The sequence below is a fragment of the Mixophyes fleayi genome, chromosome 3 (assembly GCF_038048845.1).
Source record: "Mixophyes fleayi isolate aMixFle1 chromosome 3, aMixFle1.hap1, whole genome shotgun sequence".
Classification (NCBI taxonomy): Eukaryota; Metazoa; Chordata; class Amphibia; order Anura; family Limnodynastidae; genus Mixophyes; species Mixophyes fleayi.
In genome coordinates this window covers 195077182-195221360 of record NC_134404.1, presented here as the reverse complement: position 1 = coordinate 195221360, position 144179 = coordinate 195077182, and the positions used below count along the sequence as shown (strand labels likewise).

The window sequence follows — 144179 nt, the reverse complement described above, 5'->3', positions numbered from 1 at the left end:
GTCAGAACGCTACCCGACTTGACTCACCACCCCTTCGGATTCTCCTTGTGTACCTGCATTGCCCGCACCATTGCTGAACTGGCCTGTCTGACATTTCCTCTCGTGCTTCGCTATCTGACTCATCGGAAGGACCGCGACCTGCGTGTTACCTGCAGTTGAGTCCATACCTCCTTGCGGGGGTCCCTAGTGAATACCAGGGGCACGTTAGACTCCGCACCTTCCTCCGAGTAGTGGCAATGATAGCAGGTACGCTATACTCAGTCGTGACACCAGGTAGGTAACGTCCAAAGGGCAGTTCCAGACCCAAATCAGCAACAGTTACATTATCCCTCTAGGAGACCACCCAGGCTTCTATACTCTAGATGGGGCTAGTCTGTGTAGGTAGGGACTAGCTGTGCATATACAGCTTTCAGGCCGGCCAATAGCAATGTGGGTGCTGTGTAGCAACACTTGTAGACAAGGCTGTTAAAAGGGCCTGGGCTGCGCTGGTGGCCTGGTGGGTATAGACATGTGTTCTAGGGGAGTGTCAGCCTCAAGAGATCAATGTCAGCCTACCCGGATTGGTGTTAATCAGGGGTCCAGAGTAAGTTGGAGTCACCTCCGTTTCCGGGTGCGCAGCTGCCACTCAGGATCACAAGGTGCTGCAGAGGAGAGCAGGCAGGCTCCTGATACAGGTGTCTGCCTTCTGAGTCACCACATTATTTATGCTAAGGAAGGTATTTTTGTTCTGACATAAGCTGCAAATGTGAGTTTAATATTAAGCAGGTGGAGTAATATATTTATGGTGGAGACCTTGATTGCTAAATGTTGTCAGGAGCACTGGAGTTAGATTGAAATAGAAGCAATATGAGAAGTAACCAGTAGATGGCAGTCTGTTTATAGTTTAGTTCTGAACTGAGAAAGATGTTATTGGTTAAGACTCCAGTAGGTGGCAGCAGTATTACAGGAGTTTTAAAGACCTCTCCATAAATTATGAATTTTCACTGCATCGGTATAATATATGCTGAACAGATGTTATCTATGCTATTCATTTATGCAGGTAAATACTGCTGTAGGAGACAGTGTAAGAGCTATTAGGGAGGTGCAGTGCCTAGGACATGCATGATCAGTGGAGGCAGGGGCAGGGGGGGGCATCTGCCCCCCGGGCTGGTCCAATAGTCGGCTACCTTGGGCTGGGTCACTGGGCCAACTGCATTTTTTCCCTTTAAAATGTTCCTAATAGGCTGTTGAATAGAGTCTTGCCCCGGGGCTTAAACTTGCCAGCTCTCCTGTTCACATGAGTTCAGGTGAGTGAGTGCAGAAGCCTCCTGGTTGTTGTCTCTTTGGGTGTGCAGTCAAACTGCAAGCAGCTACAGTCGGATGATGGTGATGTCTTTGCACTGCTCTGCCTGTCTGTGCAGCAAGTCAGATTCGGTAGTTTGTGTGTCAAGCACCTTCCTTCCTTGAAGCAGCGCTGGCTGCAAACCACAAAGGGAGTCCTCTCATGGCAGCTCAGCCTAAACCTCCTGTATTTGATGATCGACAGGAAGACTCTGTAGATGACAGGATCTGCGATCAGTGATGCTACGTAAGTTAAAGGGGAGCATGGAGGAGATTCCAGGGGGCCTACTTGTAGAATAGAATATCGGGCCTGATGCATTCAGTGTGGCGCGAAACTGCATCAGCTGCTGGGTGTCAGGGCCTCTCACGCTGCTGTGGGGATCCCACCTCATTGCTGGAGCTATCCCACTATTTTCTCATTAGTTAGGGGTAGGGAAGCCCTTGAAAATAGGGTTTTATTTTGTACAGTGATGGAGGATTTCAGCTAAGACGCGTCCACCAAGTATGCTGACTTGGGGCCTGATTCATTAAGGATCTTAACTGAAGAAACTTGTTATTTCAGTCTCTTGGACAAAACCATGTTACAATGCAAGGGGTGCAAATTAGTATTCTGTTTTGCACATAAGTTAAATACTTGATAGCTTATTTGTTCACTGAAATTTAAAGTTGATATTTGTGTGCTACATGAAGAAACAGTCAGTATTTAACTTATGTGCAAAACAGAATACTAATTTGCACCCCTTGCATTGTAACATGTTTTTGTCCAAGAGACTGAAATAAGAAGTTTCTTAAGTTAAGATCCTTAATGAATCAGGCCCTTGATCACGCCCCCCCCATGTTGTTCTTTTTGACACAAATACATATAAGCTATAAGCTCACCAAAATCAATGGATATTTTTTGGATTCATTGGGGCATTTTCAACCTTAAAAGATTCTCTAAATTAGTGATGCTCAACCTTACTGTTCAACAGGCTCAACATAATTGGTTAGCACTTTTTTTTCTTTAAATTGAATTCTAAATCTTAAATGACTGGATATCTTGATCTCTTCTTGCCTCACCAGAATCTTTGATTTCAACCATTCTACCATGCTTCATGCAATACAGACCAATATTTGCTGCTGTAATTCTTCAACTTTTCCTAGTTAGTTCATTCGATGTAACATTCTAACAAGGAAAGGAAGGACAAATACATTGTTTAGTGTACTTTTTATCTGGACTCAAAATAATCCCGTAGACTAAAGAGTAGCATTGTGGCTTTATGTAAATTGAAAATGGGCAGTAGGAGTCCCAGATTAGTTGGGTATGCTTATCTGATACTGATAAGGCCGACAGTTACTAAAGCGACGTTAAATACCCGAAGCTTACATAGGTGACTATAACTAAATATATACTGACCTTAAAAATGACCACTAAGGTATCCGACACTATGGACATAAATTCTGAAGACAAGCAATGCCGAGATGCTAAGGTTATCTCCTGTCATCATCACCTCCGATACCACTCTGCGGTGATATTCATAAGCTTGTAGTATGCTGACTTTAAGTCCTGGGGACATCTGATTACCTGTAAGCGCTACGAGCTCTACGGGAAAGGCAGCAGCTACCTCTACACCCTGTTCTGCAAGCTTATGATAATCAGCTGTTAGCCGTAACATTCAACTGTTAGCCCTAACAATATAACCGGCCACATACTTGGATTTATTCCTATGGATCCCACTTCTCTATCCCTTGCACAAGTTCTGGCTAATCGACTGCAGGCTCAATGTCAGTTTGTTCAAGACATTTCAACCAGACTATCTGTTCATAAACTAGCCTACATGACTACTTCTTTACAGGAAGTTGAGGTTCAAGAACCCAAGCTTCATTTTCCAGACAGATTTTCTGGCAACCGAAGGGATTTCCACAACTTTAGGGAAAGTTGCAAATTATATTTCAAACTACATCCTAGGACTTCCAGTTCTGAACAGCAGCGAGTGGGTATTGTTATCTCACTGTGGCAAGGAGATCCACAAACCTGGGCATTTGGATTGTGTCGTGACAGTTCGGAATTGTTATCTGTAGATTCGTTTTATCAAGCCTTAGGCCTCCTGTATGATGATCCTGATAAAGTCGCTTCTGCAGAGTCTAAACTTAGATCTTTGAAACAGGGATGTTGTTCTGTGGAAAAATACTATACAGAATTCCGCAGATGTGCCTCAGATTGTGTTTGGAATTACCCAGCTCTCTATAGTAAGTTTTGTTTGGTTCTCTCTGAACTAATAAAGGACATATTTGCGCAATATCCAGCTCCTGATTCTCTGGAGTCCTTTATGTGTTTGGGCAATTCGCATTGATCGGCGAATAAATGGAAGAAGACTAGAAAAGGAAACTCATCTGCAGAACTTTTTCTCTATCTATAACTCAGTTATGAAGACAGAGGATACAAGGAAAGTTCATCTAAGCCTTTACCTTTTACAGTACAAAAACTCCCTTTAGTTACCTGCACAGATTTCCCTGGCCTCTGAGATGTCCTAGCTTTCCAGCTGAGCAGCTGGAACTTTTCTAGTTATATCTCTGTCACGGAAGTTTGCTGTTCCTACCCAACCATTAGAAGTTCCAGTACCTATTTGCGGTTTGGATGAGCACCTACTCTTGAGTGGAAGCGTGCTAGAGAGTACCAGCTCTGTCACCCTGAGTGTGGGTGCACTCCACTATCATTTAATCTTTTCATTTACTCACATACCCTATGGTTCTGGGTTACCCATGGTTTTTCAAGCACAACCCAGTCCTTGACTGGTCCACAGGAGAACTGGTGGCATGGAGAAAAGACTGCCAGGGGACATGCTTAGCAACAGCTGTTAAGGTTGCTATAGCATCGGTCAAACCAGGTCTCACACTACCAATGCAAAATCAAGATTGCTGATGTTTTCTACAAACAAGCTGCAGATACATTACCAACACATTGCCCGTATGACTGCACTATTGATATTTAGCCTGGATGTAAATTCTTAAGACTCGTTTATATTCTCTTTCCGTGGAAGAAACAAAAGCCATGGAGGACTATATTTCTGAGGACCTGAAAAAAGAGTTAATCAGAACTTCTCGAACACCCCCGTGGTGCTGGATTTTTCTTTGTAAAAAGGAAATATGAAGATTTACCTTGCATTGATTACAGAGGTCTGAATCAAATCACCATTAAAAACAAATATCGTCTGCCATTGATGTCTCAGTTGTTTGATCAGTTGAGAAGTGCTTCACTATTTTCTAAGATAGATTTACGTAGAGCATATTATTTGATATTGATTGATTTGCATTGATTACAGAGGTCTGAATCAAATCACCATTAAAAATAAATATCCTCTGCCAATGATGTCTCAGCTGTTTGATCAGTTAAGAGGTGCTTCACTATTTTCTAATATAGATATACGTGGAGCATATAATTTGATACGCATTCGGAAGGGTGATGAATGGAAGACCACATTTAATACTCATTCCTGACATTACAAATATTGTGTTAGGCTATCTGGTCTTTCTAATCATCATCACCATTTGTTTATATAGTGCCACTGATTCCGCAGCGCTATACAGAGAACTCATTCACATCAGTCCCATCTATCACTTTAGATGACCTTGTACATTCAAGAAAGGAGACAGAATATGGCTCTCCACTAAGAACATCAAGCTCCGTCAGCTTTCTTTTAAGTTCGGACCCAGATACATTGGTCTATTTAAAATCATCAAGAAAATTAATCCAGTTGCTTTTCAGTTGGAACTGCCCAACTCATTGAGTATACAATGTACGTTTCATCCTTATTAAAGCCGGCTCATACATTCTGGAGATTTCCCAGGAAACAGCCAAGTAAACCTGTTCTAGTGATAGTGGATGGTCACATGGAATATCTGATCGAAAAAATTCTTGATTCCAAATGGGTACAACGCCAACTCCACTACTTGGTCCACTGGAAGGGGTATGGTCCTGAAGACAGATCTTGAATACCTGCCAGGGACTTGCATGCCAATGACTTAAGGAGAGCTTTTTTTCAGAAGTTTTCTGATAAACCTAGATTAAGGGGTTCCATAACCTTTTGTCAAGGGGGGGATAATGTTAGAAACAGCAGGTAGTTGCTGTTTTTATTCTGTCTGCTGCAGTGTTGTTTTCAGTCTGGGTATGATCACTTGAACTCCTCTCGCCTGCACCTCAATCTGACACCTGCTCTGATTGGCTACTCCTTCTTTAAATACCTGTTGGTTTCACTGAACCTTTGCCAGTTATAACGTTCAGTACCTGGCTGCTGACCTGCTCCTGTGTAGTGTGCTGATTCCTGGATTGATTTTCTGTGTATGACCTTTGGCTCATTTCCTGGACTGTGTTTTATTGCTGGTGACCCTAACGTTTTGCTTGTGACTCGGATATCCTTGCTTTTATACACACACACACACACACACACACACACCACACCTCTGTTCCACCTCATCACATGTCTGTTCCCCTCTTTCCTCAATACTTTACCTACCTTACTGGCCTGGTCTCCTCTTCTGTCTGCAGTTCCTCCCATCGCAGTTCCTCCCTGACAGCGTTGGGACGTGGTGAGGATGTCACGCCTGACAGTCAGTCAGTGAGGAGGGGGGGAGCCAGGAACTGGGCTAGGGGGTGGACGATTACCGTACCCCCTCCCTCCAGATATACCCTGGAAGAAAAGCAGCTGCTCTGCTTCTGTAAGAGTCAGCACTGCACCCGACTCAGTACTAGCTGTTAGATGGTCAAATGAAGCTTCAGGTAGCAGATTGTGGGTTTCCAGGCAACTAGAACCCCCTCCCCCTCCTGAGTGCGCTCCTGATCTATTGCCTCACATCCTCTTTTGGCACCCACTCAAGCAGTATTTAGGAATCTACATTGATATTCCCTGCTTCTCCGTCTCAGTGATAATTTTGAATTCCCCCAGGGAAGGAAGGAATACATCCTTCCTAGAGAACTGATTAATTCTAACTGTGCCTAGAGCAATACACTTTGTAAGGCAAGGTAAAATAACCTCACTCACACATGGGATTATCTCCAGGAGAGAGATTTTCTTACCACCCATCTATATGCAATGTTTGAGAATGTTTTCATGGGCCAAGGAGGCACCTTGTTTCAATATTGCAATAATTAGCTAAATATTTTACCACTCCCTCATATGTTTTGAAATGGGAGTATGACCTGAATTTAAAACTAACCATCAAATATTGAAATATTTTGCAGTGGAAAAAAAAAAGGTAAATTATCAATAAAGAGGAGTACAACAACAAACTGTCAGCATGTCTGTATAGAACATCTGTGGTATTCTTTCTGCCTGTTCTTGCTCTAGTCGAAGTGACCTGTGCTATAGGTACCACATTAAGAAGGATATTATTTATTACTCATATTGATCAGAGGTACAGACATGGAGGTTCCCTCCAAAACAACTTTTGTCTTTTTTTCACCACAACTCATAAGGCTAGATCTCGACAAGAAATCACTAACACTAAATGTACGCAAAATCTTAGATACCAGTCTATTGGAAACTCAGAACTAGACTAGCAAATATAATCAACAAAATTATGGATATTGAAGAGATGGTTCTCTTGGACATAAGTCATTTCAAAACTTGTATGACATCCCATAGATTATGTTCATGTAAACAAATAGATACACAAATCTTAATGACTGTGTATATAAGTCTCCCATATATACCTTTGACAATATACTTAAACCAGTGAGTACATACTTACCATAGTTTTTGGTGAAATGGGTAACATTTGAGCCAGGCGCAAAAGCTTTAACAGCTGCCTCTTCAGTCTTTCCCATTCTGCACTGCACTGTACTGCATTGTTAGTCAATATTATTCATGTACAAGCTTTGCCCCCCCCCCCCGCACACACACACACACAAATGTGCTGATCAAGAAAAACAAGTAATATATAATGAGTGAACAAGTGACATAAAGGGTCTGATTCATGTTCGTACGTACTTCCATTTGTGTGGGGAATCTTGCGCAGACCTTACACCAATGAATGCAATTGCTTGCAATTCATGTCCGAATGCAAATTGAACAATAAGGGCGCGCCAAGGGTGTTCTGATGCAAGTACAGCTGATTCAAGTCCTGGGTTTATGGTAAGGATACTTGGTTTCAGCCATATCATGTGCACCAACTGTAGGGCAGGTGTAAGTGCCAACTGATAGGGATTACTGACACGGCATAGTCTTTGCTTTAAAAGTTACATGTATACGTGCTACTACTATAGAACATTTATGCACATAAGATAGACTATAAATATTAATTGTATATACAGTATGCATTGAAAACAGCTTGATTTATGTTTTGAATGTAAACAAAAAAGGAAAATCTATATTTATATTAATGATTATACTGTTAATAATTGTTTATTTTATAATAGAATATTTTTTGTATGCGCTCTGATGTGGCCTTATATTGCATATACAGTTGTGTGTATACCGCAGTCCATTCTTTTTGTCTGTCTTCATAAGGCAAATACTATTTTGGCAGAGCGTATTTATGCGTATGATTCAAATCAACACACATCTTGAGATTCGCTTTGATTTGAATACGGTTGGAACTGCGCTCAAGTTCTGTGCTCTTTTCTAAAATGGAAGTTGCATCCAAACATGAATCAGGCCCATAATGTCCAAACATTCATACTTACACATATGTTTTTCTTTACAGGACCTTCATACCTGCATGTGTGCCAGCTCCCAGAGTGATCCTGGCTGACAGGAAACAGCGGCCGACACACAGGAAGACGCCAAAATCAAATTGCATTTTGTTGAGGATGAATCTGGCATTCCTGCACAAGGGGAAAGCCAGTAACATCAATCACTATGTCTGCAGATGCTGCCTCTGCTCCAGAAATGGTGGCTGCATTACAGGAGTTTTGTGATGTGCAAATATATATTATGGACACACTAAATCTTGACATGTGCTCCATTAGTCAGCATATGTGCCGTGGTCTGAAATATATGCTTTGGGTCATTTCACATCAAATCAACACAGAGCTTCAAATGTTATTTAGGAGTGCCAAGCACCTGGATAATATAAAACCTTTTACATATATGGTGGTATGGAAAGAATGCTGAGGCACCCCAAGCTTTTGTTTGATAATTGACAATATCTTACTGCTGGTTATGTCATTTGCATGGGTCATTTTATTTTGTTTTCAAATTGAGGTCTGGATTGTTTGCAATACGACTGATACTGCGTGTTCAATTGATGGTATACTTATGGGTATTATTCTACTAATTGGAGAAATTGTGAGCTTTTCTGATATAGATGATGAAGATATTTTATTTAGAAAGAATTTATTATTATACTAGAACTAGTGGAGCAGCCACTATAGAAGAAATATATGGGGAGTTACCTAAGCTCAACAAATTGACTTTTATATACATGGTGTCACTTTATCTGATTGTCATCGATAAAAGAAAATACTCAGAGGGTTTAGAATAAAAAACATTTTGACTATTGGTCGATACAACGTGGAATTTTGCAGACGGTGGGTGGCCATTGTGAATAAATGCTCTCTGGATTTAATATTATTGGTGATGGAGGAGTCAAAGAGAGAAATTATAGCAATTAAGGATAAAATCAAATCATTTGAGACTCAACACATAGCGAGTTTGCAACATGACACCAATAATGATTGCCTAGAAAAATTACATAAGCAGCTTGAAGTGTATGGAAAATAACTTATTTCTTGTAAAAATGATAAACTACATAAAGTAAACAGATTACACAGATCAAAAAGTGTATCAATGCCTCACTGGAGCTGATCAAGCAACAAAATAGCCAATTTAGAACCCCTAGGACCACTAGAGGGGGGCAAACTCGTCAAGCAACATATTTTAGTGCACAATATTCCTCTTTAATCATTGACAGTGATGGAGGCAATTCTGACATTAAATCCAATCTATCAAACAAGAGACCCCCTTTTGGGTTGACAACAAGGGCACAATTAGGAGGCCCAAGATTAAATCCACCACAAGGGGCGGTCAGTGAAAGAGGGAGGTTAAGAAAGAATTACAACACACAGAGAACCTAATATTCAATCTCTCCTCACATAATCTCACTCAAGCAGAGACTACAGTGCTTAATCGTTGGTTATCGTTTGTTCCCACTAATGTACAAAATCAACTAAGATGGAAAATTTACATTATGAGGCTTAATCCTCATTTAAAACTGAAGGAGTATTTAAATAAAGATAAAAACATCAACTCTGGCTTACAAGCTGTTACTGAGGAGTCACGAGGTTCCATTGTTAAACGAAAATCAACATTTAACCCACCTTCTAATAATGCAGTGGAAAGCTTTATAAGACTCTTTAAAAATACAGGGAATAATGAAACATCTAAAGTACACAGAGGGTCAAATCTCTCTAAGGGTGAGGCTAAGGCACTGAAAGATCTCAATAAAAATACCAACATCTGTCCCGGCAATAAAGGAAACACTATTGTCAAACAAGATTCCCACCAAATATAAATTAGAAGTATACCGCCAACTGAATAATATTACTACATATTCTAAGTTAGCAAGTGATCCTTCCAATATGCACAAAAAGGAATTGGATTTAATTCTTATAGAAACCACCAATAAAAACACAATCTCTAAGTCCACCTGTTATGCACTGATGCAGAAATTTCTGATTACACCACTGATACATACAGTTGCAAAGATACATAAAAATGATGAGGACCCGCCAGGCAGGCCTATCATTTCAGCTTGTGGGTCTTTATATCAACCTATTGCCACATAGTTGGATAACGTTTTGCAACCATATGTACAGAAGGAGCTGACATATTTCAGGGATGCAACCTCATTTTTGTTGAAACGGAAAAATATACCACCAGTACCTACAGACAGTTTGCTTGTACCTAAGATGTATGTAGCTTATACACCAGCAGTCCTCATGCAGATGGACTTGCAGCAGTAAAAGACTTTTTATCAAATAATTCAACATATGCAGGTCACCATATTGATTTTTTTTCATGCAACTATTGGAAGTAACACAAACTAGATATTTATTTTATTTTTATGGTCAATTTTATTTACAATGTACAGGCTACGCAATGAGTTCTAATGTGGCATCATCTTATGCGAACAATTTTATGTTTCAACAAGAGAAAAAATTGTTTGTTTTTTTTTAGCATAAAATTTCGTTACAGATATTTTTCTACACTCGGTACAAGGACGACCTCTTCATAATATGGACCAGCAGCAACAACACATTTAAAGACCTCTATAAAGCTATCAATATCTCTGACTCTAAAATCAAATTTACTAATATGACCTGCAGGAGATTCATTATCTAGATGTTACAATAAAAAAACAAGGACACCAGTTAGTCTCTGCTATATATCCCAAATCTACGGATAGAAACACTATATTGTTGGCTAACAGTCACCATCCTATAGCCCTTAAACAGGGTTTACCCTATTCACAGTTGTTACAAGTACATAGCATCACAAACTCAATGGAGGATACCCTAAAAGAGATGGACTTGATTAAAACATTTCTCCAACAAGGATTTCTGAACAGCTACTAGAAAATATTAAAACGAAAGTTTCCAAAACCTCATACACTTATTAACAAGAAGTTGGCAAAATCGGTCGATAAATTACAATGGATACGGTGTTATAACACAAAACTCCAAAGTACAACTAAAATAGTGAAATCTTTGTGGCCAATTATCCAAACAGATCCAGAACTGGATCACTAAGACAAGTCTCCATTATGCCTTGCTACAAACAGGGATGAACAAACATCAAATCAGTAGAGATTATTGATAGATTTACAAAAGTACGCACAGGTTGCTTTAAGTGTCCAAATTGTATAACATGTCGATATATGAAGAAAGGAAATACCTTTAAACATCCTCACTCAGGCAAAGAATATAAAATTAACTTTATGTTATCCTGCAGCAGCTCATACATAGTATATATCATCATGTGCTCATGTGGTCTTTACTACGTGAGCAAAACATAGGAGCTATTCAAGGAAAGGATGGCTGTTCACAGATCAGATATAAGAATGTCCTTAGAAAAACATAACATCATCATCATCTATTTATTTATGTAGCGCAACTAATTCTGCAGTGAACAGGTTGTTCCTCAGTGAACAACCAGTTGCTAGACATTTTCTGAATGCTAGACACAAAATGACTATGCTCCGGTATATAATTATTGACCATGTTTCACAATTGCTCAGAGGTGGAAACAGAGATAATAAATTAATGCAATTGGAATCAAGTTGGATATATCGCTTGAACACAGAGGGTCCACATGGGCTTAATTAGTATCTCCCTGTAAACTGTTTCCTGTAGGACTGTATGCATGCTCCCGGTGAAACTTTCCAGGCTTCTTTATTTGAACCTGGGAGGTATCCCATGGGCAGGGCCTGATTAAGGGTTCTGGCCGCCCTAGGCTAATACGGCAGCAGCATACCTCTCCCCCCGAATATATAGGTGTATAGGAACACTCCTGAATATGAATGTTCAGGTGTATTCTCCAGCATTCAAATTTAGACAGATTGTGCCATTGTCTCTTACCTGTTCTTGCTCTTCTCTCTTGCAACTTTGTTATCCTCTCGCTGGCTTCTGGAAAATTGGCGTCCTGTTTTGAAAATACAAAAATTTATTATAATGCAAAATGTTAACAAACCCTGAATGATTAGGCCCTTTAGTTAAGACAAAACACTCCATTATGACCAGCTAAAAGTACCCCATTGTACAGGCATATATAACTAACATCTGAATATTTGTGGTCCATTAAATACAAACCTCTACCAGCCCCATCTCACTAATATTTAGTATTCTAGTGATTGCTGAGACCACACAGCATCCATGTAACCGCCACACAATCATGAGATTATGCCCCCCAAAACTGCTCTATTTTTTTAAATACCCCCTGCAGTCATTTTCCTTAAGTAGGTATTTTCCTTAACCCCAGCTGCAGCCATTTTCTTGAACCACCCCCTGCAGCCATTTTACTTACCTCCCACCCTGCATCCTTCCCCCCTGCAGCTATTTTCCTTACCTCCACTCTGTAGCTATCCCCCCGTCAAATCAAAACTCCCCCAGTCACATATATTAGCCCCCCTCCTCTGCCCTCCTTCACACATATCAACCTCTCTCCCTCCCTATAGATTTTCATGGCAGCACCCCCCTTCCACCCTATAGATTTGTATGACAGTCCCCTCTCTCCCTCCCTATACATATGCATGACAGTCCCCCCTCTCCCTATACATATGCATGACAGTCCACCCTCTCCCTCCCTATAGATATACATGGCAGTCCCCCCTCTCCCTCCCTATACATATGCATGGCAGTCGCCCCCTTTCCCTCCCTATAGATATGCATGGCAGTGCCCCCCCCCTCTCCCTCCCTATAGATATGCACGGCAGTCCCCCCCCTTTCCCTCCCTATAGATATGCATGGCAGTGCCCCCCCTCTCTCTCCCTATAGATATGCATGGCAGTGCCCCCCCTTTCCCTCCCTATAGATATGCATGGCAGTGCCCCCCTCCTTCCCTATAAATATGCATGGCAGTCCCCTGTCTCCCTCCCTATAGATATGCATGACAGTGTCCCCCCTCTCCCTCCCTATAGATATGCATGGCAGTGCCCCCGTCTCCCTCCCTATAGATATGCATGGCAGTGCCCCCCCTCTCCCTCCCTATACATATGCATGGCAGTGCCCCCCCTCTCCCTCCCTATACATATGCATTGCAGTGCCCTGTCTCCCTCCCTATAGTTATGCATGGAAGTGCCCCCCCTCCCTCCCTATAGATATACATGGCAGTCCCCCTCTTCACTTACCTGTAGTTGTGCTGGCCAGCATCGCTCCTCACTCCTCAGATCAGCAGACAGGAAGTGAAGACCTACCTACCATGGCAACCCCCCTCCCCCCGCGGTGACCCCCCCCCATGGCGACCCCCTCCCCCACCCCGGAAAAATAAAAATGAATGAAAGAAAAAAGAAAAAAAAAAGAATGAGAAAAAAAGAAAAATACCCGCAGCGTCGCGCCCCCCGGGACCCAGCCTAGTGGTTGATCAGGCCCTGCCCATGGGCATGCATCCTTGAACATTCCTTTGAATATATAATGTATTGTTAGTGGTCTTTAGCTGTCTAATCTAGATGTGTATTATTGATCATACAAGTAATAGATGATAGAGTCTCTGAGGTGCCCAACATATATCTTAGTGATAGATAATTTACTTCAAAAGCTCTGTGTCATTTTGGGAATCAATCTGACTTAATCGAAAGTGTAAATCCTAAGGTGGGGGTGAATAGCCTGTAAGAAAGTTTTAAAATCTTCTGCTTTAGACATTACATTGTGCATTTTCATGAGGGGGTCTATCAAGACTGAAATATACCATGTTTATCAATTGCATTCCCTCACACATGCCAAGTCTTAACTAGTAAATAGCAACTCTGGTTTTATTTCCTATTTTATTTCTGAAACTTATTTTTGCAACTTATTGTATGTCTTGTTAATAACTGTTTTATAACTAAGCCTTGGAAACATTTTTCAGATTAAAATAAATTTTATCTTGCATATTCTCCGTGATTCTTTGTAAATTTACAAAGCCAAATGAGGCTCATGCTACATGTTTATGTGATTTATGTGTGAAACATTAATAAGTGGTTTTGATGAACGTAAGGACAACATAGTAAGTGGCAGAAAAGGTGTAATCATTGGTAAGTGACTAAGGTGACGCCAGTCACAGCCAGCTGTTCAGATTGCTGTAGTCTTTGTCGGTCTGTGTGTGTGTATGTTAGGGGATTTAGAATGTAAGCTCCAATAGGGCAGGGACTGATGTGAATGAGCTCTCTGTGCAGCGCTGCAGAATTAGTGGCGCTATATAAAAAAACAGATGATGGTAATGGCACGTCACAAAGACATCCCCTTTCTCCTTAAATTTTGCATTATTTGTGTAACTCCTTGCAGTATGCATACGCAATAACTTAGATATCTCAGACATCAAGTGGGTTCCCATAATCTCAAAATCGCATTGTACGCAGATTCCGTTTTGCTAACAATGACTAATCCTCATATCACACTTCTTAATCTACTTCAAGGGATTCAACAATATGGCCTGATATTTAACTACAAGTTTAATGTGGATATTTTTACATTTGAACATCCCAATGAGACCCTCCCCATTTTTAAATCTAGTTATGACTTTAGATGGCAGACTCATATACCTAAATACTTGAGCATAAACCTAACCAAATCATATAGTCACTTTTATAAAGTCAACTTCCATAAGGTTATAGACTCTATTAAATCTAACATGGCTTAATGGCATAAGTTTATTCTTTCCTGGTTTGGACGCATCTTTTCAAATCCATATAGGCTAGTAGCATGCATAGGGTTTGTATGCGTGTCTTATATCAAAATAAAACCCAGGGAGGACTATGTGTTCTGAATCTCCTTAAATGCTATCAAGCCACACACCTGGTTCCATGCATCCTCTGGCACTGTCACAACCCAGGCCTCTCGATCGCTCGGTCAGGTCCCGGTTCACCTACCTTAGGGGTCCCACGCTGGTGGCTGCTCCGCCGGTCTAGCACCATCTTGAGGTCAGGCTGCATATGAGAAGTTTGTCCTTTTCTCTGCTCCCATTCTTTCCTATAGGCTGGTGCCCTTTATTGGCTGTATTATTTAAGAGACCTCTTTTCTTCAATCAAGTGTGAGTTCTTGAAGTCTCTTCTTGTGTGTGGACGTGTTTTGGCTTCCCTGTTCCATTAATCTTTTACCTCTATACTGTTCTGAACATTATTGGACCTCCGCTGCATGCCATGGTATTCCACCTGATCTAGTTACAGTGCTTCCTAGTATAACTGGACCCAAGGATACCCTCAGCCACAGATCTGTATAATCTTCTACATTTGTTATACTGTTCTGAACATTGTCTGGACTTCTGCTGCCTACCGTGGTACTCCATCTGATCCAGTTCCTGTGCTTCCCAGCATATCTGGACCTATATGTACACTTGGCCCAAGATTTGAATAATCCACTATACCTTTTAAACAGTTCTGAACATTCTCTGGACTTCTGTTGCTACCTGCGGTGATCCTACTGATTCACCTCCTGGTTGTGAAATATATTTTAATGCAGTTAAATTTCAAATTGCGACCCAGTGGAAGAATGCCTACCCACCCTCCTTAAATGCCACAATCAACATAATATGAATCATTTACCCCAAGGAACATATCACAAACACCAGATTACTCCTCACATATTCTAGGCTACAAGATCCCCCTGGACAATGTTCTATGAGGCCGACCCCCCCCCCCCCTCCCACACACACACACACACACACACACACACACACTAAATACCATTTAACATAGCTGACTCAGTTTTTTCAGACTTACACAGTGGTCCCTGTTTACCCCCCAGCCACCCTCTACCTGTCCTACTACAAATGTTTGCACAGCACTCTTATCAAGCCATTCTCTGATATCTGACTCCTACTCTTAGTGAATATTATGATATTTACTGACCTTATTTCCACTTTGTGTCCACATACACCCCTCCCCTTTTTGAGTCTCCCCCCTTGTATTGTCAAGTTTACCATTTGTGGTTTTAAATGTTTGTTTAAATTTACAAGTTTGTAAATATTTTTCTATTCATGTCCAAGATGATGCTATATGTTCTATGAACTAAACTGTCCAAATAATCCACAGTATACAAGTATCTTTTTAGTGACCTATTATCTGAAAGAATTGCGGCTACAATGCTGCAATATTTCCCATTGTGCTTGATATATTGACATTGATCATTCGTACAGATTAGTTTCATGTTAAAGCAGTAATCCCATGATAAATAAGGGGGTGCTTTTTAATACAAATCACTGTGGCAGGCTATAAGATGAATCTTGTGTTTACCTTGCTTCTTTGTTTGTTTCTTCAGGTTGCTATTAATGATTTAATTATTTATAATTCTGCTCAGTGTCATGTGGCTAAAATTGCAACAACAATCATTTGTAACTTCCCTCTGAGTTCTGTCTGCTCTGGGTACTATATTGTAAATCCCCCCTTCTTCTCCCCCTCTGCCTTCATATGACACACTGAGAGCTGTGAGTCCAAGTGTGTGTCTGGCAGCAATACTTTGCGCCTTCTTAGTTGCTATCTAAAGAAAAATAAATAAATGTTATGTGGGATTGCTACTTTAATATTTAGTTTTGTACAGTAGCATTATATACACAATGGTCTCTGGTTCAATTCAGTGGTCACATAAATGTTATACTATAATATATATAATGTATAGTTTTTACTGCCACACTTAATAAATAGGTCCCACAACTACTCTAATTTATGTATACAGAACAGACATAGATAATTTAATGTGCATCAAATGGTCCATGTAATGCCTGCTGTTTAGAAGTAAGTATTAATGTCAATCTTTGCAAACAAGGAAATGTCTTATGGTATCTGTGGATAACCTATCCAATAGCAGTCACTTCTTACATACTGTTTGACATAAGCTGCTCTCACAAGCTTGCAATCTCCATGCTAGGCTTTCTCCAAATATACTGTATAGTCGCATAAGGCTTCATATATCTTTATGCATAATATGGGTTTAATACAAACGATCAGTAATGGACTCAAGCAAAAGTTTGGATTGTAGGCACTTTTATTCTAAAGGGATATTGTGTATGTGCCCTCACCTCTATGCCAACTATGTGTCACTAGGTAAGTCAGCCTTCTCAAGAGGATTAATTAAGTAATGGGCAGTAACGTGAAATGTGATTTCAATGGACCATTTTGGTGTAGTTTTGCTAGAGCTAGGCAAATGACAATCACTTTTATATACAGTAACTTTATTTGAAATGATTTGAAGCACCGCTCCTAAAATATACTAAATTGCATTTAAAAATTACCCACATTTTGCAGACACTGCCCCTGGCAAATCCTTCCTCATTACAGTGGCTGTAGAAAGAACGGTTTGGTGATTATCTCTGTATACATGTTATTTTTATCAAACACCAATTGTTTTTCTTTTTTCTTTATTGTTTTCAGAACTTTCTGGATACCAGGTTTCTAGATAATAGATCGCACACCTGAATTGAATTTACATATGAGTAAAAACAAAAAGGAAAATAAAATATTTGGGCAACTTCCTTTTGGAATATTTACAGAAGATTATTGGTATATTAAGGCTTAGCAAAGGCCCTCTAGTCACTGCGATGGGAGACAGGTGGCAATGTTAACACACTAAACACATAGCCAATCCGACATCTGCTTCAGTTACTTTAACCACACTTTAAATTACACCGTTGCTAACTTATGTCCACTAATGATTCTTCCCAACAGAGATATTTTAACAGCAAAAAGACATTAGCAAATGGATCATGTTCATATTTTAAACATATTCGTCCTTTAATATTAGGAATAAAAGAGCTATCTGAAAACGTGAAAAGTTGTTGAAGAGTCTAATAATTTTGTTGCCAGCCTCATTAAGTAAATAAAAGAGCAATAGTTTATTTCATATTACAACTGTTCTCTTGATGTGTGTTCTTACTCAGTTTTATTACATGCGCCTAAAATATTTTTATCTTTCCGCTTTATTGTAAATATGAAGTATTGCATATATAGTATAGTCAAATAATCTGAAATATATAACCTACAAAAAACTGTTTAATAATATTTTACAAAGAACAGTAGAAATGACCAGCAATCGATAACAACCAGTTAGATATTAGCTTTGATCAGCCTAGTGTAAACTAAACTAACAAATGAAAATATCTACTTGTTGCATTAGAGGTACAATGTAACAAAATAGCTGTGCAAATTGAAATAGTGAATAAAGAATATACTGTGTTAGTATAAGGCAGTGGTCAGGGAACAGGGGTAAATTACCCCAAATGGGGTAAAAATGAAATTCCTGGGGGTAATGCTGCCGATTCACATGCTGTCAGTTGGATTAATTGTGAAATTGCTGTTGTACCAGAAGAGCCTCAAGGGTTGGCAGAGGCACTTCTGAACTTCGATGCAATAATAAAGCACGTATTACATTTGAAAACAAAGCAGATCTGTCATATTTTTGGATGTCAACAGCTGCAAAGGCATTCAAAATTGCACATGAGGAGGCAGTCAAAAAGTTGCTGCCTTTTGCAACAACCTACCTTTGCGAACAAGGATTTTTCACTCTAACGAACATAAAAACAAAGCAGAGAAATCGATTGGACGCTGAAGACTGTATCCAAATTGCTCTGACATCAAAACGCCCCAATATTGATGCTCTCGTATCAAAAATGAAGGAACATCATTTCTCCAAAACCTGAAGTTTTGAAGTTGAAGCTTTCAAAGAAATTTTGAATAGATTCAATACAATTTTACCCAGTATTGTTTTATCAATGTTTGTTCCCAATTGTAAAGCGATATGGAATTTGCTGGCACTATATAAATAAATGTTGATGATGACGATGATGATGATGATGATGAATTCCAATAAATAATAATATATGATTTCCTTCCTTTCAAATCAAGGGGGTAACATCGGCGTATCGAAATATATTTTGGGGTAAAGGGTAAAAAAGTTCCCTGACCCCTGGTATAAGGTAATGTAGGTAGTTACACTGTTACAATGTATATACATATAAAAGCAGTATGTAATTGTAACCGCCTATGCCACCTATGCCACCTTGTCTGTTGTGTTGCTGGGGACCAACTGAGCTTGCCTTGCCACCGTACCCTTTTCTTTATCCCAAATGCACCCTCTAACTGCAGTAGGAGGGGCTTATGCTGCTGCCACCACTGGACTCCATTGCGGCTTCCAGATCTGCGTCCTTCTGGGTAACTCTCGTTGCTAGTGTACCCATTTTCTGGTAAACATGGGCTGGTACCTCTGGACTCTTGCCTTCAGATCTGGGCTGCTGTGGATGGTTCCCCCTGGCCTATCACACTGGCCAGAGCTGCAGGTATTGGGCAAAGCGTTGGTACTTGAATGCTGGGTCCCAACCTCAAAACAGCCGGATAACGAATGAGATTTGGTCTAATCTGCAGGTCACAGGAATTATAGCAGGGAAGTAGGCATTAAGTGGGTTCCTTAAGCAGTAATGTTAGCTCAGGAAGTCCTTGGTGAAAAGGACAGTTACAATAGTTTGAGGTACTAGTGATATCCAGAAAGTACAGATGGTATAATACATTATAGTCCTTTTTATACATATTTACACAGTTATCCTGGCAGGAGGTAATCCATCCTCCTGCTACTCTAACCAATCCAGGTGCTTCATGCAGCCTGCACATAACTCAGCCTGGAAGGGTTTAACACCTTTTTATATTGCTGCTAGCAGTACCACTATGAGGTTTTCTATTTAATATTTACCATCAGGATATAATATTTCTATAATCCTGCTTTGAACGCAATTTAACTTGCAAACGTCACATTCATCTGCAATCACTTGTATAGGGTTTCTACCAGCAAGTATAATTACCTTCTCCAGTTTTTCAGGCTCAACAGACATTTTGGTCACTGAGCAATGAAAAGGTCTAAGTAACATGAGATTACCTGCCTCTAGATAGTTGGAAAACCCAAACATGTGTCACAAGACTATACATTTCCATTCAAAACACCTACCAATATAAAAGGATAAGTGCATTTGCAAGGACATACAGAGGTTCATTGCAGTTCTAATTAAAATAAATATCTTCAATAAGTTATTTCTATGTCATCCAGCCACACTTCTCTCCACCTTAACCATGCGGCAACCAGCAGGTCATGTCCCCACGATTTGGCCCCTGGTCCTGCAGTCGCTTTGGGTTATCGGAGGTGACCCGAGAGATCCGACTCTTTCTTCCGAGACAGTCCATCCGCATTGCTGTGGGCTTTCCTTGCCTGTGAAAGTAAAAATAAACTTGAAGTGCACGGCTCCATCGCATAAGTCTACCATTCTCCCCTGAGGTGTGTTATAGCCACTTTAAAGGATCAGTCACCACATTAAAATGTCGTCCATACAAGTAAGGTTGAAGTTTGTTTCACTGCCCAAACAATTGCCAAACATTCCTTTTCAATTCTGGCATACCCCACCTCCCTGTTCAGCAGTTTTCTGCTCAAATAGGCCACAGGTTGGACCTGCACATCTGGCCCCACCAGGCTAAGTACTGCTCCCAACTCGTACTGTGATGCATCAGTTTGCACAATAAAGTCCTTGTCATAATTGGGCACCAACAGTATTGGAGAATGAAACAGGGCTTCCTTTAATGACTGCTCACAAGCAGGTGTCCAGTCAGCTACTTTGGGGAGATTCTTCTTAGTGAGATCGGTCAGGAGCTTTGCTACAGTACAAAAGTATGGGACAAAACATCTGTAGTAACCTGCAGTCCCTAAGAAGGTCAATACTTGTCTCTGGGTTGTGGTCTGGGCCAGTCTCGGAATACCTCTATCTTAGCTGGTTCTGGCTTAACCCTACCTCCCCCGACATTATGACCCAGATACTGCACCTCTGACATTTCCATTTCACACTTGTACGCTCCAATGGTCAAACCTGCCCACTGAAATTTCTCCAATTGTTGCCCTACATGTTTCAGATGGTGCTCCCAGGATTTTCTGAAAATGGCAATGTCATCAAAGTAAGCCTAAGCAAAGCCTTTACACCCTTCCGGTAATCCACCACACGCTGGAAGGTGGCTGGCGCGTACTTCATCCCAAATAGCATGGACATAATCTTAAACAGGCCAAATGGGTATGTCAGCATTATCCATTGAGTCCAAGTTAAAGGTGAATGGTTTTCGAAACCACGGTACATTTTTCAATTCTTCATGAGCAAAGTATTTATCAAATGTGTCTATGATATTTTCCAAATGCTTTATCATATCACTTTGTATTCAACCTGGAATACTTTCTCCAAAAAGAATATTTTCCAGAGTAGAAAAACTTGCATATATATCCTTCTCCATGCGGCTCTTCCAGAGAGCTAGCTTTAGTTGGAATGCAGTGATTTTCTAATTTCCATCCAAGACAGTTACTTCTGAACCTGGAAGGGAAATGCTGAGGTCATTCAAATGTGAAAATATATCTGCAAGTTAGGCCAATGACAAAATCTTGGGCTTCAATCTCTTCACACAGCGTGTTTTCATTTTTTCTCAAAAATTCAGTTATTTTCTTTCTACGTTGCATAACCCGAGTGAATACTCTTCCGCATGATAACCAGCGTACTTCTGTGTGGTACAGCAACACTTAGCTCTTACTAGCTCCAACTTCTTGACAGAGTATCTTGAATAGTTTGTGGTTCAGAGCTTGAGACCGTATGAAGTATAGTACAGTGGTATCCATGGCTGATTTAAGTTTTTGAGTGAGTGATTTTGATGCTAAGGAATTACGATGTAGAAAACTATAGATTACCTTCAAGTGTGGAGCCTCCTGCTGTACCAAAGCACCAAAACCAGATTTATTCCCAAACATTGAACAGGTACCATCAGTAGTTATGAAACCCAATTTTATTTTCCAGTCCAACTTATTTTTTGAAAGAACTCATCAATTAGCCGGTAAACATCAAAAGCTTTTCTGGTACCCAATCCTCCTTGGTGGCAAATCTGATAAAGGCCAGGTGTTGACTGCATTGAGCCTTATCAGTAGTTTCGTCCAATTGAAGTACAAAAAGTAGAGATACTTTCTTGAGTTCTTCCACCATTTGAGCCAAAACATCATATGACACTAAAATTCTATATCTGATGATGTCATTTGACAGAGGTATTTGAGCAATCTGGTTCCTCTCTTGCTCTCCAAAAACAGATTCAACCATTTGAAATGCACAAGACTTTACTTGAGTCTCACCAATAGTGTGTGGCTTTTTTTCTTAGCATTCAAGATATGCCACTTCTGTCTCTTATATTTATGTGACTCCAGTCACTCTTCAGAGCTTCCTGGGTGTACTTTAGTGAAATGTTTCTGGAGTTTGGTAAGCCTCATATTATCATTGCAAAGAAATCATTTTTGCGCATAAAAAACACTGCAGTTTTTCAATTCCATCACGGCCAAGATAGCATGTGAACCCATATAACATATTCGTCACTGTACTTCCTTTTTTTTGTTGACATTTTTTCTTAGGGCACAGTATTTTAATATCCACTCTTAAAGCAGCAGAATTAATAATGGAGCAACATTCAGCATTGACGAGGAAAGACAAACTTTTAACTAAGCTAGCAATAATTATAATGAAATGGTCTTGGAAAAATCCATTGTTGCAATCATTCAGACTGTGCATTGCAATCTAACAATAATGGTCTCCAAGTGCGGGATTATCATGTGACGGCTCTTCTACTGTTCTTGTGATTTTTCTAAGCAAGTGTTACATGAGTCAGTCTAATTCAAAGGGTTTGGTACAAGATTAAACTAAATTAATACACATGAAAAAGTTACTGTACAGCAGTACCATGACAACATACCATATTGTGTTTAGGCGATTTCCATGTTGTAAAATCATATAAGTAGGGCCATTGAAATCTATTGGAGAGTGACTTTGTAATTTGTTAATAAAAGTATGATCAGGAAATGACCAAACACATACATGCAATTGCATTATCAGCCAATCAGATATATCGACTTGTACAGTATACATTATGAAACAGAACAATTTATTTTTTTTCCTTCCAGTAAGAGTGAAAGATGTTTTACCATGTGGCTGCATACATTTTTTCAAACTGATTTTTACATATCTTTGAAGGGGCCAGTAAATGGGCGAAGGTCTATAATTTCAGTGGGACAGCTTTTGCACCCATCTGTTACGCATTTATACTCGCAAGTAGAAATGATAGAGGTGCTTGAAAATTTTGAACCAGTTCGAAATTCAAATGAAATTTGCAGCATTTGATATTTGCTGTTCACATTTGAGAATCAAGGTTGAATCAACTTAATATTTGTGAATTTTTTTTTAAAATACAGGAAATTCCAGTACATTTTTAGAAACGGTTCATAGAACTTTTGTGAGAATCAAAAAATGGTTGGTACGAGCATCTTTAGTTGCAAGTTTTTCGTTATGTAATAAAGACATTAAAAAATATAAATGGGACACATGAAATGAAACCCATAGGGAAGAGTAGGACTACACCTATGTATGTTCAAGGTGGTTAAAATGGAATAGGTTCAGCAGAATGTACTTAACCTTTTGTTCTATGAAGGCTTTAGTGCTGGAGAGAAGAAGAGAATATGATAGACCCCTATGGGGTCCCCCAGGTACTTAGACAATTCTCATGCACCTACACACACACAGTCATTTTTTCTAACAAGTTCCCTGCAAGCCTGCATTATACATATACTATATGGACAAAAGTACTTGGACGCTTGACCATTGCACCAATAGGGACTGTAATAACATTGTATTCAAATACATGTATTTTAATATGGAGTTGGTCCCCCTTTTGCAGCGATAACAGCTTCCACTCTTCTTGGAAGGCTTTCCACAAGATGTTGGATTGTTTCCATGGGAATTTGTGCCCATTCATTCTGTAGAGCATTTATGAGGTCAGGCACTGATGTTGGATTAGAAGGCCTTCGATGTTGTTAGATGGGGTTGAGGTCAGGGCTCTGTGCGGGCCAGTCAAGTTCTTCTACACTGAACTCATCAAACCATGTCTTTGTAGTCCTTGCTTTGTGCACTAGGGCACAGTCATGTGTGAATATAAAATGGCCTTCCCCAAACTGTTGCCACCAAGTTTTAAGCATAGCATTGTCCAAAATGACTTGGTATGCTGAAGCATTAAGGTTGCCCTTCACTGGCCTAGCCCCAACCCTAAAAAACAGCCCTATACCATTATCCCTCCTCCACCAAAATTCACAGTTGACATAATGCAGTCAGACAGGTAACATTCTCCAGGCATCCGCCAAACCCAGACTTGCCCATCTGACTTCTAAACAGAGAAGAGTGATTAGTCACTCCACAGAAAATGTTTCCACTGCTCCAAAGTCCAGGGTCATTGGGCTTTACACCACTCCATCCGACGCTTGACATTGGTCTTGGTGATGTGAGGCTTACATGCAGCTGCTTAGCCATAGAAACCCATTCCATTAGGTTCCCGTTCACACAGTTTTTGTGCTTACATTAATGCCAGTGGAAGTTTGGAACTGTTCAGCTATGGAATCAGCATGGCGTTGGCGATTTTTGCGCACCATGAGCCTTAGCAGTCGTTGACCCCTCTCTGTGATGTTACATGGTGTTCCGATTTGTGGCTGAGTTGCTTTTGTTCCTAAACGCTTCCACTTTCTAATAATATCACTTACACCGTGGAATATCCAGCAGGGATGAAATTTCACGAACCGTCTTATTGCAAACGTGGCATCCTATCACAGTACCATGTTTGAAGTCACTGAGCTCTTCAGAATGACCCTTTTTGTATCACAAATGTTTACAAATGGAGACGCAATGGCTAGGTGTTTGATTTTATACACCTCTAGCAACGGATCTGATTGAAACACCTCAATTCAATGATTAACAGGTGTGGCCAAATACTTTTGTCCATATAGTGTATGTGTTATATAAAGTAACTTAAATGTTATGATTAGTGAGTCTATATGTGAAAGCCCTCTTTAGAAATCCAGAAAGAACACTGTCTGATTAGTAAAGCTATGTACACATGAATACACCTTAGTCTATGTGATTTATCTGTGCTAATTCAGGATGCAAGATCTCTCTATGGTTGCCCAGCACTACCACATATCCCACTGATTCTCACCGGTAGCAGTGAAACATTTAGATGTCATCACTGTTTATTTATTGCTTGTGACACAGGCACATAACTTGTGGGTAATGAACTATCCTTTATGTCATGTTTTGCAATTTCAAAGAATGTATATGATTGTGTTGGTTTGTAAAAGGCACACTGATATTGGAATTCCATACCTATGGAAAAATTAAATTAGCTACTCATGCTAAGAGGTGAGTTAAATAGAATACTTTTTTTTTTTTTTTAAATCCAGAATTTTTATTGAAATTTTTTAAGATATAAACATACTAAACAACAAAAAGAAAAGAAAAACAATCGCATACATATCAGAATTAAATGACGGAATTTACAAGATTACATTAAAGCATAATAATAATAAATGTGCTATATTCATTCAGGATCATACATCGTAAATGCTTATACATAAGTATGTTACACATGCAGGGTTTATTACATGGACTCAGATACTTATTATAAGAACTGCGGTAGCCATACATTTAAGTAGATAGAGCATCTGTACTAGATGACATAGGATAGAATGGAGACTCTAACCATCTGTACCATATATTCTCAAATTCCTTCAGAGCCTGTCTGCTAGTATAAACAAATCTCTCGTGTCTTATGGTGGTATTGACCAGTGCCTTCCAATTTTTAACCGTGGGATTTGTCGGGGCCAACCACAGCCTCGCTATACAGACCTTAGCCAACATCAATAACTGTGAAATGTACATTTTTGTCAGTTTATTAACTTTCCCCTTCAATCGGAGCCCAAAGAGACAAGTGGCCGGTGAACTAAGAGACACTTCAATTCCAGTAACCTGAATACATCTCCTGATCCTTCGCCAGAAGATTTGTATACATGAACACTCCCATAGAAGGTGCCAAAAGTTAGCATTGATCGAATTGCATTTCGGACAGTTAGGGGTAGCATCCGGGCGAAACTTTGCCAATCTAATAGGGGTAAAGTAGGCCCTGTGTAAGATAAACACCTGTATTTGTTGAAATTTTAATGATGAAGTATAACCTTTAGTACTGTCTGTAACCATTTCCCACTCCTTGTCTGATAAAGGGCCAATATCTATTTCCCACTGATTCCTCAAACCATCCAAATCATCTGCAGTGGATTCATACAGAAGACATGAATACATTCGAGAGATCAGACCTCTATAACCCAAGGCCTGTAATTGTTTCCTCAGTGGATCCACCCCAAACACCAAAGTCTCCCCTTTAAATTGTGTGTCGTAACTGAAGGTAAGAATAAAACATTGTTCTGGGTACAGAGAATTCCCCAACCAACTGTTCGAAGGATTTAAGTACATTTGTATGATAAAGCTGACCTACCGACACCACACCCAACCGAGACCACTCCCTGGCCCTCTTCACTGTATTCAGCTTCTTAAATTTCTTTGCCCCCCAGATAGGAGTATTTGGATCAATGTCAGTTTGTTTCATTATTTTATTACAGATTGTCCAAATCTTAACTGCCTGAATCAGGAGCGGAGGAGCCCGCATACCAAGCCGCCCCGCCAGCAGTGACTGTAAGGGAGTGTGATTAGAATTAAATTGGTGTACCAACACCCAATGTAGCTCATGGTAATCGGGGTCCGAAACCCATGCCTTAAGGTGGACCAATTGAGAGGCAAAATAATATAATTTCAAGTTAGGAAGTGCAAATCCACCAGAAGATCTGGATCTATACAGCGAGCTGAGCTTGACCTTAGCCCTTCCCCCTCCCCAAACCAATGAAATCAAATAGCTATCAATGCATCGGAAAATGGAGGGTGGAATATATACAGGTGACTGCTGGAGTATATATAAAAACTTTGGCTGCACCATCATCTTAATTAAATTTATCCTACCGGAGACAGAAAGTGGGAGCTTCTTCCATACATGAGTTGTTTCTTTAATGTATTTGATCTGGGGCCGCAAATTAAGTTCTACATATTCAGCGGGGGTATTAGAGATCCATATTCCCAAGTATTTGAATTTCGATGCCCATTTTAACTGTAAGCCTTCTGGCATTGTCACGGGACACTCCCATCCCAGAGGGAACACGCTAGATTTATCCCAATTAATTTTTAGGCCGGAAAAAAACCCAAATCCATCAACCACCCGCAGCAAATGTTTTAGGGAAGTGTCGTGATCTGAAAGGAACAACAGCATATCATCTGCATATAATGCCACCTTATCCTCTCTGTGCTCTGATCTAAGTCCCACAATTTCTCTATCATGCCGGATCTTACAGGCCAGCGGCTCTATTGCTAATGTAAACAGGGCCGGAGACAACGGAAATCCCTGTCTAGTACCCCGCTCTAATTGAAATTGTTGAGAAAGATGCCCATTGACACAGACCCGCGCCACTGGATGTGAATACAAAAGTTTAACCCATTTTATAAATTCCGGGCCCACTCCAAATCGGGACAATACCTCCCACAAGGTACTTCCTTGTTGTATCATAAATATTTAAATAGAATACTTTTAATTGATGCATGTGTGATTCAGTGAAATAATCCATAAATCTCAGTCTATTTTCTTTACGGAGTATTTGAGAAACCCTGGCCAAATGCAGGTGCTAGTTAATTAAGTTAATTATAATTCATGGCAAATGTTCTAATCAACAGCTCTAACCAACATGTATGGTAATAAAATTGCCTAGACTTATGTTTGTGTCAAATATAACCAATCAACCCTTCACAAAAAGACAAACAAAAATAGTAAGACAAACACACAAAGAGCAGATTACATCAAATTCTATGTTTCTATACATATACCTGCATATTGCTCTGACACTGGGAAAGCTAGGTGTTCACATTCATGGACTAGAGGGAAGGAGGAGCAGGGGCTACAGGGTCTCAGACTGTCACCTCATAGTGATATAGGGTCTGATTCATTAAAGGAAAGTTAGGTAAAAAAAAAAAGAGTAAGTAGTCTCCTGGAAAAAACCATGTAACAATGCAAGGGGTGCAAATTATTTTTCTATTTTGCACATAAGTTAAATACTGACTGTTTTTTCATGTAGCACACAAATACTTGATAGCTTATTTGTACACTGAAATTTAAAGTTGATATTTGTGTGCTACATGAAAACAGACAGTATTTCACTTATGTGCAAAATAGAAAACTAATTTGCACCCCTTGCATTGTAACATGGTTTTGTCCAGGAGACTGCTTACTCAATTTTTTTTACTTAACTTTCCGTAATGAATCAGGCCCATAGACTCTATTGCCTTTTGTATTAGGCTAGTGGATTTATCGATAGCGAGTAGAGACATTAGTTAGTGGCATCTGCCCGGCGGAGGGAGCACATAGGCACATAATGAAAATTATTTTTCTTCACAGTATAAATTTATAGGGGAGAGGGACATGATGGGAGGAATTCTACTTCTCAGATAATGTTGACGTGGTAAGCACAATATCTGCAAAAGACTGGTTAAATACATGTATTTATTTTGTACCAATGGGACGTGGTGGAGGTTTGGACAACAGTATCTACTATATAAATGCCTAGTATATATATATATTAATGTATATATATATATATATATATATATATATATATATACATAAACAACTACAGACTGTATATATACATATGCAAGTACAGACTTTCAATGTGTTAAGATGTTTAGTGTAAATTACATGGATGATAGTAAATTGTCATTTACAAACCCATGAACCTACACAATTACAGCAGAAAATATTATTTGTAATGTTATGCTCCTTTCGTGTAATAGCTCCTGGTTTTGCAGGGAAACGCATGGAGTTTCTGAGCTAAGATGGCAGCATCAGTGTGCACAAAGCTACATGTTGAGTGCGGATTACGTACCTTAGTGTGCCCTCCATTGTTCGAACATGCAAAAAGAATTTCTCAATTAGTATGGCAAGATATGTTTAGAGATGTAGAATGGAGAGAGTGCTCTTACATGGCCATTCCCTACTTGGCGGGAGGGCACACAACCTCTCTCCTCACAAAAATAGTTAATTGTTCCACCACCAAGGAGATGCTTGAGATGCGGCCTCTTCCAATACTTTTAATTTTACACATTTTCCACCTTCCAGTTGCATTTCTTTAGGCAGAGCCCATTTATAGTCATTAGTTATATAGTCAAAAAAATTGAGGCTAGAGCAGCACTTTAGGAGGAAAATTGAAAAGCTTAAATGAACAAAGGTCCTGGTCCTAAAGTTCAACTTTCTTGGTAATAAGGACCAGGAAATTGATCTGCTAATTGAAATGTACTAGGACACGTAGTAGCGTTTGAGCGCACACTATAATATAGTCACAGAACCAAAGTCCAAATGTTTTTTTTACAAGTCATAGAACTTCATAGTGGCATATTATTCCTTATCAAACACAACTGTTTCTAATGAATGGGATATAATGACAAGAATAAGAAATGACAAGAAGTGATGAGATTGTCCAGTATTGTTTGTACAGATATAATTTACCAGGATGGAAATATATATATTAAGATCCCTTTTATATTATACATTGAAGGTAAAAAAATAAAATGATGAATTAAATAATAAATTCCTATAAGTTTATTTAAGAAGCAATAGGTCTTGGCAATTTCAGAAATTACATCATTAATAAATAACAGCAGTGAGGTTTGTTTTCATGCATCTAGTAAATAAATACATACTGTGTAAGCTGAGCTGGTTAATAAAATAAACTACAAAGCAGGTGATCTTTAACATTCAAAGACTGCAGGAAAGCCGCTAATGCAAAGTTCTAGTTAAATATTGTCCTGCCTTGTGCCTTATACCGTCTGTTGTTTTTACACTAAAGCCTCAGCAAAGGTTGGAGGTGGTATTGACTTTGTAATTAAACTATTTTAACTTCAGGATTTTTATAATCACTGCATTTAACGCCATCTGTTATGGTGTAAGGGTCATTTTTGGCAGATGGAACAGAAAAATATAGCTCCGTATACTTTTATAGCTTATATCGATTCAGTACCTAACGCACTTCCTATTACAGAATGTTTCAATTTGGTTCAATCAAAATCTTTTATATAAACCATATTCCTTATGCAAAGCATAAATCTACCTTATTTGACAAGCTTATATTAAAGACTGTGAAAAGTAAATTAAAAAAAATAATTTCTTCAATAGGAAATTTAAATACATTTTAAATTTACTATGGTAAATTTGAGCTTGTATCAGTAATGGTATCTGTGGTTCATGATATATTTGAAACCTAAGTACATCATAAATTCTAAAAAGAGATGCCCATTTTAAGGTCTAAAAATCAGGACTATACTGGCATAAAACTGAACTACTGGAAAGTGTCACATGTTGATCTCTTCTTCAGGCTATCTTCTTTTTAATCGAGATGTAAACAGATAAATTTGCAGGTAAAATTTTGTAACATAAACCCACAGTTTATTAAATCTAGCCTTATGGACCTGAGTCATTAAGTAGAGCAAAGCATAAAAAGGAGTACCTTTACACCAGTGCAAAACCATGTTGCATTGATGGGGGAGGTAAATGCAAATGTGAGGACAGATTTAAAGTTGGGATAGGGCATGTCCTAGATCAACTTTAAATTTCAGTGTAAAAATCATCAGCATCATTTATTTATATAGCGCCAACATATTCCATAGCGCTTTACAATTGGGGACAAACATAATAAACTAATAAACAAACTGGGTAAAACAAACAAAGAGGTGAGAAGGCCCTGCTCGCAAGCTTACAATCTATGGGATAGAACTGTCAATATTTGTGTGCTACATGAAAAAGCATCCAGTATTTTCCTTAAATGCAAAATAATAAACTCGTTTGCACCCTTGCATTGTAACATGGTTTGTCCAGGATCGAATTTACTCTTACTTTTTTTTGCTTTGCTCTCCTTAATGACTCAGACCCAATGAGCTTGATGCTGACTTTTCCACACTGTAAAAATAGAGTATTTATGTCCATTTGCTGAGTCATAGGCATCTCAAGATGCGTCCAGCTTTGTACCTGAAGCATATACACCAGGCTTACATAAGGTATACATACACCCATATACGCATTCACACAACCAGGTCATAAGCACAAAAAAAAGTTTGTTGACATTCGTTTTATAGAGAAAAGCACAATTAATATTAGACTTGATATAATACACAAAATATAATACTTCTTGCGTACAAATGAGAGATGCAAAAAAAAAACATTCTTAAGATACGCCCACAAAATCATATAATATATGCATGATCAACGAAGAAAGCACCTATCAGCTTCAGAGGTGAGTGCAATCAGTCATAAGCATGTATTTGCACCTGCCCTAGCAGGTTGAAAAGATATGGCTCCTGATAAGCTTATATGCAACTAGGTGCTGCTCTGCTTCACTTGTGTGAACATACCTTTACTATACTTGGACTCGGCTTGTGTCTGTTTTTGATTCCACTTACACATGGAATACAATAAAAACAATAAATGCACCTTTCATCCCCAGCTTGTAACACTTGTTTATCTTACATTAAAATGTTTATATGTTACTACAGATAGGTGTCTCCTTCTTTGATTAAATGTATTGTTTTAACTTATTATTGAGATTGAGAGTAGTGTGCAGCCCTTTTAGAGTCTAATGCCACCCATGGAACCCCCAAAGTATACCAGGTTGTGCATCTCTGGGCTTGGAGTTATGGTTCCTGCTGGACTGAGAGGACTGGAAGCCACATAAAAGGATTGTGAAGACCAGAGCTCTTCTTCTTCTTCTTCTCTTCATTCCCTGCAGGTCTTTGTGCATGTGTGTGCCCACAAAGAGCAGGGTGACACTGAAGCATGACCTCTGCCTTGCTGACAGCGAAAGACAGATACCCCAGGGATTGGCTAAAGAGACCAGAACTTGTATTATATTATTTACCTATGTGTTCTTTTGCAATGTTACAGATAAAATATTAACCCTTCATTTAAAAGTGCTTTTGCTTTGTTCGTGCATAGTTGTATTTGATAAACTTAAGCCTCCTTTATTTGAATATTTGCCTAGATACCTACTTTTCCATGTTCGTGGTACTGGATGTGGGTGACATGCTAATAGATAGCCTGGTTTGATGCGGGAGTCACTGCTGGATAACCTGGGGTATACTCTCTGCCAATGTGGGCAAATAACTTTTAGGTGCACCAGTATCGTGACACATGTCATGGTAATTTGTATGAGTAAAACAATAATATTTATTTATTTTTCAGTTTATTGGGTTTTTAAAATGTTTTGTTATAATCATCATCAGCTATTTATATACCGCCACTAATTCTGTACAGAGAACTCACTCACATCATTCTCTGCCACATTGGAGCTTACAGTCTAAATTTTCAAACACACACACACACCCTGAGAGAACCAACAGACCGATATAAAATAAGGTCAAATTTTAACTTCAGCCAATTAACCTATCAGTTTTTTTTTGAAATTTGGGAGGAAACCGGAGAACCTGGAAGAAACCGACGCAAACATGGGGAGAACATACACACTCCACACAAATAATGACATGGTTGGGAATCAAACTCATGACCCCAGTGCTGTGAGGCAGAAGTGCCACTAAGCCACTGTGCTGCACCCTCGTAGGGCTGCAAAGTCCTATCAGGGTGCATGTTATAATGTGCATGTTTAGCCAAAATGTATTCAGTAAGCTTAGAATATAATTAGTTATCATTGAAATGTTATTGTATGTAATTTCTTATAGTTAAAAATGTAAAATTGCTACTAATGTTCCTCCGTGGTCTCACCATTCCGTAAAATGTCACTTGGTACTGCATTTTTATATTCACATTTCAAAGCATTTATAATCTATGAGTTGGGATGAAGATCATCAATTCTGCTGTGTGGTGTGTTTAGAGTAGCACTGGAAACACTTCAGACAAAATTCCTCTATCAAAACTTTTTGTGACAATGTGGAAAACATTTTGAAAGGTTTATCAATTTCACTCACCTCTTCCGTATGTGTACATTTAATGCATTATCTTCATTATTATCTTGAATCATAACGTTGCAATTAAGACAATGAAGAGAGATATTTTAAATGATATTATGTTATATAATTAATAGTAATATTCTGAAGATATATCTTGATATACATGTAATATTAAATGCTCCCCGATTGTCACAATAATATTGTTTTTTTCACTATTAACATTTTTCTTTAAAAACCTTCTAAATTTTTTTTGTTATTTTTTTATGTTAAATTGGCTTCCACAATTCTTTTTAACTCCTGTTTTCAAGTCTGACATTTATAGTGTTAAAGTGTCATTATTTCTTACTGACATTTACATTCTTTATATCAGTAATGATAGAAATTTATAGTGCCTCTTTCAAAAACTCTGTTTTAGGCATAGGGTGTAAGTTTCAGGTCAATTTGCACAAATAAAAGGAGCCGTAAAGCCCTACCAGGATGCATGTGCCCCAGGCCCCCTGGTCTCAGAGAACCTCGCTCTCTCTTCAAAACCATGGGAAAGGCTCCCTGTCTTAAGGGCCCTGGGCCCCCAAAACATGGTCTGCCTGGCCCACCAAGGTACAGGGGAAATCCCTGATGGGCACCACCGCATAAGGATCCTGACCCCTAGTATATGGGGGTGGGGTGCAGTCTGTGCATAACCCCTGCCTCCATAAGAGCAATCAAACCCACATCAGTGTTGGGACATTATTGGGTCACAATGCTGTCAGTGAAGAGGAGCCAAGAAGAGCTGGGAGGAGCCAACGAAGAAGATGCTGAGAGGAATCCCATGGTAAGTTAAGCAATTTAGGGTTTGGAGAGCTGGAGAGTGGCAGAATGGATAGAACTGGGGAATGGGGACCTGGCAGGCGTATACTTAAGAAGGGTTTCATATATATGTTTGCAGCAGGATCCTTCCACCAAAGCCAATCGGCTCTGAGCAGACAAAACTCCGCACAGGCCCGTCTACAGGGGGCCTGACCAAATATAAATGCCTGGATAAAGTTAAGAAAGTTAAAGGATACTATTTGTATGGTTAGGATCGAGGGTATGATTTAAATTTTGCTATGTATCTCAGTGTGCATATGGCACAGTTGCATTGAGAGACTTTGTTTGTGTTAAGTTTATTGCTTATCTGGCATTGTGCTGCAGAGTGCAGGTTGGGGAGAGATTTGCTGTAGAGTGAAGGTGGGACTGTGCATTATCCAGCTGGGTGGAAGAGGAGGCTGTGCTGCACATGGGATAAGTGGACTATATGAAAGCTTGTGTAATGTGGTGCAAAGACTGACTAGAAGGTATATACTTTTATTCTACAAATTTGCATGATGAATATCTGGTATGTTGGCTAAGTAAATTGTACCCATTATGCTATTAACTGGTTTGAGCTTTAAATTAAAGTATGAGAGACATTTAGAGACATTCCATATACCCAATACTTTATAATGGTCTGTATCATCCTTGAAAATACCACCTATTCTCTTATGTCTATAAATGTATGAGGTGATGTGATATGCAGGGCCGCCATCAGGGGGGTTACGGGGGGTACTGTTGTATCGGGCCCGGGCTCCCCAGGGGGCCCGGTACAACAATGCAACACATACTTACCTGGGGGCCCGCAGTACGCTGGTCTCCGCTACTCTGTCTTCGCTGTGACAGCCAGGCACCAGGATGCGATCGCAGGGGTGGAGGAATCATTCCCCCTGCGATCATGTGCTCTGGCTGTCACATGTTTGCTCATGGGGGGGTGCTCATCGGGGGGGGGGGCACTGGGGGCCCGTACTGGGCTCCTTGATTTCTGAAGGTGGCCCTGGTGATATGATTAAGGAACTGAAGGATTTGGGGTGCAGAGAAATAACTCTGGCCCTATGTTATATAATTATTAAATATTAAAATTCTGGACTGATGCATTGACTGTAAATGCAGTTAATAAAATGATATGTGTACATTAGATACTGCATGGTTCAATCAATACTGTTGTTGCTTTATAACTTTACCATTTTTTGTTAAAGACCTTGTTAATTTTTGTGTAACTATTAAAACTATTTATTGTTTATTATATAATATGAAATGGCCTAACTCGCTTTTGTGAATTGCCCAAGTATTCTGATTCTTTAAACGATTATGGTGTAAAATTGCTGTCGGTAGAGTCTTGATAAAGAGAACCTATGAAGGCTGTTTATGTAATGTGGCTAGGGCAGTGGTTCCCAAACTTTTGCAGTTCGCGGCATCCTTAGAGTCTCCAAATTTTTTCAAGGCACCCCTCCAAAATAATTACTGAACAGTCCTGTTTTAGAGGTAGTTGGGTCAAAAAGTTGTAATAAGTATTTAGGTCACGACAGAAATACTTATTTAGTTGTATGCAAAAATGCCCCCTGCATCCAGGCACACTGCCCCCTCTGCAACCAGGCACACTGCCCTCTCTCATGTTGCCCCCTTTGTTACGCTGGCCCCCTCCTCTGCCCTCTGTCACGCTGGCCCCCTCCTCTGCCCTCTGTCATGCTGGCCCCTCCTCTGCCATCTCTCACACTGTCCCCCTCCTCTGCCCTCTCTCCCCCTCCTCTGTCCTCCTCCTCTGCCATATGTCCCCCTCCTCTGCTCTCTGCCCCCCTCCTCTGCCCTCTGTCCCCCTCCTCTGCCCTCTGTCCCCCTCCTCCTCTGCCATCTGTCCTCCTCCTCTGCTCTCTGTCCCCCTCCTCTGCCCTCCTACTCTGCCCTCTGTCCCCCTCCTCTGTCCTCCTGGTCTGCCCTCTGTCCCCCTCCTCTGCTCTCTGTCCTCCTGATCTGCCATCTGTCCTCCTCCTCTGCTCTCTGTCCTCCTCCTCTGCCCTCTGTCCCCCTCCTCTGCCCTCTGTCCTCCTCCTCTGCCCTCTGTCCTCCTCCTCTGCTCTCTGTCCTCCTGGTCTGCCATCTGTCCTCCTCTGCTCTCTGTCCTCCTGGTCTGCCATCTGTCCTCCTCCTCTGCTCTCTGTCCTCCTGGTCTGCCCTCTGTCCCCCTCCTCCTCTGCCCTCCTCCTTTGCCATCTGTCCTCCTCCTCCTCTGCCCTCGGTCTGCTCTCTGTCCCCCTCCTCCTCTGCCATCTGTCCTCCTGGTCTGCCCTCTGTCCCCCTCCTCTGCCCTCTGTCCTCCTTCTTTGCCATCTGTCCTCCTCTGCCCTCGGTCTGCCCTCTGTCCCCCTCCTCCTCTGCCATCTGTCCTCCTGGTCTGCCCTCTGTCCCCCTCCTCCTCTGCCATCTGTCCTCCTGGTCTGCCCTCTGTCCCCCTCCTCCTCTGCCATCTGTCCTCCTGGTCTGCCCTCTGTCCCCCTCCTCCTCTGCCATCTGTCCTCCTGGTCTGCCCTCTGTCCCCCTCCTCCTTTGCCATCTGTCCTCCTCCTCCTCTGCCCTCGGTCTGCTCTCTGTCCCCCTCCTCCTCTGCCATCTGTCCTCCTGGTCTGCCCTCTGTCCCCCTCCTCCTCTGCCATCTGTCCTCCTGGTCTGCCCTCTGTCCCCCTCCTCTGCCCTCTGTCCTCCTTCTTTGCCATCTGTCCTCCTCTGCCCTCGGTCTGCCCTCTGTCCCCCTCCTCCTCTGCCATCTGTCCTCCTGGTCTGCCCTCTGTCCCCCTCCTCCTCTGCCATCTGTCCTCCTGGTCTGCCCTCTGTCCCCCTCCTCCTCTGCCATCTGTCCTCCTGGTCTGCCCTCTGTCCCCCTCCTCCTCTGCCATCTGTCCTCCTGGTCTGCCCTCTGTCCCCCTCCTCCTCTGCCATCTGTCCTCCTGGTCTGCCCTTTGTCCCCCTCCTCCTCTGCCATCTGTCCTCCTGGTCTGCCCTCTGTCCCTCTCCTCCTCTGCCATCTGTCCTCCTGGTCTGCCCTCTGTCCCCCTTCTCCTCTGCCCTCTGTCCTCCTTCTTTGCCATCTGTCCTCCTCCTCCTCTGCCCTCGGTCTGTCCTCTGTCCCCCTCCTCCTCTGCCCTCTGTCCTCCCTCTTTGCCATCTGTCCTCCTCCTCCTCTGCCCTCGGTCTGCTCTCTGTCCCCCTCCTCCTCTGCCATCTGTCCTCCTGGTCTGCCCTCTGTCCCCCTCCTCCTCTGCCATCTGTCCTCCTGGTCTGCCCTCTGTCCCCCTCCTCTGCCCTCTGTCCTCCTTCTTTGCCATCTGTCCTCCTCTGCCCTCGGTCTGCCCTCTGTCCCCCTCCTCCTCTGCCATCTGTCCTCCTGGTCTGCCCTCTGTCCCCCTCCTCCTCTGCCATCTGTCCTCCTGGTCTGCCCTCTGTCCCCCTCCTCCTCTGCCATCTGTCCTCCTGGTCTGCCCTCTGTCCCCCTCCTCCTCTGCCATCTGTCCTCCTGGTCTGCCCTCTGTCCCCCTCCTCCTCTGCCATCTGTCCTCCTGGTCTGCCCTTTGTCCCCTTCCTCCTCTGCCATCTGTCCTCCTGGTCTGCCCTCTGTCCCCCTCCTCCTCTGCCATCTGTCCTCCTGGTCTGCCCTCTGTCCCCCTTCTCCTCTGCCCTCTGTCCTCCTTCTTTGCCATCTGTCCTCCTCCTCCTCTGCCCTCGGTCTGTCCTCTGTCCCCCTCCTCCTCTGCCCTCTGTCCTCCCTCTTTGCCATCTGTCCTCCTCCTCCTCTGCCCTCGGTCTGCTCTCTGTCCCCCTCCTCCTCTGCCATCTGTTCTCCTGGTCTGCCCTCTGTCCCCCTCCTCCTCTGCCATCTTTCCTCCTGGTCTGCCCTCTGTCCCCCTCCTCTGCCCTCTGTCCTCCTTCTTTGCCATCTGTCCTCCTCTGCCCTCGGTCTGCCCTCGGTCTGCCCTCTGTCCCGCTCCTCCTCTGCCCTCTGTCCTACCTCTTTGCCATCTTTCCTCCTCCTCCTCTGCCCTCAGTCTGCCCTCTATCCCCCTCCTCCTCTGCTCTCTGTCCTCCCTCTTTGCCATCTGTCCTCCTCCTCCTCTGCCCCACGCCAGACAAAAAAAAAAGAAAGAAAACAGAAACTTACCAATCTGCGCGGCGCCGGGACCCAGCAGCCTCCTCTCTCCCGCAGCTGTCACTGAATGACGTCAGTGACAACTGCGGGAGAGAGGAAGCTGCTGGGTCCCGACGCCGCGCGGATTGGTAAGTTTCAATTTTCTTTCTTTTTTTTTGGCTGGCCCGCGGCACCCCAGTGTCAGTGCCGCGGCACCCCTGGGAGCCGCGGCGCACACTTTGGGAACCGCCGGGCTAGGGGTAAGTGGGCTTTTTTTTAACAGTGAGGGTAAGGGCTAATCTTTTAACAGTGGGTGGGAGATATTAATTTATTGGTGGGGTGATGGTGTGGGCAGTTTATGTGCTAGACTTTCCATATTTCATGTACCTATGCTTTTTCCAAACAGGGACCCAACATTCCAGGATTCAGCAACTGAGCTTAAGACACCAGCAGTAGCAACAATGAAATCTGCAAAAACAGATAGGAGAGGACAAAATGGTCCTGATTTTGGGTGACTGTCTTGCTTAGGCAGGACTTTGTCCCTACTGCATGAACAGTTGGGAGGTATGTCCCATTTCATACTACTCTGCTCGAGAATGGCAATCTGTGTGCACCTAATACTAGTCCACTCATTGTTGACCATTTATTTCAAATGAGTGGGACAGTGTTGTAGAACTGCTTTGCATTGGCTAAACTGATAGCTACGACCCACACACACTATGTCAGTAGGAAAGAATCACTCAGGTGAGGAGACAGGGACAGTTATTCTTCTTTGCTCTGCACCGTCTTGAGACTGGCAACATTTATCTGGTGGCTGGCATGGACTTTCAGTGGCTCGTTGCCAATTTGCACAATATATACTTTTACAGGGAACCCTACTAGTGATTTCCATTAGTGGACCCTAGTCCAACACTGCCCCTAAAGACTTATTCAAACTTTGCTATAGCCATGGGCTAGCTGGGCTGGTGGACATGGGGCATCTGGGCCGGTCCCATTGTGGGCTACCTTGGGCTTGGCCTCTGGGTTACCAGCATTTTTTTTCCTTTAAAATATTCCTATTAGGCTGCTGAGTTGAGTCTCATCCTGCGAGCTACAATTTGCCAGCCTGCTCCTGGCTATAGCTCACTGTCTCCATGACCCTATTGCAAGCAAATCTGAGGACTTGGATGAAGCAGGGGAAAGACTCGGCTATGGTGAAGACTGAAGCTGTCTGGGGAAGTTAACTGCAACATTCAAATTTTATATAATCATCTACACTTTTTTAATATTTTATATATATATGTTTATATGTGTCTACTGTCAGACATTATGTCAGTAAAACATACTGTAATCGATTGAGGAGGTGGGGCTGCCTGTTTCATTTCTACTGGGCCACACAATTTCTGAGGAACATCGATATCAAGCTACATAGCCACAATGAAAGTAATCCTATCTGGAGGGGATAATCCTGATCATTATGATTATTTTAAAGGCAGACAATGCTTTTGGCTTATTATGAAATGGTCTCCTAATCACATTATTGTAAACATGAGAATTGATGCTGTTGTACAGTCAGCCATTTACTACTGCTTGCCTTATGGTACAAACACTGCCAGCCCTCCTCTGATGAATGCTTATACCTGATTGCTTGTTGTGGGTTTCAGCAAATGCATTCTACTTGCCCCAATTTATTAAATAAACCAATTAGCATCATCCTTTCACAGGAAAAAGTTTAGTGTGTACAGAAATACATCTCCGTCCAAGATTGTGGAGGCAGAAGGGTGTTTCTGATAAAGGCTTTGGGTGGAATGTTCATGGTGTGTTTGTTCATGGCAGAATTTCCACTGACCAATTCTACATTTCTTAGAAGCTGGCATGCAGTCTCCACCAGTCTCTATCACATTAAGAATTGTGTTCCTTCTCAAGATAATAATGGCATCACAATTGGTGAATGGAAGCATTACTGATAGTGCAGTTCATTGCACCAATTTTCTAGAGCACATCTTACTGAATAAAACAATGTCATGCTCATGTGTGAGAGTTGTTATTTATTGTTTAGTATAGTCAGGGGCAGGCTGGGCTGAGGGGCAGGAGGGCATTTGCCCCCAGGCCAGTCCCATAACAAGCTACCTTGGGCTGAGTCACTGGACCACCTGCATGAGTCTATGAATAATATTTTATTTTACCTCAATGGAGCAAGCAATATGGCACATTCCACTCATTGTAACAAAAAAACAAGCATAAACATATTTCTATGCATAATAACTTATGTTACCAAATGTTTTATTCAACATTTATATAAAATGAATATCCTGTTTTTTATTTGACATATGGGTGATAACCCTAACTACACTATGTATGGTGTAAGCTGCTTTCCTCTTTAAGTTGCTAACTGCTTTTCTCTAAAAGCTTATCATAGTCACTCTCTTGAATCAGTTTTTTAAACAGACTTCATCTATCTGTTTACATGTTTTGGATTTAAAATTTGAATTTGTTGTCCCAAGCATTTATATTCCTTTAAGTTAAATAAAAAAGAAAACAAACTGAGGACTGAAAAAATAAACAAAATAAAACCATGCGCTATCACTTTTACCATTAAACATTGGATTTCTTGCTCTTTATCAATCTTTGATGTAGCAGCCACGACTGAAGGTGAAATGAACATGTGGTCCATTATTTGAACAAAGATAATAATCAACCAAGCCAACAGGAAAGCAAGTTGGTTTTCCCATTTCATATGGTTATTATAATCTTTTATGTGTTTTTAAATTGTACATCCATCTGTGCCATCAATGGAAGCTCTAACCCATTTCCAGAAACCAGGTTTAATTTGAGGAAATGAAATAAAATAAGTTAGCAATGTAAATGTCGAATGTACATTAGCAGACATATAGAAAAATGTATTACCTAAAGGAAATACATATTTAAACAAAAGGTGGCATAGCACAAAGCATGTATTAAAATTAACAAGTCCTACTTTACTATGCACGTATATTTAAATATATTAAATACATTAAAATACACTAAAATGTTATTGCTTACTCTCAATTTTAAAATGCTACATATAAAATGTTTACTTTACTTTACTTTACTTGTTCCACCTTTTGTGGTTGTTGCTTTTATTTCGATGTACCTTAAAAAAGGAAATTGGACAACCACATCTGCTCTATTTGTATGTTATATTTGCTTAGCTTAAATAATATATTATGCCCTGAGGAAGAATGTTACAGGTTACAAATGGGTAGGAACTTTACATTTTACCAGAGGTCTCCGATTCTCATTGTGATTTCATTACTTCAATTCATTGAGCGAGATCTCATTCAGACAGAATCACTGCATTACAGCAAGTCTATTCCTGAGCCGCTGTACACACAGCAAGCTAATCGCAGACCACCCTCTATCTGCATTGCCAGTCTGTTCATTTATTTTATTACTATGGTTTTTTTACTACATTGACCCTAGTTACTGGTTATAGGAAAAAAATGGTTACAGTGCTATTTAAAGGTTCCCCCACAGCTACTAAGCACTCACAGGGAATTATCACTGGGTACATTTGCCAGTATAATATGTAATAACATTCCTGGAGAAACAATTCTTACCTTTCTTATATTACCTAAAACTTTCATTTTGGTAGATAGGTGAAAAAGCTTGCAATATTAATGGTGAGTGCTTATAGAAACTGTGTTTTTGTTTCATATACTCATATACATACCCTGGAACCCTGGAAAATACGCTTAGATGAACTGTGGCTTCTTTCTTTTCTCTATACATACATATTCATATTTTAAGAATCTGCTTTACATATAATATATATATATATATATATATATATATATATATATATATATATATAAAAATGTCCTGTAATAAGTGCCCACAAGTTTGATGGCAGCTACTCCTGATCAATCGCCCCAATCAGAAAGGGAGAAATCTAGAGATGAAGAAACAAATAGAGCCAGAGAGCGCTTGTGGTTTAATGTTGCCAATTACCATATAATCTAAACATCTCCAATATAAACTGCGCACAATTGGTAGATTAAGCAGGGATTATCCGTATAAAATTCTCGCTTATCCCTCTTCAGTCTGCTTGAGTGATATCACTGAAACTCAAATCCAATATGTAAAGGAGACCTTAGGAAAAACAATAACAAGCCACAACAAATGACCACACATGTGTATAATAGTCTACAAAATGTTTATTACACGAATGGTTAAAAACCCTATCCAATAAAAAGGAAGGTAATATCGCTTATCTGGTCCAGGAATGGATGCTGAAACTGTCTTCAGCATCCATTCATGGACCAGATAAACCTGTGTACTTTAAATAACTGACTTAACAACTTAGGCTGTTTTGCCCCTTTGCTTGAGTTGTTCAATTTTGATTGCAAGATGCAGGATGTTTCTATGCTCCAATCCACCTGCGATCATCATAGGGATGAATAATAACCATTTCTGTTCCATTGTTCATGCTGTCTGATCTTTAATTAGCAGACATTAAAATAAATGTAAAATGCTTAGCGGGTCATACTTCCAAATTTGGCATTATGCTGACAATGATTGCCCTGAGGGCTCCAGTTAATGGTACATACCAACTATATATTGCTGGATTTATGTACAGTAAAACTGTTACAGGTATCACAGCAAGTAACGTTGACTTCACTTTATCACTTAAGCTTCTTGGGCCTGATTCATTAAGGATCTTAACTTAAGAAACTTCTTATTTCAGTCTCCTGGACAAAACCATGGGCCTGATTCATTAAGGATCTTAAATGAAGAAGTATCTTATTTCAGTCTCCTGGACAAAACCATGTTACAATGCAAGGGGTGCAAACTAGTTTTCTGTTTTGCACATAAGTTAAATACTGATTGTTTTTCATGTAGCACACACATATCAACTTTGAATTTCAGTGTACAAATAAGCTATCAAGTATTTGTGTGCTACATGAAAAAACAGTCAGTATTTAACTTATGTTCAAAACAGAATACTAATTTGCACCCCTTGCATTGTAGCATGGTTTTGTCCAGGAGACTGAAATAAGAAGTTTCTTAAGTTAAGATCCTTAATGAATCAGGCATCTTGTTCTACATCAATTATTCTTTGTATGTTATTAGAGTTGGCAATAGTTGTGCTGCAGGTGAAGGAAATACTCATTTAAACTGTTTTAAAAAGCTGCAGTGATAAGTAAAGTAAAACAGAACTATGAATTTTACTATTGTGTTTTATATATAAACAATTTCATTTTGTGTTTACTAATCTTTGAATTACAAAACAGAAATAAATAAATAGATCTTAAATTAATAAATTGTACGGAAAGATAATCAGACGTTAAATTGGTCTGCATTTTCTATTTTACAAAATAATTAAAATATTTGCAAATTCCATTATGTTCTGTCAAACTTAGAAAATACAATTTTAAAACATACGCATAATAGCAACTGTATTGCTGTCACATAAATGACGTGGAAATTGTGATGTAAAATTGTGGAGTGGAATGAATTTCTGTAGTTCCCCCAAATCAAGATGTAACATTGTGATATCAGTCAAATTTAAATTTATGAAGATTCCTAAGTCCTATCTGAAACAGATTATTGTCAAATCAAGTCAACGTAAAATGGATCAAACACAGCCTTTTTAAGCAGAAAGGAGATATTTTAATGAACAGAAGTAATGTTGGAAATTTATTGATAGGTAAATTTAACCTTGTAAACAATTCCATAGGAGGTAGAAAACATATCCTGACCATCTGTCAAGCAAATTCTAGTAAACAGACACTCTTTAGTAGTAATAAATAAGAACAATATGATACAGATATTTAAATATATATTTTTTTACAAATAGACACACATATACACGTTAAAAATATATATACATGAAGAGTCAAATAATATTGAAATCATGCTTAGAATGATATTTAAATAAAAAGAGTGTACATGCCAGATAACCACTACACTACTTCATATTAATTGGAGATCAAATAATCATGAAATATGTCTGTTGCAATTTATTATGAAGTGACTTTCTGATTACCTGAAGGCCAGTATTGCACAGGAACTGGTTAGTATAAGATAAGACAGGAAATACTAGCTAGAGATCTTACTGTATGAAAAATTGCTGAACTAATTAAGGGTAATTTAAAAAGTTTAACAGTTTCAGGTTGCAGCCCAAACCAGTTGTTATTGTGAGCCCCGATGGCAGCATAGATGCATCTTGTCATGGGAGGCGCTTGGCGTTCATTGCTGAGTGTTGACCGGGTGCATGAATGTGTATAGTTTTTTTTTAGTGGATAATTAGATTCAAGGGGTGGAAAGGGTACAATTGAGGGAAGGGGGTTGTTTTGATTTAGCAGGGGCCACAGAGCCTTCTTCTCCATAAATAGATGTTTTTTCCATATCCTTGGAGGTTGCAGAAACCCGCCCCCGGCCTTTTCTTTCAATGGGATGCTTTTTGCACATTCCATGGGCAATTGATATGGGTAACAACATTTCTAGGCACATTTTCACCAATGTAATAAACAAACTTCAGCAAACAAAAGTGACCTGTGTAATAAAGCCAGTCCCTACGTGCACTTACTGCCACAATTTATTAAATATTTAAGAGAAATTAGGTTTTCGTTAGGAAACGTTGAAATTAGTGAAGGATTGGCTGCACTTTGAAGTGACATTTTTATGCTTTCTGCCAAGGGCAGCTCCAACCACACCAACACACAGTAGTACTTGTCATTGGATTGTCCAGAAAGGTTGGAGCTTTATTATAAAGTGTGATTGTTATTGCAGCAGTGTGGTCTCATGTGCTTCCTGATGCCGCTCCCAGAAAGACTGTGTTGATTGGAGGCAAAGTGGACACCATCTCTTGGCCTTCACTGGACTGAACATGAGACTCCATTGCTTCTTGCGAGGCATATTGTCCAGATGTTCCATACATACATTGAGAGGCGGAGGCAGATGCTATACTCTGCATATTTGGAGCTGTAGTATAAGGCAGAAAAGTCTGACTTAATTTAATTTCTGAATACATCAAAGTGTTATTTTATTCTTGTTAAATGTTAAAACTAATAGTACCAGCTATAGATATGAATACATATTTTAGCTAATTGATTCATTTGTACATAGAAATATAACAGTAACTTCCAAAATGGATTCGATTCCCCATTTTACCTAAATAACTTTGAAGGCAGTGCCTTGCGATCAGACCATTAAAAGTGTACTTAATATTTGCCAGTTTCAAAAGGGTAACCTTGCAAACACTCCAGTCCATTAGTGCCAAGAAGAATTTCCACAGTTTGGGGGATGGAGGGTTATAGAACCCACACAACACCAGTCACCGGCTAACGGTTTATTGCATTGTGCAGGTTCTAGTTATTGATCGAGGGGACACACCACACCAAGTAATAAGGGGAGGTGAGAATAGTGCTGGGACCAGCATCACTGAACTCCAACAAACAATAATAGATCTTGCCATTGTCTTTGATGTTTTGGGTTTTGATGTCCTATGTCTCATGGGTTTAATTACATAACATTTGTATACAAGTGCCCTATTATACAGTACAGCATTTGCTGTACAATTGCAGTACAGGTTGCGTAGACTGCAAAACATTGGAGATTGTGTCACAGTGTAGTATGAGATACACCCAGTTGTCGAAGTTGTATGCCATACCGCCACTTCTCCTACTGCCTTTGTTGTAAAACTATCAACTATCAAATTCAATTCAATTACATTTTCCATAACGCCACTTCTACATTTCTTTGACCTCTGGATAGACCATAAATAGAAAAAGACCATTGCTATTACTAATATTGCACGAAGACATATATTATGTGAGAAAGGTAAAATCACAAACGTTGCTTTATATATATTAAATTGTTAATAATGCAAGAAAGTTTAAAATACCAATCAGTTTTTTTGTATGCTCACTCATTCTTTCTAGCCCAGTTTGTGTCTGAAAATCTGCTGAGCAGAATATGCTGCAGTGTGTTGTACATAGATTAAACTGTCTTATTGCCTCAATGAAAAGTCTAAATATTTACCCATCCCATTATTTATTTTATACTACTTTAACCCATATTAAATAACTGAAATATTTGACTCAGTATTTTCCTTACCCACTGAATTACGACAAATAATGGGTGACGACGATTCTGTGTAGTAGGATCCAAGTTGCTTTCTTCCACTGTCGTCTAATATATTGAGTGGATCATGAATGTCATTAAATGAATGCAGAGGGCGAATGGTACTAACGCTGCTAATGACAGATACATGTTGATCAATTATTGACCCAAGCCGATGGGATTCTGAGTAGTTTAATGGATTTCCATAGTAACCTTTCAGAAAAGAAACAAAAAAACATACAAGCTTGTTAAATTTCATATGTAATGTACAAACATAGATTCAATTTTATATTAATAGAATTTTTCTCAGCTAGATATACTGGTTTATGTGATAGAGATTCTAGCAACGATCGAGAGTATATGTGCACTTTTCTATGAAACTTATCAAAGTCAAAATAGTTTAGAAGAAGTAATGTTTCAGAGAGAAACATTCATCTCAGATAAGCTGACTTGCCAAAAAAAATGAACGCTACTTTGAGAATATCTCTGCATTGAAATTTGAATTCAGTTTCTTCCTAGTGGTGAAATTCTACAGCATATCTGTCGATATTTCTATATTTCTGACTTGCTTTTTGCACTCTGAAAGGGGCAGAACTTCTACATATGGGTTTTGGCCTTTTTAAATAAGGTCGAAGTTCATCCCATTCAAATCAGGACTGAGATTCTGCTATACATGGTTTCTTATTGTGGTGTGGTATCGGTCACTTATTAAGGCAATACCTTACTCGTGCACAGCTGCTTATTCCCAAGCCACATTTTGACACTAATATCTATCAAAGACTGTGCATTACTGAGCTGAAAAATATACATGATTAACTGAAAGATTTGTACTTAACTAAATAGGTCTTTCAAGTTCTCTATCAATTCTCTATGCAGCAGGATGTGATATTAGAAATATATTTCTCTAACTCAAATATGACTGAGGCTTGCAGCTTTGCTCTGAAAAATTGCACTGTATAGCTTGGTTGATTCATGTTCTTGACATGGCTAATGATGTCACAGCAACTAAAATAATTACAATATCAGCTCTTTGACCTGTATACAATCCCATCAAGACACTGTCCTAAAGGTGTAGAAGGAGCTTTAAGTTTGTCTTCACAGTCCATATCTGAAAATACACACTTCTAGTGTTTAGTCACCCTTTCCAAACAGGACCGTCTGTCACTATTTGATATTGATATTTAGGATACATGACAAAATAATTGTTTTGTGAGAAAACAAAACAGAATGTTCACTTGTCGCAATGATCAGTTGATTAAAAAACAAATTAAAGAGTTGACCATTCCAATGTTATCTTTATATCTGTGCATACCTGTGTGGCTGTTGTATAACATTGCAGCTAGTCATGTGATCTTGAGAAAATTGCCTAGCTCACGATAGATAGTTACATATGCTGACTATGACCAAGCAATTGACCATCTTACCCAAGGTAGGGGTTAATTCCTCTGTTACTAGAAACTTGTTCATCAGGGTGGTTGAAATTATTTGGTAAGAATAACCTTTACTATGGTATAGACATGTTATTATTAAGCTTATATTGTTACATACTCCTTTAAATTAAGGTTTACAAATAAACATTTATGTGGGAGTCAGACAGGCTTACTGGTATATTTATGCCAGAGATAATGGGGCATTTTTCCCATGCTCCTTCCACTTTCCTTGAAGAGGAGCAGACAAATGCAATTGACTTTTCAATTTTTAATTTATTAGGCTCACGTATGAAATCTGATGACTATAAGTAAAGGCACTTATTGACTGCAATATCTTTAAACAACATTATTGGGCAGCACAGTGTCCTAGTGGTTAGCACTTCTGCCTCACAGCACTGGGGTCATGAGTTCAATTCCCAACCATTGCCTTATCTGTGTGGAGTTTGTTTGTTCTTCCTGTGTTTGCGTGGGTTTCCTGCGGGTGCTCTGGTTTTCTCCCACACTCCAAAAACATACTGGGAGGAAACTGGAGCACCCGCAGGAAACCTCTTACATATTTTAAGAAGATATTACAAAGAAGTAGCAGCACTGATGGAGCACAGTATATCTAAATGTAAGTAATAGGACTAAATTATAAAAAAACAGTTCTATAAACTGACTGCTAAATTCTACTAATTAACAAGATGGATCATTTATAAATATAAGTTATATATATAGATGTCAATCAAAGAGGAGAATAACATTGTTTGAAGCATCACTTTGTTTGAAAATGTATTTGTTTAGCTAACATTTTACATAGAGTGCACAACTGCACAAGTTATGTCACTGATAGAGATATATTTTATATATATATACATATATATATATATATATATATATATATATATATACACATATATATAATATATCTCTATGTATATGTATATATATATATATATATATATATATATATATATATATGTGTATATATATATATATATATATATATATATATATATATATATATATATATGTAGAGATAGATAGATAGATAGATAGATAGATAGATAGATAGATAGAAAGATAGATAGATATAGAGATATATAATGCTCAAAAATGTTAGTGTATGTACTTTTTTTAAGAAATATAGTACTAACAATAGACTGGAGGCTCAGGTCTTGTATGAGGAGGTTAATTCCATGAAGTGTGTAGCCTGAAAAAAGTCCTGTAACTGGAGCTAGTATTGAATGAAGATTAATGGTGCTGATCTTGGGCAGAGCGTAGGGGTCAAGTTGAGAATTATTTTGAGACAAGTGAAGAAATGTATGTTGATACAATTTTGTTAATGGCCTTGTGTGTTTTTGTAAGTGTTTTCGGACTTTGTAAAGGTAAGACAACCAATGTAGGGACTGAGCTGAGCAATAGTAGAAGATTGTTTCAGGAGGAAAATTAGTCTTCCTGCTGCATTCAAAATGGATTGTAGATCTGAAAGTCTGGTTAAGGGAAGACCAGGAAGAAGGGAATAACAATAGTCAGTGCAGGAAGTTGTCCGTGTATGAATTAAAGTTTTACAGTGTATTTTATGAGATATGTGAGCATTCTGGAAATGATTCTTAGATGTATATAATAGTACTTGGAGTGGATCAGGGCAACAAATAATAGTTCTGAGTCAAGATTGACGCCTAGGCAGCAAGCTTGAGGGGTAGGGATTATTGTCAAGTTGTCAACGGAAACAGAGATGTCAGCAAAGTAGCTTTTACTGGCTGTTGGAAAGATTAATACCTCAGTTTTTGAAAGACTGAGTTTGAGGTGGCGACAGTACATGCAATACGCAGGGCAACACAGATGGTGAAAAATCCAGAGAGCATAAATAAACTTAGGTATCATTTACATAGAGGGAATACTAAAACTCAAAAAAGTTCATTAAATTTCAAAGAGAAGTGATATAGATAGAGAAGAGCATAAGGTTTAGGACTTAGCCTTGATGTACGCCAACTTATAGAGGAAGTGTCCGGAAGTTCTAGGTAATACAGAGTTTGCATGACAAGTGAGTGATGGACAATATCAAATGTAGTAGAAAGGAGAAGGCCTTAAGAGAATTAAATGTGAATAGTAGTCTTTAGATTTAGCAGTGATCAAATCATTAACCGCCTTAGTCAGTGAAGTCTCTGTACAGTGTTGGAAATGAAAGCCTGATGGAAGAGGGTTTAATAGGCTGTGTGAAGAAATGAAGCACATGAAGCGAGCATAGGCAATCCTCTGAAGTCTGAAGAATTTAGAAGAGCATGGAAATTGAGTAATGGGATGGTAATCTGTGAGAGAATTTGGGTCACGTGTTTTTTTTTTAAACAGGATTGACTATTGCATGTTTGAATGATAATTGAAAGATACCAGTGGAGGAGAGATTACAGATGCTAGTTAAGACTGGGATGAGCATAGGAATGACTGTTTTGGTAGGGGATAGTGAACAAGTAATAGAGTGGGAAGAGAAGTAAATGCTAGAGACTCCATTTTTATTTGCGGGATCATGTATAATCTGTATATGTGCCACATAATGTTCCCAGGCCTAAATAGTTAACAATATTTTAGATTATTTTCTTTACTTGTAAAACAAATCTGTATTTAGATTTCACAGTACAAATTGGATTCAAATATAGAATCACTTATGCCAGTGACATGTAAAAGATGGCCTAGGTAGTCCATAATGACTAATATAAACAGGGCATATGGATATATGGTCATTACACTATATAACATTTTCCTGTGTTGCATTGCCTTGTGCAGTGTTCTTCGGAAGGTGAATGCAACCTCACTTGTTATGTTTATTTACTCACAACAGTCTTAACAAAACCCAGACAGACCATGGATATACAAGCCGTGAATATTGCCTTGAATAGAGAAACAGCTCAGAATCAACAATGTGATACCTCCAAGATTTGCAGCTCTTTGAATCAGGACATATAAAGAAGTGCTAGACTGTCCTTTAGCCTCCTCCTCTCAAGACACCCATTCACTACCATGTGCACCAATGGCAGGTGCACATAGTCCACGTTCACAGCTTATCTGAACAGCAGAACAGCAGTAAATTGGACATACCTCCAAACTTTCCTACCCATGGGACAAAGGTCCCCAAGTAAAAGACGGTGGAACAGAGCCCTCAAATATGTACCATTATTTAAGTCCATATTGCAAGTGGGAACTACATTTAGTTTTTGTAAGATGATTGTCCCACTCCTCACTAAGATGGCTACTAGAGTTGTCAAACCACCCCATTAATAAGGTAAACATATTATTTACAAAAGGTTCTGTGACCAACTGATCAGAACCAAATCAGATGAGGACTTTAAGATCAGCCACTGAATCTGTGTAATTTATGTCCTCTTTTTAAAGGATGAGTTGGCAACCAGGATGATAGAGAAAATGTTGTAACTTTTCATTGTGTCATCACCAGATTTTTCCTTTCCTGGAATGAGAACTAAATAGTTGAGATGAGACCTAGATAAGGCTCATTCATGCTTGTCAGGACTGGTGGATTCTGAGTGGGTGGAGTCTAGGGGTATTAGGCATAATGTTTTTTTTTAATCTGTCAAAATGCTGTTACAGACAAAACTTTTTTCTTATATTACATGTCTTTTCCTGTTGAATATAGTTTCTCTTAGACAATTAGACAATTCAAATGCTACCCATGTTTGACAAAAGAGCAGTAGGACCAGGTTAGCAGACTAAAGATAGGTATGTCAGTGGAATTGTCACAGAATTTGACAGAGATGGCCACTAACCAGTATTAGCGCAACTACACAGGGAGGCGTGGAGTCTAATGTACCCCCAGTATTCACCAGGGACCCCCGCAAGGGAGTTTGGGCTCAGCTGCAGAGGGTACGCAGGTTGCGGTTCTCCAAGACAGTCACCAGTGTAGCGACAGTAGTAGAGACGCGTAGTCAAACGGTCCAGGGCAGAGCCAGTCGAGCAGAGCGGTACACAGGGAGGATTCAGAGAGTTGTCCGGTCAAGTCAATAATCGAACCAACCGAGCAACAAGGTACCAAATCGTAACACAGGGTAGTAGTAAAGAGTCAGAATCGAAGTATGTAGGATCAGAAGTAACAGGAGACACTGGAGCTGGCAGTGAGCCAACACCCTAATGGTGCCAGAGGATCCTATATAAACAATAAGGTGCACCCTGATTAGGTGAATAAGATTCAGCGGTCCGCGTGTCAGGTTAGGAGGGAAAGCATCCCACGAGTCCGCTGGGCATGCACATGCACAGCCTGCATGTGAAAACAAACGCGTGTCCCGTTGCTAGGCTGTTGGGAAGACACAGGCACCTGTGTCCTGCGCTTAGTGCCAGTGCGGAGACGGCACCTGACAGAAATGTTATGGCGCCAATATTGTGTGACTATATCTGAGGTAATTTCTAAAGTGGGGTAAAATATAATTTAATATTTTAGTAGTTAGATTACTGCCATATTTACAAAAAAATGTTTTGTATGCTTATTTTGTATATCGTCAAAATGTAATTTATATTGTCCTTACTTTTAAAAGATTGGTGTTAAAATGTAGGTAATGAAATTGTCATTAAGGGTACCAGCACTATGTTTTTTCAGCCTGGGCTGATGTCACTGTAGTAGAGAAACCTGCAGCGGAGGGTCCCCCTGCTGTGAAGCCAAACCAACTACAGGCTAGCCAGCCTGGATTCCCTAGGGAGATCGGACTTGCAAAAATTGCAGGCCCTCCTCTACTTATAACCAGCTCCATGCTGAAAAGCACAAAGGCTCTTCCCAAACTCCTGGTGGCGTGGGTGTGGGGTAATCTTGCATGCCGAGGCTTCCCTTAAGTGTTTGGACATACTGTAGTACTACAAGCACCAGTCTGCCCATGGCTGCCTGGGCATGCTTGCACTTGGAAATATTAATATTTGCCTTAATCATTTGGAAATAGTTGTTTTCACATGATTTAAGATTTAATAAATGCTAAATATAAAGAAAGTTTATAAAAGGCTACAATATTGAAGATTATTAGAAAATACAATAGTAAACAAATAATTTTATAGAAATTCTGAACAATACCGTTGGACGTGTTTGAAGAATAAGCACCGCCTTGACAGTTTCCAGGGACAGAACCATTTAAAAAATTAAATCCACTGGTATTAAAGAACTGCATGTTCTGTATGTCTTGTGTATTTGGTGAGGATCCATAGTTTGAAGAAGGACGAGTGCTAAAAGGAGTCACTGCACAGCTGTTGGTGAAATAATCTCTTGAAACTTGTGGCTCATTTAGCTGTGGGTATCGACTCTGATCCAACCTATTGTGAAAGGGCCCTGTAGGAGACTGAACATGTGCTCTGAACATTGCTTGATAGTTTGACCCAGTTCCAAAATAGTTCTGGTTTGGTTGAGGTATATTCTGGTAGGGTGGTTCAGAAAATGAGGAAACTTGAGAATGGGTAGATATTCCCGAACCTACACTAGAGGGCCTTAAAGCCATTGGTCCTTGATTTATAACACTTCCCCGGTTCAATATGGCTGGCGACATAGGTGGAGTCATCAGATGGGCTGTGCTTTGGGAAACCTCCATGTGATCTAAAAATGCAAACGTTACATGAAATTATTTTTTAGTGGCACCATAAATGACCTATGACAGGACAGCTATAACAAAATATTTTATAAATACATTATAAATGTGTTGCAGGTTTGTTTTATAGGTTAATAAAAGTTAACTGAGGAGATAATGGACAATGTTAATTCTCTTATGGTCACAAATATTGGTTTGTCTTTAAAACCAGACTATATAATGCTGTAGCTGTGGATTTCATTAATGTCTATCTAGCAATTTAAATTTTTTAAAAATCTCTTTAGTTTCACACTTTGTACAACAGACAACATTGTAGAACAAGTACAATGAAAAAAAATAATATAACATAAGTACTGGTTCAACATTATATCCTATCCATGGGGTTTAGATATAACAGAGTGTTTTTTTCTAATAATTGTGTAGAGGGGGAAAGATGAAGAGAAGGAAAGGAAAAAGGTACATAAGGGGGGGCAGAAGAACTACAAATTCTTATTTACACACTGCCCGGAATGGGGGAACCATGTAATCTGTACCATTGGGTCCATGTGACGTGAAATTTGGGGAGGGTGTCAATAAGGAGGACTGTGATATATTCCATGGATGAGATATGCCGCAATCTATTTATTAACTCTGGCTTAGTGGGGGGAAGTGTCTTTTTACAAGTTTGGCTATCAATAGTTTACAGGCTTGACTAACCTGATGTATCAGACGGTCTGCTTGAGCAAGAAAATTGTGGGGCCTCTGGGGATATGAATTAATGTGAGTTGGCAGACGAGAGTTAGTACGGTGTTCCACAGTGGTTGAATAATGGGACAATGCCACCAGATGTGTAAGTGAGTGCCCTGTCTGACGCAGCCTCGCCAACACCTGTCTGATTTTGTTGGGAAAATGCAGTGAAGTTTAGTTGGGACTCGGTACCATCTCGAATATACCTTATAATCCATTTCCCTTACACTCACATTGATGGATGCCTTGTCCACTCGTTTCCGAATTGCTGACCATCCCTCGCTGTCCAGGGTCAGTCCAAGATCCCCCTCCCATGCCTCTTCGTGGGGATCCATTAGGGGTAAGTTTAGCTTGAAGAGGAAGCGGTATAACATTGATATGTTTCCTCTATGCCCCACTGAATAAATATAGTTACGCTCAAAGGTTAGCAATTGTCGGAGTTTTTTAGTATGTGTTTGCAAATGGATAAACTACGGATCTGTAGGTAGGAGAAATGCAGAGATATTGGAAGGCCATGTCTCGCCGATAGTTCTGCGAAGGTGGGCGGGTTAAAAGTTCCCATTATGGTGGAGAAACTATCTTTTTTTCTCCATTTCCAGGGTGTAATCATGGAATCTAATTTATCTGTAGGGAACTTGGGGTGTCTCCATATTGGGGTCAGTGGAGAGGGATATGGGGACAATTTAAATAGAGTGTTCACAGAACCCCAAATCAAGAGAGTAAATCAGATCTTGAGATTTTTGGTATTGATATGGTGAAAGAGATTGATAACCCTACAGGTGTTGTCAGATGCTTGTCTATTTGGGATAAACCCCACCTGATCAGGGTCAATCAACCAGGGTAGGACCCCATTGAGTTTATTAGCGAGGACTTTTGCGTATAACTTAAGGTTAGTGTTTAATAATGAGATCGGCCTATAGTTGGAGCACATTGTGTGATCTTTGTCGGGCTTGGGTATAACAATGATTCTTGAGGAGGCAGATTGAAGAGCTGCATCAACTTTGGTAGAAGGACAGGAGCAAAGGTTTTATAGTAGCTCATTGCGTATCCATCGGGACCCGGTGCTTTGGAGGGTTTTTTGGAACTGACGGCAAACTTTATCTCCTCCTCCGAAATGTCATCACACAGGGCCGAGGCTTTGGCCAGACTAAGTTGAGAGAGGTTACACGAGTTTAGGTAGGCTTTAGTATCAGCATTCTTTGAATGAGCAATCCCAGAGAGGGGCAAGTCATATTGTTTGCTATAAAAGTCACAGAACGTTTAGTTAATGCCCCTGGGATCGTAGGTCGAAGAGCCGCCTTTAGACCGGAGCGCCAGGATAGACTGTGTGGCCCTTTTTGATTTTAGTTTGTTAGCCAATAGAGTGTCAGATTTATTGCTCTTCTCATAGGATCTTTGTTCTAACCAGCGGAGGGCTCTTGCCTTTTTTTCTGCCTGTTGGTTGTGTAATTCTCCCCGCAGTTAAGACAGCTGTCCAACAACCTGGCTAGATAGAGTGCGCTTGTGAATCTGTTCCAACACCTGGATTTGGGACAAGAGGGAATCGATTTATTCTTATTGCTGTTTTTTCGGTGTGAGGCATATTTAATGATTTCTCCTCTAACTACTGCCTTGTGTACCTCCAAATTGTGAAACATTGAACTTCAGATCATGAGTTAAGATCAAAATAATCTTTAATTTTGTTTGTGACCATTTTCTTAAACTGGGGGATCTTGAGCAAGGTCTCGTGTACACGCCATGATGATCTATTTACGGGAGAAACATTAAGATCTAAAAGAAGTTCAATGGCCGAATGATCTGATCGATGTTTGGCAAGAACCGAGGCAGAGACCAGAGAAGGAACAAGGGAGGCACAGCAAAGAAACATATCAATCCTGGCGTAGGAATCATCAGGATGGGAGTAGAATGAGTTGTCCCTGGCCGTTGGATACAACACCCACCAAGAATCGAGCAGACCTGCCTCGGCCATATGCCGGTAAAGTAATTTAGAGCCCGGGACTCGGATTCCCGGGATAGGTATTCCCAAATGGTCCAAAGAGAGTAAAAGAACTGTATTGAAATCACTCCCTAATAGAACCTTACCAGAGTGGTTAAAAGAGAGGGCATGTAAGAAAGATTGAAAAAAGACTGAGTGGCCTGTGGTAGCGGTGTATACATTTGCAATCGTAATATCATGTAAGCTGATTTTGCTTAGGAGGATAAAGGAGCGTCCCTCAGTATCACTTATAACCTTAGAGACCACAAGAGGGACAGAGTTATGCACCATTATAGCGACACCGTTACGTTTAGAGGCATGATTGGCATAGTAAACCAAGGGGAAGCTCTTGGAAGCCAGCGAGGGACGGTCAGCTCTCTTCAAGTAGCTATTTAATTATAGAACATGTAAAATAAACATTTTAGATCAATCTCAATTACTCATGCTGTTTATAAAGCATTTTAGAAGCATACAATTAACTTGCAATTGTATGGTACTAAATGTTAATTCTTGATAAACCATTATGTGGGAAATTTACACTTTAATTATTTAGCTATTGGGGCAATACAAGTTATTTATTTAACAAAATGTGACACCACTCTTGTGACACATTCTAGCATTATATTTTAACTGTATTACCCAGGTACCCATCAGTCAGGTATACCAGGAGGTGCTCAATGCTAGTCAGCATTGGGCTAGTACTCTCAAGGTGTGGGGATCACTTTTTTAGGGGCCCCCCAGAGGACCATACCTTATGCTGAGCAGGCTGTCCTCTTATGCAATGGAAGGGGTAAAACTGTAGATTGGTAAATCTCCCCCTATCTATATTAGTTCTTGATAACCCAAAAGTCCCTTAAACACATACTTGCCTACTCTCCCGGACTCCCGGAAGAGTAGGCAAACCTCCCAGATCCTAAGTGGGGCTTAATGACACTATTAAGCCCCACCACCGATATTAAATGACGTGAATTTCGTCATTTTATAGTGGAGGCGGAGCTATGGATGCAAAGACATCACCACGGGGGCAGAGTCAGAAAGTTGGCAAGTGTGCTAAAGTCACTAAGCACTGATTATTCTAACATGTGAATGAGCTGTGTTTAATATTCACAAAACAAAAATTAAAACATAATTAATCAATCTTCAAAAGCTTATCATGACTGACAACATGTACAGAGTGATCACGGGGAAATATTGTTTTCTCTATGCTTATTCTACAATCTGCAGGAAGCAGTTTAACTTATTTTTTTAAGGCAAAGTATAGCCACTTATTACAATAACTTTAACAAACTTCTAATTTAATAAGATACCACAAATACTACATTTGGTGTATATAACAAGCATTATAATGGGCCTCATGTAGAAAATCAGAGGTACAAAATGCGTGGGGTCCCCCTGAATTTCCTATTATCAGCACTAGGCTTTTCCAGCCTGGCCTGGTGGCAGCATAGCCGGGAAACCCACAGCGTGGAGTCCCCCTGCTATAATGCCAAACCATTCCTAGGCTGGTCAGCAAGGGGCTGGATTCCTTAGGGAGATCAGGTCCCACCCCTAAGTTTAACCAGCCCATGCTGATAGCACTTAATCCCTGAGTTCAGGCCATAGGAAATCACTATGTTATATATATATATATGACTGTACTGACACTTAGAGCTCATTTTCGACTGGAGCTCTTAACAGCTAGTAATGCATCCCTAGACACTCCAGTTGATTAAAAATCGATTTTTGAAAAGTTAGACAGTTTGGGGAAATTTGAATAGGCAAAGCATTTTTATAGGAACTGAAATCCAATTGAAATACATTAGCCATAGAAATTAATTGTAAAAGCTCAGCCAATCACAAGCAAGATTTTCATGCTAGCCACTTGTAATTGGCCAGGTACTGACCTCTAGTCTGATTGAAAACAATGGCACTAGTGGCAAGCAGTGTAGTACTGTTTTGGAACTGTTCATGCTAGTGCTTGTAGTTTCACAAGCCATGGCTTACTGCGATGTGAAGTTCTACAATAGCGTTTCAGCGTTTTGACCAATGTAATGAGAACACAAAAACAAACAAAATAGATGTGTAATAAAGCCAGAAATGCCCACTCATTCTCATGATTAATATAAGCCATGAATAAAACAAAAACGACCAATATTTTGAAACAAAGAAGAAATAATGTAAAGTTTAAATGAATAAAGGGGTACAGAATCACGTTACTGCAATTTTATGGTTTGCAAATTGCCTTTAGTAATTCTGGCCTGGGGAGAAGTTACCAGGCTGCTGTAATTGCCCCCACCCTTCCTGCATTTAACATTGTAAAATAATAGACAGGACACATTCTACCTGTTAGGCTAACGGCTACTTGATAAGCTTTTAAAACCAAGCTAATAAAGGTCTTCACCTATAGAAGCTGCCTTACCCGTAGAACTGAACTACACACTCTAGTGTAGTAAAAGCTCATCAGGATAACCGTAGCGCAGGATGGAGGATAACCGGTATATAGAGGGCAGGTACCAAAGACAGTCCAATGGTGGCGGTCTGTAGTGAGTTGGATAATCAGGAAGTAGGGCAGAGGTCAGGGACAATTAGCGTTCAAGCAGGGTCAAAGTCAAAGCCAAAGGTCACAACAAGAATCAGGTCAAATGCATGGTATCCACAGGATAGAACAGGACAGAGCTGGTCATCAGCACACAGACGCTATAACTGGCAGGGAGGCTAAGCTCTCCATGCCTTAAATAGTAATACTAACCAATCAGGAACCATTGCTTTAGTGAATAGTAATTAGCTCCAGGAGGTGATTAATTAATTTACCACTAATGTGCATGCCCCCAGCTGCCCTCAGTTCCCGAGACACACATATTGAATAAAAAAAGAAAAGTAAATAAATCAGGCTGTCCTGCAAATAGGAGCAAATGAAACAGATTTTCTTCATGTTTTCCAATAATCAATAATTTCGTTCCAGAGGGGGGATTCAGCGCATCTGTAATTACCCCTCTGCTTGTCTATGCCTGCAGGAAAAGCCTCTGAAGACTCATCTCCCTTCAGACTCTACTAGAGAATGTATCCATCCAACTAAGAAGTTAGGCTATGCTCTTTATTTGCAAAATTGACTCTTTGGGGTATGTTTACTAAGTTTCAGATTTGAAAAAGTGGAGGTCTTGCACAAAGCAGCCAATCACATTCTAGTTATCATTTATTTAGTGCATTCTATAAAATGACAGCTAGAATTTGATTGGTTGCTATAGGCAACATCTCCACTTTTTCAAACCTGCATTTTACTAAATATACCCCTTTGGGAAGGGAAGGTGGATACAAATGTGTTCATTTCTATTAATGTGTAAGATGCTGGCAGTTGGAGCTGTATAACACATTGCTGTGTCAGTAAGATGTGATGGGTTGGTGGCTATTAGCTACAACACTGGCCTTCAATTTCTTGAGGACTTCTAAGTGCCTTATAAGTTACATAAAGTGTTACAGTATGATTTCCCCATATCCCACATGAAGTGGTTTTACCAGGATAGTCAGCAAAATGTTTACTGCAAAAGTTCATTTTCACAAAATTTAGACTTTTGAAAGAGCCAAAATGAACAGAGTAAGCATGGATCAGTTCTTATAAAACAAGTGTAAGTGGTGTGTTTATGATATGAGCAAACTTAAGATAATTAGAATGTCCTGTTTTTCCATTTTCAAAATTATATTATCTGCATGGATCGATATATTTTACATTACTATGCTGTGATATGCATTTTCATTCATCACTGTAGTAGCGGCATTTTACCATACAAATTACCTGTTAGTGAGATATTTTCATTTTCTTCATTAAAGGAGTGTAAACCACGAACAAGACCGGCATGCTGGTCTGGTGACAGATTTGGGTAATTCTGTTCTTGAAGACATTCATTTTTAACTGCAGGATCGTTTGGAAGCCCCCCAGATTTGTTTCGGCTAGCAAGGAAGCAAGAGCTTGGTGATGCAGTAAATGTTGCTTTGCTTGCATCTGGAAAGATAACAATAAGGCCTATCTGTAAAACAAACATCATCTTGTATTTCTAACCATAACCTGCCAAAATAATATCGCTATATACAAGTGATGGGCAAAAGGCAGTCACCTTTTGCCCATCATCTTCAGCTCCCCCTGCTCTATCCTTCTTTATGACCTGTTGGGCCATATCTCACTTTACACTCCTTTGGCTCCAGCTCTTATTGTCTGCTTTATGCACCACTAAACATGACTGCAGCTTTTATTGAATGCTGAGGCAACAAGTGAAGCTTGACAGGTCACAGCACAGAGAATTAGACTGAACTCCATCATATTCTTTGCCCGGAGCTGACAAATTCTACAACATTTGACCCTCTCTGCATCATGTGACCTCCTCCGCACAACGCAAAGAGGTCACTCAGTGCTAACAGCACATCTGACATCATCAGAGGATGTATCCCTCCTTTCTGTGCGGGAAAGACTTCTGTGATTTAAACAGGACCTTCATTTAGACTGTTGCCCTGTTGTGCACCAGTATGCTGCAAAGTTGTTATCTATTTTTGGATCCACTTACACATGTGAACAAATATAATGGGGCACATTGAAAAAAGCAAGTGTAACAGGTTGACGGATGGAAAACAGAATTGTATTATAACTGTTCTAGCCTTACATCTAACAATCTAAAGCTATACATTTTCTCAACTCGAGCATGGCTGTGTGACATTAAAAATTTAAAATGCCATTCTGTTTCATGATTGTATGGAGAAATATTTATTAAGACTACATAAATTATATAAACAATCATGCTCTGTTAAATTAGTACAGTACATATGAGTATAGGTATTTTTGTTTCTATTATGATTTCATATTGTTATTGCTGTTAACAGTTATAAAGTTTGAAAAATATCTGCGGCAACTTACCTGCATTCTTCATGTACTTATCCAATAAATTTTGGAGCTCTTGTTCCTTATCATTGTTAAACTGTGTCTCCACAGCAAGTAATATATATTCATCAAGCAGCATTCTTATTAAATGGAATGAACCTAAGGACAAATAGAAGGTAGAAAGCAATAGTGTTATTATCTACATGACCATCTCACCACACTACAAGGAGCAAGTGAAGGCAAAAAAAAATCAGTGATTGCTGTACTTTGAATGACCTACCAATATCAACAAAGAATAGTTTCTGGAACCTTACTCTAATCTTTAGTTGAATGAGACACATAGTTCAATTTATTTACTATTTGATGGCACACACATTAGATCAAAGGACATACTGATGAAAGTAAGATGTCCTATTCTAAAGCAAATAAGACTTGATTTACAATAAGCTTTACTGATCTATTTCTATTTACTTTTCTTTTGTGCAAATATAACGGAACACAAACTTTCCAGAGTCAACTAGCAGACTACACATTTAGGAAAAATTTAACACCTTACTTATTTAATCCTAGACAATAACTGCGTAAAACAATAATGGGTCATTTTGCCTCTGTGCATTTTTATATAGAAAATGTGTTATTATTAAACAGAGTATATATATATATATATATATATATATATATATATGTATATATATATATATATATATATATATATATATATATATATATATATAATTTTATATGATACATACCTACTAGGTAAGGCATAACTATAGCCATGACATTCTGTGTTACTATAGGGTCAGTTAGTTTAGCAAGCCCTTAACCTGTAGGAAAACATTGAGTACCCCCTCTAATGGCTGCATATTATTTGTGAGGGGGTATCAATCAGAATCGATAGCCAGTATGGGTAGAGGATACATATAATTAAATCAGTTCTTTCAGATTGTTAAAAATGTCATGAGTGCATTGCAATTTGGTCTAAACTTGGGTGGGGAGCAAATCTGTCTTACGTCAGTATGGCATTGAATTGGGAAGCTGTTTGAAAAACAATGTTATTGACCCAGACATTTCAAGTTACAGCAAAGCTCTTTTATGTAAGTAATATGGATATCAGAAGTCAGTGAGGAGGGAAGTAACTATAAAAAGGCAATTGTGGTGGGCAGTTTATGTGATATATAGTCTGTGCAATGTGTATGATTATATATGTGACTCACAAAAGTGATGCTTTCTACAGGACTTTATGCATATATTAATTATTTTTTTATGTTATAAATAAATTAATAATTTCAAGAAGCATTTCAATGCAGGTAAACCACATATTTCTTCATTCCTTTTAAAAAAGGTAGCACATGATGAAGTAGACAGACCAGACAGTCCAAGCACAGCACATTAAGAGATTTATGGAAGCGCGCACATAAGAAAAAGGTACTCTACTGCATTCCAAACAGTCAAAGCCTGATCATATTTCACATGTCACAATTATACCCTTCTACTCAGGTGTTAATACCTCCTGGCATATAATCTAATATTGTACTGCGCAGAAGATTAGACTGACTTACTGTAAAACTTCCAAACACCTAAATGTGTTTTTGTTTCCGTCTTTATGAAATTATATTTACACTATACTTAAAGACATTAGAACATTTATTATTAAGCTCCAATACCAAAACTAGATGCGTTGTTCAGTGTTAAAGTGTGCATAACTCGGGCTCCAAAAAAACTCCACTTCAAAAGAAAATCCTGAGCTCTCTTCTTCAGTGATTTTCCATTTTGCTTGCTGGTCTAGAAATAGAAGAATAATAATAAATCAATATTAGTTCTTGCTACAAAGCCTAGTACATCTTCATTGGAACAGATTGTTACATTATTAATCAGTGATGTCAGTGAGTCAGATGCATATGGTGAATGGAAAATAGAGGTGACTGTACTTATTCTGACAAATAGGCTCACCAGTTGGTGTTAATGCTGAAATATTGGTGCCTGGATTAGTTCTTATTACAGGGCAGGAGCAAATAGCTTTACAAATACTCTTATTACTTTCACAACTATTTGCTAATGTTTATCTTACAATGTTGAGTTGTTTAAAGAAGCATTTCAATTAAAATACAAACTGGTTTATATAAAAATACAACAAACAACATTCATAAAAACATATAGATATGTATATATATATATATATATATATATATATATATATATATAAAATGTAATTTGAGATGTTTCACTTTGTATTAACATTTGCTATGCACAGTAGCTGAGTACAAGGGTCCTTTAATGGGATTACTGACAGGGAGTACTCTGTATATAGGAAAATATCTCTGAAACCATGACCACAACTCTATCTAACTTTGTTTGGGATATTTAACATTGGAACAGTAGGTAACTGTTGCTATGCTTGATAGATGGGAATTATTGGCTAGTTTTTACTGATTATTACTTGAAGTTTACTGTGTTGGTATTCCCTTATTATCACTGTAGATTAGGGCCACCACTTCTTAAAAAGTGGTTGTCAACTTTTACATAACTCCATCTATTTTTTTTTCTTATGGAAAACCCATAGAATGACACAATGACATTGAATGTCATAATGATGATGACATGTTAAAATCACAAAGCCCCAAGTGGTATGTTTAAATGATTACATTCCAAATTATTTTATTAAATAAATGTATATAGTATGTGCAGTTCCAACCGTTGGCTCCACCACACAAGATAGAATTTACAAGTTTCTTATTCACAAAAAAAAGTAATTCACCTTGATAACTCTTTGCTCTACAACATTATCCAACCACTCAATAAAGGACTCCACTGTTGCATTTTTCTTTAAGAGATCTTTTAGCTCTTGAAACACTGCAATAAAATGAATGAAAGGAAATGTGTGTTACATTGTATTCTCTGTACTAAGATGCTCATTTAGAGTTGGACACAAAGGGTCTGATTCATTAAGGCACGTAAAACGAACGTATAGTGCGTTTTTTTAAAAACGCACAAAAATCAGGTATACACACATCTGAACTTTAACCCTGAACCGTGACCTCTGTCCTTGCCTGCAGATGGTAGGTTTAAAGCACTATGGGGGACAGAGATGGATGATCTCCCCTCCTCTTTCAAATCCCTAGTCTCTTCTTACCTCGCTCTTACTGTCGTATATCTTACTAAAAAGCAACCACTGTACACATTATAGAGGAGCAAGACAAACTGGCTGTTTAACATCACAGAGGCAAAGAAAGTAAGTAAATCAAAGTTAGATGCAGTATTAGAACCAAACTGTCTCCAGCTCACCGACATCCAGCTCTGAGCCGTCAGTCGTGTAAAATATTACATACTGAACGGGGCAAAATGACATTACAGCGAGTAACTGTGAAGTTACAAAGAAGGTAATATATCACTTATTGGGAAAATATACCAAGCAGTAATTAAGGTTTGTGTTATAAAGCACCATGCATGTGCTAAAAAGTCAAATCATTTTAAAACAGACTTACGGTTACATTATCCTTTCCATCATGCTAGTTCACACAATTCTGCTTTTAAATAAAGTTTACCTAGCATTTCTCCCTACTGTACATGTCGCAGTGCTACTCACCCTACTTCCTTGTGAACTTCCTTTTCACCTCGGGATAAAGTGTGCGGGACCCTAACAACAGGAAGCCAGGTGCCGGAAACCCACTTATAGCATGAGAAGGGCACACAGACTGAGGAGAGAGGGAGAACGAAACAAAGGAGAAAGAGAGAGATATTCTTCATCCCCTAAGTTCCGCAGTGGAACGCATATGCGTTCCAAATGCCAAACTTCCTGTTAGTGGAATGCACATGCGTTCCACTGCGGAATTTAAGGGCTGAAGGTAGAGGCAGGTAGCGGGCGGCTGCTGCGCCCCCTTGGCCTTGCGCCCTGGGCGACGGCACCGCCCGCACCACCCTCGTTACGGCTCTGCCCACCATAGTGGCACTGTCCTATACAGCAGCCGTGGCGCTGTCAAAGAAGCGTCCGTGGCGGTGCTGTATCGCACCGCCGCAGACACTTCTTTGACAGCGCCGCGGGCGCATGTGCAGCAGCTCTCTCGCGGGTTTTTTTTTTTGGGTTGGGGGGGGAACCCCCCTGACAATCTTGCGTGTGCCCCTGATGTCTAATACGTATGTGGAATACCCCAAAAAAATGCTCACAAAAAAGGTATTCAATTATTGGTACTTGTTCAATGTTCAAAATGATAAAACCCCTCACTAGGGATACACTGAATGCCCCTTGGTCCCAGGAAGAAATTCGGCAGGTCAATAAACAGCTAACCAAAGATAAGGCACCTGGCCCGTACGGATACATAAATTAATTTTTTATATCCTTTCAAGAGGAATTGATACCCATACTAGAACAACTTTATAATGCTGACACAGAGTTAGGAAGCTTTTCACCTGAAATGTTGGAATCCCACATTGTAGTGATTCCAAAGCCCGGGAAAGACCCTACAGACTGTAAAAATTGTCGGCCTATAGCTTTATTAAATACTGGCATTAAAATCTTTGTGAAACTTATCGCTAGTAGGCTCTCCTCAGTTATCCCCAAATTGATCCATCTGGATCAAGTGGGCTTTGTTGTGGGCAGGCAGGCCTCACCCGAGGCGGATATTTCATCTCATAGAACAGATTCATAAAACTAAAGACACTATGCTCTTGCTCTCATTAGACGCTGAAAAGGAAATTGACAGACTCTATTGGCCATATATGGCAAAGGTTCTTGAACGGTTTGGGTTTGCATGAGACATTTTGAAAGCTATATTGGCATTGTATTCCAAACCTGTTCAGTGATGGGTTTCTTTCATGTAACTTTAGTATCTCCAATGGTACCTGTCAAGGGTGCCCTTTATCTCTCCTCATATACCTCCGGTAATAGAACCGCTGGCCACATGGGTGAGGATTGAGCGGAAATGTGGGGGGGGCCGCACAAACTATGTTTATTCACTGACAACATCATGATTTTGTAACTGATCAAGAGACCTCACTGCCAGCTGCCATAGTATATTGTCTCTATTTAGTGGATCCTCTCTATATAAACGTAATACTTCTAAGACAGAGGTACTTCCAATTAATATTTCTCCAGAAAGACTCCAGGGGCTGAAAGACAAATTTAAATTATACATGGAAATCTACTGAACTCTTGTATCTGGGTATCCAGATAACTCCGCATTTAGACACAGTAATAGATAAAAACTTTTTTCTACTTCAACATCAACTTGTGAAATTGACAAATACATGGATGTGCTTTGAGGTCCCATGGTTAGGTTTCAGCGTTTAAGATGACACTCCTCCCGAAGCTGATGTCCTTTTTCCGCATACTGCCGTTCCGCCTTCCTGTTCGTCTGATGCGTGTAGCCACCATGAAGTCATATATATGGAAAGCTAAGCCCAAATGCATGGCATTGCAGCGCATTACTCGAGGGAAACTACAGAGTGGATTGGCCCTTCCCGATTTGAGAAAGCTATCCTAGCTGAGGTATTTGTCTCTTCCAAAGGGGAGGAAGCCGTGGGTAGATCAAGCATAATTACCTGGTATAATACATTGTGAACACAAACAGACCCACCTAAGTCTAAAATGCAACTCCAGTAGCAGGCAGATCTCCACTTGGATTTGTCAGGAGAGGACTGGGAGCGTATCTTTAAGAACTCTTTCAAAATGTCTAAATGTCTTAACCACACGAAAATGCTGGTGAAACTCATAAATAGAATGAATGCTACCCCTGTAAAACTGCATAAGATGTGGCCTTCTACCTCTGTGACTTTACTCAAGGTGATCTTTCATCACCCGGTCCATTCATCCCCTGAATTGGCCCTTCTACACCATTACCCAGTCTCCATCCCACAATGGAACAGATATGTGATGGGCCAGGACCTTATAGCAACTAGAGCTGCTATTGCACAGGCATAGCAGCAACATCTCCCGCATCCAATGTCAACGATTATCTCCAAAAAAAACTTTAGTTTCGAAATGAAAACCTTGGGAATGCCTTACTCCACGGCAGCTACCTCTCCTCTAGTGAAATGGTGTACTTGGCACATTTACATGACTGAGGGGGAGGGAGCACAAATACGAGCCTCACAGCAGAGAACTAACGATATCCCCTCAAGCCCATATACATCAGTCAGTGAAGTGTGTCTTTTTGTTCTGGCACGGCTCTATGCAAGGGATGACCTGGTTGGCGGGTTTATGTGTTTGCTACAGCATACTACAATATGTTAGAAATGTGTGTATTTGTTTAGATTGGTATTTTATGATCTATTGCTGTGTTCCAGACCCTCTATGTACCCCCCTCTCCGGTCCCCCAATTCAATGTCCTACCCTCTCCCCTCTCTTTTTTTTGTACCCCCCCTGTTAAAATCTTAAAAAACCTAATAAAAATTTCTCTAAGTCCAAAAAAATAATGATAAAACATACATTTTTTTAAAAAATAAATAGTTTTTTTCTCATTTTATTACCCACAAAATAGATTTATTAGGATGCTATTAATGTCTACTGTACATAAAATTAATTTATACAGTTGATTCTCATTGTTCTAGTTTGCATAATGACCATCATCACTAATAATCGGCACTTACATCGGAACTGTATCTGGTTATATGACAGAGAAACACGTACCTTTGAGATGCCTAAAGCTTGAATCGTACATTGCTGCGTGCGCTCAAGCTTGGTACTCCCTGACTGTACATTGACTATGTGCATACGCCTGGTCCCCTCCCCATTCCGCCCCTAAAATTGTAGTAATGGTCCTATGCGCTCAAAGATTAATTGAATGTTGCTGCATTCTCTGGCACATAGTTCATTTCAGGGCATGTGCAGGGAGATTTTATGTAAAATAACAGAGGGAGAAAGAGTTGTGTGGAGGGGATATAGGGTGAGAGGAAGGGTCATGTGTGCACATAGAAAAAGTCAAACTGTACACTAATGTCAGAAGGTTTTTGAATTTAGAAGATTACTGGTAGAGTAATTAATGCATCTCTCATATACATATTAGATTAGGTGCAAACTATGGAATCTGATCTAATGCTGACAATGTAATATCTTCTATTGACATATAGAAATCAAATTGATCAAACCAGTCTGTTAAAGATGGTGACTTTAATTTTGCTGGAATAACAACATTTGTTGCATTATTAAAGGGATTTTTGTATTTAAAGATGGGTTTCTTTGTTATAATTAGAATCCAGGACTCGGGGTCAGCTGGCACACCTTCACCAAATATCTCCTTAAATATATCTAATTTACAAAATGCATGTAGCTTAGGGCAGGCCCCACGAATACGCCAAGGTTCACCTGCTGCTATCTGAGGACTCCAGCACCTATTTGGTAAACTATGGAATTGTTTGCTTAAAACATTGGGGCATTTGTACCATGACATATTATTATTGTTCTGTATTTCTGGGGCCATTATGTTTTGAGAGCAAGTCTGTGTATGTGGGAAAACTGTTGACCACAATGACTGATCAAAAGATCTACTTAGTTCTAAATCTCATACATTTGTTAACGTGGGAAGAGAAGTGAAAAGTTCTGAGTAATTTATAGATAGATGATTGTTTACGGTCTTGGCACATAATACATAGTAGTTCAAACGGAGAAATTGACTTACCAGGATATTATTCTTATTATTTCTCCCTAAGTAACGTTTGTATTAATGTAGTTAATATTGGGTCTAACCACTACTAACCAATCAGAGTTGCTTTCTCCCACACTGACCAACCAGAGTTAAACCGGTTAGTATTGGTTAGCAGCCAACAGACCGAAAAACATTATGTTTTATTTTTTTCCCATTGGATTAAAATCAGGAAAATGAAGAGGATACAACAGGATTTGGGTGAATAATACATTGGTTAAAGGGGATTAAAGGGAGTTTATTTTAATAAAAAAAAAATTCAGGGTGTGTGATTTTTAACAGTTTTTTATGTGGCACTACAGGTGCCAAAGGGTCCCAATGCCAAAGCACATAAAGCACTGAAATGATGTCACAAGCATGCAAAAGCATTTGCTTGCTATAAATGGCTTTATTTATGCAGATTTGTATGGCTTAATCAATTACATTAAATACCAATACATTCATTTGTTTAAAAAAATATATATATCCCCTTTTACAAATAGTATGGACAAGGATTGAACTTACACTCCGTGTAGACATCACTGTCTGAGTCGGCACCAGTACAGCTGCTGAGAAGAGCCTGAGAACCAATACTGTACAAGTCTACTTTCTCAATGTCAGATGTCATAGCGTTTACCACACTCTGATCAAACAGGGCTGGCCGAGCAATCTAAGAAATTAAAATAGAAAAATATTATAGTTGATTATAGTCAATTCACAATTTTGTTTTTCATATTGAGAGGAAAAAAATCTAACAATAGCTTATTTAGGAGGATTTGACATAAGCAAAATACCCATAGTATTGTATTAGTGCAAACAATTTGACTGGAGATTTCAATCCTCTCTGTTTTACATGACAGAGAAAGAGCTAAATAGGTCTGATCAGAAACTCAAATATAGAGATATAGAGGGGCATAAAATAGCGACAAGCAAACTTATTAGCATATTGGAAGAACATATGGAAACATACGGGACAAAATGAGAAACTCATGTGCTAGTCATGAATTATTGCATCTTTCAAATGTCTGGAAGGTTTTTGTCTCTTCTTGGACAAACCAATTTCCCCATTTTTGTGATGTCTCAGGTTTTTTATAAATATGGCTCACTTTTAGCAGCATAAATATGTTTTATTTTATGGGAGGAATTCAATTGGCCGCGTTACTCTCAAAAGTAACGCAGCCTGCGCACTATTACCGTTACTACGGTAATAATGTGCATTATTACCTTTAGTACAGTAATTTTTAGCACTGATTTTTGCTCGCAGCCCTGGGAGCCGCGAGCAGAAATCTGGTTTTAAATTACTGTATGAACTGCAATAGTGCGCAGACTGCGTTAGTTTTGAGAGTAATGCGGCCAATAGAATTCCCTCCTAAGTGTACAATATAGAAAAAATTGGCAACTCGTTCCCACTTTTTCAAGATTATACTCTACTTGTAATTTTATACAATTAGTACATAAACTCCACCCCACTACCACTGTGATATGGGCACTAGGATTTATACAATGTGACAGCCAGTAGGGTAAGTTGAGCCCTACAAAGTGGAATGATCATCAAAACATTGCTTTTGCATCAAATTCTGCATTACACTGCATTAAATGTAGTGAATCCTGAGTGCATTTGTGTGGGCTTGTATACCTTAACTTGGTTTAATCTTCAATTATCTACTAACTGATTCATTTATAATTAGAATGGCATTTGACTATGAGGTAAAGGGGCACATTTATCAATGTCCGGCAAAAGTGAGAAATAGTTATCAATCCTTATCGCATGGATAAAGATTGAACTATTTCTCAAATTTATGAACAACAGATCACAGAAACAGCAGTTCCGAAAAACTGCTGTTTCTGTGATAAAAAAAATCTTACTTACCCCCCTCTTTGGAAGCGCTGTCTCCGGATCTTCTCCTCGTTCTCTTCATTCTTCAATTGCGCATGTGCAGTTCCAAGAACTGGACATGCGCACAAAGATCCCCTCTCTGTCTCTGCAACTATCGTTGCAGAGAGAGCTGTGAGTGACAGGGAGGGATCTTCGGAGCAGAGCTGACAGCATTGGATTTTTTCAATTTTGATAATGTACGCCAGCTTCAGCTGATGTACATTAACATGACAAGTTCCCGAAAAAAAAAAATATTTCGGGACTTGTTAGATTGCGGCCAGAGCAGTCACCATACTTTTGAATGGTGACTGCTCGCAAAAACAATCAGGAGTGCCAAGCAGCAGATATCCACGATATCTGCTGCGATGCACCTTTAATAAATTTGCGGAGGGCACATCAGGACCTGATTTCCACGGTAAGTGGCAGTGCACGATAGTGCACTACCGTAAATTCTTAAATATGCCCCATAGTGTATTGGCTATCAGTTATAATAGTGTAAATCATCATTTATACGTTATGTTTGCAGAGAGACTTCAGCATGTATTAGCTGCTAGTAAGTATTCTGCATTTTTACTAATAACAAAATAACAGTTCTTGGAAGTCATTCTGTTATGGTCTTTTCTTAAGAAAATGAAAGATGTTTTTTGACCTCAATGAGATTATGTTGAAGTGAAACCAAAGACACAAAACTGTAGAGAAGCATACAGCGTACTATTTACTTTTTAATAAAGAACAGAATTTCCCTCTTAACTAACAATTACATTCAGATGTTGCTTACTGAAGGCTGCCATATTTCCGTTAAAAAATCTAACTAATTGACTTGGATCAATAAATAAATTGTCTTGTTAACATCAATGTGTTACAGAATACTTCATAATAAAACTCTCAGTATATGCGGCACTTTATCACCCACATTGTGATAACATACTATGGCCATCCCCAGACATAAAAGATGCAATGCTACAGCTGAGTTAAGTAAGATGATACACTGGGCCTGATTCATGTGCAAACACAACTTGCACGCAAGTTGGATTTTAAAAAAAACCCAGCATAATACTGACTGTATTCAAATCGAACCGATAAGTTTCCATTTGAATCTGGGTGTAAGTGTGCTTTGCCTGCACAGTATTTGACGTACGTAGAGAGGAAGAACACACATCAGAACATATAAACAAAATTATACTAGAAAATTAATGAACAACTCTTAACAGTATATATATATATATATATATATATATATATATATATATGTTACATTAACTATAATTAAATATATATAGATGCTTTTTAAAGCATACTGTAGATACAATGCTTTCTATAGTCTATATTACTTGCATACATATATTCTGGGCTAGCTAGTGGCACGCAAACATATACTTTTTAAAACAAATACTATGCCTCGATAGTCATGACTATTAGTCAGCATAGTACTTACACCTTCCCTGTAGGTGATGCAAATGATGTGGCTGAAACCATGGGTACTTATGAGCCTCAGAACACTGTACATAGCCTACATTAGTTTGCCCCTTTCCTCCAACGTTCTGCTTCTCAAGTCATGGTCAGTAGTAAGCTTTATTTACGTTAGGACATGAGTTGCATTCGATGGCGTAAGGTTCACTTCTGAGTATGCACAGAGCACGGTGGGCAGCATGGTGGCTTAGTGGTTAGCACTTATGTCTCAATGCGCTGGGGTCATGAGTTCAATTCCCAACCATGGCCTTATCTGTGTGGAGCTTGAATGTTCTCCCCGTGTTTGCTTGGGTTTCTCTTCCGGGTGCTCTGGTTTCTTCCCACACTCCAAAAACATACTAGTAGGTTAATTGGCTGCTATCAAAATTGACCCTAGTGTGTGTGTGTGTGTGTGTGTGTGTGTGTGTGTGTATTAGGGAATTTAGACTGTAAGCTCCAATGGGGCAGGGACTGATGTGAATGAGTTCTCTGTACAGCGCTGCTGAATCAGTAGCGCTATATAAATAAATGGTGATGATATACTACCCAAATGGATGTACGTGAATCAGGCCCACTGTGTTTTAAAATGTTTTAAATTTTTGGGGAAGTTCTATATCTAAAGTCTCAACCCTTACCGTATATATTTTCTGAATACTTTTTGCTCCAACTGCATACAATGCATTTATATATAGAAATTTGCTGTTCAGTATTTGAAAGCAACAAAACTTTGCTTCAAGCCAATTTACAAGTTTGAGAAAGAATAGGAGTAAGTGCATGCCTTATATTCAGGAACCGCTCTAACCTAGTTAAATAGACCTGTTCAACTGGAAGATTTTATGGGATCAGCTTCCATCCAGGGCTGATTGATTGGCTTAAGCCACATTTGATTTACAGTCTGTCACAATGATTTTCCCTTAAGCACAAAACCGGATGTGTAACTCAGAACGTACTTGAGCTAAGTGTAAGAATGAGGTCTGTCTTTTCAAAGATGACACAAATCTTCTAACGATTGGCAGTTTCTTCTCTGACAGAGATTCTGGAAGGTTTTCCAATGATGAAATAACCCACTGTTCCCAGTGCTTAGCAAAGTTTCTTATGTCTGCTAATAAACTAATAAAGAAAATTAGGTATGTAGAGAAAGAGAGTTAGTCAATTATAAATCAATAGTCATACAGAGTATAAGCTGTCAAACAATGAACCAATTAGATGTGATAGATCTATTAGTGTGCACACACTTTACACATGAAATAAAACAACTGTGACTGTGTGTGTGTGTGTGTGTGTGTGTGTGTGTGTGAGCCTCCCGAGGGTGAGTCATTTGTGATCCAGCCAGGCAGTGCAAATATCAATTTATTTTTAATGAACTGAACCATCCCCAAACTACTATTTAGGTGACACTAAGTGAGGTCTTAAAAGACCTGGGGCTAGATTTACTAAACTGCGGGTTTGACAAAGTGGAGATCAGATTCTAGTTATCATTTATTTAGTACATTCTACAAAATAACAGCTATAATCTGATTGGTTGCTATAGGCAACATCTCCACTTTTTCATACTCTCAGTTTAGTAAATATACCTCCTGGGGTCTTCTGAAAGAAGTATAGCCACCACTCGAGACTATCTTTATATCAAATGTCATTACTAGTGTAGTTTGTAATATAAAGTACATTGGCACTTGCCATTTAATTATGAGCTAGGTGCATCTTGTGTATGTGCCTAGACTAAACAAATAGAGCTCCATTAAAGCTAGTCAATAAAATCAAGGCCTTTTGCAATAAAAAAAAGCTTTGATTGTGCCATCTCCGGCTCTTGCTGCTCTTTGTAGCATTTTGTAAACATTACAAAACACAACATTAGAAATTTAGGTGTGGCCATGTTCATAATTGCTACTAGATAATCATGAATAAATGGACACCATCCAGAATAAATAAATAAATACTTAGCAAAAGATCACCTTGCTATACAAATTGTTGCATGTATACATTTAGGTGCAATGGGACTAAAAGCAGAAATGTGATGTCAAAACGGGTAAAAATAAAATCTGTTTACTGTTCTTGCTATATTTGTTGCTTCATAAATTACCTGAATTTTTTTAAAAATTTCAGTATATAGTACAGTTCAATGTTATAAAGTATTTTGGGGGTAATTTAGAGATGAACATAAAGGGCTTGAGTCCTTAAGGAGAGCAAAGCATAAAAAAGGAGTAACTTTGCACTTGGACAAAACCATGATGCATTGGAGGAGGATGTAAATTTAAAATGTGGGAACAGATCTATAGTTGGGGCAGGACATGTCCTAGATCAAATTTAAATTTCAGTGTAAAAATAAAGTTATCAAGTATTTGTGTGCTATATGAAAAAACTGGCAATATTTAACTTATGCGCAAAATAATAAACTAATTTGCACCCCTTGCATTGTAACATGGTTTGTCCTAGAGAAAATGTACTCCTTTTTTTTGCCTTACTTTCCTTAATGACCCAAGCCCAAACGCTGTTTTGAATTGAAAAAATGCATCTCTCTGCATCCATATGTGAAGAGGCATAATGTGGGAGGGAAGTGATGTTTCAACGTAGGTCAAATAATCTAAATGCGTGTTCGCGTACATACAGTGTATTCGGCGATCTAGACAGTTGTAGATACCCCTCTCAGGAGGGGTATTTATTGATGATGATGATCATTAGCGTGGACCTTGCTAATCTAAAAGAAACTGCGCTACCAGCACTAGCTTGGGCTTATAGCAGCAATTTCAGGTGGGAAAATAGTGTGGGGGTTCCCCTGCTATCAGCTCTAGGTTATGACAGTCTGGTGGTCCCCCATCAGAATGTTAACCAGCCCTAACTTGTTCAGCAAATAAAATGCAGGCCACTTTGCAACAAAGAAAGCATTCCTGTTTTGAAAGCATACTTATCAAATTTTGCAGCCAGCTGTCCGAGACAGATCTTCATCGTGGGGGTGTGGCCATGCGTATTGTGTCGTTAGGACATGCTTCATACCAATATTTGTCAATTTCAGCCTTACAGGGGGTGAGGTCGGGGCAGGATGGTGCATTTAGCCCCGCCCCCACCCACTTAACCAACGAGGTGAGCTAGACCCAGGAGGTTGCCCTGCTCTCTCGGGAGAACTTGCAAAAATTCATGAGTCTCTCGGACATTCCGGGAGAGTAGGCAACTATGGTTGAAAGCATTAGGGGTTAAATAAGATATTTTAGCATTTTGTCTATGATACTACTGGTCCCAGCAAGCCCTGGCAGGCATAAACTATTTGGGTATGCTTTTGTTTTTAAAACTACATGTACCACATACCGTATGAGTGAACCACATTGTTTCATTGTAGTTCTATAGCAGCTGAACTCCACGCTGCTCTGTTTGATTATTGCTGAAACGCTGGGAAACTTGTAATTTACAACGCGACTCTTGCAGAGCAAGTCTACGTCTTTCAAATTATTTTTTATTTTAAATACCATTAGATTAAAAGCTTCAAGACTGAAGAGGATTCCCGCTTGATTTAGGTGACTAATAAATGGGTTAAATAAGGTGTGTGGTGGTATGTTTTCTAATAAGTGTTTTTTTCATGGTGTATCTTTTTTAACAGTACTTTTTCTGGTGCACTATAAGTCCCAGCAGACTCTGGATGTCAGGGCATGCTGGCGCTTCTAGTTCTACAAATGCCAGCATACTCAACCAGCTCATGACTGCTAGGGCTTGCTGGAACCAGTTGTACTACATATGGGTGATCGTACTTTTTAGGGTTGGAGGGGAGCACCATTTTTTTTAAATTGATTTTATTTTTTCAACAGGTAGATGCCATCATCTTGATGATAATGATGAATGGTGTCTCCAGTAACCCACCACATGATGATACACTTGAAGCATATGCCTTAAACATATCCTTATGCGGACACATTTATGAGTTTATTTTGAATTGCACCTATCGTATTTCATGCCTGCGCTTTTGACGCGTCCAAATGCGTCCAACTCTAAATGAGCCTCTTTGTCTCTATAATAATGCTAATTAATATTGCCATCTCAAAATGTCCCATGTATTTCCAGGAAATGCAGTGTTGGCTGTAAATGTCAAATATTTTGAATATTAAGTATTGTTTTCGAGACCTGTTTTATTGTGTTTGAAAAATACCAAGCTATGTCATTTGATATAAGGACATAGAAAGCCTTATTCCTTCTCTTGTATTACATTACATATTAAATTCCCATGATATAGGGATAATGCACAAATTTAAACACTAGGCTTTTTTATTGAAAACAATAATATCATATTTTTACCTTTCTGGCATTTCCTGCATGGTTGCTGGTATGAGGACATCCGTGAGAACCTAAAACAAACATAATTCTGTTATCTACATTCTTAAATTTCCCAATGAAGTTATTAAAAAGTAAAAAAAAAAGCAGCATCCTACCTTGTAAAGGATTGAGTCACAAACACAAAATATATCTATAATTACAGGATTTTCAAGCAGTGGCAATAGGTGATCTGGCATTCCTTGCCAAAAATGCAGCAAGAAGTGCTGGATCTAAAACAAATATATCAATCATAATTAGTTTTCCTAAAGACAGAATAATAAATAATATGCTGAATTTCTAAAAAGCATAAATACCTCCTCAAAATTCCCATTGATTGCATTGTCTAGCACACACTGACAGTGTGTTTTATACATCATGATGAGAGTATCCACCTATAAAAGGAAGTAACAACATTATGGCAAATCAACGTATAATTCCAATTGTATAGATATTTTTGACAGCATCTCAGAACATGGTATGACCACTAGACAATTTTACTGTATTTTGAACAATCCCCTTTGATACATTTTAATTTATATATCAGAAACAGCTGGGTGCAGTGAGAAAATCTGGCACCAATTTTCAAATCTTTATAACCATTCAAAAATAATTCATCCTTCCCACTCCAACAAACAACATTCCTACTACAGTATATCTTATTCACTCTTCCATCAAACAGTTCTCTTCTCTCAATCAAACAATCCCCCATAACAGCAAACCACTCTGTCCCTTGATCATTATCAACTGTCACATACGAGCCCCCCATCGTTTCCAGATAATAAACTGCTTTCTCTGTTCCCTCCATCAAAAATCTCCCTGTCAAATAACACACCACGTCTTTCCAGCTGTGATGTTACCACTACAGTAAATAGACTTAATTATTGTTCTCTACAACATATTGACCAACAAACCAACATTGCTGTGCTACTGGGGTCATTTAGCCACAGTAATCACTTTTCACATTCAAATGTGGCTCTAGTCTGTGGCACTATTTCCCCAGAGATTATAAGGTTGCAAGGAAGGCCCTCTTACTTCTTTGCCTATTATTACCCAGTCTTATTGTATTACTGATTGTTCCCAATTCTACAGGGCTACCTTTATGCTATATAAACAAATGTTATTAAAAATATTAATAACAATAATCATTGTGTGGTTCCCTAGGCAAGGAGCCAAAGATGAGTCCTGAGTCATACCAATCCACTACCTCTACTGGTCAGCTCCAGCACCACACACTCATACAAAGCCAACGATATCATCTGTCTCTTTAGTGCTCCACTCCAACAAAAAGTCTATAGCCTAGTCTTTCTGTTTCCTCGGCTAGTGAATGCTATATTAGTTCATGTTCCAGTTGACTGCATTCCCACTCTGGACATTTCCAATTGTATATTATACATTACTCTTTCTGGACAATAGTTCATATATTATTATTTATATACTGTATTCATGACCTGTCTCTGCTCTGTATCATGTATTGACTCACTTACTACTGCACAGTAATATATTTAATATTAAAAATAAATTACCTGCTGTATAATATACATCATTCAGTCTACAATACATACTGCATCCGTATACTTACGCATTTAATCTCGGCATAATAAATATAGTAGCTTACGTTCACATTAAAAAAAAATTATATGTGTAAAATAATGATGATATAATGACTATATAATTCAGTGACAAAATATGATGTACTCATATATAGTATATGATTTATCTGTAAATTCCATGTATTTATTATTTGTGTTCGATTCTGGTGTATTTTGGGAAATTAAAAATATCACATAATATTAAACTGCAAATATCAAACTCAGAGTAAATATTTAGTGTTACATGTCTTTTACCATTTCATCTGTATTTATTTGTTGAAGTCAAAGGCAAACATTAATAAATTACTAGTTATCTAGAAAAATGGACTTTAGATTACAAAATTAAGTCTCCATAAATGAGTCACTTGTGTTTGGTGACCAATTTTAGTTGATGTCTTGGCATTTTGGGAAGTTGAGATATGAGAAAGGTGGTAGTTAGGAAATCATTTAATCCTACCTTTTCTTTGGACAAACATCCTTGTAAAACAAGATGCTGGGCACTGGGAAATTCAGGAAGTAGAGTTCCAGTCTTTGAGTTAAGAGAATATTTTCTAGTGAAGCCACCCTGTACAAATACAAAGGCAAAGTGTCTTGAGTTCAACAATAGTATATTTTTGCACATGATTGCTGCCATATTTTATCAAAATACAAAGTGAAGCAATGATTTTGCTAAGTAACACTTTCAATACCTGTTTATATATGGCTAGACTTGTAGTATTTGACTGTTACAGTTTTGCACATTATTGCAACCCAGGAATTTTAGGTGCATGAAACTGTGATGGATAATGCATGTGACAGTTGGTATCCTTGTGGTACCCAGAAGCTGCAACCGCAGCAAAGGAACTTCTAGGTGAGATAAGTAACCATAATAATTGTGACTATATCACTAGTAAATAAGTTTTGGTAAAAATGTATTTAAAGCAAAAAGCGCAGGGCACTTATTTATGTAATTGCACTTATATTTTGATATTGTGTATATTGTAAGATAGGAAATCGTTATTTCTGAGACCAGGGGAAGAAATTTGTCTATTGTCTAACCTTGCTATAGGAAATGCCTATTTCTGATGTATATATCTGATACAATGAGCCTGTGTTTACCAAGCCTTTGGTGTATTGTGATTTGGGGAAGTGGCTTGTTGTGGGTCCTTTTGTTGTTCTGTGTGAATATGTATTCCGAACGGTCTGATGAAAGGCCACATGATATTCAGGCCTTTTGATGTGTGAGGTTTAACTTGGAGACAGGAAGGTTTAATTTAAAACGTGCTGCTACATTTCCTGCATCTCAAACAAAGATGCAGGATATCACAGCAAGGTTTTTAAGAATTTCATAGCTAAGTATAAATATTAGTGGCTTTGCAATGTATGTAAATCAATATTTTGGTAAACGGGCTTACATCCCGATTCTAAAAATAGCCGATGTCAGAACTGTATACAGTTGCAGGATATCACAGCAAGGTTTTTAAGAATTTCATAGCTAAGTATAAATATTAGTGGCTTTGCAATGTATGTAAATCAATATTTTGGTAAACGGGCTTACATCCCGATTCTAAAAATAGCCGATGTCAGAACTGTATAAAAGATGAGCTGTGTGAGCATGTAAGTGTTCTTCTGACTTCAACATCTGACTTCATCACTGGTATCTCAAACCAGTGTGTGTGAGTAAATAAACCATCTTGCTTCAAAGACCTGCTTGGAAACATCTTCAATATCGTTGTATTCCTGTGATCTACAGACTAGACCCTAAATCTAATCTGTTCTCCAGCTCTCTCTGCGGTTTGGACCCAAGCTTTTCCAGTACCGCCGCTCTGCCAGCTACCCATGCAGCCCTGGTTAGTGTGATAGGCCAGGGGGGGATCCATTCACAGCACCATAGTAAGAGGTCCAGAGTTACCAGCCCAGGTACACCAGCAACGAGACACGCTAGCAGCGTCAGTTACACAGAAGAAACCCGGTTCTGGATGTCGGTATAGGAGTCCAGTGGTGGCAGAAGGCCCCTCCCACTGCAGCAGGAGGGGCATATTCAAAATAACAAAAGGGAACGGTGGCAAAGTAAGCCTAGCCGGTTCCCAGCAACAACAGACAGGGTGGCATAGGCGGTCCATCCTGTCACAATAATATTTTACTAAAATCTCTTATATCTTTAAAGGGTTTAAGTAAACATTGGTATCAATTCAGCACTACTCTCTACCATGCAATATCACAGTCTATTGAAGATCGTACAAGCGATGCTGGTACTACACTTCTATTGTGAGAGGATCCCCAGATACGTCATTACAGGATACTTCCAGGCAGGAAATCTATGGAGCAGTTTTAGTCAATATCCAAGCATCATACACAACAGGTTAATAAAATATTCTAACCAAGGAGCTAGAAAACAACACAAAACAAAAAAAAAACAATATAAAGAAACCATAAATAAAAGATAAAGTTACTGTAATTAGAAGTCACTATAAGTAGGAATTAATATAAAAAGGAGGCAAAACACAGTAAGGAATACTCCAATTAATTTATATTTACTGAAACATACTCATTTCATATTCAGGTCAAAAATCAAAGTGGAGCATCAGCAGCCGTGATGTACTCTCCTCACTCCCTGTAGAGTTATATAGGGTGACAATAAAGTGTATTAATCTTTTCCCATGCAAATGATTCCTTTTTATCCCAACAAAGTAAAACCTCCTACCACTTTAGAGCCATCCCTTTTGATAAAATAGATCTTATTTATCAATTACATTGATCATGAGAGTGATGTATTACCTGTCACAGTTGACAGTGTGTTAATTTTGATGACATTGCTCAGACTGAACCTAGAAATGCGCATTCCTGCCAAAGTGCGACAAAGCGGCGCAAACAGGTTTTATTAAAAGTATAACATGAGACTTGATGACCACCATCTCTAAGCTGGTGCAGAACTAAAGTCCTTTTGTGGACTGGAAATTGAATGCCCTGAAAAATGTATCGTCTTCGGGGCAAAACAGTGTTTAACCCAAGCCCCTTGTTCTGCTTGGGTGCATATGCCGCATAGAAGAGGACTCAGCTCCACTCTTTTCAGAGCAGAGAGGGGCACTCATAGAGTGCTGAGGGCGTGCAGTGGCCTCAGAGTGGGACCCAGTATTGCTAGGCCTACATCATATCCAGGCCCCATTGCGACCAAATCCACATCCCTAGTACTTCTGCCATTGCACTCTCTCCACCCTTTTATCTCATTACAATACTCTTGCTGCACAAAATTAAATCTGTTTCTCTGCATCAAGAGTAGATGAACCTTTGAACATATTCCATAGGAATGCCTTCACTCTGTCTCTCATCCTTTCTTCCTCTGCAAATGCTGTTCCTTCACAAATGATCCATCTTGATCTGTAAACCCATGTGCCCAAATGGAAATGTAGGATCAAATTGAGGTACAGAGTATGTTCAAAGCTGCTTTTTCACTGCACCATGGCCATTTTGCACTTCGTAAATGGCCTACTCTGTACCAATTTTTTTATACATATTTCCTTTTCTGGTTGTATAAATGGAGTAAGTATTTCTTGACAATTTACGATCATTCACTCCCTTTCAGATGTGCCAAAAATGTGTTCATTTTTCATTTTAACAAATACACTGATTGATATCATTATGAATTGCCTTTGTGTGTCTACAACTAAATAAGAAATGACACTTATGACAAGTACTGAAACAAATTGTGTTTTGTCCCACTCAGTGCATTTTAACAAATACACCAGTTAATATCACAAAAAAAATTGCCTGTATATTTCTACACCTTAAAAGCTGATTGCACTCTTGACAAGTTGTGTTTTGTGGGGTCAGTGGGCCTAATTCATCAAGGGACCCATATTGATCACAATGTGCGTTTGCTTCAGGACGCACGTAATTCAGGTCTGCGCATGTACAAATTCAACAAGGAGCTGAAGATACATGCACTGATGAATACGGGTGTAGGTCTGCTCTGCTCTACTACACAAGACAGAAGGATACATTAAATACCTATGTGGATTATATATTCTTAAAAGAACACACCAAAAAAATATATTTATATTGAATTATTGTCGCCTGTTATTAATATAGGTATTAATGACAAAACATAAAACATAAATTTTAATATGAAATACATTTATTAGGATGTTATTATTGTCTACTATACATAAAATACATTTTTACAGTTGCTCCTGATTGCATGCATCTGTTATAGCTGTCATCATTAGTAAGAGGTGCTTACACCAAACCTGTAGCTGGAGCAAGAGATACGGCTGAAAAGTAGCTGAAAGGTGACTAGAGCCTGAATCGGATGCTGCTGCGTGCACTTGTGTTTGGCACACCATTACTGTACAATGACTACAGCCAAACACCCCTTACCCTCCTCGTTCCTTCCCTGAAATCGAACGTTGTTGTGTCAGGTAGACAATGCTGCAGTCATGTTTACTCAGTTGTGTAGCAAATACAGTGCACACACAAGTGTATAGTAGACTTGATTACTAATTGTAGACATTTCCTCTACTATAATCCATGAGAGATTTCTTTTCCGGAATCCTTATTTGTGGGAGTTTTTTCGCGCTGGGCTTCAGCCCTTTATTTAAATTTATTTGGCATATTGCTGCAGTGAGGCTGTATATTGGTTCAGTGACAGTCTTTTAAAACAATTTTATGACAGACAAAAATCACTGCCCGGACTTTAACTCGTGCAAAAATCCCTTAAAACATGTATGGTGTGTATGCATGAATCAGCCGACTGATCGGAACTTTAGTCATTTGTACAATTGTTGTAGATAACACATTGGTCAGAAATTTCTGTAGTGTGTACTTAGCCTTAGTGTTCGAGGGGCAATAAGTTACTTTAATAAGGCTATAGATATTTATTTAAGCTTCCTGATTAGCTCTTTACATTTCATGCACTTTTTGGGCAAATTATGAGCTACGTGAAAATTGATTTTTGTAACATTGAGGCTCTAAAATGCAACTAGATTTTATAATAGGCTGAATCAACTCACCAATCTCTAATTGTTAGATAGGATTTTCTATGGCTAAGCAACATGGTGGTCTTGGTTAGGAGTAAACAACATATGGTTCTAAAACTTCTAAGAAGATATGCATTGCCCTGTGTCTATCTCCTCCCCTATCAATTAAGCTCCCAAACATTTTCTTCAATTTTTAAATTACCCAAGGAAACAAGAGAATAAAACGTTGTAGCTGCTGAAACTTGCCAAAAATATTGGTGCACTTGCAGTTTTTTCTAATAATATACCATTTCTTCCCAAAAAAATTAAACAATATTTTGATATCCCCCCAAAAAATTACTAAATTAAGTCTATGAGTCATAGCTTACTGGTCACATAATTCCTTAAATGAGCCATACAAAATGATTGGCACCTTATTGAAGTAAATGGACTTAGAATTCAAACAAGTGATTCTCTTTCACTTTGGAACTGAACTCACCTGTGTTGAGTAGCAGGTACCTTATTAAATTAGCATTTCGAGAGAGAAGGACTCATTCTCTTGTTTTGAGTCACTGTGGGCCTGATTCAGAGTGTTATGTAGATACATTAGCGCAGTGTATATTTACATTGTTTTGCTCTGCACATGCTCAGAAAGTGAACCTATTCAACTACGGCTATTCAGGTCGGTGAGTTTTTGGCACTTACGACTTTAGAGGCATGACGGAGGATGGAAGGGGTGTTCTAATGTAAGCAATGTACAGTAAGGTTGTGTTCAAGCAATTGTATATGGATTCAGACTTGGACGTAGTTTCAGATCTGGCTTACAAAAAAGTACTTTTATATGCGGCTGGTCAGGGGCAGGTGTAAGCAGTGAGTAATGAAGATGATGACAAACACCCAACCTAGTAAAATGCTCGTAATTAGAGGTTTTCAAAGGATTCACGGATGCTTATTGAGGCTTTACTAGTCGCTCAGGCATAGATTAGGATTTGCCAGATGTGTTGTAGCAAAAAGAGAAAGAAATTTTTTTGCACACATGTCCGGAGGATTTTCCTGTTGCATTAGCTAGGTTATTAAAGTTAAATAATGCTTCATAGCAATTGCATTCGTAACATATAAATAAAAGGTTTTTGTACCTGTTCACAAGTTGGATAAAGTGTCTGAGGTGTATGTCAAGCGGACACATCTACTACTCATTGAGACATGGTCGCATCTTCAAGTCTGAATATGGTATGCATACACATACACTTGCATTTCACTCTGAATCAGGCCCTGTGTGTACTGCAATGAGCTTGGAGAAAAAAGAAAGTCAGATCATTGTCTGAGGAGATCAAGCAAAGCATGGACAATCTCAATAATAGAAATCAATCTCTTGATGTTTCAGTTTCCATCATACATAATGTTACTAGGAAGTTTAAGGCCCTTGGCACTGTATCCAACCTCCCTGGTCATGGCCGCAAGAGAACACTTGATTGAAGATTGTGCTCAGGATTGTACAAATGATGGAAACAGCAACTCGATCAACTGACAAACACATTCAAGCTGACCTTCAGACACAAGGTATGGCAGTTTCAACTCGCACCATCTGTCGCCAACTCAATGAAAAGGGGTTATATGGTAGGGTGCCCAGGAGGACATAAGAAAGCACGACTTGAATTTTCCAAAACACACCCAAATAAGACAAATTCCTTCTGGGAGAATGTTCTTTTGACAGATAAGACTAAATTGCAGCTTTTTGAGTAAAACACATCATCTCTATGTTTAGAGAAAGCAAGAGAAAAGATCACCTTTTCTACAGTTAAACATGGAAGTTACTGGTTACAGCGACAGTTCAATATGCACATAATAAGGAAGGAGAACTTAGCTGATCCGTAAATGGTGATTCCAATAACAAGTGAGTTACTTGTACAACGGCACTCCCAGCGTAGAGGCATCGATGGAGTTGAGCTGGCTGATCCATGGATAGCGATTCTAGCAGCAGGTGAGTTTGCTTGTTACAGCGGCAGTCCCAACGTGGAAGTAGTAGTGGAGTAGAACCGGCTGATCCATGGATAGCGATTCTAGCAACAGGTGAGTTTGCTTGTTACAGCGACAGTCCCAGCGTGGAAGTAGTAGTGGAGTTGAAGCGGCTGATCGATGAATAGTGATTCTGGCCACAGGTGAGTTTGCTTGTTACAGCAGCAGTTCCAGCGTGGAAGTAGTAGCGGAGTAGAGCTGGCAGCGAAGCAAGGCACAATGGAGGGGATAAACCAACAGAAGCCTAATCCCATAGGAAGAGTATGTAACTCAAAGAACAGGCAATCAATAGAGGGACCATGGGAGGTTTAAATAGCGCTCCATAATCTTATGCACCAATGGGAACCGGTAGGAGGTAACAAATAAGGGCAACAGGCAGCACATGTGCAGAACCAACTACATAGGAGCCTTGATGCGAAGTAGTAGCCTGGATCAGAGCTTCCAGGAAGAAGGTAACAACGCCGGCACTTATCTATGGGACCGGTATGTGACAACTTTTTAGCCATGTTGTTATCCGGAAGTATCAGTGATGTAACTATAACATCTCCTTGGATATGTACTTCAGGGGTTACATTCCACCTTCACAGGGAACACTCAGGAGTTGAGTGAATTAAGCTACCATTGTTATTTCTGTTTGCTCCCTATTGTCCACTAGTGAGCTCTACAGACAGCCAGGAGCCAGACCCAGCTGAGGTCACCTGAGGGAAGACACCTGGGGAGGTAGGGGGAGGGGGCTGGCTAGTGTGAGAAGCCCACCAATCGAGACCTTTAGCAACTTCCCTGGGCAAGCAGTTCCCAAGGTGTGATTATGCGGTGATAAAAGAGGCTACCCTGGAAGCTGGAAACATATGTGACTGATTTTTGTCAAGAGGTGATGCTCTGCTAGAGAGGTGCTGTGGAACCTATTTCACTGGATTTATTTGAACTAATTTCCTCATTTGTTTGGACCTGCTATTTCTAAGGGGGGCATAACTATCCCCCTGGATTTATTTTAACTCATTTCCTCACTTGTTGGACCTTCTATTGTTAAGTGGGCCGTGCTGTACCTATCCCATTTGATTTATTTGAACTGATTTCCTCACTTGTTGGACCTGCTATCATTAAGGGGCCGTGCTGTATTTAATCCTGTTCTGCAGAATAAATCATCAATCTATCTTTCCTCTAATACCGTGTCTGAGTAATTTGGGAACCCCCTATCTTTACAATCCCAAACACACTTTAAAAAACACCCAGGAATGCTTAAACACAAGATGCTGGAATATTCTTAAGTGGCCAACAATGAGTTTAGATCTAAATCCCATAAAACACTTGTGGAGAGACCAGAAAACAGCAATTGGGAGAAGACACCCTTCGAATCATGGGGAACTGGAGCAGTTCGCGCAAGAAGAGTTGTCCAAACTGGCAGTAGAGAGGTGTAGGAAGTTCACCCATGGCTATAGGAAGTGTCTCACTACAGCCATTTGGACAAAAGGCTGTGTTACCAAATATTAAGTGTAGGGTGTTAATAATTTTATCAATACCATTTCTTTTCATTTTCAAATTTAAAGTAATATTCAGTGATATTCAGAAAAAAAAACAAAGTTTCTCTAATATTACCAGAAAAGAAATTGTGAGAGCAAACTCTGCTTTTACATTCACATTATGTGAATTTTCCTTAGAGGAAATTGTGAGTTATTTGAAAAAAGTGAAAGGGTGCATATATCAATGGCCACAGCTCTATGAGTCTGCCTTGATTAGGGGGTGCTGAATCCATTTAATTATAGGGATTTCGGTATCAGTACATGGTAAACTAAGAGAAAATATTGGCAGACCAAAAGCAAAAATTATAGTTTAAATAATTAATTTGACTTTTAGGGCCTAATTCATTTAGGAAAGTAAATAAAAAAAAAATAGTAACTTTGCACCTTGGCAAAACCATGTTGCATTCAGAGCGAGGTAAATATAACATTTGGGGACAAATGTATAGTTGGGGTAGAGCATGTCCTAGATCAACTTTAAATTTCAGTGTACAAATAAAGCTATCAAGTATTTGTGTGTTACATGAAAAAACAGCCAGTATTTTCCTTATGTGCAATATAATAAACTAACTTGCACCTCTTGCATTGCAACATGGTTTTGCCACGGTTCAAAGTTACTCATTTTTTTGCTTTACTTTCCTTAATGAATCAGGCCCTTAATTTATAAAACTCTGGACTGAAAAGGTATTAAAATAATCTGTTAATATACTATAGTTCAACAATGCAAGTATAAACAAGTATTATAATAATGTTATACATATACAGTGGTGCTAGAAAGATTGTGAACCCTATACATTTTTCTGAATTTCGGAATAAATATGACCTTAAATGTGTTCAGATCTTCATCTAAGTCAACAAAGTCATAAAATAGATTAAGTGAACCCAATAAATCAAATAATACACAAAAGGATAAATTATTTCATTCATTTAATGATCAAAACGATCGAACATCATTGATGGAAAAGGTATGTGAACCTATGGTTTCAGTAACTGGTGTGACCCCAGACTGCTTCATTTTCCACACTTTTATGAGTAGTAGAAAATTCAGACAAACACTGACCAGCATCTTTTCCAAAGCATTCCTTAATAAAGATTGTTACATTCCCAGAAGGCTTGTAAGAAAAACAAAAAAACAAAACAAAATAAGGGCTTGAATAGATACTATATTTTTCAACCACCAATGAAAACTCATGGAAAGTCCGTGTTGATGTAGCTTTAAAGTAATCAACAATGTCTTAATAAGGGAAAATTCTGTGGCTGGATGATTGGTACCTCATGTCTGCATGACACCTGTGTAATTCTTATGTGCACTTTGTTAAAGGGACAAACTGACAAATCGATGCCTAGTGATCTTATGCATTAGTTCCAGGTGTCTTGGTTGAACAGGATGTTCTGCTCCTTAACTTCCTACTGATTTTCCAATTGCTTGCCTGGGCTTAATTAATTGTTAAATGAGAAAGGTTCAGCACAGTTAACTGCAATAGTAAGTTAATTCAGGAGCAGAACATCTTGTACTGGGTGGTAGGGGTTACTCTCAGCACATTTGAAATGACCACTGTATCAAAGTGTTTTTGACTCGTTTAGAGGTGTACACAAATGCACCTTTGGAGTATGTAGAAAAATGCAAGAAAAAGTGTACTTGCACCCATATGTAGGGTCTTGTAAACAACTCAAAAGGAGTAGTACTTATGTCAGGCATACGCCATGGTTATCAGTTTATGTATGTACACCTGACAGAAGAATAGTATACACAAACATTAGACATATGTGTTAGTGCTCAATGCAAAAGTGACATTACCATGTTTTAATACTTTATTATGTTGTCCACAAATAGGGTAATGGGATAAGATACTAGAGAGAGAGAATATTGCTTTATTGATAATAGTGAAAGTCGTATTTACCGTATTAAAACAAATAAGTACAACATCTCCCCTCTAAAAATTAAATGAGAATGATCTTTCCTGCAGTCATTCGTATGAAAATGACAATTAAATAAAGAAAATTGATGGTAATGAATTAAATGAACTAAAAAGCCTAATATAGCAGGGACACTAATGTTTTTAATGCTATAGAGGTCAAACAGCAATCAGCAACATTGTATTGGTGATTGTCATTATTATTACATCTATTTTGCAAAAACCCTCCAGCATATGCAGAATATATGCCTCTTGAAAGACCATGTCTAAATTTAAATTTGCAATTAAGTGATCACGCCATTACTGTACTCAACCTACTGTACACATGTTTTTCCTTCCCTACCCCATTTCAATTCTCCAGATGTAAGAAATTACAGATATATCAACATACATCCACCTCTAAATGAACCCAAAGTGTCTATGCCGTATGTCCCACTCATATAAATTGAATAGATGATGTTGTCGTCTTGAACATGTGTTTATGAGTTAACAAACAGATGAGTTGACCTTTTTTTGTTTTGTTTTTAAGCGTCCATTAGTAAAATGTTCACAAACATGATTGAAGATGCAACATGCTTTGTCAGGCAACAGCAATGACACAAGTATGGTGTCTGTGAGAATATACTACCAGTTACCCACCACAGTGCATTCTACATCCACTCAGGCCTTTATACACATGCAGGGCCTCATTCATTAAGGAAAGTAAATGCTGATATGTGCCGTATTTTGCTTATAAGTCCTCTGCCCATGCTCAGAAATGGACTGTACGCCAGTGAACCCAAGTGTATGCAATTAACCTTAAAACGCAAATGACACTTTCGACAGCCTACGGTTAGCAGAACGGGGGGTAAGGGGTGTATGCATGTATGCAATATACATAAGGGTGTGCCAAGGTTGAACTCACTCATATTTGAGATTCAAGCTCTGGGCATCTCTCAGGTACGTGATTTTTAGTTGTATTGCCTGCACCAGCTACAAGGTAGGTGTAAGTGCCGGTTACAAGTGATGACGGTTGTGTATGTATGCTAGAACATGTGTTTGCGATCAAGAGCAACTGTAAAAAAAAAAATTACAGCAGGCATTAACAACATCCTGATAACTGTGCTTCATGTAAAAAATATTTTAAAAATGTTTTTCATTAATGATTATATTAATATCAGGTGTTAACATATTTAATCATTTTACTTTTTTCTGTGCATTCTGATGGGGCTTTATATATAAATTGTGTGCATCCTGCTGTGTGTAATGTCTGTCTTCAATACACCTGTATTCAACTAGAAACCTTTCTCGAGATGTTTTAAAAACAAATGCAAATTGCATTCTCTTTGCATTCCTTAATGAATCAAGCCCTTAGTGTATAGATGTGGCCTGTGCAACATAATACTAACTTCATTTCAATAAAGAACAATTCTCCCAAAACCACAAAGCAGTATGCATGTTATATATCCTTGAAGTCAGCTCAGTATGACTGAATTTTATCCAAAACACACTAAAATATATTTACTGACTTTTAAAACCTTCCCTCCGTGGCAAGTGCAGGAGGGGGTGTGTTGATGCATCATTAAGCCCCGCCCACCACCACCAGGACCCAGTAGGATGCCCAATTTCAGGAACCTCACAGGAATTCTGGAAAAGTAGGCATGTATGCATTACAAAATGAAAGTATAAATCTCTCTAAGTGTCAGTGTTGTGTAGAAATTGTAATTAGTAACATATTTTGAAGTCCCTTCTGATAGGTACCTGCGCTAACCACATGCTAAAATTCGCTTGTATATGAAGAGCTACTTATTCACTGGGTCACAACCAGTGGTGATTTTAGAGGGGTATATAGGTTTGACTACCAGCAACAGGTTTCAGAAATGTCCAAATGACTTTTTAGATTAAAGTTTTTGTGACCATTCATTAATGAATGAAATATTAGAAAATAGGTAAAACCAGGGCCCTAACTAGGGCTGTGTGATAGGGGGCGACCGACCAGGACACAACACTGAAATTTAAAGTTACGCCTCTGGATAAAATGTAATACACAGTGGTCTCATTAATTACTGTTTTGTTTTATTGAGCATTAGATGACTTAAGTGGTATTGGTGCTCAGTGGTATTGGTGCTCAGATAAGAAATGTGAAGGTGAAAATAAATCCGCTATGTACAACATCCACATCTCACACTGAAGCTGAAATTAACAAATAAAACTGTATATTGAATCAATATTTTATAGAATATCAATTGACTGCAAATATTGAGTTTTATGTGTATTGATAAAGCATGCAATTAAGCTATTTTATTACCCATTAGGTCTATTAAAAGCTAAGAAAAAAGGTTCTCTAGTAATGGTCTTCTAATGAAAAGGATCATTTAGTAAAACTAATGGACTTAATTTGAATTTGTATCTGATATACAGTTACTTATATTTCTGCTACGTCACATGCCATCTGCTTGTAATTGTTAATTAACACTAAGTGCAGGAAGATAAGATAATCATTCATTATATTGTTTGATGAAAACTGCAACTCTAATGACTTATTAACAACCAGCATCCTAAATCTACTGGAACTTTATATAACATTTATGTGATAGTTATAATTAAGTTATTTTCAATGTAAATAATGGATAAAAGAAACATTTTAAGTTTTTTTATTGCCATAAATTTGGGAACGATATTCCAAACATAAAGGTGTAGAGGTGACCACTTCTGCCAAAGCTCAGGTGGAACATAAACTGGAACAAAAGTGTTGGCCGTTCAACACAGAACTTCTGGGAGTGCTGGACTGCACCATTAATGTAAGTAAACTTTGCCCCATAATTACAGTTCACTTTGAGCGAAAAGATTTAATACTGACTATGTAGTAGCAAACCTGACATTCACAGATAAACTCAGTGTGTAAGCAGGTGCTTCCATTACTATTGTTGTGTTGCTGTCTGTTATGTTGGCATTTGGCACTAGATAGAGAGATTCAGTACAATTTCGCCTGCAGAACACATACTCTTGATCATGGAAAATTTCATGGTAGATATTGTTTGTGGAAATTGTTGAACAAAGAGATTCCTAGAACACTAAAATTCATGAATTTACTCTAAAAATCAAAGTTAAATTATACAAAATTAGAGTTACAGGATAACTCTACCAAAATTAAAAATGTAGTTAAAGGTGGAGTTTCATGAGATAAAAAAAAAAATGAACATTTACCTTCCACACTATATTTGACAGATTCACGTAGGTCACCCATTGGTCTAACAATGCCATTTCTCTCTCCACTCCTACAAAAGAGCCGAATGGGTGTCGATGCCCCTCTCTTGAGAATTTCTTGTTAAGGTAGAGGGCAGAATATTTGGAGAGGACTTCATCAATTTCATAAAAATTGTTTAATAATACACAAATTACCTCTCTGCTGATATATGGATCATTAATTTTTACGTAGGCATACATCCAGGTTGATCGATGTCTCCATTGTTCTTTAAATCTATTATTGGAACCCACATTATGAGTCTTCTAAACCGCCCTCTATTACAAGGCATTTGTATTGGGAAAAAAACAATTAAAATATTTGCTTCTGCCAATTATATATTAATATGTATATCAAACCCAAGAGACTCACTTAGTCCATTAATGGCTTAGACCAATTAATATGGTACAGTCTCAAGTTTTAATGTCAATTTTGATAAAACCAAAAAGCAATTTTTAAAAGAATGGCACACATGTCCATACTGGACAAGAAATGTGACAATCAACTAGACAACAAAATCCATCCTATACTTAGGAATACAATTACCAGAAAATCTTAGTCACTTATATACTACAAACGCCATTGATTATATAAGCAGAAAAGTGTCAGGATGGGGTCATCTAAATTTCTCCTATCAGTCAAAAGTGAATGTACTTAAAATTATATATTTCCTGAGAGCATTATATCCTTTAAAAAAAAATACCAGAATTATCAACACTCACACAGCCATAAAATTTATATTTTGTAGGTTTATCTGGAAAAAAAAAAAAGAATGGGGTTTATCAGACTCCAAACAAACTAAATTTAGTGGTAGAATAAATTTGCCTAATGTGGAGCTGCACAGTTTGGCGGCGCATATGAGATATCTTAGAGATTGAATCCACTGTACTGATATTGATGATAATATATCTCTGGAACAAAGTTTCCTACCAGAAACATCTGATATTTGCTGAGAATATAAACAATTATACCATTTAATCTAGCCTCTATACAGGCTCAACATTACACTAATGTAGTAGTGAAGAAACTCTCGCAGCATGTTTAGGCCAATCTTGTCTTAATCCTAAACATAGTGGACCAATGATTGACCTGATTGGGTCAACCTTGACATGTGTTATTTCTAAACGCACAGCTATGTCCATAAATTATGCCCTCTGGAGGGAAACATTTGACGATGAAATGGCAAAAACAGGAATTGTACAATGGTTGGAATGCATCCTAGTGCTGTCTATTGATTATTTACTCTGCTGTTTAGCAGAGTCAATTAGAATTTTTCTGATGGCTATATATGTGGAATATTTACCATAAATGGGGCGGTCAAAACCAAATGTGGTTTTCCTAGGTCTGTTCTTACCCATTGCCTATGGGAATGCCCACTGAGCAAACAAATTTTGGCGATTCACTAATATCTATTTAGAAATTAGCTTCCACTTACCCCAGAAGGGGTCATGCTGGGAATTTTACCAACAGGTATCACAACATCAGCGAGAGCAAAAAATCCTCTTGGCAGTATCAGCAGCAGCTAGGAAAAGCATGCAACCAGAATAGTACCACTCTATCCTGACATTATTTTGGGAGAAACTTTTTGATATATTCTGTATGAATTTGACAGAAGCTTAATTGCAGAAAGAAAAAAATATGCAGAGGTCTTTTGAGACCTGGAAAAGTTTTATTGACTTTCTATCAGTATCTGTTCAGATGCAGGTCTGAAAAAAAAATTCTGTCATGCCGTCTAGTAGGAGAACCACTTATCTGCACAGAACCCGTCTATTCATCTTTGACCATGTGGAGAGACTCTTGGGATTTTTTTGGGTGGCTCCTACTCGTCCCATCAATTATGATGCCCAATTACTTAACCTGTTCCTCCACCAAATATTGGAGTTCGCACATTTATCTGTAGTTGTTGTTAATACCATTTTACTACCATAAAATACTTTTTTTTTTTCCAATTCATGGGCCTGATTCATCAAGAAATGTAAATGCCGATTTTGTGCGTATAATCTGTAAAATTAATCTGCACATGCCCAGAACAGGACCATACACAACTAAATGCAGCAATGTTCAATTCATCTTACGCAAAGGACACTTACTACAACTTGCAATTTCTGGGAGAAAACATGCCGGGGAAAGGGTATTCGCCTGTAGTCAATCTAGAGTAAGGGTGTGCCAAACTAAAGCGCACACAGCAATGTACATTTCAAGCTTTGGGCATTTTTCGGGTTGTTCCTGATCATTCAGTTTTGGGTAGACATATGATCTAACAATGATCAATTGGTTTATTTGTTTAAGAGCACTGACTGGCACAAAACAAACTTTTTGTCTGTAGCACCATTACCTGTCAAGGTGTAAAAATACCCACACAATACATTGTGTATCAACCGGAGCAAACAACAGGTGAAAAACCCAATGTTTTGCTACATCTAAAAGAGTCAATGCTTGCACATTACCAAGAAAGTCATGTATAACCATTATCTCATGTCAGTGGTGATGACACTGATAATGAAGGGCCTGATTCATTAAGGATCTTAACTTGAGAAACTTCTTATTTCAGTCTCCTGGATAAAACCATGTTACAATGCAAGGGATGCACATTATGATTTTGTTTTGCACATAAGTTAAATACTGACTGTTTTTTCACGTAGTACACAAATATCAACTTTAAATTTAAGTGTACAAATAAGCTATCAAGTATTTGTGTGCTGCATGAAAAAACAGTCAGTATTTAACTTATGTGCAAACCAAATCCTAATTTGCACCCCTTGCATTGTAACATGGTTTTGTCCAGGAGACTGAAAGAAGAAGTTTCTCAAGTTAAGATCCTTAATGAATCAGACCCGAAGTTCCCAGGGAAAGAGAAAATGTATTAACAATCACCACAAACATCTATTTTCAAGGAGATAAAGTAGACGTTTTTTGAAGAGATGATGAAGAGACACCCAATTCTGGAACCTATGGACAGAAAATGGGGGAAGCACACTTGAATTTAGCACTTCCACCTGATTAGGCTCTGCTGAAAAATTAACAGCAATAGCTTGACCAGAATTATCAAAATTTGGTATTGAAACACTTTCCTGCTCCTGCTCATATTATTATGTTGTCAGTGTAACCTAAACATCTCCCATAAATGTGTTAATGAATGAACAATAAATAACCTCTAAATTTACCCCACCCCAATGCAGGCTTCTCAAGACGCATTTGTGGATTATGTAGAACCTTTATTGCGCCATGGTAGGTTTGACATTAAAATTATTCAGAAGAAATATATTTTCTAACACAGGTAAAAGCCAGGTTTCATTGATATATTAAGCTGCAAATACAATTTTTTTTTAGAATCATTTAAGTTTTATCAGCAGAGCCCTCTTGAGATATGTTGACTTAAAACTTTTAAGTCCTCGCAGCCATAGATGTGGAACAAAATGAGGGTGGAGCTGGTGGCATGTCACGGTCCTCTTCAGAGGACAATCTCCTGACCAGAAGGTCTTTGCACCGCTGTAGACTTGTGTCCGCCGGAAACAGAGACACAAAATACGCTTTAAACCGAGGATCGAGAACGGTGGCCAGAATGTATTCCTCTGACTTTAAAAGACTGACCACCCTCGGATCCTGGCAAAGCGTACGAAGGGCTTCATCCACAAGAGCTACATGCTTGGTGGAATCGCAATGCTGTACCAGCTCCTCCCTCACTTTCTCCAGCTGCTTCTGCAAAAGCCTGATCAGGGGAATCACCTGACTCAAGCTGGCAGTGTCGGAACTGACTTCTCGTGTGGCAAGTTCAAGTGGCTACAGAACCTTGCACAACACGAAAATCATTCTCCAGTGCGCTTGACTCAGGCACATCCCCACTCCTTTTCCTATGTCGTAGGTGGCTGTGTAGGCTTGAATGGCCTTTTGATGCTCCTCCATCCTCTGCAGCATATAGAGGGTGGAGTTCTCGCACGTCACTACCTCTTGTTAATTTAGATTGCAAGGCTTGTAAATACTTTGAAGTTAAAAAAAGCCGGCTGCACAGACTGTGGAGCTAGAAAGTGAAATTAAATGGACCACGTCACTTTGGTGGCTATCTATACCCCCCCCGCCCTACACTTGTAGTTGAATATAAAAAAAGCAGCCTGCATAGACTGTAGAACTAGAAATTCAAATATACAAAGAAATGGACAAAGGCAGTTTGGTATCTGTCTGCATCAGATCCCCTCTCCACTAGGAGTAAAATAGAAAACTATTCAGCCGTTATATAATCTAGAAAATAAATAGAAATTGAGAAGGGCAATTTAGTATCTGTCTGCATCATAATCATCAACATCCTCCTCAGCGCCAGCTACATCAATATCCTCCTCCCGGTGTACAACATTCACACCTTCATTAGCCAAATCTGTAACTGGACTGTGGGTGATCCTTCCAGCATATGCAGAGGGAGTGCTGCAAATTGTGGAAGGAGCCACCTCTTCCCGTACAGTGATGGGAAGGTCAGGCTTCGCAACGACCAACACCCTTGGACTCGCCTTGGGGATTTGTGATAATTTCTCTTTAGAAGGCAGAGTTGTTTGCTGTGTTGTTGCTGACAGCATAACTCTCTTAAATTTTTTGTAGGGGGGGGAGGAGGGCTTAGTTCCTTGGGTGAAGCTGAACCACTAGTCATGAACACGGGCCAGGGCCTAATCCGTTCCTTGCCACTGCGTGTCGTAAATGACATATTGGCAACTTTACGTTTCTCCTCAGATGATTTTAAGTTTCTCTTTTTGCTACTTTTACTGAACTTGGGCTTTTTGGATTTTACATGCCCTGTACTAGGAGATTGGGCATCGGGCTTGCCAGACGACGTTGATGGCATTTCATAGTCTATGTCATGACTAGTGGCAGCAGCTTCAGCATTAGGAGGAAGTGGGTCTTGATCTTTCCCTACTTTATCCTCCAAATTTTTGTTCTGCATTATATGTAGCACAAGAGAGTGTACCCCGAAGCCACACACACTCGGCAAAGCCTTTAAACATTATATGCGGCACAGGAGAGTACCACTGGACTGGAGTTATACAGCAGTACCACTGGACTTATACTGCAGAATCAGTGAAATTTGTAATATGGCAGTAACAACAATGGACTTATACTGCAGAATGAGTGAACTTTGTAATATTGCAGTACCACTGGACTTATACTGCAGAATGAGTGAACTTTGTAATATTGCAGTACCACTGGACTTAGAGAATGAGTGAAATTTGTAATATTGCAGCACCACTGGACTTATACTGCTGAATCAGTGAACTTTGTAATATAGCAGTACCAATGGACTTATACTGCAGAATCAGTGAACTTTGTAATATAGCAGTACCACTGGACTTATACTGCAGAATCAGTGAACTTTGTAATATAGCAGTACCACTGGACTTATACTGCTGAATAAGTGAACTTTGTAATATTGCAGTACCACTGGACTTATACTGCTGAATCAGTGAACTTTGTAATATAGCAGTACCACTGGACTTATACTGCTGAATCAGTGAACTTTGTAATATAGCAGTACCACTGGACTTATACTGCTGAATCAGTGAACTTTGTAATATTGCAGTACCACTGGACTTATACTGCTGAATCTGTCAACTTTGTAATATAGCAGTACCACTGGAATTATACTGCAGAATCAGTGAACTTTGTAATATTGCAGTACCAATAGACTTATACTGCAGGATTGTTTTTGGATATTTTTTTTTTATTTTTATTTTTTATAATTACTTTATTTATTTATTTTTTTATAACTTTTTTTAATTTTTTTTTTAACTTGGGAATACTGGGGAAATAACAATGCCCTTAGAAGGACAGAGCACAGGACACAGCACCACTGGACTGAACAGGACACAGCACAGGACCCAGCAGCACCACTGAACTCAGAAGGACAGAGCACAGGACACAGCACCACTGGACTGAGCAGAACACAGCACAGCACAGCACAGAACTGAACAGCACAGCACAGCACAGAACTGAACAGCACAGCACAGCACGAGATATAGCAGGACAGAGGACCACCTAACACAACCTCCCTCTACCCTGATCAATGCCCGAGTGAAGATGGCGGCGACTAGCGGGGAATTTATAGGATCTGAGTATCGCGAGATCCGACAGCGGGATTATGACTCAGAGCCTCGGTTTCAGTTTTGCAATTGGCGGGAATACCCGGATCTGTCTCGGATCCTGCTCGGATCGGCAACGTTCGGGTGGGCTCGGATTTCAGATATCCGAGCCCGCTCATCTCTAATATTAATTACATCATTGTTGCTTCTTTGCTTTTAGTGTTTCCACAACCTTTTATTTTTTTCTCTCACTGTTCACCTTAAAACAGACAATGACTTTGAAAAAATGCACCTGCTATTTTAATGCACATTCCTATAGGTTTGAAACCTGCTACCTACTATATGTCTGACAGATCCTGCTTAACTACACCTGTCAGCAGCTCCATTACTGCTTACATTAGTGGAGAACACATGAAAAGACTTTCATGTAAAGAATGCTTTGATGCTTGAAAAATTATTCCTCAATACAAAATTTGCAGTTGTAAGTTTACATGCACACATATAGCCATAGTTACATACACAATGGTGGAACAAAGACACATGTCCATTAAGTTCATACTTCACATTATTATTAATACTAACACAACAGCAGCTACTAAAATTACTACTAATACTACTTCTATTACTACTACTACTGCTAGTATTACTACGGCTATGACCAATACTACTACTACCATTACTAATATTACTAATATAACTGCTTCTACTACTAATAATAATACTAATAATAACAATAATAATAAAATCCAGTTGAGCAGGAAACTGATCGCACTAGTAGCAATCTGACATAATAGTTGTAAATATATATATTGTGAAAAGCGTGCAAACAGATGGCACTTCCCACAGGTTTCTGTTGGACCACTTTGACGTTTATTTACTTGTCAGGATGGATAAACAGTCTTGGCAGTGTCTTCAGCAATCAAATGAAACATTCACAGAAACAAACACAGTCCATAGCCCTAAACTCTGTCTTCCAATTTAGGTCCCTAACTGGTCACTGGCCACTTGTTTGCTTCAGTCTCCCACACAGAGCTCAAACATCTTTAAAAGGTGGCAAAGTTTCCCAATTGCCACAATATATATATATACAATGAACACAGTACTCTGCAGCTTCAATACAAAACAAAAACTCACCTCACTCTTCAGCTTGCTGCCAGAAAACCTTTATGAGAAAAATATATATTATATATAGGTATATATATATTAAATATATTATTATTATAAATAATAGATATGTGTGTTCAGTGCGTAGGTATAGTAAATTATGTGAATAATATGTAAATATACTATTTTTAAATGATAATTATTATTACTGTCTTCTAAAGAATGGTTGCAGAAACCAAGAAGATATATAGCACTTTTTCTCTTTAGCATTGCCTCAAGAGTTTTTTCAAGAAAGGGATAAACAGGAAGTGCAATCTGCAACGATTGGCAGTCACATGTTTCCTATGTATGATAATTCCTCTCTGTCATCTAGACTAATAACCCTGCTTTAAATTCAGTTTTAAACAATAACAGTTATTTACTAATAAAAAATGTGCAGTAAGCCATAGCCACCAACCAGTGCTCAAACACATATGAAATGGTTGAAAGCAAATATCTGACTGATTGGTTGGTTGCTTAGGTTACTGCAAATTTGCACTTTGTTAGAAAATAACCTCTGCTGACACCAACAGGGTATTACATAAGCATATTTGACGGCTCAGGGATCAGTGACTTTTGGCTCTAGCCAGCACAAGCAAGAAAAATATATTTATGGCATATAAAGGGATATTTACTGATTGTCTGTCATGGTAATGCTCAATTATCATATATCTATCTATATAGCCCATGAGGGTAACCACTGTCTCCATTTACATGTAATATAAAGGCTTAAATCTCACATTTATTGAAAAAAATGTAAATATTAAGATGTGTACCAAAAAGAATATCATTTGATTTAGCATTCATATCAATGACATTGAAAGAAATTATAACTGTTTTATATATCTATTAATTAGCCATTATCTACCTTGTCAGTCCTTTTCCAGAGTAAACCGAATGGTAGTATGCACTGCTTTCCTTTATCCCTATGCCATAATAATGGTACCTACAGTAGGAGACAGAAGATATATTTGTGATCAGTCAGTATTTACTGTAGAAAAGCATATAATTAAGAATAAATATCAGAGCAAACCAAAATTATACTGTGATACTTTTTTACCAAAATGACTTGACATTGGGCAGTGTGTGTTCCTCTGAAACATTTGTTCTAAACATCATTGGTGCATGCATTCCAGTCATTTGTACTGGTACACAATATGCCATAGAGATGGAGCCAGGTACTTTTAAGCTTAGTGGCTAAATGATGTGCCTTTCTCATAGACCCCTGTTCACAGATTTTCCTTCAAGAGAAATATTTGGGAAAATAGTATTCACTTAGAATATCTCAGTGTGTACCTTATTATTATTATTATTATTATTATTATTATTGTAGATTTGTAGGGCACACAGTACTCCACAGCGCCATACAGTAAGGAAAACAGGACAAATATAAAACAAGGACATACAAGGCAGACAAAATTAATACAGGCATGAAAACAAAAGGGTATGGAGGACCCTGCTCATTAAAGAGCTTACCTTCTAAGTAGAAGAGGGCACAGTTGACACAAGAGGAGCGAGTGTGGCTTAGAGTGGAGTTTGGGACAGCTGTGAAGTTGTATTAGTGTGAATAGTGTCATCAAGGATAAGGCAAGCTCTAAAAAAGAGATCGGTTTTCAGAGAGCATCTAAAGATGCTCTCTGAAAACCTGATAAGGAAAGTCTGATTGGGCGTGGTAGGGATTTCCATAAGTTGGGAGAAGTCTTGCAGGCAGGAGTGAGTGGTGGTCACCAGTGACTAGACAAAGCGCAGGCCAGAGGTAAATCTGAGAGGGTGGGAGGCAAAGTATTTTGATATGAGATTTGAGATGTATGATGGGAGGACACAGGGAGCCAGTGTAGGGATTTGCAAAGTGGTGGAGCAGATGTGTAGCAGTGAGAGAGGAAGATCAAACTTGCAGCAGCCTTTAGGATGAATATAGGTATGGATATATGGATCTTGTTAATGCCAGATAGCAGGATAATGCAGTAGTCAAGACAGGAGAAGATGATAGAATGAATAAGAGTTTTGGTAGCATATTGAGTAATATAAGGGTGTATTCTGGCAATGTTTATAAGGTGAATTTGCCAGGGCTGGGAGAGAGTCTGGATGTGAGGAATAAATCAGAGAGCGGAAACAAGCGTGACACCAAGCCAGGGGGCTTGGGAGACTGAGGAAATTGAGGGGTTATTGACAGTGATGGAGATTTGAGGGGAGGTGGTGATTCTGGCAAGAGGGAAGATAATAAGCTCTGTTTTGGACATGTTGAGCTTTAGGTAGCATTGGGACATCCAGTACAGAAGGGGAGAGGTCAGAGGAAGAGATACAGATTTGGGTGTCATCAGCGCAGAGGTGGTACTGGAGGCCGAATGGGCAAAATAGTGCTCCAAGAGAAGAGGTGTACAGTGAAAAAACTAAATGGCCAAGAACAGAGCCTTGTGGGACCCTAAAATATAGTAGGAGTGGAGAGGAGAATGTGCCAGAGGCAGAAACACTAAAGGAGCAGTTCGATAGGTAGGAAATGAACCAGGAAAGAACTGTGCCATGAATGCCAATAAAGGGTGAGGAGAGGAGGGTGATCAACAGTGGAAAAAGTGGCAAAGAAATCCAGGAGAATGAGTATGGAGAAACGACCCTTAGACTTTGCAGTAAGTAGATCATCGATCACTTTTGTGAGAGCAGTTTCAGTGGAATGTTGGGGAGAGAGGAGAGAAAGTGAGAGAGGCATTTGTACACTAATCTTTCAAGAAGTTTGGAGGCAAAAGGGAGGAAAGGAATAGTGGTGGTAATTGGAGAGAAAGACTGGATCGAGAGATGGTTTCTTTAGAATTGGTGAGATGAGCACATGTTTAAAGGAGGATAGAAATGTGCCAGTGGAGAGAGACAGGTTGAAGAGGTGAGCTAGAGGTGGCCATACAGTGGAGGAGAGGGATCGGAGAAGTTGGGAGGGAAAAGGATCAAGGGGACAGGTTGTAGGGTGAGATGATGAGATAAGTGTAGAGACTTCGTATTCAGTTACTGAAACCATGAATTAAAGGTTGGATTAGAGAGTATAGGTGAAGTTGCATAGAGTGGGTGGAGTGGGTGGAATTTGACATGAGGAAGTATCTTGTCGATTGGTGTCGATTTTGTCTTTGAAGTAGGTAGGAATATCATGGGCTGTGAGAGAGAAAGGGGGAGGAGATGCAGGTGGGCTGAAAAGTGAGTTGAAGGTTGCAAATTCTCCTTCATTTATACCAGCATGTTATTTGTATTTATTACAGTTTGGTATGTCTTTGTTACTACTGATGTTTGTAATATGAGTTTAAATTTATCATATTTTTATAATATTTATCATTTGAACCCCTGCACATAGCATTTATCTTTGTAAATTGTACAAAATATCAAATTTGGCATTGCATATTTGTAGCTGCTTTAAAAAAAAACCACTGTATATACTTTCTCAACACAAATTCTATATCAAGTAGAGTTAATGTTGTACTTTTAGATTATGGACATTGTTAAGGATATACATTAAAAAAAAAATCACAATTTCTTTTCCAGTTTGCATTCTTTTTATATAGTGTCCCTAAGTAGTAATATTCAAATTTACTACACTGTTAACTAATAGATATGCATCTTCTATTCTCTTCTTTGCATGTTAATTCGCTTTATCCAAATTGAAACGTGACAATTTGACAATCTGTATAATGAATATTTAGGTTTCAACATATCTTAAGTTTTTATTTTAATGGCTAAAATGCTTGGATAACTTAATTTTTACTGTTAAATAATTACTGCAGAAGTGATTACTTTACATCCTCAGTTTCAAAGGCTTTTAATTTTTTCACTGCACTGGTAATATTTTTATCACTAGTTAGCTGATAGAATTACCTAGAATTACCTATAACATAGATAGCCTGAGACAATTAAGTAAATGAAACAAGACACATCACCAGTTGAGACCTAACAGCTGATTTATTTAGGTCTGGTGGACATATATACGGAGAGATTATAAATCATGTATAAATTAATATAGCAGAGCGGCAAATCATATTTTAGTTTTGGAAAATCTGATTGCCAAACAGTATCCTATATTTAAAGATGCTGGACACTATTTCATGACAGTATTTCTTAAAAATCCCAAAATAATAGTCGCTCAATAGTACCAGGAAATATTAGTAAAGGTGAAACTAAGTTAAGGCAAAGCCTATTTACTTATATGACTACCTACGCAAGATAAAGAAAGACTCACATTTTGTTGAGCCAATCTTTATTGTTTGTGTACTTTGTGTCACGAAAGTCAGATAGTTGGAATGGTCTTGATCTCTGCTTGAGTGACAGCTACCCCCAGAGAGGTGCGAAGTCTAACAGAGGAGAGGTATTCACCAGTGATTCCTGAATGGGAATATAGTCTTAGCTGCTCTCAACCGCAGGTCGCGGTCCTCTAGGGGACGCAGAGCAGATAATACAGAGATCCACAAAATAACTGTAAGGCAGAATGACATGTAGCCTCAGGTGTATGGAATTCCGGAACAGGACGGGTGCTGTGCGCTGATCAGCAGTATAGCCACGAATCTCGATAATAGGCTGAGCAGGTAGTACAGTCTAAACAGCGGAATAAGCTGAACAGATATAGCTGCGAAGCGATGCACTGCGGTGAGCAGAAGTATTGAGATCCATACAGGTGATATAACTCTGGAATAGGACCAATGAGGAACAGTGAGGCCACAGGTCTTGACTGTGGAGTGTGACGTAAGCAGAACAGGTAATGCTGGGAAGCGATGAACTGCGGAGAGCAAAAGCACTGAGATCCACACAAGTGTATAACTCTGGAACAGGACCGATGATGAGCGATGCTGCAGCCAATGAACGAACAGCCTAACACGCGAAGACAGGAACAAAGGTAAGTATGAGCATGGACGATATTCAAAGGAGATGCTTCTTATCAGGTAGGGAGACCTGATGAACTGACCCTGGTAGAAAGGAGGAGGACCCTTATAAAGGGAACTGGCTGGTGATCCTCCTATCACCGTGGAGCAGAGGTTTTAAAAGGTTCCCAGGGTTGCACATGTGCAGAATTCTTGGCAAGATGGCGTCTGAGGATATAGGAACGCCAGGCTGTACAACAGATAGGAGTAAACATGGGAAACCAATATATACAAGGCTCAGAATGGAACTAAACCAGTGAGATGCGTGATACTTTGTAGTGCCATCTGTCCACGTGCTTGGATATTTAACAAGTCAATCATTTTCATACTTCTAGCTAATGTTGTTTAAGAGTATAAACATGTTCTAGATGTTGATTATAATACTAGCAAAGCCCACAATGTGATTTACATGCCTTTTCTGTACAGTACTGACACTTAGAAATACACCACTGGACATAATTTAATACATTTGAAATTAGAGATCCATATTACTAAATTGCACACTAGCTGCAAAATGATAGCACATTTCTAGTAAACTGAAACAATGATGGGCTGAAATGGATCAGCAGCTTATGGAAATAGCATACTGTATGTTAGCCAGCCAAAAAGAAACAGGTATAATGCTTAATCATCATCATCATCATCATCATCATTTATTTATATAGTGCCAGCAAATTCCATAGTGGTATACAATTGGTAACAAACACAATAATAAAACTATACTGGGTACTGCAAACAGACAGAGAGGAAGCTTACAATCTAAATGTGTGGCTTTTTCTTTTTGTATCTCACTTTGAATACATCATATACAGTCGTGGTCAGACATATTGGCACGGTTGCCCTTTTTTCAAATAACTCACAATTTCCTCTAAACATAAGGTAAAATTAACTACAGAATTTGGTCTTGTTTTTAATTATAAATTGAATACTGTACATCACTTTAAATGAAAAGAAGTTGTACTGACAAACTAATTGACCCCCTTGATATAATATTTGGTAGAGGAGCCTGCTGTCAAAATAACTGCAATCAATCATGTACTATAGCTGTGGATGAGTTTCCTGCACCTCTCTACTGACAGTTTGGTCCACTCTTCTTGAGATTAACGGTGCCAGCTCTCTCAGAATTAAAGGCACCCTTCTCCCAACTGTTGTCTTCAGATCTCTTCACAGGTGTTCTCTGGGATTTAGATCTGGATCAAGTGTGTTTTTTGTCATTGTCCTGCTGGAAGGCCCATGAGCTGTGAATTAGACTCATCTTTCTGACATAGGATTCAACATTGCACTCCAAAATGGCCTGGTAATTTCCAGATTTCACAATGCCATGCAAAGTTTATTGAGGTGCCTTTAATACCGTTCAAACAATCGTGAGCTGCTATCTTTCCAGTGTGGTTGGCTACAGTGCCATGGGCCTCAATCTTCCTAATTCCACATGCTGTGGAAGCAGGAAAATAAAGAACTCTGGAGACTGTTTTGAAGCCTTAACATTGTCCATGATTGGCTACAATCTTTTGTCTGATTTCCTCAGACATATCATGTTTTACTTTTCTCCATGCTCATGTGATACACACAATGACACAAAACTGAAGATTTAGCCCCTCTCTATTCAAACTAATTTAATGACTGATATCTATATTATAGACAACAACTTCTCACCACAGGTGAGTTTAATTCCAAAGCAAAGGAAGATCCCCGGCTTAAAGTTTAATTATTTCTAACTATTTCTAAAGGGTGCCAATATTTTTGTCCTGTCTATTTAAGGATTTCTCTGTGAAATAAGCTATAAATAGTAATTATTTCTGCTATTTGTGTTTTATTCTACTGCAAACCAAAGAAATACCTAGGTGAATATTTTAAAATATTTTCTTTACATTTCACCCTTTTTCCTGGGGGAATTGTGTATTATTAGAAAAAACTGCATGGGGGCCCATATTTTTACCCATGACTATATAAACTTTTTGTCAGGTTCCTGTTGTATCAGGAGTCTTCAGCTGATTTTTTCCTGTACATTTAAAAATCTTAAAATGAAAAATGTTTGCATTATCTTAAGCAATAGGTTGGGGTGCTTTGGAGCAGTGAGAGTTAATTCGCTAAAGATCTGTGTACATCTACTCTTGTGACACTTTCTTTAGCCAGGTATGCACCAATGTTGAATGTCCTGACATTCCGTTAAATAATGTAATTTAATTTTGGGTATCTATCCTTTCTCATTGGACTGAGAACAATGTCCCCCACACTTTAATTATTTGACTGCATTTACTTGAACCTTTCTACATAGTTTGTCCTTTGCACTTAGCACCATTATGTGTATGGAAATGATCCCTTTTGGTGATAATGCCCAGTTTAAAAACAAATCACACATACTAAACTTATATACGAAACAAACTCTAGCTTATTACTTTCCAAGTGACATGTATTTGTAAACAAGCAGTATTTGTCTTTTCTCATTTATATTTCACATGGTGATTGTTGCATATTTTTGTCAATTTACACAATTGTTAATCTTAAAAGGAGACTGATATTTAATTTGCTCTATTTATGGCTTCTTTATTTGAAAGATACTATATATTTCCTGCAGCATATGTTCACTTTTGTGTGTGCACCCACAAGACCTCTTGTTATCATACAGTGCAACAAACAATGACTGATAAGCAGATTGATAGAAGGAAGCTATCTCAAGCCCTTATAACATGTTATCATGAGGCCAGCTGTCATATCAGTTTTTTTTTCAACCTTCTAAATCACAACTGATAAATAAGGTTGGCTGTAGCTTTCACTCTTTGTTGGTAAAACTAAAGCTTGGGTAAAATGTTGTAGCTGCTGTTAAACAAATGAATGGTATTCTAATCACAGTTCATGCATCAGTTCACCTCAAGTAAAGCAGATCTTTGCATTTTATGGCTGCAGCTTGTGGGCCAAGTGGATCCTGCTTAATTGTTGGGAAATAAACATTATGACTAACAGACAATTTACACAGTGCATACACATAAGCTACTGGTCTTACTTTGAATGTCCTCTAGTACCTAGTCTTCTTGTGGTCAGAAGTGGGAACTTTTGGCGAATTGTCTAGAAAATAAATAAATAAAAATAAATGTTTGTATCAACTTATTATTTCATAGCAGTTAAAATCTTCTAACACAATACTACTGTGCTATTAATTGCTTTGTATTGTATAGCTTCTCCTTGAATATAGCTTAAGCTGTGTTAGCTACCATATCAATTTTTATTTAACATCTGACAATTAAGGAATCATGCCAAAGAAAACAGTGTGTATAAACACATTGGTGTAAGCCAATTGGATGTTATCATATTAAAAATAAGAGTGCAATTAAAGTGCAAATTGGCACACATTTAATAGCATCCACTAATCTGTAAATTAAAGTTTTTATACACTGAAATACCTTAAAGTGAATTTATGATTCCTTATTCAATCCACATTAGTGTTTATTTTAGAAATACAACTTTCTCTAAAACTCTAGGTGTCATTTATAACCCGTGAAATGCAGAGGCTCATGGTACTTATGTTGTGTAAGTACAGTTACTTTTCACCTACAAACAGATTTTACAGCATTCTTTTTGTGGGTTTTCATTTCACATAGAAATGTTCCCTCAAACTACGGTACTACTTACTGATGGATTTTGATGACCCCCTTTATTTATTAGGTTGTTTTTGTCTCTGGAAACACCATTTATTCTGCCCTAATTATATAAATCAAGAAAGTGATGGGTAATCATGGCTACCTTAATTTCATGAGGCAGAACTTTACATTTTGAGTTTTCATTTATGTGCACACATCAATGTGCTATGAAATGAATTGTGCCTAGATGGCTCCGATGCCATCCGTTAAAAAGATTGAAAGGCAGAGGCCTGCTACCGCCATCAAAGGTATTTGGAAATGATTGCTGTTTTGTCCTACTAAAAAGCAGCTCTGAAAATTCTAACTAAATGTTGATGCCTCCAAATATACACACTGTCCAATCCTTGACATTGATTAGAATATGTTGTCCTGGAGATCTCGCTCTCTTTATGTAATTCCATGATTCGCCCAAGTTCCACCAGCTCCTCCCTTTACAAGGAGTAAAAATGTGCACCCCCAAAAAATCAACATAGTATTGCTACATTAATCTGTGCTCATGACCCTACAGACAAGAGAATCAGATGCACAACATCAAAGAGCAGGAAGAAATTGATGCTTCTCCAAAGTAAATGGAGAAAAATGGAAAAACACAAAACAAGACAAAAAGAAAAATAGTATAGTGCATAAACATGGCACATGAGATATAGACAGTCCTAATATCATCTTGATCTCATGAGTTATTTAACACCTTTATGAGAATCAATTTATCAGTAGGAGACATTGTGAAATGTTTTATTTAAATTCCATAAGGTCCAACTATGCAAGTAAGCAGTGATATTTTTCCCTTTTTTAACCCCATACAAATCTATCAGAGCAAATGGCCAATCATTTGCTAATTGAGGCGTGGCCAAGAGAGCACAAAGCGCTCATCCATTTGGCTGTAATTGCCTATGTAGCCATTTAAGAATAGTGGACAACAATCTGATTTGTCCATTAATATGATGATTATGTAGAGTACTTGGTGGTGTTAGATACTCTAGTTGTACATTTGTGATAGCACCATTAGGCTGGGTACACATTACAGAAAATTTCTCCTGATGCGCTATCGTTACCGATTTTACCAACGACTGAAAGTCCCGATCAGCATGTTGATTCATGTCTACATACTATACGTGTTGTACAAGATTTACCTTCAGATCTGTGCTCTTTATATGTCATAACCATCGGGTGAAAAGATTGTGACTCTGTAAACTCTATAGAGATATGCTTACACTCAGGGCCGGATTAACCCTAGGGCTAACTGGGCTACAGCCCAGGGGCCCCGGGCATCCAGGGGGCCCTTGAAAGTGCTCAGCAGCAGTATTGATCGGTCGGGGGCGCCCGCGCCGCGATCAATGCTGCTGAGCACTTTAAATGCGGTCCTTCCCCCACACGCTGTAGACTCCTTACTGAGGAGATCTCGTGAGTCTCACTCTCACGAGATCTCCTCGGTAAAGAGTGTACAGTGCGCCGGGGAAGGACTGCAATGCCAGGAGAAGGAGGTAAGTGCCTTGGGGCGGCTCAGCTCACCGGGGGGGTGGCTCAGATAACGGGGAGGGGGGCCCTCATGTGGGAATGGAGGTCCCCTTAGCCCAGGGGCCTCCATTCCCTTAATCCGGCCCTGCTTACACTGCTAGTCATGATTGCAAACACACTTCAGTATTTGTCCAAAATTGTTCCATCGTTTATAGAGTTTTTTAGTCTATTTATATTATCAAATCAAACGACACGATGTGCTTTGAAACGTTAAAACACGATCGTTGGAGCGTACACACTAATGTGATATCACCCCTAACTCATTTATCGAGTGGTTGGCACGATGGGTAAAAAGAACTGTAGTGTGTACTCAGCCTTACTCTGGGCTGTGTATTTGGGAGATTTCTCTACATGAGAGTTGCATTTCCTCTTGTGGTTTTAATGTTACAAAGTATTCAGCTCTGAATTGTCCTCCCTTTCAAGTTTCACTGGTCAGTGATGTCATCAACAGATAACTCAAGGGTGATTATCAGTGTATAAATAAAGTCAAACAATCTAAGTAAACATGTTTCACTCAACAATGGTCCAGACAGCATGAACTAGATCACAACTATTTGTGATGATTTGCTAATGGACTCTTTTATGTCAATACAGGTTTTGTAAGTAACTAACATAAAAAAACATAGAAAATAAAGTTTCTCAAAAGTTGCATTTTTAGTCAATTAGTGTACTAGTGCATCCTTTGAATTATTAAAGTAGAAACAATGAAACCTCAATAATCTACATCACCGACTGAGTAGAAAATTTATATTTAAACATATTAGTGGACTAATAGCGTAAACAGGAAGTATCTTATATAAAATTTGATCTGCCAAAGACATATGATCATTTCTTTTATTACAAGATTCCACTCCCATCCCAGTGCTGCAAGCACACCCAAATTACCCTGATGCCCAATAATAACAGTTAAATCAACATCAACTGGATTATAATTGAGGATTTTTATAAATGCAGTCTGATGATGACAGTTATTGGTCTATGTGTGCTGTCAAACAACACAAACAAGCACCAGTGAAGCTGAAAGAGATCAGTGTGGATCTTATTCAATTGGACCACTTACATTTGACACCAAACTAGATGCTGATCCTGTCACTCAGCACCCGGTTTGAGCTACAGAATCAGCCCATTTATAACCAACATAACCCCTATATATTGGAGGTAGGGTAAGTGTACCAAGCAAGCACGTAAACTTTGAGTTTAATTTCTTCCATCATTTAGACTGTAAGACTTATTTGTGTATTGTTACTCTTAAACTAGGCTGTGGACTATCAAATTACCCAGTCATCCACTGTTGAAGAAACTATCACACACTCCCATTGTCAGAAGGTTCAAACACCTTACCCACTTCACATTGTGTGGGACGTAGAATTATGTTTTTATTTGCATGGTCTTCCATACACACCAGGTGTCGAGTATGCATTACCCACTCCAATTTCATTTTACATGATACTGCTCAGCTTTAGTAGCTGTAAAGCATATAGCACTAGTTAGTAAGAAGGACATGTTTTATTTATTGCTCATTACTAAACACCACCACTCATCCCTGAATATTGGTCAGCTTATACTTGGTACTGATTGCTGCTTATTCCCTGCTCACTCCAGACATTAGCAATGATTGTCTTCAGGGTTAATAAGATGACAACCCTGAATTGGACAACCAATTAGACTTAATAGACTGCAAATCACATAATGTATGGGCCCAATAAGGCCAGTGATCCTGATCAGCATATGATTAGGATTAATCAGATGTCAATTAGGACAGGTGTCAATTTCACATACAACCGCAGTGAAAGTGTCACAAGGCAAAATGGTTTAATCTTTCAGATTTGACCCCACACTTGTATGGCTAGTGTATGGAGGCATTGACTGTGAATGTAAAACATTTGTACCCAATGATATTTTTTAACCACTTCAGTGCTAAGAACAAGTGTGAAATATCCTGTACATATAACTCAGAAGTGCTAAGGAAGAGTACCACTCATCCTTAGCAAATAAAGGATTCAAATAGGAAAAAATAAAAGTTACCAATTCCCCACCAATATTTCTTGTTGGTGGGGACCATGTAAAAGGGGCTGGCATAAGGAGCCGGTGCTCAGTTCCCTGCCCTACTGAAATACTAGAAGAGCCAAAAGATTGGGGAGGACACTGAAAGTGTCCCATTGCCCCCTTCTTGGCTCATACAGCCTCAGTGACACATTCATTTGAAGAAGGAGAGTACCCTGTTTCAAACATGTGTCCCCTGAGAAGTTATCTTCTTGTTATCATGTGTGATCACCAGACAATAACACCTCCATTATATAAATCATTAAGAAGTCCAGGGATGAGAGAGGATCTCTGCCTTTCTGGCTTCAATAAAATCAAGGGTACTCTCATTTTAAATGATGTCGCCACTTAGTAGTTATTATTGTGATTAATTGTGATCACCAGACATTAACGCCCTACACTGCAGAAAACACTAAGGAGCCCAAGATGAGGAAGGGGTTTGTCAATGCCCAGTTCTTCTTGGCTCTAAGAAACTTTGGGGACATCTAATTTGAATGAGGATGGCTCCTTCTTTCAAATGACATGCCCTATTAGTAGTTATTGTCTGGGTAACAACTTACAGTCACATCCTGCACTGCCGAAAATGTTAAGAAGTCCAGGGAGAGGGGGGAAGGTGAAGGTGCTAAAATGCCAGATCCCACACCCTGCCAACGAACTCCGAGTACTCTCATTTGATCTGGTGGTTTGTATATTTAAAAAAATGTATTATCCGTATTATTCCTATACATTTTATACATTTCATTCAATACAGTGCAAACAAGCAAAGAAAAATGCATTATAATTTTAAAGTGGAGATTTTATTCTGAATATTCATGTGTAGAATCCTGCTTTTTTGCTGTTTTGGAAAGGGGTATTGATGCCAACGCAAGACCTTCAAATTATTTCTTGGTGATTATTAGAAAAAAAAACTACATTCGCTTTATTTGCACAATTTTTAGATGTGGAAAGCATGTGAGTAAATATCCACTTTTTCTGCACCACAGCTAAGCATCACTTGTGTTTTGACAAGGCAAAAGATAATGAAAGAAAATGGATCATATATATTGTAACTATTAGTCTGTGAACTAAAAGCGGCAGTACATTAAAATTATAATGTATGATTTGAATTGAATGTTAGAGTGATGTGGAAAGTGGACCAATAAAAGCATATTGATGGCATAGGTAAAACGCTGATTTTATGTATTTAGGTCTGCTATACCCATAAAAGAAGCTGAGCTGTACTTGTTCTAAGAAATTAGAAATGGTCACCAGTTTCATGAATAAAAGCAAACATTATTGGCAACATGAAAATTGTTTTCAGATCATACTGATAGTATGAATTAGTTATTTAGCTGCCCACTTTGCAAGATAGGACAAACAAAATAGATTAACATCTTAAGGACAAAAGGCTAAAGCTGGGTACACACTACAGAAATTTCGACCAACTTTTTATGCCGAGCGATTTTACATGCGATCGATGATCTGATCGCTCGGTCCATGGACTGCATACACACTAGCCTTGTTTAGGACGATAAAGGGAAGAGCGGACGTCCCTTTAGCGACTTTGTACAGCCATGTTGTTGTGAGCAATGACTGTAATTTCGTACTCACTGTTGTGGATCGGTCGGAAGTTTATACACACTACACAGCGGAAACGAGATTGGAACAAAAATATTAAACGGTACGACCAACCAAATGAGGCGATAATCGTCCATTTGGGCAGACTTTCGACCATCGTGTAACTGTACACACTGACCCGACTTTTGAACGAGCGGTCGTATGTCGGCTGTTTGAGACGATTATTGGACGAAAACAGTGTAGTGTGTACCCAGCTTCATTCAGTACATTCTATCCAAATAAAAGGAGCTAAATTTGTTTTTAACATTTACATTTTTTATCCTAGGGTTTTATGCATATCTAAAATGAATAATACGTAATAAGAGTTTGACTAATAGGGAGGCTATTTTTCTATGCACACTTCTCACATTAATCCTTTTTAAGGACACTGAAGAAAGTCTTTCATAGCCTTAATTAATAGCAGAGAATAATAGCTTGCAGTGATGTAGATAACACAGCTTTAGATAATGTAATTTACATAGACATATGAAATATTATATACAATGAAATACATGTAAACCACTTATGGTATAACTATAGGACATATAAACTTTTGAGATGCTTTTTCATGTTTAGGTTTAGGAAGCTTTTAGCTCCATATTACATGCAACAAATAAATTAGTCTGTAAGACCTATCACCGCATAGCACAATACAACTCTTTTATTTTGTTGATAATAAAATCTATATACCTTTCCAAATGTTGCAGCACATGCTGGGTCCAGTTTCTCTTTTCTGCAAAAGTCTAAGTAGTGTGCATACAATATACAGCGTGGTAGGCAAACACCTTCACATACAATATAGTTCTCCTCCAACCTGCAAAGCAAAGTCATGGTTATGAATTCAAGTTTAATGCAATTGCTGGTTGGTGCTGTACATGCTGAATGGATAATTCTATGTTTAATGGTTAATTCTGAGCTTGTGCAGTGGACATAATAAGATATCACCAAATGTTACTTTGTCACGTTGGTTTTTGTCTTTTTCTCGTTAGTAGATTTGCATTATGACTCCTGTTTAAACCATCTGAAGGTTTCCCCACATTAAAATTAATTTTATCCCTCAACTAGATCCACAAATTTTACATTTAGAGGATTGGGATCATTCAGTTTGTGACTATGTGTTATAGATGACATTAAAAAGTGCATGAGATCCATATAAATAGGGTGTGCATACACATTTATTAGTTAAATACAGCAGACTCCAAAGTAAACGTTAGAACCTCAAAACAAATATGTCTGTTGTTTAGGTAAAATAAATTACATCCAAGCGTATTTGCCTAATTCAGCAAAAACGCATAAAAGAGTCATCAAATCCAAGTAATACATATTAAAGTGAACTGTGTTACATTATTCTTACATTCCTAGGTGTTAGTTTTACCATCTGAAACACTTTATCAAACATTAATAATATAATTAACGCAAATGTAGTATACAGTTACAGCATAGTGTCCTGTAAATTACAGACATTTTATTGTAAGGTTTAAAATTTACATATTTATTTTATAAACACAAACTCAAGGTTTGGAGCTCAATCTAAATGTCTGTATAATCAGTGGGGTGTATATTTTTTAATCAAAGATCAGTAACCAAATGTACAGTAACCAAAGCAACTAAGCAGATAGATGCTTAAATTCCGTAACTGACTAGAGGTATCAATGCAACATGTTTTAGGGAAAGACAATTGTGTTTAAATGCCCTATCAATAAAGTGTAGTGCAACTAAACATTCTCATATATGCATATGTATATATATATATATATATATATATATATATATAAAAGCAAAGTGGTCTAAGCTAAAGAGAAGCAAACCCACACAAACGTAGCAAGAGAATGTAAACTGCAAAAAGATAGGGCTCTCGTTGGAACTGAATCACTGACCCCAGCACTGTGAGGCAGCTACTGATTTGTCATGACAACAGATAATTGTGTATATAATCTATATTCTTTAAACCTGTATTTATGCACACAAACTCGCACAGGCACATATTTAAATATACACACACAGCACCAACAAGCACCAGTTACACCAGTTGCATGGCATACTTAACCCTGCAGCTAAAAACATTGAAATAAAATACAAGAGAGTGGGTTACTGTGGGGCTATATGGCGCACCCACCATGCAGGAACAGGAGTTATCTGTATATGTCCCTTAACTTTTTTCACATCCTTGCGAATATTTCAATTAACTTTTTAGTGAAGAATACATGGTTCAGACTGGTATGATTATGGTGCATATAATGAAGGTCTGGTCTGTGTAGCATAACACTGCTTTAAAGGAGCACAGAGATACAGTGACCATGTATCTAAGTATGGATAGGAATAATTTCCAAAAAATGTTAGGCGTCCATTGGTGAAGTGTACAAATACCTAGATAAGCTGTATATGTACCCCATTAAATGTATGCTCATTAATATTAATTGCATTTGGGCACCAATCTCTCTATACTATACTACACCATTGTGCTCCTCTCATGTACTGTAAATAAATATATATATATATATATATATATATATAAACACACACACATATATATATATATATATATATATATATATATATATATACTTAATAGATAGTAATTAACCTAGCTATAAATAAATATAAATAAATTTGAGTGTGGTAGGCATATACTGTACTTACCACTGTAAAGTGAGCTGTGTCTGTTTCTTTTTATCCTTAATAATCTGCGTGATTGATTTCTTCTGAGTTGCCTTATTGCAGATTGTATTGTTTTTTCTATAAATAATATCCATATCCTCATCCTCAGATGAATATGTGTCATTCAACAGGTGCATCTCTGAATGCAGGCAGTGAAAGAAAACAAATTCAGCAAATATGTTCTGCGTATTCACACCAATCTCCTCAACAGCTAATGATAGTGAATCCAGATACATTACTGTTGCAATACTACTTCTTGCAAAATAATCATTTCAATTGTTGTTTCAAGATTTTGAAAAAGTTTAAAAAAATAGAAAATATGAAAATGTCATTAATCAGCCAAAATATATTTGTGAATATTGTTTAGCATACCTAAATAGTTTGTCTTATTCACATGTAGCACACACATATTTAAAAATCATAAATGCACATTTTATCATAGCATTTGGGTTTTTGGTACATACCTGTTTTTATTCCAAGGTTAGCTGGAGTTTGTACCTCTTCTGGTGTAAGTATTAGCCCATCCTCGCCTTCCGTACATAGGCTATCTTGTGAGTATGACATTAATTCTTTCCCCACCATAGTCCCATAGCAATTCTCTATCCTTGGGGCATTTTTTTTATGCGAGTCTCCATTCCGGAAAGGACAATCTCCCTCTTGTGTCGCAGAAAACTGCTCAATTGGCATTATACCTGTTTCAAATTATTCCAAATCATGAAATGTATCATTCAGAAGTCCAAAGCCAAGTTTCAGTCCAAACGGAGTTCAAAATATCATTCCAAGGCAGAATTATAAATGTGTGAGCTTTTGTGCATTTATAAAACAAATGGGAAAAAAAACTACCGTTCCCCTAGAAAATCATGCAAAAAATATAATAAAAAATAAAAATTATCAGAGATTCTATGTTCTGTTTTGTATGGTCCTCCACAGGCTTCAAAAACTATTTGCTTTCAGGTCTGACAAAGGCCATACGGAATGGCTTGACATCACTTGCTATTTTAAAGTATATCTATAAACACACCCTTTTGTTGGCATAAATCTCCTATCAAACGAAAGGCAGTTGTTCATCAGCAGCTTTGTGGCTAGAATCCCAGGTGCTTTTATTCTGACAAAAAGTCACAGAGGGGCAGAGATAATTACTTGGGATGTGACGTTACAGCAATGAATTGGGTTATCTGTTGTCTCAAAAAGATAGAAAAAATGGTGGTGATCAGTTCAGCTATATTAATGATTAACAGGTTGGAACAATCCTGTCTGATCGTGTGAGTCAAAGTGATGTTTGTTTATTATGTGTTTCCACATCTAAAGCTACATGACTGAGTCAGTGATGTAGTCTTTACTACTTGCTGGAAAGAATAATTAAAATGATTGCAGAGTACATTTGAACACTGTCTGATTTAACAAATACAACTAAAAGCAGATATACCTGTAAAAATGTGCTTTAAATCCAGCTTAAAGAAGAATATTTTTTTTTTTTTTATAAAGTAAAATGAATCAATTTGTAATTTTAAAAAAAAATAATACATTGATTGTTTTGATAAACAAGTATGTAAACTCATGGAATGGAAAATTGGTATAGGTCTGGAATAACTATGAGATGCGAAAACCTGCTGTCAAGAATATTCGGAAAACCATAAAGAAAAATATAAAAATTGCTGTAACACGAATCAGCACTAATGTCAAGCAGACAGACATTGAGATTTTCCTTGTATAGTCACTGGACGTGACCACTGTTCAGTGCAAGAGCAGTTTAACCGAGTCATCCTTCACAGTTTGTGTGCATGGGTTTCAGCAGAGGCTCATGGGATTACGAGGTTTGTTGGCAACTTTTGTAGAGAAACAGAAGAATGCACAGGCGGTTGGGAAAAGAAAAGCGTTCCAAGAAGAGTATGGAATGGAGCCTTGACTTGCAGAGCAGTGCAAAAATGAAATTAGATACAGGAGTGTTGAGGGCACATTTTCAGGAATGTTACTTGCTATGTGGAGTGGAGGAGATGATCTTTGGCTCTTGTCCTATACTTTTAATGGGACTTGTTTCACTTCAATAGAGAAGTACAATTCCAGGAGCATGCCAGGCAATTTAAAAAAATGTTACTGGTACTGGACAAAGTAACAGGATTGGGCCATCCAGAGTGGTAACTTTTCCACACCAATGACAATCATATAATGTACAAGGTCCTACACATTGTACTAAAACAGTAAAATAAAATATAAAAAAATACTATTTCATATTGTTTCTTGATCTTTCGTATTTCAATCAGGGGAAAAATTCCCATAAAAAACAATGCATGCGAACACAAGAATGATTGGTCAGATTTCCTTGTGACTTCAGCACCAGCCAATTACAAGCAGCTAGTATAAAAAAACCCATTGTGATTGCCTGGGTAGTGAAGGAACGTCCTGGGGTCTCTTGACTAGAATCATTTAGAGTAATTTGTTTATAATATGCAGTTTGCTTACAATATGCAGTTGTGTCATCCAGGTGCACAAATGCACCCTTTTGCTGGGTTTGCTTCTAACACTAAATAAGTCCCATAATAGAGTGAAAATTAGGAATGGTACTTAAAATGTATTTTTTTTATTATTTAATTTAATTATTGTTTATTTATTGCACTTATTTTACTTATGTAAAATAGTTAGGATTTACTTATATTTTAAGAAGTGCAATAGTTTCTTTGGTTCATATTAGTAAGTTTAGTAATTAATTTCTGAATTAATATCTGAATTTATTTGTTTTTCCTTTGATAATAGTTTAATTCAAATATTCTATCTGCATGAGTTTTTTTTTATCAAACTGAGGAGGATGAATAAGAGGTGCCTTGGTTTTTGGCCAGATTCACCCCTAACTCTAGTTAGTAAAGACCCCAGGCAGCTGGAGTAACAGCAGGTTGTGCTACGTGTGGCTGCTGAGAGCATTAAGTCTCACAATAGACAACAGGCTCCTCTGCATATGGCAGAAGTCCCTTCAGGTTCTCTTGTACCTGCTGTAGGAACACGTCTCTCAAGATCACATTCGTTATGGGGTTTGAAAGCTGAGGCTCACTGCGTAGGCAAAGTGGAATTTTGCAACCTGTCATGAGGTAGAATGGAGTGTTCCTGAAGTGGAAACTTCTGTAAGAGTTTCTTGGCTATCGGGTCTTGGTGGTCTGATTCATCAGCTCTGCTATCCCTACTGACTGTGGATGATAAAGAACATAACACTGCTGCTTTATGTCCAGATGAACACAAAGAGCTATAATGACTTGCCAGTGAAATGGGTCCCAAGATCATATTCTATGATCCTGGGGATACCCCAGCATTACAAAATCTGCTCCCATAAGACCCATGCTGTAGTGCTAGCTGAGCCATTGGAATTGCTTCTACCCATTTTGAAAACACATTAACAAAAGACCATAAGAGATTGTGGCACTTTGCATTTCCCTTTAGGAACACCACTGTGGGTAAATAAATACCACTTTATAAACACCACTAATGGGTAAATGTATCAAGCTGCGAGCTTCCAGCGGGTTTGAAAAGTGAAGATGTTGCCTATTGCAACAATTCAGATTCTATCTATCATTTTGTAGAATGTACTAAATAAATGATAAATAGAATTTGATTGGTTGCTATAGGCAACATCTCCACTTTTCAAACTCGCCGGAAACTCACAGCTTGATACATTTACTCCTAAGTCAGTTATGGCTTCTACCAAAGATTCAATGGCTTCAAGGTGGTTGGTGGAGTCTCCCACCTTGTATGTCCACTTGAACGTTAACCATTCTTCCACAGTCATTTTTCTGTTGTGCTCATAATTCTCGATTCTTGTAAATGATATGTTAAAGGTCTGTGTTGTGTGAGACCTTCAGCCATTTATGTGCAAGCTATTTGTCATTTGTGTCACTTGCACGTATGTGGGGGCCGCGACGATGCCCCTGTATAACACAGACCCCTCATTTTATGGTTTTATTCCACACCACAAAATTTGCCAGATCTAGCATCCAGCCATGTTGTGTTATTACATCAGTTATGATAATGTTATCGTATCCTGAGTAAGATCACATTGATATTTTTAAAGAGAAATCATTTTTATTTCTGCAATAACCTTGTCAATCATGTGTGCTGTCACTGCAATCTGTCTGCCCCTTCAAATCTGTTAAAATCCTATCACATGATATTGAGGGCTATCTGGATCTAGACAATACACAAACACAATACACAAAATACGTAATACTATGCATCAATATACACTTCTTCTATTTTTCACCAACAACTTTGCCTCAAGTTCTCTCTTGCATCATCACAGCACTTACATCCAGTACTCATCCTGGCTGCTGAGCCATGCTCGTCACTCCTCTGCCCATGTGGTAGGGCCACGGTCCGATGTCATGGAGGTTTCAAAACATTCATGCGGCCAAACTTGTGCCACCCTGAGACAAAGAATGAGAAGACCTCATCATGCATCAGTGTATCTCCTGTTCTCTAAAAATACAAAAAAACTCTCTTTTGTTCTCTCTTCGCTATCATCAGCAGCAGCAGCTATTTATATAGCGCAACTAATTCTGCAGCGCTGTACAGAGAACTCATTCACATCAGTCCCTGCCCCATTAGAGCTTACAGTCTAAATTCCCTAACATACATACACACACACACACAGAAGATAGACTAATAATAATTTTAGAGTAGTCAATTAACTCACTAGTATGTTTTTGGGGTGTGGGAGGAAACCAGAGCACCAGAAATAAACCGGAGCACCAGAAATAAACCCACGCAAACATGGGGAGAACATATAAATTCCACAAAGATAAGTCAATGGTTGGGAAATGAACTCATGACCTCAGTGCTGTGAGGCAGAAGTGCTAACCAGTAAATCACCATGCTGCCCCCACTACATTTGTCCTTCCCTCCCCCAGTTGATTCACTCCAGTGGCCCCTACCTTAGGAATGTGGTAAGAAAGATGCTCCTTATGAGATAGATTCATTAACATACTCTGTGTGTAGACTCTCTCTTACAAAATTCCAATACTTTAATTCAATTACTGCATCACAATATACTAATACTAAGGATGCAATTATATTCATTACCCCACCAGCCATTATTTAAGAATTTGTACATTAGAAAATACAACATCAGAAACATGTTTACATGGTTAATACAATACAATAGAATATAATACAGGCAACGTGAAACACCATTTTGGATGAGAAGGACTGTTCTGCAGGCTAGACCCCTGTCTTGACACCCCCATCTCGTCTCCTAATCTTCAGTCTGTCTACACCAGATTTCCTGTAGGAACTTCTGCTGTATGGACTAATACCTTTTTGTCTTTGAAGGTTTCACAGGTGAAGCAGGCTATTTGTCTTCTTGTACACTTATGGTTGTCACACTTTTCCTTGCGTGTGCAACTGATGGACCTTTTGTCTGTATGGAGCTATTGTATGTCTTTTGGAAGCCGTTATTATTTCCAGCTGTAATGAAAAGCTGTGTAGGACAACTTCTTCTCATATGACCTGTCTACATTTGTAACATACCCTTTCCTCATTATCCACTGGTGGAGTAGAAGGCAGAATAACTACTGGGAAGGATATGTCTGGTGACAATATTGTATTATGCCTCCATACGTACCTTGTTCCCTAATCTACCAATTTCTTGGACCAAAACAATTCTTGTCTGAATTCCTCAATAATTTTAGCTACACCTGCAAGTGTGGTTTCCTTTTGTGTTTTTTCTGCTCAGATTGACATTTGTGTTCAGAAATGTTTCCCCAAATGTGCGAATCATGCCTGGTAGCATATGGGGACTATAGTCATTTGTCACTGTCAATGTCAAGCAGCAGCTGCAAGGGCAAACAAAGTATTGGCATGCATAAAAAGGGGCATAAATGCAAGGGAAGACAGTGTAATTTTGCCACTGTATTGTCACAGGCACTAGGAGTCTTTGACCAGGATATCACCAGATGATGTTCTTACCAGAGTAATATAGCTGGTACTATGGTCCTCTGGTAGCAGGGTGACAACGGAACAGGAGAATCAGCAGATGTGAGAGAATGCTCAAGGAAAGTCTATGACTAGCAGCAACTGGTAATGACTTAGATGGATGTACACGAGGAACCAGATGGACAAGGAAACGTCAGGAGAGTCAATGGTCTGCGTACAGCAAGTTGTACCACTGCTATTGTGAGGAGGAATGTCCAGGAGTAGAGAGGAGGTAGTGAGAGTCAGTGGTCTGCGTATAGCAAGTTGTACCACTGTCTATAGTGAAGGAATGGATTCCAGGTGCAAGTAGGTAACGGGGAAGTCAGTGGTCTGCGTACAGCAAGTTGTACCACTGTTTCTGTGAGAGGATACTTGAAACTGGTGCAAATGGGAAACAGGAGTCAGTGGTCTGCGTCAGCAAGTTGTACCACTGCTATATATATGTGAGGAGGGGCACGAGGAGATGAATGTAATGCAGAGGATACACAGGCACACGGAACTTGATCCCACGATGATATCCACAATACAATAATAACTGACAAGCGCTGCTTGAAGTATACAAAGTCACTATAGCGATCCAGGTAATAGGAAACAAAGTCAATAGTAACAATAGCTTCAGTAGATAGAAGACTCCGGAGATGAACACAACACAGTCCAGACGGATATGCAATACAATAGCAAAGTCAATGGAAAGTATGCATACCGCGATTCAGGAGAGCAGGCTGTCAATGAGACGTGCAGGGATACCTGAACGGCTGAACGCCGGCAGGAGGAGAGACCACTGGAGGCTGGAAGCGGTAATCAGGTTGGTGCAGCGCACGGAAGGTAACCGGTAATCAACGGAGCAATACTCAGGAAGCAGTAGTAAGTAAAACTGGAAACATGAAGAACACGGGAGAGTTGAGGCTGTCTGGAATCCGGCAGAGTAGCGGAGGCAGCGGAGGAAAGGTACGCTGAACACAGGAGAGTAGAGGCGGTCTGGAAACCGGCAGCAGTAGCAGATAGGAATCAGCTGAGTGCAGACACGATGAACACAGGAGAGTTGAAGTGGTCTGGAAACCACAATCGTAGAAGACAGGAATCAGCTGGAGCTGAATACACGAGGAAACACAGGAACACCTTCAGAGGCTCATGGGGAATGAGACTCCAAGATCAGGCCGCTAGGTAATGATCACAGGTGGTTTAAATAGGGAGGGTTGCCTGATCATCCAATCAATTAAAAGCAATAGGTACTGAAGGTTTCATAAGGGCTGCACATGCGCAGACCCTCAGGATGGCGGACGGCCACGGTTCCTGAACACAGGAGAAATGGCACTCACAGTCCGGTGAGTGACAGTACCCCCCCTTTTAAAGGTGGGCACAGAACACCTGGAACCGGGTTTGTCCGGAAACTGGGAATAAAACTTCTTAAGAAGAGCTGGAGCGTTGAGATCTTCTGCTTTAATCCATGAACGATCTTCAGGACCAAAGCCCTTCCAATGAACGAGGAAACGAAGCACTCCTCGCGAAATTTTTGCATCCAATATGTGAGTAATCTCAAAGTCCTCCTCTTGATGAACTTGAACTGGCCGAGGTGCTGAAGGAGGGACCGAGAAACGGTTGATGATAAGAGGTTTGAGCAAAGACACATGGAAGGCATTGGAAATACGAAGGTTCTTAGGTAGTAGAAGTTTGAAACAAACTGGATTTATCACTTGAATGATCCTATATGGACCAATAAAACGAGGAGCGAACTTCATAGATGGGACCTTCAAACGAATATTTTTGGTTGATAACCATACACGATCTCCGATTTTAAGTGGTGGAATAGCCCGTCTCTTTTTATCTGCAAAAGACTTATATCTGGCAGATGTCTTCTTTAAACAGGTTTTGACCTGAGACCAAATATTTTTAAAGGTCTGACAAACAGTCTCCACAGCAGGAACTTGGGTGGGAGGGAGGGCAGGAAATTCCGTAAAAGACGGATGGTGACCGTAAACCACAAAGAATGGAGTTTTAGAAGATGATTCATGATACATGTTGTTATGAGCGAATTCAGCCCGTGGAAGCAAATCTACGCAGTTGTCTTGGTTGGCTGAAGAGAACATCCTTATAAAAGTCTCAAGATCTTGATTGACCCTTTCGGTTTGTCCATTTGATTGAGGATGGTAGGAGGATGAGAGTGATAATCGGATACCCAAGGTCTTACAGAGAGCCCGCCAGAATCTGGAAACGAATTGCACTCCTCTATCTGAAACAATCTCGGAAGGACATCCATGAATACGGAAGATTTCTTTGATGAAATAATCAGCCAGAGTAGATGAAGAAGGTAAACCGGTCAAAGGAACGAAATGTGCCATCTTCGAAAATCTATCCACCACTACCCAAATAGTATTGCACTATTTTACTAGGAGGAAGATCAGTAACAAAGTCCATACTAATATGGGTCCACGGCTTGGAAGGAATGGGTAGTGGTTGAAGCAAACCCGCTGGAGTTCTGCGGGGAGTCTTGAACTGGGAACACAATTCACAAGCAGCCACAAAATCTTTGACATCTCTCCTCATAGAAGGCCACCAGTAACTTCGAGAAAGAATTTCAAAAGTCTTGCGTTCACCAGAATGTCCAGAAAAACGAGAAGAGTGAAACCACGAAAGGATTTTCTTCCTAAGAGCAGGAGGCACGAGGGTTCTCCCAAATGGTAGCACCTTAGTGGTAGAAGCAGCCAGAGAAACACATTTGGGGTCTAATATAGAGTGGTTAGGACCATCTTCAACGTCTGAGGATGTCACAAAGGCTCGAGATAGGGCGTCTGCTTTTTTATCTTTCGCAGCTGGTTTGAAGGTTATGATTAGTTCAAAACGAGAAAAGAAAAGAGACCATCTTGCTTGACGAAGATTCAAACATTGGGCAGACTGTAAATATGACAAATTTTTATGATCAGTAAAAATTGTCACAGGATGACGAGCTCCCTCCAACAAATATCTCTATTCCTCTAATGCTACTTTTATAGCCAGCAACTCCTTGTCCCCGATGGTATAATTCTTCTCCGCAGTTAGAAGACCCCGAGAGTAAAAGGCACAAGGATGGAATTTTTGTTGCTCCGATCTTTGGGAGAGAATGGCTCCTAAGCCAACATTAGAGGCATCTACCTCTAGGAAGAAGGGAAGCGTCACATCAGGCTGTCGAAGAACAGGAGCGCAGGAGAAGGACTCTTTGAGAAACTGGAAGGCTTGAAGGGCCTCAGAGGACCATTGTTTAGTATTGGCCCCTTTACGAGTTAGGGCCACAATAGGAGATGCAATCGAGGAAAAATCTTGAATGAAGCGTCTATAGTAATTGGCAAAACCTAAAAAACGCTGAATTGCACGAAGAGTAGTTGGCTGAGGCCAATGTAATGCAGCATTCACCTTTTCTGGATCCATCTGAAGACCAACTCCGGAGACAATATATCCCAGAAATGGAATCTGGGGCAACTCGAATGAACATTTTTCTAACTTGCAGAATAATTAATTTTTCCGGAGTCTGGAAAGGACCTCTGCCACATGTTGATGATGAGAAGGCAGGTCCTGAGAAGAGATTAATATGTCGTCCAGATAGACGACGACATAAACATATAACAAGTCCCGGAAGATCTCATTAATGAAACCCTGGAAAACAGCGGGGGCGTTACATAACCCGAAGGGCATTATAAATATTCATAATGCCCGTCTCTGGTGTTGAAAGCTGTCTTCCATTCGTCACCGGACCTGATTCGAATTAAATTATAGGCACCACGAAGATCCAACTTGGTAAAGATCCGGGCTCCCTTGATACGATCAAATAACTCAGTAATTAATGGGATGGGATACCGATTTTTGATAGTTATGGCGTTAAGTCCACGGAAATCTATGCAAGGACGTAATGACCCATCCTTCTTTTTTACAAAGAAAAACGCTGCTCCAGCGGGAGAGTTAGAAGGTCAAATAAATCCTCGCTGGAGATTCTCTTTGATGTACTCAGATGTGGCTTGATTTTCAGGTAACGAAAGTGGATACACACGACCCCTGGGAGGAGTCTTGCAAGGTTGAAGATCAATCGGACAGTCCCACGAACGATGAGGAGGAAGATGTTCAGACTGAGTTTTATCAAATACATCGGCAAAAGAAGCATACTGAGGAGGAAGTCCCGGTGAACAAGGTGAAATGGAGGATTGCTGTATCTTGAGAGGAACGACTTGAGAGAGGCAACGATGATGACATTCAGGCCCCCAAGACGTAACTTGAGGAGTGTGCCAGTCAATCTGGGGAGAATGACGTTGAAGCCATGGAAGGCCTAATACTATCGGACTGATAGTAACAGGAAGAATTAAAAATGAAATTTCTTCCTGGTGTAATACACCAATTTGAAGGGTTACTGGAGACGTACTCTGGGTGATGAGACCATTAATAATGCGTGATCCATCGATAGCAGTCACAGTAATAGGTATTTTCAAAGTAATCACTGGTAGGGACCATTGATTTACGAGGGATTTAGAAATAAAGTTTCCTGTAGCTCCAGAGTCAATAAGTGCTTGGGACATGAAAGACTTTGGGCTAGATTTACTATCAGGCGTGTTTGTAAACCCGCCGACTTTCGGCGGGTTTGGCGGCGGTTTAGCTATCGCCATATTTACTAAGGCTAAACCCGCCGTCCAAACGGCCAAAAATGATGTTTCCAAACCCGCCTCTGTATAAAGCGCCATGACGGTTTCAACAATGTTCTACATACAAACAGCCGGATTTACTATTAGGGGGTTTATAAAGCCGCCCGAAAACCGCCATTCAATAGACCAAAATGAAAGCGCTGCTTGTGAGCAGCGAGATTGTTCAAACAGTGTGCTGTTTGAACTATTTAGCCATTTCTAACATAAGAGAAAGAGCCATTTTGTGCAAAGTTTCCTCCTTTAGCATTGTATATGGGAAATGGGCAAACTGGCATGTAATTTGAGGATTTTTTTTTTTTTTCCCATCCTGTATTATTGAATCCTATTTACTGTAAAGGTTTACTCCACGTGCATTTAAAGTGTGTATGAATCTGGAATCTTTGCCTGATGTGGACGTAGTACCAATGTTTGTACTCATGTAAACCAGGTTCCTAGATATATTTGGTGGGGTGCTTATGTATGCACCTGTTAAGGTGTCTGATATTATCCTGGCTTGCTGTCTGATACATAATCTAGCTTTACATCAACACAGGGGGAGGCAGATTTGAGACCGTCTCATTACAAACTACTTTAAATGTAAGTGCATACAATAAAAAACATATATTGGTTTTTGATTTTATGTCAGTGCAATGGTTTTATTAATGGAATATTTTAATAAAATTGGACCCTTTAAACAGAGGATAGTGTGTACTGTGAATGTTGTAATAGTTAAAATCCCTGTAAAGTGACAGTTAGAGGTCAATGTGTACGTGAAATTAGTGCATCGTTTTATAGAAAACAGTATACTCTTGTTTAATGGGAAGAAAATAAAGAATGATATGAATGAAATATAACAGCATTTATTGCATTACAACATAATAAAAGAAAAAGTATAACGCTTACACAACACATTCCCCAAAAATACATTTTTTGCCCTAGCGCCGTCTTTTCGCTGGCATATCACTGTGCTTAGGCCCACTCTCTACCCTCCCTCGCCCACCCCTGGTGCGAGCACATCTCCTTGGAGGAGTGCTATATGTTGATCTGGTCGGCGTACTAGCAGTACTGGTGGAGGCCGATGAAAAAGGGGCCGGCAAGCGGGCAATCAGTTCCTGCTGGAGTTGGCCTGCCAGCCGGATAACATTGGCATTCCCCTCACGAACGGAGGAATGCATGGCGTCCACAGACCCAGACATTTGGGCCAGCTGCACATTCGTCTGCTCCAAAGCGCTTGCCAGCCGGTTTATTGCAGCAGGGATTTGGCTAGTGGAGCGGTGTATTTGCCTCAACTGGGCCGCAATTTGTGCCATGTGGCCAGTTTGCCTGTCCATGAACAATGTCTGTTGCTGCTGGAATGCGCCAATAGACAGCGCCATTTCTCTGGCTGGGTCCATAATTTCAGGTGCAGGTTGGTGGTGTGATGGTTCAGCAGGGCCAGGTGAAACTTCCTGGAGGCCAGACACAGGGGCATCCACTGTTACCAGGGTGATGGTCGTTAGATCCTCTGGCTCAGGGGACATTTCCAGGGACTCCGTCTGAGGTGGCTGGTATGAAGAGGGCCCTGTGTATGGAAAATGACGGTAAGTATATAGTATATAATATGTTTGTATATTGCATTCTGAACACTGGATAGGAAAGAATATTCTTTAGCAACTACAGATTCTTTCACAATGTTTGCATTCCTGATTTCTAGTCCTATGCTACCTGCTTACGGATGCACTTATTATCCTTTTAATACCCATTATCATTTGGACTGTGTAGTACATGCTGGGTTATTTTGACTAAACTGCATGCTATAAAAAGTGGAGATGTTGCCTATAGCAACAAATCAGATTTTAGCTGTCATTTTGTTGAATGCAATAAATAAAGTAAAGGTATATTCTGATGGGTTTCTATAGGCAACATATCAGTTTAGTAAAATGTAGCCCTAACTTCTCATTGCAAACAATAAAAAGGGGAAAAAAACAACATTGACCGCAACATTTGCACAGAAAATCAAGTAACTCCATTATTTCTCTCCTAAACAGAAATCACGCACCTGCTTGCTCATCTGTGCCCGAATCTCTCGCTGAAGGTGGAGGTGTAGGTCTGGCACTGGGACTGAACTGCGGTCCTGGCGATTCTGGATGTATTAGAAAAAGCATACAATGTATTTCCAGAAAAAAACAATTTCCAAATATACTGTTTATTGCACAAATGTGTTTGCAATTTTTTATTTTTTTTTCTATGAGAAAAAAAAACCTTTACAAACTATTAGAGGCAAAAATACACTTTGAAAAACAAAAACAAAAAATTTTTTTTAAGAAAAAACGTTTGCAAAGAGAAAAGCAGTTTTAAAAAGAGAAAAGCAGTTTTAAAAAGAGAAAAGCAGTTAAAATACTGTTAGGGTAAAAAAAACAAATAACTCACCAACTACTTGGCCAAAAGAGGACGAGTCGGTGTCCTGGACATTTATGCCCTCTACAATTTCAGCCGGCATTATCTGGCGCAGCTCCTCCTCGTACGTGGTGTACTCCATACGAAGTGGGGGGCCACCACCCGTGCGCCTTGTCGACCTCCTTTCCTGGGTCATCTTCTCTTTAAGCCTCCTCTTAATATCAGAGAAGCGCTTGCGGCAGTGTGCCACTGTCCGCTTCAGTGGGCCCACCGCGTTCACGGCATCACAGACTCTCCCCCACAGTTGGTGACGCCGCCTTAGAGGAGTCCGGGCTGCCAGGTTCGCTAGGATGACCTCGTAGCAGGGAATGATGTTGTGCACCAACACACAATTCTCATCATGTGAGAAGCGCACATTCCTCCCTGTCTTGGTCTTCCTGCCCTGTCCTGTCTCCTCAACCTCTCCCTCTCCCTCCTCTGACCCCTCAACCTCCATCTCCCTCTCCTCAGCCTGTTCTCCCCTCCTATCTCTGGACATTTTTACCCAGAAGACAGAAAAACACAAAACACTGAAGGACTTAAAACACAAAGAACAAACTACACTACCTACAGACACACTCTCCACACAGTCACACACAAGTAACACAGACAAAGGACAAGTCAAATACAAAAAATACAAGACAGAAAATAAATGAGAAAATAAATGTACAAAACAGGAAAAAACCACAAGACTACTCACACTTCAAACAGATATCGCTCCACCAATCCACCAAACTCCAACTCTCACCAACTCTCAGCAAACCACTATCCTCCAAACTCCTGTCAAAGTCGTATAATTGGATGAACGAAAGTATATTGGTTTAATATTGGTTTGCCGTGCGTATTGCGAAGCGTACGCCACGTGTTACGTGACGTGGTGCGTTCGCACGGTAAAATACGCACGCACACACCCGCATTACAACAGTTAGTTATTTATATAATTTCATATTGGTTTTGTTACACTGTAATTCAGGAGCAGATAGTATTCGGTTTATCATTAGTGTATATATATATATATATATATACATATATATATATATATATATATATATATATATGCTGATTATATGTACATTGTAGTGTTATTAAAGGTTTAGGTAATAGGAAAGGTGTTATGCCTGATATCATATTGAAGCCCTAATCATCAGCAGCTGTCCGGTGCAGTCGGCAAAGAGATCGCACATTGCATACTTTAGTTATTGATATTAGAGAGTAAAACCTTTGTATGATACTGGCTATGAAAAGGAGCAGACCCCCTGGAGAGAAGACCCCCACCTTTGGATTCCTTAGATTGAATCAACCTATTACCTGTCTGGCCTGGACCCATCCAACGTCTGGACCTATAGAAACAATCTACGTCATCTCTATTGTTCACAATGAAACACTGACTGTATATATATTAGCTGCATCTCACTGGGGCCTCAGTCAAATCTGACACAATATTCTATACAGAATATTGTCCATCGGGTCCCGTGGTTGCGCAGCGTGCGCAAGCGATTGCAGCGGTATGTATGTATTATCTTTTGGTATTGACTGTGCTGTACTGTACTTTATCATGATATAATAATGTATTGAATTGTTGACTATTTACATCCGTTAAAAATAAATCACTTTGTGCTTTGGACACACATTCAATTGATTGGGCAATGCTTATTTTAAAACTATAGAATTACTTTAATAATATGGGGGCTCGTGAGTTAGGAGTTACGTTACCGGCAGGTATGCAACGCTTACGATATTCGGTTCCTCAACAAAGGGTGGATTGACGGACGCGTCGCATAAAGCAGGAAAGAACGTAATGCGTCTAATACCTGTGGTTCACTGTGTGTTGCGAAACCGAATGTCCGTTGTTGCATAGACTGAAGGAACGCTAATTAGAATCTAGGGACAAGAAAGAAAAATGTTTATTTTTATTGTCGTTTTAATGGTTTAAAGTGTATTGCATTGCTGTGCGTATGTGTACTTCCTGCTGTGCGTACGCAAACTTCCGGTAGATTTGCCACGTGGTTGAACAATTGTTTTGATAGTTATTATATGCATAGTATAATTACTTGTGAAAGCCTCTGAGACATTATTACGGTTGTTGGGAACTTTCAATTTTCTGCGCAGAAAAGGTGTATAGTGTGCGATTTTGTAATGTAGATACACTGTTTATTGTTGAGGTGCTCAGTTGCTGTCTGACGAGGCGGATTGCCCAACTGAAGGACGGTATACAGGGCAGGTATACCGAATGCGAAAACCGGGTTTTCGCAAAGCGCTACCAATAGATCGCAAAGTTTACTAATAATTAGTATTGGTAGGCAGTGCGATCCGATCGCACCGTTAGTGCGAATTGGTGAAGCAGCTAGGAGGAATTATACTGGAAAGGCAGGTTGATTGTATTAACTTGCGCTCCCAGCGATAATAAACTCAGCAGATTTTTGTGGTTGAGCCAGGGTATCGAGGAGCTGATAGCCCTTGGGGCCCACAGTGATATTTCTGTATTAGTGATCCTCGCCAGGGGCGAGAAAAGCGAGTGAACGCGGCTAAAGGAAATACGTTCACCGAGCATTAGGGATCCTCGCCAGGGGCGAGAAAAGCGAGTGAACGCGGCTAAAGGAAATACGTTCACCGAGCATTATAGATCTCTAGCGGTGAGTATAGCAACAGAGTTGAAATTATTTAGTGTAAAGAACAGAGCATTGCGGTGTGTCTGTATTTCACATTTGGCCGGAAGGAACAGAGCATTGCGGTGTGTCTGTGTTCCGGGTAGAAAATATATTGTGCAACATGGGTGCTAGGCATACGCTAGAGATTGCCAATTTACTGCCTAAGGAAGGTCTTATTGAGTCAGCGAGATTTCTCATGTGTGCAAAATATGGTGCATACGCAACTGTGTATTGTGACACGTGGGTCGAAATAACCAAAGATTGTGATAGGCCTTTCCCAACAACAGGGAGTTTTAATGCAGATGTGCTAAATACCGTAAAAGATAAAGTACGGTTGATTAAGTCAACGAAAGTGAGAAATGCACATAATCATTGTTTAAAATCGTGGCAAATGGAAGGTAACACGTGGCAGAGCAGCGAACGCACAGCGGAAGTGAGTGTAAGGAAAAACACGTGTTCAGCGGAAGTAAGCGTACCGGAAACAAGCATTCCGGAAGTGTGCGTTGCAAAGCGTGGCGAACTGAGCGCAAACACGCCCCCGATAAATTCGGTCGGGGCGGGAAGTACAGCCAATACCAAAAATGTAAAAACTGTAACTAGTAAGTTGTATGTTGTTTTAAGTAACGTTAAAGGTAATGTTTCAGGAAAAAGAAGAGGAACGGTCCCACCAGCAGGGGCAGCTGCTGAAAATGGTGAGAATAATGAAAAGGTTAACACAGGGGGAGACATCCATTGTACTGCAGCAGCAATTTTAGCAACTAGTTTCAGTGATTTGGTAGACTTACATCCTGTCTGCACAGCAGCAGTTCCCAATGGGAAAGCAGACAGGAATAGTGATGTTCCCTTAAAACATGTAGCAAAGCATGATCCATGCACTAGGTCTGAAACATTTTCAATTTTGTCTGATTTCCCTGATCCTAGGAAAGATTTGACCAAATGTCAGCAGTTTATTAGATATTATGGTAATGTGTATGAGCCAACTAATAACGATTGGCGAGTATTATTGAAGACCTGTCTTCCTCTCAATACTGACATACAAAAGTTCATTAAGGATTGTATGTTGGAAGAGGATGAATCCTTAACCGAGGATGATAATCAGGACAATATTAGACATATAATCACACAGTTGGCCATATATTTCCCAGTGATAGTGGACTGGAGTAAAATTTTTAGTATCCAGCAAAAAGATAGTGAAAATGCAGCAGACTATTTTTGCAGAGCTTTGATAGCAATGGGCAAATATACTGGGGTACCAGACATAAAAGATAATCTATATTACAGAGAGGTTGCTGTTAAAGTTCTAATGGATGGCCTCAGGGAAAACTTGAAAAGAAGGGTGCAAACTTCATTACCATACTGGAAAGGAACCACTGTAAGTGCTCTCAGGGAGTCAGCTATAGAACATGATAAAAGTATAAACAAACAGAAAGAGACACTAAGTGATAGGGTAATGATGATAAGTATCCCAGCACTAGAGGGACTGCACACACGACCACCAGAATACAACCCACATAACAGGAAACCCAGAATAGTGAGATGTTACAATTGCAGAGAAGAAGGACACATTAGGAAAGATTGTAAAAAGGAAGAGAAACAACACGAGTTGAGGAAGTGTTTTCAAGGCAATAAAATAGGACACCTAGCAAAACATTGTGCAGACATGACAGGGACGTGCTTCTACTGCCATAAGAAGGGACACATGAGTAGGAACTGTGTAGAGAGAAGAATGAATACCTGGGTTGGAAATCACATAGACATCCACAAAGGAGGCGTACACTTCTCTCAGAGGTTCCCCTTTAATTGATTGCACACTCTGTAACAACTAATATTCTGGGGGAGAAATATAGCCGACTCTAGAGTTAATCTGTGGTGAGCATTAAGGTGCAAAATGTAGAAAGAAACTTATTTTTTTTAAAGTAATCTTTGTTGATTTTGTTTGTTCGTTTTATGTTGTCACATGTTTGTTTTCCTAAATCACTAGCCGACGGCAAAGAATAGAAATGTTTGTTTTGTTTGCTGTTTTAAGATAACTATCTTGTTTTTCTTTTCACAGATAAAAGGGACACAAAAGAAGTATAGACAAGTGTTTAAAAGGGGTGAGATAGAGAAATAGAAGAATTACTCTTGAAAGACTAATTAACAATAGACAATTGGAACACTCTTTTGTTTTAGGCTGCAGTGACTCATGATAATTTGTTTGGCTGAGAATCATTATCCAACAATGAAGTATGTACATACTTTGCTCCAAAATATCGTTTTATGTATTTCAGAGAAAATAAGAGTCACTAAGAGTACATTTTTTCATTTCTCTATCATAAATTAGAAAAGTCCGTTGAAAAGGTATGTAGTCAGATACCGAGTTCTTAATGAACAAATGACGGACGACACTGGATTGCACTGTTAAGACCCCCTAGTCAAGTATGGGGAGGGGTCATAGTTAGAAAATAGCTAAGGGGAACAGTGGAATGAATACAGCCATTTCCCCATAGAGTCAGAGTCCAATCCAGCTGTCAGTTTGTTGTAAAAATCTCCCTTTCTACATGTATGTTTGTATTCAAACCTTTGTATTCCCATCATTCATTGCTTTCCTATTTCCCATTCTTTACACAAATGCTAGTCTCTCTCTCTCTCTCTCTACCCGCTCTCTCTCTCTCTCTCTACTCTCTCTCTCTCTCTCTCTCTCTCTCTCTCCCCTCTCTCTCTCTCTCTCTCTCTCTCTCTATCTCTCTGCTCTGGTAGAGATAAAATCAGACAGTCTCAACAATGGGGCTAAAACATATTTTATGTTTTTACATAAGACAAATTCAGAGATACACACACTAGATTGACATGAGTTACAGAAACAGTCAGGGGTTTTGTTTTCATGTGTATAGAAACTGCTGATTTTAAGCAGAAAGGTTCTGTTGTGGAAATACGATTCATGTGTTATAGATTGCATATCTGTTTTGTTTTTTTGTTTTGGCTCGTGCCTCCTGTACAAAAATGTGCCTTTATATGGATGCACAAAGGGTGGGCAGGACAGGAGGACAGAAGAATGCTAGAGGTGAGGCATACAGATATGCATCTCTGTATAGAACATTGGAGTAGGATTTTTACCACAAGATACGACATAATGTGAAACCCTAGAAAATGTAGAATTTTCATGTTTTATATTTTTTCACTGTTAGACAGACATGTACTGGATACTGTTATATTTGAAGAAAGTGTTATAGAAAGAGACCCCTTTGCCTTTCCCACTTAGTCAAGTAGCTGAATATGAGGTACTGAGAATGACATGTGAGTTGGCAGAGGGAAAATCAATTGATGTACATTGGTCTTTAGCATTTTTCTAGTCTAGAGGGCGATGTTGAGGTGACTAAGAAATCGTTTTATAGCAATACCAGCACATGATTAGGACACTACATAGAGGACTTTATACAGTGACACAGTTACCAACTGAAGTAGCTGCTAGTAAAGTCCACACTTACACGCACAACCATACAGGGCTGTCACACCAGAGAGAACATAGCTGTCAAATAGACAGCAGGGTTTTATGTGACAGCTAACAAATCTATGTTTTGTTTTGTTTTTCGTTGTATTGTTTTAGTTTTAAAATGTGAACACACACACACATGCACGCATACACATATTGGTTAATATAGGAAGATTTGTGTTACCTGAGGGATAAACTGTCTGGAAGGTGAAGAGATGTGGTGAGGAGTCTGGTGGACTCTGGAGAGATTGACAAGGTAGACCAATAGAGCCATCCCATATCTCTCCTGCTGATGGGTTTTCCTCCAGGTAAAACAAATACACGTCATCCAATTACCACCATGCAGGATCCTCAAGTATACACAGGTGTACCAATGAAAAATGTCTGGGTAGAGGTGTATTGAAATGTGTCTAATGTATTACTGTATCATACTCAAAACTTTTGTTATTCAATGTGATAGTCCTAGAGTTATAATGGATGATAGGGGTATTCATGTTATTGATAATAGCTGTATAATGTATGAGTAGTGGTAACAAATCACATACTTTCAATTAGCCATAAACCAGTGTGAACATAAAGTAGTGGTACTCGGTAGAATGAATTGAATAGAATAAGAGTTGGAACTTGATTGAAGTGCCACTAGTCCTTTCCCGCTACCAAGAGATCACCCCTGGGCAGACTCCTAACCTGTCAGTTTTTGAAATGTTCTTGACCCCTCGTGAGATGAGATTGTAACTGGGAGGCTAGGTTAGACCTTGAGAGAAGGTAAATAGTGAGACAGCAGGTGTAGGCTACCAGCCTCACGGCTTCAAGGGTAGCAGAGACACACTGGTGCCCATACCACCCACTGCAGAGGGGCCAACACTCAGAGAAGGGTCCAAGGGCACTCATGAGTCTGTACTGGAAGGCCTCAAATGCAGTTAGTAGCACCTGAGCCAAAGGCTAAGACTGTTGTCCAGCATGAAGTTGTAGTTTTTCCTGTTTTGTGTTCTCTCATTTCACTCTCTTCTCAGGACGGTTAATTCTTTTGATTATTAGCAGGTGACAGAGACTGGTTCAGGTAATGATAAGGAGGTGTTAGGGAGGAAGAAGTTAGTAGCATAATCAGTCCAGCTAATTACTCTATTCAATTCAGGGGTAAAGGAAAATTTGGAAACCTTGGAGCTTGGAGAAAGTGCGAGGGGCTATTGTCTGAGTAGCATTACGTCCGTAAGTATGGCGATCCCATGGTTAGAAAAGAGATACACCCAGCGATGCCAGTCCAGTAATATTTGGACTTGAGCAGGCATCCTTGAGAATGATTATCATTCTTGGGAGGGTAAGGTTTTAGACCAAACAAAGGGCTGGGCGTGCTCACACGTGCCTCAGTGATCATATCAAGTAGGATTAGTTCTCTTTCCACTAAATATTCTTGAGGTACCCGAACTATGGGTGGGAGGTCACTAGGGAAAAAAATAGGACACCTAGGTCCCTTAGTCTGAAGTCTCCCAATGCTTTGCAAGCCGATCACTTTTAAATCTGAGTATTGAGAGACTGGGAAGAACGAACAGACAATAGCCTGCCCACAAGTGTTGACGAAAAGAACTGGTGACATTATTAGATGTGTGTATATTAACGCAAGCTGAAGGAGATTGCATATGACATTATTGATAGACATAGGATGATGCTATTGATGAACATGAAGTGTTTAAATGTATTCTGAGCTTAAAGACATGCGTTGGACAGAAGAACCTGTTAAACTTGAAGAACTGTAGTAGAGAATTCTGTATAGCTGATACACGTTCTACTGTACCATGTACCTTTCCAAATAATGTATTAAGTGTTTTATTGCACCCTTGAAGGGCATACAAAAGGTTATCTCCAAGCTCCAGAAGTGTACGGTTTATAGTAAAAGAAGAAGTCGTTTAGAGGATTAAGACTCTCTCTCTTATGATAACTTGTTTAGATCTACGAACAGCGAGGACATACACCAAGGGGGATTTGTATTACATAACAATGAAACGTGGTACTGAGATCCTGCATATAACATCTTTAAGGTGATAGTTTATTGTACTATCAAAGGGTGGACTGTCAAAGTCGTATAATTGGATGAACGAAAGTATATTGGTTTAATATTGGTTTGCCGTGCGTATTGCGAAGCGTACGCCACGTGTTGGCAAAATACGCACGCACACACCCGCATTACAACAGTTAGTTATTTATATAAATTCATATTGGTTTTGTTACACTGTAATTCAGGAGCAGATAGTATTCGGTTTATCATTAGTGTATATATATATATATATATATATATATATACATATATATATATATATATATGTTGATTATATGTACATTGTAGTGTTATTAAAGGTTTAGGTAATAGGAAAGGTGTTATGCCTGATATCATATTGAAGCCCTAATCATCAGCAGCTGTCCGGTGCAGTCGGCAAAGAGATCGCACATTGCATACTTTAGTTATTGATATTAGAGAGTAAAACCTTTGTATGATACTGGCTATGAAAAGGAGCAGACCCCCTGGAGAGAAGACCCCCACCTTTGGATTCCTTAGATTGAATCAACCTATTACCTGTCTGGCCTGGACCCACCCAACGTCTGGACCTATAGAAACAATCTACGTCATCTCTATTGTTCACAATGAAACACTGACTGTATATATATTAGCTGCATCTCACTGGGGCCTCAGTCAAATCTGACACAATATTCTATACAGAATATTGTCCATCGGGTCCCGTGGTTGCGCAGCGTGCGCAAGCGATTGCAGCTGTATGTATGTATTATCTTTTGGTATTGACTGTGCTGTACTGTACTTTATCATGATATAATAATGTATTGAATTGTTGACTATTTACATCCGTTAAAAATAAATCACTTTGTGCTTTGGACACACATTCAATTGATTGGGCAATGCTTATTTTAAAACGATAGAATTACTTTAATACTCCTCTCACAAAACTCCTCTAAACCCTATCAGAGAAAAAAGTGTCAGGCCAGTGGTTTATATAGGGCTTGTGATGTCAAATCTCCTGACTTTGAAAATAGCCAATAGTAACAGGCCAGGAGACAGGTGTAATTTTCAAAAAAACCGCCTTTACACAAAAGCGCCATCATTTAAAGCAAAAGCGCCATGTTCTATTCAAAGCCGCTGGCGGCTTTGAGCATTACATCCCGCCGTGACATCGCCGGCCGCTTCAAATTGAAGCTGATATGCGCCCATTAGTAAATCCGGCTGTTTGCAATGCAAACCCGCCGGAAAACCGCCGCGATGCATGGCGGCTTCAAGCCGCCATGCATCACGCCTGATAGTAAATCTAGCCCTTGGTAGCAAAGGAAACCGTAACATCAAAAGCACAAACTTTTAATTTCGTAGAACATGGAGAGGACTCCAGGGACCCTAACTTCACCTCTCCAGAACTGGTTAGGGCCTGGCATTTCCCAATTTTTTAGGGCATGAATTGAGCATATGAGTAGAATCAGCACAATAGATACAAAGTCTATTTTTTACTCTTTGGTCCCTCTCCTCTCAAGTTAATTTGGAGCGACCTATCTCCATAGGTATCAATGGAGATGAAACTTGGCAAACTTGAGAACTTGAGCGAAGAGGTGCTTTAAATGAAGTTGTTTTTTCAGACTCTCTTTCACGAAATCTCATGTCTACACGATGGCAAAGAGAAATCAAATCTTCTAGAGAAGTAGGTAATTCTTGAGTAGTCAGTGCATCTTTAATTTTCTCAGAAAGCCCCTGCCAGAAGGCGGCAATTAAGGCTTCAGTGTTCCACTGAAGTTCAGAGGCTAATATCCGAAATTGAATGACGTACTGGGCTACAGTACGAGAACCCTGACGTAGATGGAGGATGCTGGATGCAGCGGAAATAACACGACCAGGTTCATCAAATACACTTCGAAACGTGGAAATAAATTTGGCACTATCTTGTAATAATGGATCATTTCTCTCCAACAGAGGGGAAGCCCATGCGAGAGCTTGACCGGAAAACAAGGAAATGCGATAGGCCACTCTGGAACGATGAGTAGAGAAATTGTGAGGTTGAAGCTCAAAATGAACTGAGCATTGATTTAGAAAACCCCTGCATGTTTTGGGGTCTCCATCATATTTTGAAGAAGTAGGGTGTAGAGTGGAAGCAGTAGACACCTGGGATGGCACTGGGGAAACGGAGGAAGGCACAGGAGCTTCAACAGTAGCTGTGATATTTTGCGCAGACGTTCTTTGGGAGGCTAACGCCTGGCAACATTGCAGCAATTGTTGTTGGCGAACATCCTGTTGTTCAATACGAGTAACCAGATACTGCAGCATCTCTTTAGCTGTAGGTTCCGCTCCTGGGTCTGTCATGGCCTGATCTTACTGTCACGGGCACTAGGAGTCTTTGCCCAGGATATCACCAGATGATGTTCTTACCAGAGTAATATAGCTGGTACTATGGTCCTCTGGTAGCAGGGTGACAACGGAACAGGAGAATCAGCAGATGTGAGAGAATGCTCAAGGAAAGTCTATGACTAGCAGCAACTGGTAATGACTTAGATGGATGTACACGAGGAACCAGATGGACAAGGAAAAGTGAGGAGAGTCAGTGGTCTACCACTGCTATAGTGAGGAGGAATGTCCAGGAGTAGAGAGGAGGTAGTGAGAGTCAGTGGTCTGCGTATAGCAAGTTGTACCACTGTCTATAGTGAAGGAATGGATTCCAGGTGCAAGTAGGTAACGGGGAAGTCAGTGGTCTGCGTACAGCAAGTTGTACCACTGCTTCTGTGAGAGGATACTTGAAACTGGTGCAAATGGGAAACAGGAGTCAGTGGTCTGCGTCAGCAAGTTGTACCACTGCTATATATATGTGAGGAGGGGCACGAGGAGATGAATGTAATGCAGAGGATACACGGGCACACGGAACTTGATCCCACGATGATATCCACAATACAATAATAACTGACAAGCGCTGCTTGAAGTATACAAAGTCACTATAGCGATCCAGGTAATAGGAAACAAAGTCAATAGTAACAATAGCTTCAGTAGATAGAAGACTCCGGAGATGAACACAACACAGTCCAGACGGATATGCAATACAATAGCAAAGTCAATGGAAAGTATGCATACCGCGGTTCAGGAGAGCAGGCTGTCAATGAGACGTGCAGGGATACCTGAACGGCTGAACGCCGGCAGGAGGAGAGACCACTGGAGGCTGGAAGCGGTAATCAGGTTGGTGCAGCGCACGGAAGGTAACCGGTAATCAACGGAGCAATACTCAGGAAGCAGTAGTAAGTAAAACTGGAAACATGAAGAACACGGGAGAGTTGAGGCTGTCTGGAATCCGGCAGAGTAGCGGAGGCAGCGGAGGGAAGGTACGCTGAACACAGGAGAGTAGAGGCGGTCTGGAAACCGGCAGCAGTAGCAGATAGGAATCAGCTGAGTGCAGACACGATGAACACAGGAGAGTTGAAGTGGTCTGGAAACCACAATCGTAGAAGACAGGAATCAGCTGGAGCTGAATACACGAGGAAACACAGGAACACCTTCAGAGGCTCATGGGGAATGAGACTCCAAGATCAGGCCGCTAGGTAATGATCACAGGTGGTTTAAATAGGGAGGGTTGCCTGATCATCCAATCAATTAAAAGCAATAGGTACTGAAGGTTTCATAAGGGCTGCACATGCGCAGACCCTCAGGATGGCGGACGGCCACGGTTCCTGAACACAGGAGAAATGGCACTCACAGTCCGGTGAGTGACATGTATAAATCGTTGGTAAGACCTCATCTTGAATATGCAGTACAGTTCTGGGCACCACTCTATAAAAAAGATAATTTGGAACTAGAAAGGGTTCAGAGAAGGGCGACAAAATTGATAAAGGGTATGGAGTCATTAAGTTATGAGGAAAGGTTAGCCAGTTTAGGCATGTTTACTTTAGAAAAAAGGCGTCTAAGGGGAGATATGATTACTATGTACAAATACATTAGGGGTCAATACAGAGAGCTTTCATGGGAACTTTTTACCCCAAGGACCATACACAGGACACGTCGTCATCCCCTAAGGTTAGAGGAGAGGAAAATTCACAACCAGCAAAGGAAGGGGTTCTTTACAGTAAGGGAAGTCAGGATATGGAATTCGTTGCCAGGGAAGGTTGTGATGGCAGAGTTAATAGATATGTTTAAGAAAGGGTTAGACAAATTTTTAGCGGAAAGGTGTATCCAAGGATACGACCGTTAATTTAAAATGAAGGATAGTAGTGGATATAGGGTAAAAATAGGACTACAATATTGAGTCTGGGGGGATTTTCACAATTGAAACAGATTGGCGGTTGCTTACTCTGGAATAATTTCAAATATAAGTGCAGGATCGCAGGAGATCCAAAATAGGTTGAACTTGATGGACTGGTGTCTTTTTTCAACCTCATCAACTATGTTACTATGTTACTGTCCTGTACATAGCTTGAATCCAACTGCATAGAGCTAAAGGCTCATAGTGGATGGTGGGTTTTAAGCTGTCCATGATATTGGGAGTTATTTTCCTATGATCTGCTGTTAGTAACATGAGAACTGCATTTATTTCCTCCTTGTCATGAAAGACATCATTCTTGGTATCTGAGTCCCTAGTGGTCTCAGATCTTTGACTAAGGTAAAAGTGAGTATCCACAACTTGAATATGTTCATGCTATCTTCTGAGGCCACGCTAAATTAAGTCAATTTCCCTGTTGTATACACAAATTGCTTAGTGGGTATTGACCCTATAGAGTCCACGGGAGGATTATATTTAGATAGCTCTTTTGTGGAATTAGATAGATCGATGCTCAAAATATTCATGTTCATGGTCATCTGAGCTTTACTTTCTAAATCTTGATTTAAATATGCCATATGGCCTTCAGTAGCAAACATTCAATCATGAGCAGTTTTTAGTTCTGTGCATAACTCAGCGATCTCCTTGTCTTTTTCTACAGAGCTTTAACAGCTGTCTTTCTGATTTACCACATTAGCCTTTTCTATTTTTTCTTATTAATGCACTATTTCTCATGACTATAAACCTAGGAGCTATAACCATATTTTTTCCACAGATGAATAACTAGTGGGTAGAGCTGGGTTAAACATGCAACCTATGTGAGCTTTCCAATTTTTAGAAAATCCAAATCTACCTTTAGTGTGTTGGCCTTCCCGATCATTTTAACGACCTGCTTGAGTACTTCCTTTGCCTGTTGCTTGGAAATGAAGTCCTCAATCCTGGAAGGGATCGGTGGCTTCCTCTTTTAGACCTGAGATCACCCAGTGAAAATAACTAATCAAGGCCTTACCCCAAGAAACTAGTGTTACTGTCCTGTTCTCAAGAGGCATCTTTCTACTAAAAATTTTAAACATTCATCTTGTAGTACTACAACCATAGACAGGGAGTCGCAGTTGCTTCCCAACTAGGAGCCTTTGGGAGCTATCCATGTTACTCCTTTGTTTGACTGGGTTCTACATTCTCCAAGTATCACACATCTATTGACCTCCACATCCAATAGCACACAATTCTGTGTTAATCACTAAAGCCCCACGTTTCTGCCATCAACTCTAATGTATTATGAATATTGACAAACCATTTATTCATCCTCAATGACTGGAAACACACAGGCAAACACAAGATACAAATTTTTAACTTTGCAGAGACAACTAAGAGAATATATATATAAGTGAAGCACTGAGGAAGGCAACAGGCTAATGTGCACATGCTATTTATATATAGTATCCACGTGCTTGGCACTCATAAATAACTTGTGTACATTACCCTGTTGCCTTCCTCGGTACTTAACTTGTATGGATAGTACAATAAATAGATTCCAGGTGAGGCGGTACTCAAGGATTTAAGACATCCCTGAGGAAAGTACTATACTGAAACGTTGGAATGGACTAAATACACTCTTTTAATACTAACCACAATTTGTCTTAAATCCTTGAGTGCCACACCACCTGGAATATATATATACATACATGTATGTATATATATACCGTATATACTCGAGTATAAGCCGAGTTTTTCAGCACTTTTTTTGTGCTGAAAAAGCCCTCCTCGGCTTATACTCGGGTGATGGAGATGCAGACCTCAATAAATAGTACTGAAGGGAATGGTGGTATATCCGGAGGCTCCAAACTGTATAGGACATAACAATAAGGAACAATGCAGAGCAGTGTTGGAGTGTATAACTCACGATTTCTTGATAGCAGTTCTCAGTCCGTCCGCGGTATTCCTTAAAGACTGCAAGCAAACAGATGGGGTGCGCTGACTATAATAGCCGTCTAGACACAAAGTCTTTTGAAGGAAAGTTCCTAGCTCCGTTTGGTCCTACCACTCCAATAGCGCTGGTTGAAGTAGTGATGTTTCCATTCTTCAGACGCGCCTGTGCAGGAGGTTCCTGAAGTCCCGGATGTGACTGATTTCCTCATGTCTCACTAAACAGGCTGTCAGTGCAGTCCAGCGCTGCAGCGGCAGAGGATGAATGGGATGTGAAGCGATGATTCATTTACCATTCATCGCTTCATCGCTTCACATCCCATTCATCCTCTCCCGCTGCAGCGCTGGACTGCACTGACAGCCTGTTTAGTGAGACATGAGGAAATCAGTCACAGCCGGGACTTCAGGAACCTCCTGCACAGGCGCGTCTGAAGAATGGAAACATCACTACTTCAACCAGCGCTATTGGAGTGGTAGGACCAAACGGAGCTAGGAACTTTCCTTCAAAAGACTTTGTGTCTGGACGGCTATTATAGTCAGCGCACCCCATCTGTTTGCTTGCAGTCTTTAAGGAATACCGCGGACGGACTGAGAACTGCTATCAAGAAATCGTGAGTTATACACACCAACACTGCTCTGCATTGTTCCTTATTGTTATGTCCTATACAGTTTGGAGCCTCCGGATATACCACCATTCCCTTCAGTACTGTTTATTGAGGTCTGCATCTCCTATATATCCTTTGTGATATATTACATGTTGGTATTGCTACACCAGTCAATCATCCTATTTATTTATCTAGTCTGGGAACAATACATTTGTTTTTATAGATTGTATATATCATTTTTATTTTTGAAATTTACTAGTAGCTGCTGCATTTCCCACCCTAGGTTTATACTCGAGTCAATAAGTTTTCCCAGTTTTTTGTGGTAAAATTAGGTACCTCGGCTTATATTCGGGTCGACTTATACTCGAGTATATACGGTATATATATATATACAGTCAAGTCCATAGATATTGGGACATCGATACAATTCTCATATTTTGGGCTCTATACACCACCACAATGGATTTCAAATGAAATTACCAAGATGTTCTTTAACTGCAGACTTTCAGCTTTAATTTGAGGGTATTTACATCCAAATCAGGTGAACGGTGTAGGAATTACAACGGTTTCTATATGTGCCTCCCACTTTTAAAGGGACCAAAAGTATGGGGCAATCGACTCAAAAGCTGTTTCATGGACATATGTGGGCTATTCCCTCGTTATTTCATCATCCATTAAGCAGGTAAAAGGTCTGGAGTTGATTCTAGGTTTGACATTTGCATTTGGAATCTGTTGCTGTCGACTCTCAATATGAGATCCAAAGAGCTGTCACTATCAGTGAAGCAAGCCATCATTAGGCTGAAAAATCAAAACAAACCCATCAGAGAGATAGCAAAAAGATTAGGTGTGGCCAAATCAACTGTTTGGAACATTTTTAAAAGAAAGAACGCACCGGAAAGCTCAGCAACACCAAAAGACCCGGAACACCACAGAAAACAACTGTGGTGGATGACATAAGATTTTTTCCCTGGTGAAGAAAAACCCCTTCATAACAGTTGGACAAATCAAGAACACTCTCCAGGAGGTAGGTGTATATGTGTCAAAGTCAACAATCAAGAGAAGACTTCACAAGAGTGAATATAGAGGATTCACCATAAGATGTAAACCATTTGTGAGCCACAAAAGGTGGAAGACCAGATTAGAGTTTGGCAAACAACATCTAAAAAAGCCATTACAGTTCTGGAACAACATCCTATGGACAGATGAGACAAAGATCAACTTGTACCAGAGTGATGGGAAGAGAAGAGTATGGAGTAGGAAAGGAACTGCTCATGATCCAAAACATACCACCTCATCAGTGAAGCATGGTCGTGGTAGTGTCATGGCGTGGGCATGTAGGGCTGCCAATGGAACTGGTTCCCTTGTATTTATTGATGATGTGACTGCTGACAAAAGCAACAGGATGAATTCTGAAGTGTTTCGGGCAATATTATCTGCTCATATTAAGTCAAATGCTTCAGAACTAATTGGACGGCGCTTCACAGTACAGATGGACAATGACCCCGAAGCATACTGCAAAAGCAACCAAAGAGTTTTTTAAGGCTAACAAGTGGAATGTTATGCAATGGCCAAGTCAATCACCTGACCTGAATCTGATTGAGCATGCATTTCACTTGATGAAGACAAAACTAAAGGGAAAATGCCCCAAGAACAAGCAGGAACTGAAGACATTTGCAGTAGAGGCCTGTCAGAGCATCCACAGGGATGAAACCCAGAGTCTGGTGATGTCTATGAATTCCAGACTTCAGGCTGTAATTGACTGCAAAGGATTTGCAACAAAGTATTAAAAAGTGAAAGTTTGATGTAGGATTGTTTAGTTTGTCCCATTACTT

The 144179-nt window shown here is 39.3% G+C and overlaps 2 protein-coding genes across 2 annotated transcripts; both read right to left on the bottom strand.

Moving 5' to 3' along the window:
• Positions 1–44596: 44596 nt before the first annotated feature.
• On the bottom strand, positions 44597–115095 carry RFX6 (regulatory factor X6). The gene is made up of 19 exons (XM_075200645.1): positions 114873–115095; positions 114391–114547; positions 112441–112564; positions 105963–106024; positions 98944–99021; positions 98067–98094; positions 77725–77832; positions 75993–76070; positions 75795–75908; positions 75661–75710; positions 72333–72492; positions 68583–68727; positions 63200–63294; positions 62109–62226; positions 60478–60600; positions 59368–59574; positions 52393–52905; positions 45913–46131; positions 44597–44778 (listed from the first exon to the last, which is right to left on the bottom strand). The coding sequence occupies exons 1-19, from the start codon at positions 115093–115095 to the stop codon at positions 44597–44599; spliced, it is 2784 nt and encodes a 927-aa protein (XP_075056746.1).
• Positions 115096–118551: 3456 nt separating this feature from the next.
• Positions 118552–127208, bottom strand: LOC142143211 (uncharacterized). The gene is made up of 3 exons (XM_075200922.1): positions 127039–127208; positions 125987–126561; positions 118552–118578 (listed from the first exon to the last, which is right to left on the bottom strand). Exons 1-3 carry the CDS (start codon positions 127142–127144, stop codon positions 118552–118554), a joined length of 708 nt encoding a protein of 235 aa, XP_075057023.1. The 5' UTR covers positions 127145–127208.
• Between the last annotated feature and the right edge of the window lie 16971 nt (positions 127209–144179).

Bases quoted from the DNA above. Each gene is read 5' to 3' on its own strand.
- RFX6 (XM_075200645.1), bottom strand. From the start codon at position 115,095: ATGCCAATTGAGCAGTTTTCTGCGACACAAGAGGGAGATTGTCCTTTC. The intron at 112,565-114,390 runs GTAAGTACAGTA...TTTGCTTTGCAG, and splicing joins ACACAGCTCACTTTACAGTG to GTTGGAGGAGAACTATATTG. The intron at 44,779-45,912 runs GTAAGGAAAATA...CTTATACTACAG, and splicing joins TATTTGTCGTAATTCAGTGG to CTCCAAATATGCAGAGTATA.
- LOC142143211 (XM_075200922.1), bottom strand. From the start codon at position 127,144: ATGCTTTTTCTAATACATCCAGAATCGCCAGGACCGCAGTTCAGTCCC. The intron at 126,562-127,038 runs GTGCGTGATTTC...TTCCATACACAG, and splicing joins GGGCACAGATGAGCAAGCAG to GGCCCTCTTCATACCAGCCA. The intron at 118,579-125,986 runs GTAGAGAGTGGG...TGTATTGTCTAG, and splicing joins CCAGGGGTGGGCGAGGGAGG to ATCCAGATAGCCCTCAATAT.